The 130,917-nt window shown below is 44.6% G+C and overlaps 3 protein-coding genes across 5 annotated transcripts; 1 reads left to right on the top strand and 2 right to left on the bottom strand.

Annotated features, from left to right (window-relative positions):
• Positions 1–15,615: 15,615 nt before the first annotated feature.
• LOC118514333 (semaphorin-2A-like) lies at positions 15,616–103,778 on the top strand. 3 transcript variants are annotated; one of them, XM_036061141.1, is made up of 17 exons: positions 15,616–15,818; positions 16,014–17,341; positions 57,773–57,860; positions 67,534–67,585; positions 81,613–81,681; positions 94,083–94,190; positions 95,931–96,068; positions 96,242–96,374; positions 98,979–99,335; positions 99,406–99,634; positions 99,705–100,041; positions 101,258–101,574; positions 101,653–101,761; positions 101,851–101,923; positions 101,986–102,611; positions 102,681–102,753; positions 102,829–103,778. In XM_036061141.1, the coding sequence occupies exons 2-14, from the start codon at positions 17,077–17,079 to the stop codon at positions 101,914–101,916; spliced, it is 2,268 nt and encodes a 755-aa protein (XP_035917034.1). In that variant the 5' UTR covers positions 15,616–15,818; positions 16,014–17,076; the 3' UTR covers positions 101,917–101,923; positions 101,986–102,611; positions 102,681–102,753; positions 102,829–103,778. The 3 variants fall into 3 exon arrangements, with proteins under 3 accessions (XP_035917034.1, XP_035917035.1, XP_035917033.1); XM_036061142.1 differs by having other exon boundaries at positions 15,616–17,341; positions 101,986–102,252; positions 102,464–102,611; XM_036061140.1 differs by having other exon boundaries at positions 15,616–17,341.
• A 93-nt stretch (positions 103,779–103,871) lies between these two features.
• LOC118514334 (solute carrier organic anion transporter family member 74D-like) lies at positions 103,872–106,651 on the bottom strand. The gene is made up of 6 exons (XM_036061143.1): positions 105,749–106,651; positions 105,317–105,602; positions 105,051–105,248; positions 104,843–104,984; positions 104,584–104,777; positions 103,872–104,522 (listed from the first exon to the last, which is right to left on the bottom strand). Exons 1-6 carry the CDS (start codon positions 106,602–106,604, stop codon positions 104,141–104,143), a joined length of 2,058 nt encoding a protein of 685 aa, XP_035917036.1. The 5' UTR covers positions 106,605–106,651; the 3' UTR covers positions 103,872–104,140.
• Positions 106,652–111,372: 4,721 nt separating this feature from the next.
• LOC118514332 (solute carrier organic anion transporter family member 74D-like) lies at positions 111,373–114,487 on the bottom strand. The gene is made up of 7 exons (XM_036061139.1): positions 113,930–114,487; positions 113,454–113,854; positions 112,544–113,384; positions 112,325–112,466; positions 112,123–112,233; positions 111,724–112,043; positions 111,373–111,653 (listed from the first exon to the last, which is right to left on the bottom strand). The coding sequence occupies exons 1-7, from the start codon at positions 114,235–114,237 to the stop codon at positions 111,485–111,487; spliced, it is 2,292 nt and encodes a 763-aa protein (XP_035917032.1). The 5' UTR covers positions 114,238–114,487; the 3' UTR covers positions 111,373–111,484.
• Positions 114,488–130,917: the final 16,430 nt, after the last annotated feature.

Below are 130,917 nucleotides of genomic sequence, written 5' to 3'. Positions count from 1 at the left end.
GAAGTGTTATTCAACTCAGCTATACTAGTGCCATCAGCTAAGAGGCAACTTGTGATGTAGTTCATCGAAAACGTTACTTACCATAAGCTTTTTAGTTTTGCTCTGTTCTTTTTTTCCATTTCCAAAGCCACTTTCATTAATCCTGCCAAAGTGGCAAATGATTTGAAGCATCTTTTCCAATTGTCCAGCCCAGCGAATTCATATGGCTCCGTTTAGTCGAACGAAAGAAAAACTTCCCTTTTGTTTCTACTGAATGAAACGCTCAAGCCATGGGCGATGCTTCCGAAAGCATAACCTATCTTCACGAGGATAACGATCGGATAGGCAAGGGAAAACCCCGTTTTCCCTATTGGTGCCCTCCCTTCCTCCGTTTGGTGTCCTTTATCGATAATTGAAGAAGTAGCGAACGTCGAATTTAGTACCGGGGGCCTTCGCGCTTCGACACCCGTTGGAAGTGGCTAGTCACACACACACACAAAAGGTGTGAGAGAAAATGGAAGAAAAATGGTTTTGGGTGAGAAATTGCTTCGCGCCCGTTATGGCAACAACCGGCACTGTATTTTGCAGCGCCAGTTTTCCAATCGCACAACGGGTAATAAGTCAAACATACGCGTACGCCCGGTTATCCAATCCGGTGCGATACACCGCTCAGGGAAGCGACACGCGAAAAAAGGGTAGCGAGATGAAAATCAAATTGCGATATTGGCAATCGTGAATCATCGCAACATTTCATCCGACTTTGAGCCGACAAAAAAAAAAACGAGACGAATCGTGCAGAGGATACCACACATTGAGCCTTTTTTCGCTTCCGGCTGCACGTTCGCATCGGGGAAATAAAACGTTTCAATTTTTCTCAAGTGCTTCACGCGCATCCGGCAAGTGTGGCCAGAAATGATGCAGCGTAATGATAGCACGAAAACGGACGCGCCTGGTCGAACGAAAGCTTCCGCATGACGTATGGAACCACTTTAGATTGGTCCAGCACGGAGATCTGGGAGATCCGGGAGATGGATAGCCACGCAAACTGGGATGAGCTAAATGATTTATTAGAATCATCCTTTTCAATTGGCTTTTAACGAAATTTCACCACACCAAGTCAATTGCACATGTTTGAGGTGTCTTGTATGTATGGCTTACCTCGCCTGGGTTAGAGCTAGAGATGGAGAGAAGGAATCGTTTTGCTGCGTGAAAACCCTTGCTTTCATTCCACTGCTCTAATCGAGATCGTGATTGGGAACGTGAAGGTGTAATCAATCCCCGGAACAATATTTCTCCAAATCTCCATCTGCACATCCGGGGGGATAGTAATTTCCTTTCCCACCAGGAAAAGCATACATCTGATTGGGGAGCGATACTGCAGGGAATTGTTTTTCCTGTGGTTTTTTTTTTTGTTGCTCTGTTTCGCTCCCGGACATGTTCGATTAATTTCGCCCGTTCACCTGCTTCATTAACTAAGTCAATAAGTGTCTTAGAAAGTGGTACAGTTCTTTGCTTTGCTTCAAGAACTCGGCATATTTCAGACAACCAGACCGGGTAGAAATATTAGCTTCGTTCACTATGGCAACTATCGATTTGGCCCCCATCTCCAGTGCCAGCGGAGCCGTAATTAGAAGGCAAAGAAATCGAACGGCTAAGATAACGAATGCTACAGAACAAAACGGGACCGACCGAATGAAAGCGAATCGAGCAAGCAAAACTGACGCAGAAAGGAAACTCGTTAACCAAACTCAATCAATCACGAAATGAGCGTCGGCAGCAAAGTAAACTAAAGAAAGAAGGAAGCTTGCAAGAAAGAAAAAAAAACCTCACCACAACGCATAACGCTGCAGGGAATATGGCAATCACGCAATATTCGCCATTCCATGTTGCGAGCTTTGCGCGGTGCGAAAAGTCGTAACTCACACTTTTCCACCGCAGCTTCTTCAATGGAATTGGGTCAAGCTTTGATTAGATTAGTGCCATCGGAAACTGCCTTCGGAACTGATTCGGGAGTGTAGCCTGGCGGCTATTGGCACGACTTGATGTACTTGTTTCGAAATAATTATTACTAATGTTGGGTGGCTGCTTAGTTAATTAAACTGAACGCGTTTGCTTGGTCGGATAAAATAATTTCTGATTTACATGGGCAAAAATAGCATGAAAGCTATAAAGAGCACTAGTAACTTGTTTGCGCCTTATAGTTAGGCAATCCGCATGTGCCCTCATAATACGAACCTCATGGGCCCTCATTATTAGAAAAAAAATTATTGCTCAACAACCACTAAGTTTCATGTTTTTCATGCATTTTATTTTAATAGGTCAGTGAGAATTATTTTTTCGGATCAATTTTCTACAAATCCCTCTTTAAAAGAAACAAAAGCCAAAGAAAAAATATAAGTTTGCCTCCATGTCTATCACCCACATTCAATTACGGACAATCGCCAACCAAACAAAAAAAAATTCATCCAAAAACAATCATCCAAACCAAATGCAGCCGAAAAAATGTCTTCCCTCCCCAAAAGTGACACTTTTTTAGCACAAATTTCGATTGCATCTTTTAATAAAACTTCCCGTAATAGGAATGCAGACATCCGGGTAAAGTTTGTTAGCGACCGAGTCCCAGGCAAAGAACACGCTCACGCCCTGTACGGAAGCGCGACTCGATTGTGCGGAAAACGAGAGCTTTCGCTTGGTCATCCTCGGTGAAAAACAGTGGGCTGAAAAAAAAAAAAAACACTGAGCTTGCTTGCGAAGATTAAAAGCACACTTTTGCCGTAAGCCGCAAAGATCCGTGTCCATCACGGGATGGGGATGCCGGCAGTGTCCTCGCCTAGCCATCGAAGACAGCGACAAACAATATTCAGCAGCCCGTGGGCCAAGAGATAGAGAGTTTCAGTGGGTGGATTTCCCTCCTTTTTTTTTTGTTTTCGGCGGTTGATTTCAATTCCTGCCACACATTTTCACAAGCAGCAGCGGCAAGGTATAAGTAGGATTGGTCGAGTTAGGATGTTCTGTGTGGTTCGTGGGCAAAATCGCGCAAAGAATTGGGCCCCGTATTATTGAAGAAGACATAAATTTATATTAAAAAAGTTTGATCGTTGCGCTCGTTCGCGATTGTGCATAATTTTTGTGCGCACGGATTTCTTTTTGTTGTACTCGTTCGTGGTTTTATACTCATTGGGAAGAAAAAATCACACAAACCCGCACACACACATCGAAGTGCCTTGTTGCAGCTGGTGATGCAGTTTTGAGGGCTGAAGGTGAGAACGGAAACAGGAAGCGTTGAGGCTGGACGGTACTGCTGCTACTGTCACTGGTTAACGAGAACGACGGGGCTTTTTATCATTTTATTAAATCTCTCTTCACTTTCGGGACGGTACCGTGGCGTGGTGGGTTGGGTGGGTGGAAGTTGTGCAGCGATGCATGAGTGTCGATAAATTAAAATGTTTGATCCGCGCTGAACTGATGAGGCGGTTTTTTTGTTCTACTCGAATGCTGCTAAAAAACATTTTTTGTTTCTTTGTTTTTGCTAGTGTCACTCAGTGCCTTTGTACCGGGTCCACATGACAATGTTCAATTGTCCATTAGGGAATGCGATTAAAATCTGATTATGGGGAACCCGGTTCGGCGAAAGTTGGCGGGAAATTGCATGGAATCGAGCGATTTTGGAGTGCGCGTTTGATATTAAAGAGTGTTGGAATGAAATGGTATAATAGTTGGGTGTATAACTTGGTGAAAAAAATTTTAAAACTCATAAATTTTTATTAAACTTTTTTCCAATACCTCTGAAAAATTATGTATCTTGCTTTATAATAAAAATAAGACAATACAGTGTCACGCCATTATAGTTTAAATAATAAAATATTTTAAAAATTGTATCTATTTAATCGGCCTAAAAATAATGCTTACTGTAAGAAGTCACATACAGCTTATTGATGAATCATCGCTCGATAAATAATAAAGCTTATTCAAACTTTGTTTACAGAGCGTTGTATTTATTTTGAAAGAAATAATTAAACTGATTCCGAGTGCAAAAACAAACTGCCCAAACATACGAGACATATCCCGATTTGCTTCCAGCATGCTGTAAGCCTCCCTGGCTTTATGAAACATCCCAGCCGTGCCTGTTAATATGAACATGGAGATTAAAACCATTTTAATTGCCATCCCATCTGACTGTACCGTGCTGGGGCGACTGCGGACGGGGTACTGCTGTTGCATTTAATTTTCAACAGTAGTAAACTGCTATTCCATCTTCCAAGAGATACCATCTAGGAAGCATCACTATCCCACCAAACCTTCAGGTGCTCAAATCAACAACACACAACGAGGATTAGAAAGAACACACACACACACGGCACCGTACATAAATATGGGCCTGCGTGGCGTGTTTTGATGCCCGATTTCCATCATTAGAATGCAAGTCAGCCGTTGCCGACAGAAGGTTTTAAGAGTGAAGCAGCTGCGTGCGCGTGTGCGTGTAGGCGATCCATTTTTCCGGGGGAAATAAGTGGAAATTGTAATCCTTCACGGCAATCGACGAATGTAGAAAATGGAACGTTTTTAATATATCATGCTAATCACAAAATAATAAATAATGTTTATGCCTGTTCTTCTCTACCGTTCCTAGCCATTGCCAGACGCTTGACGTGCAGCAGACGCTTTGCTGACCATCGGTAGTTGGGATGGACATTGGCACTCGGGGTTTTTGGGTTGTCCCCCTTGCTCAGGTTTGGCTACAATCGGTTGCATTCCTGCTGGACGATGGAAATATTTAATTTACGGGCACGCTTCGTTTGAGTGTTCGTTGTTTGGCTCAACCCCTTTGCGTTTGGGGAACATTTTTAAGGGTCAGCGACTAAAACAACTGGACCACGTGCATGTGTCGTGCGTTTTGCGAACGTGAAGGTTTAGCAAATAGAAAGATTGTTATCGGTCAGTAAAGACTGCTGAAGGGTGTTGACCATTTGCTGACCATTACGGGAAAACAGGGGAACAGTTGACGAAACTTTTAAAGTATGTTTGAGCCAAGTACAGAAGAAAAATGCTAGCTCGTTATTTTTGAAAATATGAGATGAACATAGAGGGTGTAAAAATGATACTCGAGTTTGAGTTTAAGTTCTGTAGAAATTTAGAAGATTTTTGACTACGATTTTCAAGTTATTCAAGGCAACAACAAAGAAATTCTATTTATTTAGCTTTAGCATGATTTATGCTACCTTTTTTTCCTACAACTCCTTCCACAAATACATCAAATGCACGTTACAGATCTCGAACGACAAAACTGCTCCTCCCTACATTCAGTGCTTGATTTTTTAAACAAACATTAGCCCTCTTCAGAAAGCAAGCGGCCTCAGCCATCCCCCAGCGAACGTTCGTTTGCGAGAGATAAAATCTTTGGTTGCCGTCAGCCGAACCATACAACCAGCGTCGGTGAAACATTTTGCGCATTCCAGAATATCAATAATTTACGTCATCAAACCTATGGTAACGGTATACCGGCATACTAGCCACCCCATCAAACCATATCCACCACGAGCAGGGGCGACCGCCATTCACTCAATTACAATCCTATCATCATCCCCTTGCACCAGAAACGACACACGAAGAAGGCAACGGGTTGGAATCCATTTTTGGCCTCGCGTCGCAAACGTTACATCCGATAGCAAGAAAATAAGGGGATTTTTATTCATCGTTGCATTTTTAATTAAAAGTAAATATTATTTCAAAGACTAGACTCCCGTGAGCGGGCGGGCGTGCATGCCCTTCGCATGCCGGCAGCCCTCAAAGATTGTTCACGTTCTCGCGGTCACAATAATGATGGAGACGATGATGGGTCGGTTGAAGATGCTGCTGCAGGGCTGCAACCGGCTGGGCCGAGTACAACCGATCCATTCTTGGTCTGTTTGCGCAACAGATTTGCCGAACGATTTCGAAACCAAACGCGATTGGACTTCAATCCAACCCAGTGCGTTCGAGGTACTCCTGCTACCGGTCGGTCTAGGTAGCAACCCCAATCGTACTCGCCGAACACCGGAACGGAATGACTAATAATTCGTAGCCAATTTTTAATATTTAATCAACTCCCAGGGGAATTAAGCAACGCCACCGTCGTCGCTACCACCGATTGCTGCCACCACCACAGAGTGTGGCAAAGGCACGCGCGACAGTACGGAGCGTCGTACGGGTTTATTAATCACCTTCCATTTCTCCGCATTTAACGCAGCGCTGCTTCACTGTACAGTGTCCGGGATTGATTTTTCATCCGGAAACAATAATCCTCGCCGTAGAACACTGAACGGGGGGGGGGGGGGGGGGGAGGGAGGGGGGAACCAGTTTTGCACAAGGTACACCACGTCGCCACTGTTCTTGAGCAGAGCTGGCAAATCTTTGCACGCTGTGTGCCGATGGATGATGACTTGGAGATGTTTGGAGCTCATTTCGCAACGTGGTAAAACAGACATCAGACGTCAAGGAGTTGGTGTGTCTCTCGACTCACGGGCTGCCAGTTCGTAATGCGTCCCGTGGGGATCGTCGGAAAGACACCACAACCGGGGTTCGAGGTTTGTAAAATGGTAAAACCCCGGTAATGAAAATTGTCCTCTCCACCAGCTTCTGTCTTGCTCACCAAGAAACGGAGACGAAGTTCTGCTGCTGCTGCTCCTAAATGAAGATGAAAGAGCGCACGCGAGTGGGTTTATTAAAAGATCTCGACAGCCCCGACGACCACTCGAAAGCGATGACGAAAATCTTAAGAATTTATATGCGACCGGCGCTGGCGAAGAAGTTCGGGCAGCCACAAAGGCGGAAGCTAGCTCTTTGAAGATGATGGGTTCACTGTCTATCAGCAAATTACCTTGCAGTTTAATGGGGAGCGGGAAGCTGTAGATGGTGTCGGTCTGTGTCTTGAGAAGGATACAAAGTGCATGCGGTAAGTTGGCGACCAAAGCCAAAAATGAGTTCCCGCTGGTTGGTTATCTGCACCGGGGATGATGTAACATTAGGGAACTTATTTGAAAAGGGTTTTTTTTTCGCTGGATGGGTAAAGAAAATCGTTCTTGTGACCGGATGGTTTGAACGGGTATGGCTTTCTTTTTTTTCGCAAGGAGGCAGATCCTTCATAAGCCGATCTGTTTGAATCTTTAATTTAAGCCTTTTACTTAGCGAGTGGTATAACTTGATTAACAATTCCCCAAAGGAATTGAAAAGATTTCCAGGATGGATTCTTTAAATGGGCTTAACAATTATTATTTCAATCCAAAAAAAGTCTTTTGATTTTGACAATCCTTTAAGAAGATTTAGATAACTAAACATTAGAAAGGAGACATTTTTATAACTTTGCTCAGTTGATTTGTCGCAAGTCTTCAGAAACAAAACAAAAAATTGTCTAAAATTTGAATTTTTCCATTTATTTCCAGAGGAAAGCTGCTAAGTAAGAAGTGAATTGTTTTCGGAAAAAATCTTACTCTTCTCCTTCGTGGCTCAATCATGACCATGCTCAATCATCAATTTATGACCTCTTAGATCTTTATTATTACCTCTGGCCTATTAAATTGTCGTTCAAAATTCGAATGCTTTTTCACTTAGGAAACAATTCGTAAGAAAATCAATTTTGAAGAATATTTGTAAATTATGCTAAAACTTTTAATTAGCTGTTGTCTTTCTGGCATAATTTATGTAAGTACCCGAAAGGTAAGGCCATGTTATTAAGTAGTACAAGAAGATTGAGCTCTGCCTTCAATCATTTTTATCTGCTTGAATACTTGCAGCAACGTATCAGCTTAGCGAATATTTGAAAAATTGTTTCAGCCGAAGGAAAGCTAAGAAAAGAGTTTTTATTTTAAGTATGGCCTAGCGAGGAATCAAAACAAGATTATGTTAAGCTGATCTGGAAACGTTTCCGTAAGGGAAGCCAGATAAAATTCGACCCAAAACTGATTTTGAACATGCTATATTTAGTTGCTGAGGTTTGCGATTTTTTTAGAGGATTAAATTGTACTTTTCGATCGTTTAAGCTTAAGTAGAACCAATTCTACGCTCGAGACAAGTCTAGCTTAGGGTCCACCAAGTACCCGTAACCCCATCTTGGGAGTTCACCCACATCAGAAGGCGCGAGCGAGTGGCGAAAACGGATGATCTCTGTTGCATCCTTTTGAAAAGCGGGAATCGTAACAAATGGGAATCACAGAAAGCCTACCGATTTTCATCCCCAAAGTCCATCGGCCACGTTAAGCCTTTTCCGTACCAGATGAACCAGAAAATATAAAACGTTCTATAAAATCTGAAATAAAAAGCAAAAACGAAAACAAAAAACAACGGACCGAGCAAGCCAAAGTTCAAGCCTTTTGTTTACGGTCCATCACTTTTGCCTGTCCGAGATGCTTTTCGGTCCATTTGGTATGCTGTAGCGTGTTTGGAACTCGGTATTACTGAGAGCCACCCGGGAAGGAAAGGATTAGATGGTGGCTCCCTACACGTACGATGGCTTCCGCTGGCTCTCCCTCCTAAATCCGCCCCCCCCCCCCCTCTTCGGTGTACGGACAACATTAACGAAATGATGTTGTGGTCGTAACATAATACTTTATGCTTTTGGCTCGCTTTATTCTCTCCGTGTTCCTGTGCCTTTGCTGTTTTTTTTTGCTTTACCGAGTGTTTTAATTTTTTTTAAGTTTTTCGGTCACATCTTTTCGAGCATCGGCTGGCATCGGTGGTGTGGGCCTTGCTTTTTAAGTTCGCTCTGGTAACGTCTCATTACCACGACCCACGGTGACCTACGGTGACATATCCGACATATCGGCCTTTGTATGATGTTGACACTTTTCTCTGCTGTCCCCTGTGGTTTGGCTGTTGGTTTTGGGATGGCAAAGACGCTGCCACAGGGCTGGTGAAGTTAAGGGATGAAGACCTCTAGAGTGAGAGCGAGAGGTAGAAGCTTGGTGTGAAGCTATGGTTGGCCACTAACACATGTTCTGTCATGTGGCAGCGGGGATGGCTTACCGGAAGGCACACGATGGAAGGAAAACGGTCGTGGTTTGTGAAGTACTTCAAAGAGCAACAGCTTGCAGTGTTGGTTCTTTATAGCGGTGCTACTGAAGTTGCAAAGAGCCATAGTGATAGTAATATTGATATCGGCATTAGTAGAACCAGAGACCGAGAGGGAGAGTGAGAAGGCAGCATTGGCGAAAGCCTGAAAGCCTTTTGCCTTGTGTGAGGTTTATAGTTTACGAGCGTTTTGGGGATGGAATGAAGGCAACTTCACTGTAACCCAAAATAAAACAGTCCAAAACACTAATGATGCCTCACGAAACTAACAATCTCCGGAGTGATTTTTTTTTTTTTGTCTTCCTCTGCTCGGTCAGTGTATGGCCAGCAAACTCTATCGTAAAATATTCTGAAAGAGGTCAGCCTCGGCGGGATTTCTGCTGTGTTTTTACAATACCCATCAACTTGTTTTTCGTGTTTGACAAGTTCTGCTCCCTCCAACATTGCGAACATGCGAACGAGCTTGAGACGGGGGTTTCTGATTCCGGTTAAAATGGATTACGACCCCGATAAGTGAGGCGTTTTTGGCGAGAAAGATTAATCACACCTTTTAAACCTGACGCTCCTCTCCGACCACCGGCTAGCCTGCAGTGTGGTTTGTCCATACGGCTCCGTTGTTGGGCCTTTCCTTTGGTGGTTCTGTCTGTGTGTGTGTGTGTGTACTGCACGCCAGAAAGGGGACTGACGACACGGCAACAATCCGCTCGCATATATGGGCATGGGGTTTTTCGGACGAGTTCGAGTTACTCCCGCAGGTTACGGTGGCCATTCGGTTGGTTCAGCAGCAGCATTTTGTTCACACTTTGATGGCTTCATTCCCGAGAATCGTTCCGACTTTCGGTGAACCCCAAGGTGAAGGAGTTGGTTCAGGCTCGTACTCTCCCGTACCTCTTCGGTCCAATCCTCAATTTTCACAAGAGTTGAAAAAAAAAAAATAGTTGGTGCTCGGATTCCGTTCAAAGAAATGACACACAGACACACGGCCCTGGAACACAGACGCTCGCAGACGGGTGGTTGCAATCTCACCTTGTCCTTTTTGTTGTGCTGCGATCGGGAATGGCAAAAATAGGAGAAGGAAAGGTTCCCTATGGTTCCCGCGTATGGTAATGAGCGGCAGTGCCCCAATGCGAGAAACATGGGGCACACACACACACATTACTTTTGTGTGAAGTGGTTTGGGCAGCGTGTTTTTTTTGCGTGTGTGTTTCGTTCTCGCTTTAGATCCGGAAGGAGCTGCCATGTTTTGACAGGGCTGTCCGCTGGTGACAACGTGTTGTCACGTCATAATAGACGGGCTTCGACTGCCAACGATGCAGCGGTACGGAACCAGCGGACTGCAGTGCGTTTACAATGGCAGCAACACCGATTGAAGGGAGAAAGAGCAACACACACGCACAAAAAAAACCTCCAACGGTAAGCGGATAGGCTATTTGCTGTGTAATGGATAGCATCGCTAGAGTGTGGTGTTATAATAAATGTCAACAAGGATACGATGATCCGATGGGGGGGGGAGGAAGGGGAAAGGGGGGAGGTCTAGAGACCAGAGTCCGGAACGGGACCGGAGGTAGTTTTCATTAGAGTCTGTCTTCGGAGGTGTTTGAATGAAATCCGACTCTTGCCTTACGGTCGAATAATAGTTTTCGGCGATTGAAGTCCAACGCTTTTTTCCGAGAATCTCGGTGTACGGTTTTCGGGCAAGAATTTGCTCGTTTCCCATCTGCATGCTGCTGCTGACGGGATGCGATGATTCCGGGAAGTAAGACTGATATCCTTGTGGTTGCAAGCAGACTTCTGGTGAGTGAAACCGAACTTTGGCAAAACTATGCCCGAACAGCTATGTGTGAACAATGGTGGACAATATAACATATTGCGGTGGACGGTATTCACAATGAAGTCATTGCTTTGGGGTTTTTGCAGGGACTAGACTTCAAACAAGTTCGGTGTGCCAAAATTACCTCCTTTAAGTTATTTTTCTATCAAACCGGAGTTCATAATAATTCCTGCAGCAACAAAATTGGAGCACCCACCACCAGCCCTCAAGAGCGCCGTTTTAATTACACGAACTTTTGAACTAATGTTTGGTCTCTCCGTGGTGGAACTCTGGATGTAAAGAAACGGAGGAAGTAATTTTTAACACCTTCACTCCGGGAGTGTGCAGTACCACCACAACGGAAGGCAGATTTCAATTGCGACGCTTTGCAACGCTCGAATGCATCCTTTATCTCGATCATTCATTCATTTGTTGCCCCACGACATCATCGCACACTCACATCCTAGAAGTCCCAGCAAAGATCAGCCTCACACCTGCAGACGACGGTGCAGCCTCATTTTGGGTACCAATCGAGCTATCGCAAGCATTCAAGCCCCGGAAGGTTCACTGCGTCGGGGTAAGCGTTAGATGAGCTAAAAAACCTGCCGTACGCAGCAAGAAATGTGCGTTGTTTCGCTGTTTTCCGGCTCGTCATTTCAAGACCAGCCATGCATGGGATGTGTCGCGCGTACTCTGCGATGATGAAAATGTAGATTGGCAAATGAGCAAAATGCAACTCCGGAAGATTGCGAAAAACAAACGAACCGGTGCGCTGATGGTTATCAGTGGGTTTTGCAGCGTGCATTCGGAAGAGTGTATCGGTGGAGAGGGATATTAAAAGAGCTGGCTGGCGTAAAATTGTACATTAGGCCGCACGGTATTAGCCGTACGAAACGAGAGCTCTAATTTTTCTTTCGCAAATAAATGGAAGTGTTGGTGTAAAATCTAGCAAACAAATATCTGAAACGGTTTGATGCTCGACACTTTATGACGATGAAGCTGGAAAAACGGCATGGTTGGAGGGTTTCTTTTCCGACGGAATGGGATGATTAATCACTCTCCAGTAAACGATACAATCTTTAGTAGAATTTCAAAACACACAATGAGCCTCATCGAAAGTCATTAAGCCCCGACTGATTGATTTCGGCCGGTTCGTCATCGAGACGCCATTTGTACAAAGGGTTAAGGAATCACTTTGGCCTTCAAAATCCTTTCCCATAGCTGGAAAGGTCTGTAACGCTCCACAGAAAGGTCTTTTCATTCAACGAAGCTACAGCAAAATGTTTCGTTCTGCTCAATACCTCCGGGGAAATGGTATTGGACACAGTTTGGACATAACCAGTAAACTGCACCGAGATCGTTCTTTTCGATGTTTGACTATTCAATCAAAAATGCACCAACGGCTGTGGCTCTTGCTCTAGCCAGAAGCTAAAGACCTTAAGCCTTCACAGTACTTGAGACACCTTTTTTGTGGCAACAGACCGGAGAACTCTTCGGAGGCTGTCTGGGTGTCTGGGAATATTCTCCAAGAGTTGACTCGAACACCATTTTGCCTTCGAAGGCTTTTACGAATTTGGGGATGCTGTGATCGGTCGAGTCAAATAACCAGATGGGTATAATTACCGGTACCGAATGGGACCGAATGGTTGCGGGTTTTTGAATAGAGCCTTGATTGGAAATTTTGGTGAGCCTTTCGAGGCGTTCTTTTTACGCCATCGGTCCCGAGAATAGTGCGGTGTCTATTGAAAAGAATGGAATCGTTTACAAGGAAGCATACCAGTGTTTTCAGATCAGGAGCCAATTGTGTTAAGAGATACAGAAATAAGGATTACATTAAGCAACTTTGATAGTTAAATTTCTGCCTCAAAGAGCACTAATGCTTTCTTCCAATTATTTATTGATTAGAAAACTTTTTTTAATTTAAGTTGAAGAATTGAAGAAAGGTGTCAATAGTCTTCATTATCAATTACTTAAAATTATCATCCGAACTGTTGCTCGAAATAATTTCTCCTGCTTTTTTTCTTTACCAAAGCAGCATCCAGGGAAATGTGTCAACCGTTGTCTTCACGTCTCGCGGGTCATTAGCGATTGATGGAAAATTATTTTAACCACAACATACACCATGAGGCTGTACTATGCTGATGCCATCCCGTCCCACTATTCATCTCGTAACACATCAACACCAACAGCTTTAAGACTCATTTATCCACCGATCGATTAATCCCACTGCTGCCCATTTTCGGAACGATGGCTTAGGGAACGGCTTTTAGTGGTGATCTCACATATCGCCACCGTTTACAGTGGTGTCGTTGGGCAACCAAGCGCCGGACCGTGTGCTCCGATGCATGAATAACGGCTGGCCGAGATTAAGTGCGAACCAGTGCGGGCCTATAAACTCACTCTATTAACCCTCTTTTCTATTAGGATGAGGTCAACTACACGGTTGGCTCTATACAGAAAACGGTCTAAATAAGGGACGAGCTGATTTTATTTTCTTTTCTTCTTCCAGCGGCGTTCTAGCTGGAAGGGAAATCTTTTAGATGGAAGTAAAATAGGCTTCTTTTCTTCCATTTAAAAAACACAGGCGTTCCCTATGTCACTCTGAAATGTATTTTTGGGAGGTCATTTCAACTTCATAACCATAACAATAATCGTAAAAGTAAAAGGACACATAAAACGCGCCGTCTCGAACTATGCGGGGTTTTCTCACCTTCACAGCAAAGTGTGAATCTGTTTCGCCGGTGATGTCCGCTTTACCATCCGCGTCGGTTTGTAGCCGGCTTTTCACCTAGGCTTTAAGTTTGAAGGATTTTTCTGACCTGCCAGAATTTAGCTTTGACAGGTGATTTTTTGTTTGTTAGGAAGACTCAGCCGTTAAAGCTAGAATCTGACGTCCGGATGTCTTGTTAGGGCACGGTTAAGCTAAGAGAGTTATCGATCTAGCTAACGCTGGAATGGTAAGAAGAAAGTTTTTTTCTGGGGTTCTATTTTTGACTACCAGTCACAACGAGTTCCCTGCGTGCCACTGGCAGACGTGCATCCGTGCCAAAGCCAAAGAAAATCGTTGTTTATTCCAACATTCCAGCAAACGATAGAGGTTTCGCAGAACTCAAAAATACTACCAATAGCCAGCCTCACTAGCCGTTATGCGATGGCACCAGCAAGGCCAGTACCGGGAGAAGTCGGTTTCGGTCGTCCACCAGCAAGCTGGAAGGAATAAAATTCAATAAGTCCCAATCGTAATCGAATTAGCGTTCCAATTAGCCGCCAACCTGCGGGAAATATGCTAATGAAAGAACGGACCTCCGGCTAGGTGTTCATCCCAGGGGCGTGTGTGTGTGTAGGGATGTCCGTTATTCCACGTAAAGTGCTATCCGTATCGTCTAGCCGGACATTAGATCTCCCGGTGGGGTTAGCCATCGTTAGCCAAACATCCTGCAAAGTGGGAAGTAATTCGCAACTTGTGAAGAAACGGGATCCGGTTATGGTGGCGCTCACAATCTGCTCCCGATCTTTCGCAGAAAACCCAGACAGAGCCGGCGGACCATCGGACACACTGGTGACGTGACCAGCAATTGCAGCTGGCGGATAGACACAGCACACACACACACAGATAGGAGGGACATAGTCACAGCATAAAACGCACCCTCTCGCGCAAATGAACGCTGTTTCGCTGCCGGTGCGCCGTAAGCGGTAGCATAAATTTTTATTTACCACTTGTACGTGTCCTTCGAGGTTTCGAGGAGAGGCTTTGGTTCGATGCGATGGGCGGTTTGTGGTGTGTGATGTGGCGGGCTCTGTCCACCGGGCGAGAATGTCCACCGAATGTCCTGCAAAGTGTTATCGCCTTTACGAGCGCGATGAGTTGATGGGTGGCAAAGACGAGCCTGGGTTTGGTAGGAATTTTTATGATTTTTACAGATTGAAAATGGAAAGTCAACGATGAAAAAAGAGAAAAGAATTTGACAGATTTTATTACTCTTGGAAGGAGCTCAGAAATTCTGGGATATATTAGTAGTATTTGAAGATTATGGTGAATCAAAGATTATGAAGTTTGAGTTTCATTCATTATGTTTCGTAGTTCGAGGATGGTTTCTCAAATATTATAATTTCATCAAATATATCACTATATATTTTATATCATTGTTGTCAACATCTTGCTTGTCAAAAATATTCGTTGAATTATCGTTTAAAATTATGATTTTTTTAAGATGAAGATGATGTTAATCCACTCAATAACCATGTGATTTGTCAACATTTTTATCTATTCCTACAAGAAGCGTTACGAAGCGTTACACTGCCCGAATTTTGTACCACTCCTCGTAGCTATGCGCGCGCATCAGATTGGTTCATTTATCCTTCCTCATTTTATGGGAAAACCTTCCATAAGATTTTCCCCCTACATTCATTATACTGGCCCTGCTCAAAGTGTTCACCCCAGTACGTCGGAAAAATTTCCCACAACAAAGCGTCGGCACTCGAGTTAAAAGGCAGTGAGTGTGAGTAGTGAGATGCAATCTGTGCGAGCGTGAAAAGGGTGGATGAGTTTGTGAAGAAAATTTTCTCACCCATTTTCCACGCCATCTCACGTTCACTTGCCCGGTTTCCCGATCCGATCCGGGGGTAGCGTGTTGGGTGGTTCATCTTTTCTTTCCGAAGCGAAGGGACGATGTCAGCGCGTGTGCGTGTGTATGTGCGTGCGTATGGGCCATATTGCAGCGACTGGAAGCATCCCGCCGGTTCGAACGCCACGAAGCGGACGCAACCGTTCGCCGCACGGAGTCAGTCTGTTTGAAAACTCGGTCGGGATCGGACGTGTTTTGTGATCGGTGTTAGCGTATGCGAGGATAGCCCATCACCGTTGCTAAATCCGCTGCAGAACCAGCGGCAGCAAACGCATTTTCACCACCAATACCAATAACCCCCAGGAAAAGGGGGAAAAAAAACTCCCCAAAAGTTCGGTGTGCAAAATATCTTCGCGCTGCAGGTACGTAGCCCACTCGCATTTTCCGGCCACGAAGGGCCAGCTTTCTTGACGGCAAAAGCTGGCTACGTTCGTGCACGAGAGACGACCGATGTGAAGGGTGGCTGGCAGGAGATTGAACGGAGTGGGAGTTCGCGCAAAAGGGAATGACGGTGGTAACATTCCCTTAAACCGTACCTTATGTTTAATGTGTTTCAGCGTCGAAGGCATCGAAGTGAATTTCATTAGACAGGCCCGTTTTTCGACAGCCGTAATTTGAGTGAAGTGTTGGAGCGTGTGTGCGTGTGTGTGCGGGTTGAAGTCGATGGGTCGCGAGGGTGTGTTATGGCGTTCGGTGTTGTTGTGGTGCAAAGCAAAACGGTTTGATGCAGTGGGCATCAAGTCGAGCAACACGAGCCATTGAGAACAGAGCGTGCTGAATGAGAGGCGAATGTTAGTGAATGAATATTTCGCAGAAAGTTTAGCACTGCCTTCTGCAGAAGGAGCAAATGAAGGCTTGCGTACAGCAAGGCCTTGTTACGCGTCGTTCTTAGTACGGAGTCTATCAGATGTGAGATGTGCGTGAGTAGGATGCTTATACTGGTGAGGTTCAAAAATAGCTTCAGAGAATCTTGCTGAAATTTCAAGGACCTTGCCAGAGGAGACATCAGAACATATGGTAAACATAGTTTCGTAAACGGAGTCATTTTGGCAGCTGTCATTTTGAAGGATTAAAACCGTGTGTCCTCTCGCTCTCCCCCTCGTTCGCGATGATTAACTTTCTTCCGGGCTATTTCTAAACACAGCATTCAACGAGTATCGGTAAAGTTCCGGAAGAGAATCGGATCTCCTCCCAGCATAGTCCGCGGTGTTAGTTTGTAGCGTAACATTCACAATGACCTTACGCGACCGTACATCTGTGGCAGCGTGCATTTAGTTCGGTATTTAATTTTCCCCAAAAAGCCTTCGAAACCATATCGAATTGTGAGTATCGTGCACGCAGTGCTGAAGCGGCCAATCCGGGGCGTAAACGAGTGAGCATTTCCACTAAGTGTGCATGTGTGTGCGTGTGGATGTATGCAGTGTGTCGAGGTAGTAAAGAGTCGACATTTTAGAGGTCGACGTTAAGCCAAAAAAGAGCCGCGTTAGGGCCAAAAAAGTGAAAGAAGGAAGTAGCGGCTGAGTGTTTGTGCTGCTGAAGTGTGTGTGTGTGTGTGAGTGTGTGTGGTGGCCACCGTGGAGTGGCCGTGCACGGGTTGGAAATCCGAGAAACATTACCACAATGTTACCAACATCATCATACTCATCCTTGGCAGCAGCATCAGCGTCGGTGGTACCAGGCCGAGCGCCGAGCACGCTGGGTACACCGACTCACCGGCCGAGAATGCTGCTGGTCATGGTGCCGACCGTGGTGCTGCTGCTGCTCGGGCTACTGTTCCTTCCGGGCGTAGTGCAGGGAGATTATGAAAATACATGGAACTCGTACTACGAGCAACCGTGCTGCGGTGGCACCACCAACGGGCCCTTCCATCTGCGCCATCACGGAGGTAGGTGGTTTCAATTTGCTGATTTGCCACTCGGTCCGTCCGTCCACACGGGCCGACCGAGCCGTTGTGCACTGGGAATTCGGTGTGTGCTGTGCTGTTTTATAATAATTTATACCCTATGTGAAATGATGGGCTTCTTCTTTTTTCGGTTCCTACTCGAGGTTTCTTCTCCTAGATCCTTGCTTGTAACGTGTAGCGTCATTCTTTGTGTACGTGTGTGTGTGTGTATGGACACTTGTGAGGATAAAAATAGCGAACAAGTACACTATTAAAAGAAGGGATTTTAAGATAACAACAACGCAAAAAAAATGTTTAAAACAAAGGGGCAAAAATCTGAATACCATCCCCGTAAACGGGGTGTGGCTAAATATCCGTGGTGGGGAAAGATTTTTTTTTTTCGGACCATTTAGCATGGGCCCTATTTTGGGTGTTTGTTATTGTGCTAAACATCACCCACCCCATCGAAGGTCTCGTACGCTCCTCCTGATGCTGAACAGCGAGCAACTGCAACCGCTGCAGCAGGATGCAATTGAGCTTGGCCGGCGAAGCCATGCGACTGGCAATGCTCAGCGCCGGAAGGCAATGGCCGTCGAAGGACGTGTCGAACAAAATGGTTTCATTTCTATTTACAACGATAAAGGGAACAACGGCGTGTGTGTGTGCAAGAGGGCGCTTCTTTTTCCTCGCATGCAATTCCCCGAAGAAGCACGATTCAGTCGATTGCGATTGAAGACGGAGGGCGTTATAAAATCGTTTGACACTTGAGACCTTCCCGTTTTGAGTGGCGTAACCGCGCGCGCGTTCACCATGTGGAGGACGGGCGCGTTTTTCTCCGATAGCATGCGGGGATGGCATTGTTTTAAGCGAAGAATATCGGCACACACACGAAAAACGAACTCTTCTTGCACGCTGTCCGTCAATCAACGGAAGCGAGCACGTGCGTTCGGAAAGGGTTGTATGGGTTGTGTGGAGTATTCAGTTACCCGGAGGTCGTCTTCGTCTCTTGCTCTCGCACTGCGGGTGTGCTGTAAGGGTTGATTTTGGAGGGCTAAAGTAGATGTAAAAGGGAAAAAAACAAAACACACACACACACACTGGAGTGAATACCAGGCATGTGATGCAGCAATTGGTTGGATCGGTTTTTGCTTATCCTTTTGTTAGGGGTCCGCTCCTTGTAGCCGGCTTACGTTTTGTCAAATAGCGTGGAAGAATCTTCGCTTTGATAGAAAAGCCATTTTGAATCATAGCGTGTGTGTGAATGTGCGTGAGTGTATCGGAGTAGAAACAATGGCGTCCACTTGTTAGGGCCTCCTACTGTAATGCTTGTTGGAGGAAATCCCGAAAGAACTCCCTAAAATGGATGAATGATGTATTATGTATCGTGTAGGAAAAAAGTTTCTCTTATACAAAATGGTTTCTATCTTGATTTAAAATCAGTAAATTGCATTTAACTTCAATCTTGGATTTTTATTACCCATTTCTGGATTTTAGACTCGTTTTTAGACTCGTAGATTTTCGACCGTAGTCGAAGTCCTCGATTTAGCTCACAGTCCAGATAATTTCTCTGCCAATCTAAACACTCGGCCTTTTCAATGGAAGCATCAAAGCTACCGCTCTAGTTCGATTTTAGCCTTACTTGACTACTCTGTCCATTTAAATATCACAAAAAGACTTTATGGGCTTTCCGGGTCTTTGGGAGACATTATTAAGACACGATCAGCCAACGGATTCCATTAAGTCTGATTTACTGCACAAAGAAGATATCATTGAAACAGCAGGATGTAACTCCTCTTAATAGCTGGAAATTGTATGTCTCATTGTTCTTCCACAGATAAAGTTCTGAAACTTGTGCGTAGGATATTCCTTTCAGAAAAGGCTTTGAGGCCTTAATCTTCAATTTTTAATAGCGTTCATTATTCAGAGGCTCTACAAATATGTAGAATTCACGGGAAATAGCATTCAACTCCATCGGTCGTAGACCATAGTCTATCCGTAGTAAAGAATGGACTATAAAACGTTGTTCTCCAGTATTATCTAGCTTGTTATTTCTGTTTTCCAGAATGTACCTGATTCTCAATGATTCAGAATATTGAGTTAAACATTTACATTTTAATGCTTAGACGTGGACCATGTCAACTCTTCTTTACTTCATACGTTACATTTTTAATTCTATACAAAACTTCTACATTAGAGTTTAACAATTCCAATAATGTTAGCATTCCATGCCTCAAGAACGCACAGCAATGCAAATCATGTGATATGAAACATTCCTCACGCGGGATAAATTATTGCACACTCGCTTTCCTCGTTAAGAAAGTCGCCTTTTCCATTCCTCACACCATTCAACACGGTCCAAGAAAGTGGCATATCCTCGATGCTTCCCGGCTCGGGATAATTAATATAGGAATTTATGATACTGATGCTGGAAGCCGTGCTCGCAAGGATTAAATCAACCCCCTCTCATTCTAATCACCTTGATGGATGATTTTTAAGCAGCACTGCACATAACTGGCAGACCTTTCGTGTGAATGCGCCCGTACGGCGATCGGTGCTATTCATAATTGATTCCTAAAGGAATTTGAGCAGCTCAGGCATCTGACGAGCAGCATCGCACCGATCTGTCATGGTACTGGCGGTGAGAAATGCTCACCAGTGGCATTTTTCCTCGAACCGAACTGATCTTGATTCCTGTTTCCCGAACACTTTCCACCAGTGCATGCGACGGGGAAAATCATTACGCTACCGAAGCCGAATGCACTGTGAAACAAAAAAGCCATCTCACTGACCGAGGCCACTGTGTGTACGTTCCGTTCACGCTACTATTTACACAGAGTACTACTGTCGATCACCTGGCAAAATGCAATATCCGATTACCGGGCACCCGGCACACACTGTATCGGTGCTAAATGGTACGAATGGCCTCCCATTTGTTCGGAGCCTTTCCCATTTCTCCCTTTCTCCCTTTCTCACCTTTTCGCCCGCTTGCAACCTCGGCCGGTTTTGCAACTTGAGGCAGCTATAAAACTAATTGCACCAGCTACAATGTGCAAAACGTTTTATGCCTCCACCGTTCCACTTCCACTTTGAGCTGTCTGCCTGGTCGCCCTCCGCTTTACACCGGCAGTTGTGCATGTGAAGGTAGAAATGTCCAATAGCCTTTCCTCACTTGCTCGCCACTTGCTCGCCCATGCAAGGCTAAGCGTCTTTTCCCAGAATAATGGAAAAACGACCGTTTTTCTTCGATTCGGCCTTTCCCCTGCGTAACGTCCGCCTGCCGCCAAGCACCATCCCATTTGGGACGAAGATAAGTCACTTAAAAAGGATTACGTTGGACTGCAGTCAGTAACGTCGTCTACCGTAGTTTCTGCATTACAGAACGAAAAGGAAAAAAACAACAGAAAGCAACGAATCACCTGGCCCGACTTTTCCGGGTAAGTTACGGCAATAACGACACAAAATGGCGTAGTGGTGGGGTGGGGGCAGAGTGTGAAATTGGACATTGGACCTCGGGGAATGACAGGGGGAGCGGTGGTACAAGGTACATGCCGCATCAAGTGCAACGTGTGAAGTCCAGCTGTCCTCTGCCTGCATGTAAGCCGCAGTGTTACGACCTGAAACCTTGCCTAGGTCGACGGAGGCCCCGTTCGTCGACTTCGGGGCTTCGGCAAGGTTGTCTCAGGGCGACCCGAAACCTCCCCCATTTGCTAATGGTAGCCAATGAGGTCGGCTCGGCAAAAATACAGGTCATTTGAGCAACTCGGGAGCGTTGGTTTTGGAAAAAAACACACACGAGTGCTCGGTGAAACAGCTAGTGCTAGACGCAAAAGCGAACTGAGAAAGACGTGGCTGAGGTTTTTGCTCTGCACTGGAAGAAGACAAACGGGCAAAGTGAGAAATCAGTTTTGTAACGTTTAGCATTTTTCACGTAGTAAATCTAGCCAGGGAAAAGGGGCGGTTTTCTTGGTGCAGGCGGGTGGTGGTGCAGCTCATGTAAACGGGCTTTTATTTAAACGGATCACTAGGAAGTGTAGTAATATTTCTGCAGCCATTTTGCAGCACTCGGAACGCAAGAGCTTAACGGTATGTTTCGAATAAAATCTGACAACGAATCTGATTAGCTTCCGGGCTAGAGCTGTTAAACTGTGTTCTGGTGGATTTCGGGATTATGTGAGCCGGCGGAAGCCATATCAATAAGCGCAGCTAGAGTGGATCAATGTAAAACGTTTGATAATTTGTTCTTAACCTTTTTTTTATGTGTGGCGCATTATTGAGAGCTGGTAATTGTTTTAAATTCAATTTAAAACTTGTATCCTTTCGTTTAAGTAATGAAGAAAATCCAGCAGAAGGTTACAGCTAGATTTTTTTAAATCGAATTTCCGTTCGACACCATTTAATGCGACCATAATTAATACCGTTGATTGAGAAATGTATGTAAAAAAAGATTCTTTTATAAAATTATGGATAACCTGTTTTCTTTTCTGGAGGTAGTATTTAATCTGTCAGGACGTTAAGATACTTTTCCCTCTATCAATCATGCAATAGGCAAATCCACTCGATCAAATCCAGTGCACGGATCAATCCAAACTCGTACACAAACAAACAACCAGCCTTTGTGTGTATTTAGCATTCATAGCCAATCAGATCGCTCGGGTCTCCGCTTTCCCGGGCTTTCACACTGATCACTTCATGTCGGATTTCCGATTCTGGCTTTCTTTTGTTGTTGAGCGTTGTGCGTGTATCTTGCACCGGTCCGAAACCCCTCGCCAAAAATCATATTTTGAGCTTTCCCCTCAACGGAAGCTACGTGAAATTACTGAACTGAAAAGCAAACGTACGAACCGACCGTCACTCGGATCACTGTCGGCTCATAAACTCATAAATGATGAGAGTGCATTCGAGTGCAGCCCGAAGCGTAAAGCGCACTGCGATAATTCGCGGTTTGCGTTGCGAAATGCTTCACGTGGGTGATTTGATTTCGGGTGCATTCGATGGTTTCGACGCAGAGCAGAGCAATTGCTGCACGTGCATTGCTTCGGCCGGTGCTTACCGATGGAGCCGCCTGGTTGCCGGTGATGTACGTTGATGATCTGCTTGGCTATGAACGCTCAATCAATTAATCGGATCGACATACGGAAAGAAACAATGCGCTCGCGAGATTGATCCTGGGATAGGGGAAAAAGTCAGGATGAAAAGATTGCTCTGATGTGGATGAGTACTAGAAAGGATTGGAATGGAAAATAAAGGAAAGGAACAACGCCGGTAGCAAGCTGGCTAGAAACGTGACCGCAGCAGCAAAGCTAGATCGCTTGATGCTTTTGAGTAGCGAGACGAGTTTTCTTTGCGTATCGTGTGCTCGATAAAAGCGAAACAAATAAGCATCGGATCATTAATTGGACTCTCGTTTGAAGAATGCATCACAACCTTTAGCTGCTTTGCCGGACTGCTCGTTTGATGATGCCCCTTTTCATCAGCCGTATCAGCATGATGACCTCACGCGATTCATGCATCTGACATCAGTTTGATTAGCTGCAATTGGCCGGGAAAGTGGAATGTGTGATGTGATGCTTCGAATAGTTTCACGTTGCGGTTCCAGAAAGATTTCACCATTCAGCGCACTGTCATCGTACGTGCAACATTAAATTAAAATACTTCACATTCACCGACGGGATTCCCGGTCCGATGGCATTGCTTTAATTTCAGTCCGATCTGGTACAACTCTTTCCCCGCGTTGGGTGGGAAAAGCTGTAAAAATCCAATCCACACAGTTCCATCGCTGGCAGTGGAATGTCAGCTGGCAGCTTTTCTTTCCATCATGAAACATGGCTTTGTCTTCCTTTCGAGAGTTTCGTGCTCGGTTTTCGTACGGTGAGCTTTTTACCACAATCGTGAGCACAGATAAATGGGTTCATTCGATTGTGTGGCTATCAGCGGGTGAGCTTCGGATCCCGATCGCGGATCAGTCGGTTCCGTCGGTGACATTTGGAATGGATTTGGGGGTTTTGTGGGGCGAGATTGAATGAGGATATTTTTTTTTCGGTTTGTGCTTTAAACGGTCGGAGGTTGTGTTCGTTGCTGATTGAATGGTGTGTGAAAAGTGTGTGCTTCAGCATGTTTTAGTAGTGTTCGATGGCCGAACGCTGAGAGAGCGCTCGGAGTGATGATGATAATGGATGCTCTAGCGAAAGCATAAAAACACTTCAGAGCAAGCTTTCGATGGGTAGATGTGAGTAAAAACCGTTGCAGTAACGAGTCAAAGCTACTCAATCTTCTTCAGATTTTAGATTTAATTTAAAAGTCTTGTTTTGATTTCTTCGAAGATAATTAACCATTGATTGATGAAGATGTCTCTTGCTAAACGGTTGCTAAAGTTTTCGATTGCATGGAGGATAATTTGCACACCACAACATCAAAAGACAAGTCTGTTGGTATAGAGCAGTACATCATAAATGGAACCGATTTACTGTGAAAGCTTGTTATGAGTAAATTGAGAGTGGCTAATTAATTGAACTAGAAGCCTCTCGACTCATCATCGCTCGCTTCATCTGCTTCCCTCTAAACCACTAAACCAGCGTGATACTAATTAATTCTTGGTATCGGCACAGGAAGTGGTGGTGTTCGTACGTGTTTATGGTTTTGTTTAAGCCTTTAGCTTGAAACGCGAAAGCTCAATTTGATGTTCCTAGTTTGTCGCCGTATGTTATGCCGCCTATTACTAGGAATGGAAATATATTCCCCCGGAATATGGGGCAAATGTTAAGACGAGGAGATAACTTGGGATAGTATTTTACTAAAGCTTTTGGTGAGATAGATTTTTGTTGGAGTTTGAGGCATTAAAATGTCTTTAAGATTTTAAATAATCAGAAAGATTGTTTGCGCCTCATAGTTAGGCAATCCGCACACATCACCGAAGGTAAAGATCGGATGAATTCGCTTAAATGAATTCTTACGATTAAGGAATGGTTTAAGAATAGAAAAATTGCATAAAAGGACTCTCACAAATCAATGATTATCAAGTATCAAAACCAGCTTCACTCCAATAAAGGAATAAAAATCCATTGAAATTCCCAAGATTATTCTCTCAAACTCAAATCAAAAAGCTCCCTCACAAGTGCCGTTTAAATTGCAGACCCATACAGCTCGTACGTATAAAGTATTGCATTTAAAATTTACTTAATTTCCTTCGTAAATTTACACGTACATGCACTCGGTTTCTTATCAGCAAAATGCATCCTTGGAAAGCCCCCATAGTGTTATAGATTGCAGGCAATACTAGCAAGCCATCTGAGGACGAAAAACGGTCGAAAGGACTGAGCTGAGCGGTTGCTCGGTGGCTCGGAAGGTTCCCGCCGGTATTCAATTAAATTTTCAAAACTTTATTAAAGATGATCCCGTAACGACAAGATTCTCCGGTTGAGTGGAATAGTTTTGTCACCTCACCCATTAGACACCCCATCAAAGGGGCGGAAGGGTAGAGGAAGCGGCAGAAGTTAGTTCAGGGCCGGGTGAAACTCGTACCGACCTACCACGCCTAGTCACCGTACTTTATGTGCGTGTGTGTGTGTCTCTGGCTGTGTGGCGAGCTTTTCTCGTTAAAGATATGATGGTAGGTTTTAAGAGACGCACAGCCAAAGCATTTGAGAGCTTCCCGTCGGGGCCGGTTATGGTCGAAAGATTTGTTTAGATAGGGAGCGTAAAACTTTGTGCGACACTTTCTGGCTGTGCTGTGTGAGGTGTTAGGTTGGAATGGTTAAGTTTTTCGGTAGCGTTAAAGTGTTGCCCCTATTCTGTCCTCTCGAAAGCCCTCCGGGAAGTGACGGGTATAAGGATTCGTCCAAGGGTGAGGATCATCCGGTTAAGGCTTTATTTATGGTGGTGGGTGGAAAGCGAGAGAATGGGATGAGAGCGAGCTGGGAAATGGAGGGAGGCTCAAATGGATGTGTTCGTGTGGTGCTATTTGTATTTTCCCGCACCGAACACCCACTTAGGTGGATTGAAATAATTGCAAGCCGACGGTAGTTATTAATGAACAGGGATCGTACCATGAGGTTGAAGTTTACTTAAAGATCATCTTCAAAGCTATCTTTCGGTGGTGGGAATGCAAAAAAAAACTCTGCTATATGCATACGCCAGGCGAATACTTTGGGCAGAAAGCCACAACCTTTTCTAAGGCAAAAACAAACGAGCATGAATGCATGAATGTGTGTGTGTGTGCGTTTAATTAAATTTCACTCCATTTTGTGGGTTAGGCAGCAGTAGCACAAGTAAGCTCGTTTCTAGCAACAAATGCCCCGCAGAAGGGCTGTAAATTTGTGCGGCAAATGGCTCGGAAAATCTTCTCTCATTTGATCTTCTTTTAGCAGCGCGCCCGACCGGGCTGAAGGTGTACGAGATGACGAGCGAGAGCCGCACATATATTCCGTCTTGCTGGCGAAAATTTTCCCGTGCAGGTTTTCCATTGCACGCATGGCTGCAGAGCAAAGCAGTAATTAACTTCTGATATCTTCTCCATTTCCAGTCGAGTGGTTTTTGGTGGTGGTGGTGGCGGTGGGTGGGTTAGAAAATCCGAAGGAAGCTGTTACTGTTACTTTTACTTGCAGTATTTTTCTTCAAAAACGATATCAAACGAGATGTGTGTGTGTGTGTTTGGTTGCGAAGAGAAATCTGAAAAACATTCGCTTTGCATTTGCGTTCCCTCAGCGGTTTCCACACATTGCTACACGAACCTGTGCCCGGGGTGTGTCTAACGTGTCCTTGGGGAACGATGAACGTGAAGCTAGAAATTTCAGCAGCAAGTTAAAAGTGGACTTGCGGGACGATATGTTAAACATCTCGTGTACGATAATACACACTCTCTTTGCTGGCGTGTGCAAATAAATGGATCCCAGGCTGACGATCGGGTACGTACGCTTCACGGAGCACGGTCGATGATTGAACACTATGTTTTCAATTTGAAGCTACAGCACTTCTAAGGGTCTGGTGCAAAAGCGAAGAGGGTTTTTCTTTTCGCTGGGAAAGCTTTCTCGAACGTGTCGGGAAAAGGAAACAGAGGGCAATTTATGTGAGTAGGTAGAAGGATCATGCAATTCTAGCTGCTCATTAAACTGATGATAAAGTGTATTAGTCTGAAATATAATCGTGGTTCGTTCGTTATGCTTTTAGGGAATCACGCTCTGATTTATTTTTTGAATAGTTTTTAAATGTCTGTTTAATTTTGATGATGTTCAAGAATAAGTGCAGCAACATTTGAAACTTTCAAATATAATTGTTGCTGATAATAAATTCGAGCAGTTGCTTGCTTCCTTACTGTTTTGGGCTGCTTGTCTTCACTTATCAAACGATCAAAAATGTGATAATCAAGTAGAAATAATAAAAAATGAAAGTGAAGTGAAGAGATTAGCTTTAAACTTCACAATTAATAAAGAGAAAATGCTTGAATCCTACAATGTAAGCAACCGTCGGTACTATTTACAAACGCGACTCAGTCCACTAAGCCTAACCTACACTCCGATGCGGATTATCATCTTACAAAAGCTTCTGTTTGGACTCAGGACTCTTCATAACAAAGCCATCGCCAGTCTCGATTCGCACAAACAACGAAACCCACCTTTAAAAAGATCATCGCAGCCGGGATAATTAACAAGGACCACCCCGGAAGTGACACCATCTTGTACCAGTGCTTCTTAAGCAAAACAACTGTGTTTTTCACTTGAAACCAGTCAGCTTCCGGGTCAGCAACCACCAACGCTCGCTGCCTGTCTGTTGTGGTGAGGCAGTAAAGATTAAATTAATTAGAATAATTTTCATACTCATTGTGTGCGTTTGTCCACCACCGTCTTGGTGGAGTGGCCCAGCAGAGCTTTCAGCCGCTTAAGCGACACAGGTTTCGCGCATATGTTTCCCAGTTGTAGCTGTAAACAAGTTACAACCAGTTTTTAGTGCACCATTTGCTGCGGAAGCTTTACGGCGGCTAGTTGGATTACAGGAAAATGGATGCGGTTTTTGGTTTCCACTCGGAAATGGACGCATCCACTTCGGCTACTGCTGTCATCTTGCCGACACGCGGACGTTGTTTTAGATAATTGCAAGCAAGTGACAACGTCCCTGAAGCGCTTTGTAGTCAACACCTCTCGTACGCTTATCCGTTTAAAGCTCGTATGTGTGTGTGTGTTTCTTTTTTCTCCTTCAATGTCACCCAACAGCGATGGAGACGCATGGTGCTTTGTAGAAATTCGCGCAACCGTGTTTGCTTGGGACACACGCACCGACAAGAAACCACAACATGACAATGTCGTCGTGTCTAACGTCTCTCTCGCTTGGTGGTGCACTGCCACTGTTTCCGTTCCCTTCTGCTTCCCATCAGGAACAACCAATAGAGCAAAGCGCAGCATAGTGTGAGCATAAATCCTCTTCTGAAACAATAAATATTCATGCCGGTTTAGCATCTAATTCAATTTCGGGTTACGTGGTATTCAGCGCTGAGGCAAGTAAGGTTTGCCAGCATGAAGCAAAACTCTTGACACCCATGTGCATGTAACAGAAGGTTTGACGGCATTCGCCCCATAGCGTCGTGTTGGAGTCTGGCGAATAAAGGGAACGCACAACATTACACCATTAGGTGAGTGTATATTGAGTGTAAATGATTCTGAAAGGGGTTGTAATTTAACGAAAGAAAGTACTTAATAAGCTTTTATTTGCGATTAAGGTTTGATTTAAAATTTTAAATTTAGTTTCTCACAGACTAAATGGAAATTGTCTTCTCTTATTATCTCAATAAAACCCTTTTCCAGATGCTGAAAACTCGATTACCGAGTTCCTCAAGCATATGTCTATCAATCTGTCCTTTCACACGGAACATGCTTCTATTTACCACTACTTATCATAAGTAGAATAGGTTCGCAACGTTTAGCATCACAAACACGAACGATTTTAAGCGTAAGATGAACACTTGGCCAAAACTTTCCCCTGTTTGGAGCACGGACCGCCCTCAACCGTGCGCAAAACACCGCTCAAAAGATCAACCAAGTGAAAACCACGATTTCACGCAAATGTTATGAACTATGAACACGACCATTCCGCTGATTGTTCCGGTCTATTCCGGCCTAGGGTACGCGAGTGGTTATAGAACGCCCGTCGGCTGCCTGTTGTTGTTGGTAGCCTACCCTTTTTCGGATGTAAATCATGCCCATCCAGTCCGTGAACCTACGGAGCTAGCACCGTTTTAGTTTTGGACGTACGTCAAGTTTATAGTTTCGGGGCGAAACCATCCTTCCCTCCCCCCGTGGCCAAACCTTGTCCCGGATAGCAGCGAATGAAATTAAACAAATCGTCTACTCCAAACCCGGTTTACCGTACGCAGGCAGCTACTCTTCCAGAACCGAGCACAAACCACGGCCAAAATCAATGACAATGACAGTAAGGACACTTTTGGTGACTGTCCACGGTTTGCCACTTACATGGTGCGATTGGAAAACGGGCAGCATTTGGTGTCCACACACACTGAGGGAAATTGGGCACACGGTAGAAGTGTGAGGGAAAATCTGTCACCAGCAGCAGTTATTTCCTAGCTCTGGTACCGGGCAATGGATGGGTGGGAAAAATCGGCCAACCACTCACTGCACTCATTTCTCATTACAACCGGCATGACAATCGAAAATTTCAGATTGGTTGCGTCCCCGGAGTTCACGGTACGATTATCCGGTTCCGGGCTCCGTCGCTTTTTCCATTTGTCACGACGTACGACTTTAAATGACTGGAAAGTTGGAAAACAACTAATCAAAATTCAAGTGCTATGGCTCTGGCGATGGTCGGAATTTGATAAACAAGCAAGCGAAACGCTCTCAAAAGGTTCCTTTTTGTTGTTGCCGGTTGCTCGGTTGTGGAAAATCACGCCCTGCAGGAAAATGTGTTTAGCATCGACAATTGAAAGCAAGAAGAATGGGTGTGGAAAAGCTCGGGACACCCACGCCCATCCGCAAACCGTCTTCTTGGACAACAAAATCCCGCTAGAAAATCAAAACCAAACGAACCGAACCGAACGGAACAGCGTGAACAAATTCACGGTTGCTGCATCTGGTGACGTGACCAGGAATAACGTACTAGACCGACCGACTGGCGTGAGAGAGAAAGAGAGAGAGAGAGAGAGAGAGTGAAAAGGGAGCGATAAAATTAAACCAACACTGATCGATATTTTGCCACCTCCTTCAGCCCACCCCACCTCACCGATGGTTGGTAAAAAAAACCCGGAGCGCTGAAGCGTAAAACGCGAAGTCCATCAAGTGTGGTTGACAAAGCGTAGATGTAAAAGGCGGGCGGAGTTGAGTTGAGTGAGTGGTTGTCCCAACAGCAGCAGCAGCAGCAGCAGATGATAGCCGAGAGACCGAAGAGCCGAAAGGGCGAAACTTTACGCTAGACTCGCCTGCTTAGGACAGTCGGTCGGCACCTCGCGTTCAGCTGTCTTGGGGCATCGTTTCGCGCCTTCAGCTGTCACTAATTCACTTTGACTCTCGCTTGGTTTTTCCCTCACAGCGGACACTTAATTGTACGACCCCAACTACCGGTTCCGTGCCGGTTATTGCTGTGACCTTCTGCGAAAATTATGGTCCACGCGCTCGGAACAGAACCGAAAAGGGAGCGTGACAATGAGCCGAGACAACAGTGCAAGGATCCGGCTTTCGGAAAGGATTTTCTTCGTCATTTTCCCTCTTCTCCTTTACGTTAGCTAACTTTCCGGTCGTCGGTCGTAAAGCTGGACAAATGTGCGAAACCCTTCGGATACTTTATCCGGCGTGGAACGGTGGCCAAATGGTGTCCGTCCGCTGGTCCGAGATGCTAATGATGTTACGTGATTTACGCTGAAAGCGAACGAGTTGAGCTGATTGAGTCGGGCAGCACATCAATCCCGAAGTGTCGTCCGGGAAGTCTGGGCCCTCGCGACATCTGAGCCATTTTGCCGAGGCTCCAGGACACACTCATACCCAGGGAACACACATTTCCACAAACGAATCTACTTTAAGGACGCAAGAAAAGAAGTGAGTGGAAAACGAGCAAATTCAAAATCCCAGCAGCGGAAGAAAAAACTTTCTTCATTTTCTGCTTCATTGACGGGACGCTATCGCTTTTGTGGAAAAGTGTGGTGCGCTGCCTTAAGGAAAGTGTGTGTCGTGTAAGGAAAGTGAGTGAAGGAGCATGCGAGAGAGAGAGAGAGAGAGAGAGATGGTGCGAAGAAAATCGATGGTAAAAAAGAAAACCCATCACAAAATCTGTTTTCCTTCACATTTTCCCACACACAAGCGTGGGAAAGAAATCGAGTTAAAATATAGAGAGAAAGAGAGAGTGAGAGAGAGAGAAACAGAGGGATAAACTTTGAGCGATGAAACTTTTCAAGCGACATCATGCGTCCAGGATTTCCCAGAAATGGACGACCCTTGTTGTACAGGGGAACAAAAAACCCCTGACGCAAGACGAAAGCGTCGTGACAAGAATGCTAAAACAAAATCGAACGGAAAACAAAATCAAAATAAATAACTGTCGTCAAAAATAAAACAGGGGAGCCAGAGAGGCGCAGGTGTGTAAGCAATTTTTCCCACCTTTTGGGGAGCGTTTTTTTTGTCTGACACACTCCACTAGCGCGATGAAGGATGCCCTTGTGAACCGGTCAAAGAAGGGGGCCACATTAAACCATGCTGATGGACTCGATCGACCCTCCAGGAGTCCGGATAGTTCGAAGTGTTGAAGACAAAACAAAAATCACACACAAACACACACACGCGTCCTCAAACGATGGAAAAAGTTTTGATCTGTCAATTTCTAACAATTTCCGGCACAGACACACGGACACACGAAAAAACCCCGCCCGAACGACGACAAATGATCTCCAATCGACGGTGGAGACCGGTCTGTCCCGAGCTCCAGTAGATGATTGGCTTGAAATTGGTCCGAACATCATTTTCCCGGCGGAGGGAACGAAAACAGCAGGATGAGTTGGGCTGGAGCGTTTTGACATATTGATACCACCGGAAAAAAACCCCAAACGAAAGTGTGTGTGTGTGTGTGTGTGTGTGCCAAAAATCGGTGCCGGGCCAGAAACTCCGGACGATCCCAGGGACTGAAATGATTGGTTATTTATGCAAGGTGTTGACACTGGGAACATCGATCCCGGGGCCAACGATTGTTTATGGAAAAAGTCCACCAATTGGACATGTATTATAACAAATGATTTGAGAACGGGTGATTCCGGGGGGCTGTTTGAAAGGTTATGGAAGGTACGGGTATGATTTTGTGTTGAGCTCGTTAGACACTTGAAGAAATTTATCATCTCACCAGCAGTGGCAGTTCGGCCGCTCGGGAAGTTGTCGGGTCGTTCGGTGTTTTTATTTGTGGTAGAATGTAAGTCTGCAGTTGTCAGATTTGTGGATTTGTCGATGGAAAAAGATGCGGATGTTTTCCCTAATGTGGATACATTTTTTGTTTGTAGGGGGTTTGTGGTTGACCCTTCGGGCGTAAGTTTTTGTGTGGTGAAAGTTTCGATGTAAGAATTCAATAATGGCTTGTAAGCATTTGAGAACCTCCTGCGCGATGGTCATTTTGACATCATTTGATGATCACTTTCACACAGTGTTTTGACGGACATAATGGAGTTAAAAAATTTGTGAATCGTTAATTTAAGAAGCATATGCAAAAGAGCAAACATTTTCAGAAAAGTTCCTTATAACATCAGCAAAGTCTAAAGAGTGCTATGTTAAAAACAATCTCCATCGCATTGAATTCATCTTTTTTTGGCATTAATGGTTATTCTAAAAATTAGTAGAATTGAAGAATTGGAATTGCATACCTTTCGGCGATTGAATACAATAATTTTTGTTAAGGGCAACAATTTGATCAGTCTGCTCACATGATGCATAATGGTGTTAGAATTGCCTTGATGGTGTAAACGTAATTTTGCGATGTTTGTAATCAATTGCCTGAGGTATAATGCTGCTCCTTAAACTGTGATGGCCATTTAACTATGGTTATTAAGTCCATATATTTATGCATGTTAATCTTCAACTTAACAAAACTTAAAGACGTCTTAATGTCTATCAGAACCATTTATTCGGAACGTCAATTGAATTCATAGTGGCTACAATCAATTGAATCGTGCTCAGCATGATCCTAAAGATGATTTTGATCTTTTTCTATCCTTAAAAAATTAATAAATTTTCAAATGACTGTGAAAATGTTGTTTATATTAAGAGAGCTATTTAACCTCGCTAAAATGAATACTTACTCTTTCTCGAACCCTTTTCACTCTCACTTGAAACAACCACATTTCGGTGGTTTTGAGGTTCGGTGCAACAAACTTATGCATAATGTCATTGCCATGCACATACATACTCGTCCTCCTTACTTCATCACCGATCCCTTCCCCTCCCCGGCTACTGTCGTTGCCAGCCGTATATGTCTCGTACAGGCACCAAACTATTCGCTGCAAACTAACAGTGGCGAACACAAAAAAAAACCCCTAGCCAAAGCATCCTGTTTTGACAACTCGGCGAGCACTTTGGTCGAAAAACTTTCCACCCCGAATTCAGGCCCGGGGCTGAGGAGCTGTGGGCCTGGTTGAGCTTTCCTTTTCGCTCTGTTTGGTAGGACTACTTCCGGCAGTGCTTCTCTCCTTTACATTCATCAATCGCACTGGGCTGGTACAAACCGGGCGACTCACGTTATTGTGGCCGGTTTTACGCGTCTGTTTGCTGGCCCGTTACTGCACCAAGGCTCACCTCGGCTCACCAAGAAGCTACAGACCGAAACCTTGCCAACCTTCTGGCCAATCTGGAATGAATGGTATACTTCCTGCGTCTCGCTGCAAGCTGCACACATGCATAGGGATGGAACTAGAAAGAGAGAGAGAGAAAGAGAGAGAGAGAGAGATACAGAGAGCGAGAGCATTACTGCTGCAAATGCCACCGCCAGGAATGACATTTCTTTCCTACTGTCCTGTCCTTACTTGAGTGGAGAATGTTTATCCTTCCGTCGGATGTTGTTGTCGTGTCTTTTCCCCCCCTTTTTCTGTTACATCTTCCCCAACGTTCCACTCTCCATCATGTTCGCCTTTCGGGGAGTGTGTTGTGTGCTCGAGGGCCTTCTCCTGCTGACCACGTTCCACCACACGTGCTCCACACTCCACGTGCTCTCCCTCGGTCTTGATATACTCCACGATGGACACACTGTCGTACGATTACAGTAAGTAAACAGAGCAAAACACTTGAAAAACAATTACACCCTCCAGTCCAGCGCACAGTCTCTAGCGCTATGTCCACTATGAAACTGGAATGGTGCGGAGGTTGAGTACGGTTCCCTTTTCGGGCGGAACAGGACCAGACCATTTGAATACTTCGGAAAACACTTGCCAACGCAAACTGGAAGCATAACGGTTTGAAGGATAAATTGGCTGTCAGCTGTCAATGGGTGGTCAGTGTCAGACAGTGTGGAATGAAGCATTCCGGTACAATGTGTACGGCGGAAAAAATCACCCTACACCGACTGACCACACTTATGGGCCCTTTCCTTTAACCTTTTTTTCATTGTCTGACAGGAGCTCACCCGTCTACGTTAAACAAGCAAGCACACAAACACACGGGAACCCAAATGGGCATAGAGTAAGGAATTCTGTTGCATTCTCGTTGGCCACTTTCCATTTCCCTTTTTTTCTCTATGGGCACTGTGCCCTTTCGGGTAAACATTCGGGCAGCCTGTAATCGGCGACATCAAGAATGTGACAGGCAGAATGTGTGGACCGGGGTTCTTGGAAACCTTCTCGGTCGTCGGTCGAAGCGCAAGGAAATGATTCAAAAGTCCCGGTACGGCGATCGGATACCAGGGGGTGTAGGTTTTGCAGGTGATTTTCCTTGATGTCCAGACCATTAAACAGTGACCGGCGGTGCGGTGAAGTTACGGTGAGGTTACGACAAAGCTTTGAACCTTCGTATGAAAGTTCTTCCAGCGAAGTTCTTCATGCATCCGTAATCGAATGCAAATAAATCCATTTATTACCCTCCCGGTGGTGGTCGTTATTATTTATGGAAGATTATGTCAAGTGAATTTATACGTTCACTTGGCATCGTGTAGGCAGTTGAGGAGCCTGGGTATCCTTCGAGACGGTGGTTCGTTTAATGGGGCGATATTTGAGCGGTCGTGTGTGTCTATGTTTTTATTAACTAGCAGGCTGATGGAAAGGAAGTAAAAAATAGCCTTCCAGCTGGTTGGACGCAGTAATGGTCGGGATGGAGGCGAAGGCAAATAAAAACAAAGCACACCCATAAATGGATGACTGCCGCAGATCGTGTGCTGAAACAACGCAATACGGACTGGACGTTACCGAGAGCGTCGGAATGGGAAAATGCACATCGCAGTCGCATCGTTTGGCTCACCGAAACCCGGCAGCGCTCTGGCGAAACTGGCGATTGACCACGACCGTTGAAGTAATTCCCGTGCTGGAATGCATTTTTGCTGTCCGTAAATAACTTCCGGTAAAGTGGAAAGCGCTTCCGTACGGCACATGTACGCAACGATGGGCAAGTGGGATCAGCGGACAAGTGTTTTCCGAAGCGATGCCCAGGATTGTTTGAGCCCTGGTCCTGGTCCTCATCCTGATCGGCTTTAACACTCAACGAGTCCCTTTATCGTTGAAGCGAAAGATTGACGATGTGTGTGAGTAGGAATTGAGCATGGCTTTCGGGAAAAGGGAGTGTCTTTGTGAGCGAACGTTTAGAGAGTAACGATTTAGCAAAATGTATCGAGAGAATGGTGGGGAGAGTCTGTTGAGAATTTATTCTGTATTTAATAAAAGATACACAAAATAACGAGCTCGTTCTCATTACAATCAATTTAGTTTTTCCTAGCAAAACAATTGAACTCCACAAATTTATCTGAGAATTCTGTTGGGGTGCAATCCTCAACCAAAGACGAATAAAACGCTTTGGAATTTAAATGAAGGTAACTTTTTGACAGCATGCCACTCACACCTTCACTTCACGCTGCATGCCGTTCGTGTGAACTAACCATCCTTAGGCCGTGGAGCCCTAACCCGACCAATCTCGGTATGCGGTGAGCATATTACTTACGTACGTAGTGTTTTGTGTAACTTTTGCCGGACAAAGTTGCTGGTGCAATTGCATCGCACCCCGATAGGGGGTACCGTAGTTTTGGTAGGTGGAATTCTTCTTCAACCACCGTTCATCGTGTGACATATCAATTATGGGGGAAGGGTCGAAAAAGCATCATAAAGCATGGACACCTGCTGGTTGTGTGAAGGTTCAGCTTGAGAAGCAATTTGGCTGCAGTTTGACGGTGAAAGCTTAGGAAGGAATAGTTGCGTGAGCTTATTGTTCAATGTGGCATTAAAAAGGTTGCTGGAAACTGTTGAACTTTGAGATTATTAAAGTGTGGTTGGACTTGAAGGTCACTGGAAGAGGGTTGGAAGAACTTGGATTTAGGATTTGATGTCGGAGAGCGATCAAAGCTCTCTATTGTTGACCTAGTTTTTATATGGCTATTACTAACCCATCTTGGAACAGAAATGAAGTTGAATCAAACTTATATACCGAGAATCACATGAATAGAACGTATCAATATGAACGGCGCCTATCAAATGTAGGATATCTTTTCTTTAGTTTTATCCCACTTCTTCTTTGCCCTGATATATTCGAGAGGTCTTAGCTTCTAAATTGAATCATATTTGTCATGATTTAAGACAAAGCTGGATAGTACAAACTACATGCCAGGAGAAAGTCCAGACGGGACTCGATACTAGGAGTACAAGGACTGCTCCTGTATGAAAACTAGCCACTGAAGTATCGGCCACCAAGCAACCCCAATTTTATCCAGTATTCTCCTATTTTCTTCAGTTCAATCAATTCATTGTTCACTATAACTACATCCAGAAGACTTCAACTCCAGTCTCTTGGCAGGCGGTTTCTGACTAGTTGGAAAACTAAACCTTATGCCCCTTACGCTCGTCGTAATTTGATTACGCGATAGCCACAATCTTTCCCACCCACCGGTCACTTTCAGCCCGTCATGAAAACCCGACACCCCGCAAAAGAAAAGCACCTTCTGTGGAAAATTATTGCAGGTAGCGCTGGCACTATTCCCTGGTTTGTATCCTCCTAAAATAGGTTCCGCCCGGCAAATGGCCTACCGTGCTGGGTATTTTCAGTTGTTTGGGTTGATCGTCCTTCGTCCCTGTATTATGAACCCCGGGAACACTGAAACTGCAATATACGCTTGTTTGTGTGTATGTGTATATGCCCCAGTGCGTCTGTCGGGCAGGTCAGTAGGAGTGTGCGAGAATGAAACGAATCGATTTAATTTCCATAAATTGAAGTTGGCCTACCACAACTGGCTTTCGTATGGAGGATTTTCGGGTCAGTCAGCTACCACCATCTGCATAACCGGGGTTCGGTTTTTTGGGGATGAGATGAGAAAGCTGGCCGGGTTATAAATTTCTCACCACTAAGCCTCTAGCTTTACACTCCGCTCTTGATGGGTGTGTGTGTGTGTGTGTTTGTGTGACGTTGGGTTATTCTACCAAGTGGAGAAGGTGGTCCGAAGAAGGTCAGTGTGGCGCAATTCACCGACTCACGTTTACGTTTGTGAGAGCAGCCTTAAAGTGTGTGGAAAAACAATTTCAACCAACGTTCTGGTTTTCTGCAGTAAAAGCGTTATAAATAACGCAAACAAGCGTTAAGACACGTTGCAAAGCATTAGATGATGGTTCAACTCGGTTTTATTTAGCGGACACGGGTAGTTGGATTTGATGTGTTACAAATCTTCAATTTTGTAAACCTCACCTATGCTGGTGTGGCCCGACTCGTGGATGGTTATGGTACTCGATTTGCGTTTGATTATTTGCGTGTTCTCTTCTTTGTCCTCAAACCAAACCGATCGTCGTCGTCCTTTCGGCTTGCAAAGTGCTTCTCAGGGGGTTGTTCGTTCACCGGTGTACGGACGATTCAATTTTCATTGAATGAGAAATTGATGTAAACACCTGATATTCCTATTTCGAGCCCATGTTCCTGACACCCAGGGCAAACTTACGGACGGACAACAGTTACGTTTGCCAAAAAGAACCCCGTTTCGCACGTGCTGCAAACCGTGTGCCCAGCTGACTCAATTTCATCGTTCCACGGCACAGCTTTATCCATGGCACGTGTGTGTGTGTTGGTGTGGTTTGTGTCGTTCGCTACCAGGCAGAGGTAGAAACCGATCCGGACGTGTTTGCTCACAGCTACATTTTTCCCGTCACAAAACCGAACCGGAAACACTAGCGCACGCCGACGGGACGAACCTGGGAGGTCTCTGGGCCTTGTTTGTGGCCTCGTTCTGCAAGTGAGCTTTCCTTACACATCATTACGCCTGCAACTGTAATGGCATGTTGGCCATCCTGAGGTGTAACGATTCTGGGTTGCAGGGGCATGAGCATGGAATAAAAAAACAGGGTGGATATCATTTGCGAAGAGTCAGGTGGTTGCTTTGCTTCTTTCCCGTCGATAGAGGTGTACGCGCATGGAAATCGATTGTTGTGAGTACTTGCTTAAGTGTGTGAGGATGTACAAACTGAGTTGGTTGGTAATGTGGCACGTAGAAAGGGGAACAAATCTATGTAAAATGGGTTACACTATTGAATATCGCAGGAAAATTCATTTCTTTAAACTTGGGTTAACAACAAGAATCGCAGAGTACTGTATGCCAATGACATGAAATTGCTCCTTCCGAATTCCGATCTCGGCGATTGGTTGTCTCTTCAATCCTTATATTCTTCTTATATTCTTTAACTTTCTCCTCAACTCTACCTCGTCTTGCTCCTCCTCCTTACAAGCCATCCAACTTCCTTCCCTAAATCATTTGCTATCTTGAGACCCAAGGATGCCTTTTTATTCCTAATTTTTCTTTAAGGTTTTTTTGTTCAACCTTTAAGGTGGACCTTATGATGTTTAATAAGATAATGAGTCATTTAAAAAAACTAAGCATCAACTTGTAATTGGTAATAAAACCAGATTTCTCATCCTTTTTCTCGAACATCACTAATATTTATTCGTGAACTTCCAGTGAATTGTCTCTTTTCTCTCGCTGGTACGAGTAAACCTTTTAGTGAAAACATTTCCTTTTAGTGGTTTACAATTTCTGTTTTTCCCTTGTTTCATTTACCTTGTTTCCGAAGAAATAGACCCCCTATTTATCTACAACTGACGCACCTAACCAAATATTTCACTCGTACCCGTGTACGGTGGCGTGGCTGTTTTCGTCCTTCCGAGAGGCGCCTATCTAAAACGGGACCCATTCACAAAAGATTCAAATGTGACAAGAAAATCTATCAAAATCAAATCGAACCATCCCTCCTGGTTTGGAACCTTTTTTTGTTGTTCCCTCCGAAAGCACAATTTCGATTGTTTGCCAAAAAGAAACGGTACGACGCTTCGAGCTTTCTTTCTGTCAGTGTTTTTTATTTCTCTCTGTCGACCGGTGTCTTCCGGTAGTTTCTGAAAATAGAACCCTGCGCCCGGGAGAACAGTGCACGGGACCTGCTTTACCAAATCAGTTGGAAGGCAAACAGAATCGGTAAAAGAAAAATAGGAAAACACACACCAACGCCTCCGATCGGATCTGCATACAAGCTGGAAGTGGGAGACCAAAAAAAAAGGTGCAAGTGTGGCTTGGAAAATGGCAAGGAAAGCAGCAACAAAAAAAAAAGAAAAACATCGAAGCACGAATCGCACTTTGTAAATGTTTATGTACACACATGTTTTCCACCGTCGGTGTACCTTGCTCGGGATCCGATCGACGTTCGATGTTTGGCAGGATTTTCCTTTCTCCGGTCCGTTACTGTTGCTGCTTACATCACACGCTCTCGTTTCGATCGTGCCTCAAGATGTGTTTCGGATGTTTTTCTTTCCATTTTATTGTGTTGACGGTTTTACTTGCTTGCCGGCTCTTCCCCATGCGCGCAGCTGTGTTTTCCCTGGGCAACCGGCAATTGCTTGTTCTCCGGGGCTTGGTCGTGATTTTCACCGTGTTTTCTCTGCGAATGGGAGCAACGAAAAAAAAAAAACGAAAGAAATCTCACTTCGATATGAAGCATTTCTCTCCATTTCGTTTCGATCGCTCTTGAACTGTTCGCCGCCGCCGTCATCACCACAACCACCAGGCGCCTCCATTTCCGCAAAACGGGCTAAACGGGCGAGAAAAGTGCTTCGATTTCGATGAGATTTTCCACTCGAGCGCCTAGAAAAACTGGGGAGGATTTACAAATTGATTCGAGATTCCGGAAAAACGCTGGCGCTGGCGACGAGTGTGTGATGTTTTGATAAGGACTTGAGTGAACTGCCACAACTGTGGCACGGGTGCTTCTGCTGATGCTGCTCCTGGCTGTCCTTGGTGATTGAGCGCTCAGTAGCGGGGTAAGCGTCAACGCCGCGGCTAAAAGACGAAGGATGACGTACCGATGAAAACGATACTGCATTATACATTTGTTTTGCAACCGATTCGAACTGTGCAAGGGTGGATGGCGGTCCTGGGGAGGGTGCGCGAGATACGAAAAGGGGTTCGCTTAATGGAAAAATCATCGATTTGAAGGAGATGAATTATGCAAATGAAAAACTGTTTGCACTTCCGAGTGGTTTAGTGATTAAGTTTCACATGGTGTGGGATGGGTTTTCCTCGCTTCTTATTTTTTTGCACAGCTCGCGAAAAATGCTCAGGATTTATATTTCATTCGTCGAGAGTTTGATTGCGATTGTGACAGGGGTTTTAAATTTCATGGGATTGGCAGCATCGTGCGTCGTTTTGTTTGCAGATGTGGCACAATTATCGTTAATACAATAAAAGGTGTGATAAAATTGAAGTTGTTTTATAGCACATTATGCTGGAGAAAATTATGAGAGGCTTTCCAATCACTTATCCTTACAACCATTCAGTTATCCTGTACTCCCAAACTTACACATTAAATAAGGACGATGTATTCATCTTGGGGTCGGTTAACAGATTTAAAAAGAGCACGTAAACAAACAAGCCTAATTCTTAATCCTTCTCTGAACAAAAAATGTTAGCTACTTATATACTGTCTTATTCATTTGATGAATTTTTGGACTAGTATAATTTCAACTTCAAACTGGAGAGTTTTTAAAAATACTAGAAGAAGATTTTTTTACAATTTAAGTTGTTGAAGGTAAAGCCAAAAAAACTAGATCACTTGATCACTAGATGGGTTGGTTCGTGGAACGCCTTTCCAGTCGCTCTCTAAATCACCAACGAAAATTCCATTTCTAGCATAAAACAATCCTTCTCGCCCGGATAATCTAGCGCGTATTTCATCTCCAATTTTATGCAGCCATTTAACGAAAACCAAGCCACTTTAAAATAATCGCCGTTTTTGTCCCCGTTTCGGGCACAATCACAAATTTCCGAACTCGAAAATATGCACTTGAACAAATGCCGAAGCTGTTTGCCAAACAATTGAATGCAGCGAGAAACTCCCAGCACACACGAACGCCATTCAAAGTTCCATCCGAAGGGGTTAGTCGAGCGTGGCACGGGTAGCGACCCTTGCGAAAAGCGGCAAACCTTTCGAACTTGGCCACGGCCTCCCTTCTCACCCCTTAGGACAGACCGGAAGTTAGCCCATAATGTGTCTATGCATGTGCCATCCGTCCGTCCACTGTCACACGTCCCGTCCGATAGCAGGTGATGGTGTACGGGCACTGTGCCAAATCGAAAAACCATTCAGATACCCTCGGCTGTATGCTTCAATGTGGCAAGGCAATGGGGAAACAAATAATGCTCTCTGCACGGGAAAAATGGCCTCTGAAAGAAGTTCTCCTTCCGGTTCCGGCTGCGAGAAGGGGACGGCACAAATCGATGGCAGAAATATTGGAAAGTACTTCAACGTTACGGTTTCTTGCTTACGCCAAGCTTAGGGGCTAGAAGCTAGATTTGGTTGAAGGATTCAGAGTCTTGGGAGGGGACTCTTTTTTTGTTGGTGCTGCGGAGATAGATCGTTCGCTTGTCTTCGAAGAAAATGCATCGCTGTCTCGGGCCTGCCCCATGGAACGCAATATGATGGCAGTCCAAGTGCGTTTCTTTTGCCGAGTTTCGAGTGTGCCTCCGTTTCGCTTCGGTTGAATGAAAATCGCTTTCAGTTTCTTCCACCGAATCTAATCCCTTATGGATAGCGGAAGAAAAAAAGGAAGTTCCTTCTTGCCTCTTTTTTATTGAAGCCACAGAACAGACTAGTCTTGGGGAGTAGTTTTTGTCGATGCTAAAGGCGCTGGCAGATCTGCTGATGGCATGGCGCTGAGCATTAAAGCGAAACCGACCGAACAATTCTACCAGCGACATCCGTTTTAAGGACGGAACATGACGACTGTTTGGGTGTATCATTGATCATACTGGCGATGGTGATGGTGTGTTTTTGCTCTTTTCCTCTTTGATACGTTCTTTCTTGCTGGAAAATATGAAGAAGTACCCGAAAGGATGAATAGTTTTTCTTCGGAGGTCGCTTTAAGCATCGTTTTTTGCCCGTTCGTTTGACTTTTTGCTCGTTTGATGTGCAAGCCGTAGCCCGATTTCCTGCCCATTGATGAGCTTGTAGCCTCTGGGAAACTTCTCTTCCGAACAGCTTCCTCGTGGGAGAGCAAAAAAAGGGATCCAGCTCGACGTAAGGCGTAAGAAATTATAACTCCCATTATGCTGCCTAGACCGCCTCATCATCCAACTCCCTAAGTGAGGCTGGGCCCGTGCTGGGAATTGGTGTCCCGGGTATCGGTCAAACTACTTTTCTCCATTATCTAATTAAGCCGGATTTTATTGGATTAGGAATATATCCTCCTGCACCTTCGTCCGTTTTTTTTTTCTCCTGTGTATGCGTGCGATGATGTGTCCTTGTTGGGAGGGCAGCGAGCCTCAGAAGCTCTTCACTTCGGAGACTCAGCTGACGCTCTTGACCCATTGGAGGCTTTCGGTTCGGTCATTGAGCAGAAGAATTGCGCACACAGACAAAACAGAGAGAAAGCAACCACAACAGCAGAGGCGGAAAACTTTCATTCTCAAGCCGCAGCAAACTGGTGTCCGGATCGGTTAGTTAAGTACTTTTTCTTCCGTTTATTTCACTGCTGACTCAGCAGCGGCACGGAACTTTTGCGCAAGATGATAAAGTTTCACTGCTGTTGCGTTTCGAGATAACCGAAACCAACCTCGTGGCCGGTGCGTTATTGAGCGAATCGTTGAAGCACAGTGGCGAACGATACGTCTTACAGTGGTATTGGTTAATGAGTGGGAAAACTGTTTCGGAATTATCAAACGGCCAAGATCAGCTGACGACTGGTGAAGCGTCCGTTGGGCAATGATAATGTTCTGGGTTGTATTGGGAAAATTGTTGAAGGAATCGTAAGCTATATTTAACGTTGAGCTCATTATTTATTTCATTGTCAATTTTCGCTCATGCATTGAACAATTCGTTCCTGGAGGTGTCGTTGTTGCTATTATTTACGCTTCAAGGATTGTTGAGAATTTTTGCAACGTAGCGGACTAACTCATTCTTTAAAATTCATGTTCTCTATTGAGTTTACATAGTGAAGACGTTGAAATAATTTATGCAGTTTCGCTATCATCTCTACAAAATGAAACTAAGCTTCTAACTAAGATCAGATTGTTCTCTTATTTCCCATAATGATGTCTTCCATGGTACGAAGGCGTTGCCATCGTCAGTCTTCACAACCAAAGGCTTACCACTAATATGGTGTTGCCATCGGTTGTCATTCTGACACGAACGTCAACAACGCCACTACGACGACCTTGGCAGCTGTAAAACAAATCCGCCCCATCGTATTGCAGAATCCTTCCGTACCGTCTCAAACAATGAGGCAATTTATTGAAATGATTTCCCGGCCGCTTGCTTTCGTCACATTCCTGCCTTGTCCTGCTTGCGATGTACTGTACGCAATACCCTCAGCAATAGTTACGCTACGAAAGCAAATGGTGTTTAAATCTCAACATGATCTCCAAAAACGAGCACTAACCGTTGAATAAAAATCCAATCAACCTATTCCGGCACTTTTTTTTTACCAAAGCGCGCTGTGTCATACTTTCCAGCTTTTGATTGAATTTACTGTCAAGGCTGCCGGGCCTACACGGGCGAGCAGAGTAATCTCGCCCGCTTTCCGGATCGAATTTTGCAGTTTCGTCGAAAGAAAGGCCAGCAGCAGCAGCTCTTTACAAAATGTGGTCCTCTGCCAGCACCACGCCAGGCACCACGAACTTTCCGAACTTTACGTACGACACCAAAGCACCCAAATGGACAACAATACAACAAAAATCATAATAAAATTAGGCGAAATTGGATTTCAAGGGTCATTTTCGGAGGGCTTTCTCATCCACGTTCGTTCGTCTCGTTGCTCGCGAACAGGGCCACCGTGTGAGTGCTCATGTGAGTCGGCTTTCCGGTTCGCCTTTGCCTGTCCTGCCATTTGTATTGGCTTTGTATTTCGGCTAGCTTTTCTTTGCCCTCCGTTCCCGGTCCGGCAGCCGGCCGGAAGTTGTCCACTTTCTTTCCCGGAGGCCAACTCGTTTTCGAACTCGTTTGCAGTATTATGACATTTTTCTCACTCGCTTCGCTTTTCCGGCAGCCTTGCGGGGGGAAAAAAAAGGTACCGGCGAGGGCCGGTGTTAGCAACAATCGAAGAAAAAGTACCTCGAAATCTCGTTCGTTCCTACCGAAACACGGGGCACCGGGAGACGAGAGAGTGAGGCTGAAATAAAATAAATAGAATGGCACCGGAAACAGAATCAACCGCGCTTGGACACTACCCCAACAACGGGCCGGCCTGGCGGATGTTTTTCGCGAGGTGGAGTCCAGCAGTCGAGAAAGGGGACAGAACCGAGGCTTTCCTAGTGTGTTTTCTTCTCCGGACTAGAATCCTTTTCCAAATTTTATTGGACAAGCCTTCTGCAGCCGGGTTGGTAACTGTCCAAGGATGTGACTGTGCGGCGTTTCTTTCCTCGGTCGAACAGCGGGTACAGGCTGCTCGTCGAGAGTTTGAAATTGAATAAACAAAACAAAGCGAAATCTATATTGATTCCCTTCGCTCACTCACCATTCCTTTCCCATCGAACGGATCGGCCACTTTCCAGTTCAGAATGTATCGTTTTTCCTCATTTATTGGAAACGAGACAAAATTGGGCAAGGAAAAGCTTTTTGCATGCATGACGGGTGGAAGCGAGAGCAAGCTTATGTGCCCTACCGGTTGCTGAGGGTTGAAGCTGTTGGCCGTTTTCTTTCACAGAAAAAGGTCACTTCTTTTCATGCTAATGAAGCTGATAGAAGAAGATTCTGCTCCACTGTTGATATGTGTGGCTCAATTACACACAAAACGAGAAGAAAGGAAACCACTTTATCGCTCCCCTTTTTTGCTGTTGTGTACGTAAAGAATCCTTTTTCTTTTCGGTCGCCGCTCGGATGCTTTCTTTGAAAATGCGAAAATGAACAGAAAAACACCATTGGAAACAGATCGTGCCGTGAAAAAAAAACACGAAAGCATCTTGGCCACGCTTTCATCGTCTTAAATTTCACCTCATTTACTAATAATTGCTTGCCCGTTCCGCCAATTGGAGGACGAGTTTGACGAGCCAGACGGGCTGTCCGGGCACCGGGAAAATTGTGCCAGCTCATTACCCACTCGCCAGTTTGTGTTTAGCGAGAAAATGAATCATTACGAGACGGACGGTGGGACGGTGAAGGCTTCGTTTGAAGACGTTTGAAGGCTCGCCTCGGTCGGTCGATCAATAATCATGCTTTTCTTTTCACTGGCTGCCTGGGATGATGATGAACCGGGTCCCGAACGGTGGTTATCGTCACGTTCTCAGCCAGACTTACACCACAGACAATGGTTGCGGCTCGGCCAAGTTTTACGATAAACGCTTGCAGATTAATGAAATTAGCTTTAGCGAGCTAACCAGTGTATGAGCTTTTCTTGAGTTCGTTTGCCTGTCAGCATGTTTTTTTTCTACGCTCTCATGGTACTTCCAACCTCACCCGTAGCAAAACCGTAGAAGCATCTCTCTTAAGCGTGGTGTAGTACAGAACCTTCTACATCCAGCGCAAAAAGAGTAAATATTTTTTTTTACTTTGCTTTTTGTTGTTTTTCGCGTGAGGCCACGAAATGCTCACGAAAAGTTTCACGCAAAACGAACAGATCGATCGACGGTGAACGCAACTCCCAACGTCCGCCACGTCTTATTCACGCAATGATTGGAAGCTAATTTGAAAAGTTTAGTCTTTCGTTTGGGCCCATCGGTTCGGAACCGTTTCTTACCTTACAATGTTCTCCTGTTTTTTTTTCTCTTCATTTCTTCCGTTGTTGCTTTCCTTTCCACCGATGTAACGAGCGCTAGTGTACATTTGGTATTTGGGGAGGGAGCGTTGGTTACGGAATGGGTGGATGCGTTCATTTGGAAAGTTAAGGTTAATTACTGGGCCCCCGCCCGCGTTGGGCCAGACTTTTAGCGTGGTTTGGCCCCTATTGCATAGAAGGAGTTTCTTTATTTCATGATGTTTCTTTTCGCTTCTAATCAATCATCAACCAAACCAGGATGCCATGCAGTTTGCTCTGCACAGGTAGCGAAAGTTTCGTGGCCCTGAGTTGATCAGCCGATGAGCTAAGGGGATGAGTTAATAATTTAGATATCTAGAGACGTATTTGAGGGAGCTAACTTTAACAAGTGAGTTCTTTAGCCAATAAGAGAGCTTTTGTGATTAGATAGCTTATTGGAATACAAGGAATGTCAAGGGATTGCAGTTGTACCTAAAGAAAGAAAAGCTTTAGAGAAACACGATTAAGATTATATTTCGCAGAATCAATTCCTGGAAGATTGGGGTCCAATGGCAAAACTATTAGGGCACCAATCTTCTCACAGTCCGACAAGGTGTCGAATCGCGCTTCTATAATGTCTCCCCGTACGCTGAACTGTCTATGTAGCTTCGGGGGAATAACAAGTATAGAAAGCCAGTAATGGCAGACCAAGTCCGCTCAAGGTTGTGAAATCGAAGAAGAGCTCCGTCCAGAGAGTTTATTCAAGGCCATAATAGACAGTCAGGTCCAGTATTCTTCAATTAAATTATAGCTCTGTAGATGGGAAATTTAAATGACGAATATTTGTTAAATTAACTAAAAACCCTTTCGGAAGTGTCCTAAAAATATTGTTTTTTGAGCGATAAAACATCTACGAACGGTTCTAATCAAAACCATAAGCTCGCTTTAAACACCACTCCTCCCAACTACTTCCACAAAACCCGACCAAACCTACCGGTTCAAATTAATAAGTCACTCGATAAGCGGTGGTTGCGGTCGTCTAATGCTGCAACGAGCAACCCTTTGCTTTTATCTCAACTACTTCGCTGCACGAAAATCGCACGCTGCTGTAATTTACGACAATACGAGTCCTCCCGAAAACTCTCTGCTCGCTTAATCCTACCCACCCAGTTCGTGTGATGCACCCATTTTAGCATCTCATTAAGCACCCGTACTCCGGGTTTTCCTTCGGCAGCTATTTTTTTCGTGTGGGTGTGTGTGTGCTTTTCTCCACTGCACATGCACCAGTCGGCGTGGGTGCGTTTAGTCGAGATGTCGAATGCAATTAGTAGATAAGTTTCGAAACCGATCCACCGATCTGGTACCTGGTGGTAGCGCTACTGCATACTGCCATAAACTTACAATTTGCACCAACTAACGGCAGCGGGTACGCTCGTCGCTCCTTGCGCCATTGTTTCCCCGTAAGCCCGAAGCACTAAAAGTCATCCAATAAAAGCGAAATCTAAAGCCTTCAAGATACCGTTGATTAATCCTGCCAGCTTACGTGCCAGCTAGCTTAACCTTCCCCTTTTTTCCCTGCTGCACAACCGACCGACGGTGCAATTCCTAATGCCATCCTACGGAAGTAGCAGCGTAGGTAAGCGTAATACAACGCAGCAATTAGTTGCAATAAAAACACGACCGAACGAGGAATGCAAAAGCTTTCCAACCGTCTGTTCTGCTCCGTCTTTTTAAGTGTCGGGCGTAAAGCTTGGGTGCAGTGCGAGGGTTTGTGTGTGTGAGGGTGCGTTTCCGTAACACTCTTCAATTGCATGCCAGTGTAACAATTGTATACTAGCGAGCATTGTTTGTGGATGGATAAGGAGCGACTGAGCTTCAAAACGGGGAGCAAAATGGCAAGCTGAACAGACTTCTATCGTCCAATCGTCATCGTAAACGGATGGCTCGTAAAATGGATGGTCACAAATTCTCGAATCGCTGCGAAAGGGGTATTTAGCGTGACATTTACAGCAATTGAAAATGCATTTCTGTAGATGGTGTGAAATTGTGATGCGATGGTTTGGGGAACTGGGGACGGTTGAGTTGGGGCTTGTCGGGAAAGGATACAGATTAGGTCAAGTACTTCCGAGCGGTGTATCATAGCCCTGAGTGTGTTGTTAACAAAACGAGAAGACATGATCAAAGCTCAGATGTCAGCAAATCAAATCTGTTGAGTTTTCAAGTTAAAGTTCCCAAAATTTCATTGCTTTTTTGAGGATATAACAACTATTGCTCCTCACTATAAAACTTCCTGTTTAGTTTAAAGCAAAATGAATCAAATCATTCTCGAATTTTAAACGAACAGCGTCACTTGAAGCTTCAAATGATACAACACACAACAGCACCAAACACTATTACAACCGACGAAGACGATAGTTATCCAATGATTGCAGGGTCTGTAATTTTCACCCACTTCGCTCTCCATGCGGCTGCATTCGAAAGCACAGCTGGACAGCGAAATTGCCAACCAGGCCTCACTGTGCAGCAAATTATACACTCAAAGCTCCGACACAAACACTGAGGCCGGACACAAAAGAAAAGCAAAAAAAAGCACACGAACAAAACTCGTTCAAAAATGCATAGTCCATCATTTGGAGTCTCACTTTTCCCGAGTCATTCGGTCGCAATTCCCCGTACGAATGAGGACTCCAGTTACAAAGTGACAGCTCAACTAATCCAACCACCGGGCGCTTATTTGGATGCAGGTGAGTGAATATTGCCGGTGATTGCTATTCATCCGACCGAATGCGGTGGTGTCCTTTGGCTGGGGTGAAATTGCTGGACGAAAGAGGGTTGAATTATTAAAGCAACTACTAAATAGTCTAGGCGCGCGACATCGCGTGGAACGAGCGTGTAGCGTATCATTTCTTGTAAATGTCACCCAAGCAGGAAGACACTGGCGCTGGGTTGTTCATTTGAATTTGCGTCCCCGTCTTCGACTAGTCCGCGTGCTGTTGGTGTTTTCTGCCGTTTTGGAGCGATTATTTATTCAGCAGACAATTAACGGACAGGAACGATCAACAATTTAATTAACGGGTTGCTGTCACCTTTCCGTGTTCCCACCAGAAATGGGGAGGAAGGCCAAAACCGGGACTGGGCTGCTGGGCCGGAGGACTCGCAAGCAACTTGTTCTTCTTGAGGTATCTTTCTGAGGTTTCACACTGCTTACAGCTGGTATGGAACGCATTTTAATTTTCCTAATGACGCAGTGACCCGCACCACTAGCAGTAAGTGTGGTGTGGATGTAAAACTTCGTCCCAGGGTTTGCTGTGGTCAGCAACGCACCAATACCTTCCCCTGCCGAACGCTCGAGAAAGCGAAGGAAAATGGGTCTTATCTACAAGTGGTGTTGTTGAACAGGATAACGGGTGGCAGCGACCAGCAGAAGCTTTTTGGCCAGCAGAAGTTTGCGTGTCAGGCACTCATTCTTTTGAGTCGGTTGCACCGTACGCTACTTTCCTACCAGCGCTGCTATAAAGTAGAGTAGCGCTACGGTTATTTTTCCTACGGGATGTGTGCGAGCACAAGCTTTTCCTTCTACGTTTCTAATGTTTCCTGTGCTTCTGCCGCTTGTTTTTGTTTTGCTGCTTTGTTTTCTCTCACCCGCTCTCTCTCTCTTCTCCGCCATGGTAAGCCAGCGTGACAGTTGGCGGTTGGAAGTCGGAACCGTTGTCAGAACATATCCTGAACAGCTTGCCACTTTTTCCGCGTTTTCCTCCGGGTTGAAACTCCCAATAATTCTCTTCTCACCGCTGCAGCTGCATTTCCCGAACCGAAAGCGAAGCCTTTATCCATGGTGAAGGCTGCTAGTTTGTTGCACGAAACCGGCGGTCCTCTGCTAGCGTGCTGGCATGCTGTGTGCCTGTGTGGATCTGAATTGGGTACCATTACGTCGTGCTCTGGACCGTTTGGTAAACAGGAACGTTCTAGTTAAAAAAGGCACGTTAAAAAGAGGAACGATCATTGTACGATCGTTTTAGGATATACATTACAATCACTTGCCATGAGGGAGAGCGACATCATCCCCCGGGAGGGACCGATAGCCGGGAGCAGCCAAACTGTTTTGTTTCGTTGCTGCATCGCCAACGGTGAGTCGCAGCATTTGCTGGCATTATTTTATTTATTTTTTTCCTCCCGTTGAGGCTTGCCCTTCTTTTCGGTCTGCCGTTTTGGTTTTTAATTTTCCCGAATGTGCACTTCCCGTGAGAAGCACAAATAAAGTTGAAGTGAAAATGGGTTTTAGCAGAGAACGGAAAAAATGGTTAAATGACAGGTTACGATCGCTGTAACTGTAACGGGAAGGTACTTGGTTGGCAGCCCAACCGTCTTCCGGTGCAATTTATTTTATGGAAGGCATTTTTGGATTGCATTTAATCGGTGACAGATGAAATGGAGCCGGCTGGTAAAACAGTTGCACCTGCACAACTGTGCGGTGTTTCGGGACAATGAGATAGCGCAAGGGTTAATATCCATCGGACATGGGAAAATTATCTATGAGAGTAAGATGAATTGTATGAGGAACAAGGTTTAGGTTAAGAGAAATGATCATATTTTAGTAACTTAGCCTAATTTTTAAAAGAAAAATAATTTGCATTTGAGTATATGCAACGAGCAATTTGAATGCTCATTGATTGCATACCTTCAGGCGCTTTATGACGGTAGGAAACAATTCGGTTGTTAAGGCTCTTTGAATTGTTTTAATATTTATTTTCATTTTATAACTACACAATTTTGTTATGAAAAGCATTTATTTTTCTTCAATCATCATTTTTATAATCTAAAAATACCTTTGAAAACCGCTAGCTGTTGCTGACTGCTATGATATTTCTCATCCAAAAATAAACACCAAAAACGGTCTTCCTCCACAGCTCAAAAAACCTGGTCAAAGCCCTTCCTTCCCTCCCCCTACCGTGCACCCTTCCGCATATTCTATGATTTACGACCAACGCACCGTACAAGTGCTTTCATCTCCGGACCGCGGAAAAATGGTTAAACAATTTTCCCGAAAGTCCAAGGCCAAGCACCACCCGCTGCGTTCGTTATTTCATGCAGCTTTCCGGAACAGCACATAAAGAACAGTTGCCGTTTTCTATGCTTCCATCGCGTCCAATCCCATCGCCAGCTTCAGCACACGCGGTGAAAGCTCACTGGCCACAACTTGGGTGGAAACGAAAAAAAAACCCCCCGGTGAAGAAAAGCAGCCCTCAACAACAAAAACATCAGCAACAACCTCAACGAATGTACTCTTGTGCAATAATAATGCCCCTCGCCGGAGGGGCCAAACACGGACGGTGGTCCGGTGTGGGAAAGGCCAGTTAATAGAGTTATTGCATCGGAAGGTGATTTATGCGTTTACGCTGCGTTGCCCGTCGAAGATGACCGTAATGGAGTCGCGTGATTTCCACAGCACGAGAGGGAATGCCTGGCGGGCGGCAAACAATCAGGAAGAAAGTAGCATAGCCATGTTTTTCCTTTCCGCTGGGCGATCTAGAATATCACAAGGTCTTAATCACACGTGCTCTGACCCGACAGGGGTGTGCTTTTCGTTACGGGGGCTAGTTTTTCTCTAGCTTCGAGATGAACACATCGAAATGGTTCAATTCGATACGTTCAGCAAGGTGATAGATAAACCGCTGGAAGAACTAATTTCGTATGATTAGCATCGTCGATCACAAATCTCTTCGGTGGTAGCGGACCAGGTGACGTTTTAATGGTTCGTGGCCACCGAAACTTTCTCGGTGTAATAAAGGTGAGTAATGGATATTGGTTTTCGTGCACCAGCATCGGTATTGCACCCGAGGACCCAACTGTGAGTATGTGAGTGAAGATTTATCACATCACAAACGGTGGGGCTTCGAGCTTGCCGGGCCATTCCCGATAACGAACCAGTGATGGCTTATTCATTACACAACGCTGGTGAAATGGGTACACATTGATAGTTGGGGTGGAAATTATGTAACGAAACAAACCCGAAGAGCGAATGATAAGATACGCATCTCCACAAAAATATACATGCAGGAGAAAGAACTCAGGAAGGAAAGGAATCTTGCATAAGTCATTCCGCCAGCTATATAGGGAACACGTTTCGCATCATTTCAGCTAGTGTTTTATGTGCAGCAACTTTTTTATCCTCACTAGTAATGTGCTCTGTTTTACATGTCCCTACCGTCGAGATGAGGGAAAAAGACTAGCTTTATTGCTGATACCCATTTGCGAATGAGTTCGTACAGTTCTGCCGAAGGTTAAGAGGGGGCAATCAACCTGTTAAGGAACGGTTCCTGTTTACCATCCTTTCGTTCGCTCGTTCTCTCTTTAAAAAGAAGTTCGAATGTTTGGTTTTGTTTTTATCGCCAGAGTTCAAAGTGCGTTGCAGACGACACGAAATGGTCTTCGAAACTTGCAAAAATATCTCTAACCAGCCACCGGAACGATGCGGTAGATGAGAAGGATGAGCAAAGCAGACATCAACAGCGAGACACCGCTTTCCGAGCCAGTGTGCAGTCAACCGACTCGACCGAAATTTATTGAAATAGTTTTCCTCTTTACGGATCTGTGAAGTAAAGAAAAACGGGATCCTTAGGGAGATTTGATATGCTTCGCTCTTATTGCGTTGAATGTTAACATGCTGTGTATTTGCTTATTGGCTTTATTTTTAAGTGGATAGAATATTATCGAATGTAAAAGTTAAAATAAGTTTAGCTCATGAAATATTGAATTCAAAATAATCTTTTGAAATATGTTAGCAAGAAAGTAAATCTTTCTTTTTCTTTTGTTTCAACGGCCCTGCTTATCTCATATATAAACCAAATGCTGCCTTAAAACAGCTTCCCATAAAATCTATTCCAACAGTGAAGCAATACGTCCCATTCCTTAGGCTTCCCTGCTCAGTTGGAAGACATTTCGCTGCCTTTCAATTTTACCCCTTCACACACACAAAACCCACACCGGAAAGTGGAAACATCTCTTCCGGATAAGCCTTCTCAATATTTTGCTTGCCACCTTCCAGAAACGACTCCTCGTTTTTTTGTGTGTCCTCTAGAAGCAAAACGACGCCGAACGACGAGATCCTTATGGTACATGTGTAACCTAATGTTAAACTAAATCGTACAGGGAAACGGGGCACAGTGGGAGCAGCATCCTTACCGGGTGCGTTGGTTTTCCCTTTGCCTTATGGAAAAGAAGAAGCGCCGACACGCTCCATGGCCGGGACCATTTGTGAACTGCCAATAAGATTTATGCGTCTTGGTTTTGCGCTCCCATTCCAGTGGGCCTGTGTGGGCCGCGGCAAAAGAATTGTGTCGGGTGCGATCCTTTGATGAAAAAAGCGTTTCTCTTTTATTCTTTCTCTGTGCCACTCTCCTGTTTTTCCTCCTACTGCACTCTTCCCACCCATTGCAGCAATAAAAAGAGAATTGGTAGGGAAAAAATGTAGGTGTTCGGCACCAGCAACCAGGCGCCTCCATTTAGTGGCTGTTCCTGATGGAATTCGCTGGTCTCGCTTCCCGTGGCATTGATTGCTGGCAAGTGTGTGACTGTGCCATAGGCCAGAACGTAGCAAAAGGGGTATTGAAACATTCTTTTTTTTTCATTTTGGTTCTTCGTTCTATCACTCCGACTTCGCCCGATTGCTATCATTCGACGCGCCATTCCCGGGGAAACATGTACCGATGTCATAATGGCGCGAGACAGAACAATACACAAAAAGGGACATCCGGGTGCTATCTGCCACCGTTGCTGCTACTGCTGCTGCCTATAATTAGACGCCGGATGCGTGATTTATTCAGCACCATTTATTTTATCTTCATCAAGCATAAAAATGTGACACGGAATCGATTCGCACATTCGGTTCGGCTGCCGCATACGCCTCGCATGTCGATGATGTGTTGTGGGGCAACACTTCCCACGTGGTTTTGTTAACAGATTTCAGTCACGATCCGTGCAGACGGTGGCGTACCTTCACATCACTCCATTACGCGCGATACACTCGAACAAAAGCCATACAACGGGGCTAAACGTGCGATGCGCACCGTACCGCGGTACCCTCCCGAAAAACCGCAATTGGAAAATGATTAATGGGGAATCTATTGAAATGGAGTTGATTTATGCGCCGGGCCTCGATGGTGCCCGTGGTGTACTGCTCGGGAAATAGCGATAGACAAGAAAGAGAACAGTCGGAGCGAATGAGAGAGCGCGCGTTGAATGAATGGCAGACAGAACTCCTTCTGTGCGATGATCAATTGGCTGGAAAAGGAAACAGTTTCCTAGCGCACGATGTTGGATGTTCAGTCTTCAGGAAACGAGGTCAAGCTCGGCAAGCTCGCAGTCTATATCGGGTGCTCAGGTGTGACAGGTCCCAGTCAAAATGATCCATCCGCTTCGATGTGTCTTGCGAGCGGCCGCTGGCAAACGAGGCAGAGAAAGAGCTGCATGTTGAACATCGATAAACATCATCTTCATCGTCGGCGAAACAACGGGCGAGGTTTACCTACCTTTAGCTTGTCGTTTAGTTTTTTCTTTCCCCAACCCGGTTCAAAGTGTGGCCCGACGTCAACTGAATTGAGACAAATGATCATGAACTTTTGCACCGTGCACGTGGACGACACTTGACATTCACGATCGATTCGGTTGATGATGGATTTTTAACGGCAAGAGCGCAAGATTCTTGGCACGGGGAATGCTTTGGAAGTTGTCGTCTGTAAACTTGAAGTTCAATAAGGCGCATTTATGATTGAGCTTTGCAGTAGCGCAACAATTTCTATGAATTATATTTAATTACTCAAGACTTTCGAAGCGGCTTGATTACTGTTTGTGGGAGATCTGAGCTGAAATGTTAGCCACCAAACACACTTCTAGCGAATCTCAATCTATAGATTGATTAGTGGAAAATAGACGGGAGTGAAGCAATAGCTGGACAACTTCATCGAACCAATCCCAATGACTGACCTTTCATCTTGGACAAGCGGTTTGACAGCGGTTGGGCATCGGAAAACAGCTATCTAAAGTTAACATCTCTTTCGATGCTTCGATCTGGAAAATCATTTTTCCTTAGCAAAAATCCACGGCTTCCTGGGAAAAAAGCTCTTTTCGTGTGAGCAACATCAGATTTAGACTTCATTCAGAAATTTTTCACAAATATCTTCACCAAACGAACAACATACGTGTCTTCAAAACGTGAACGTTTCATTTTCACCGCGAATAAAAGGTTTCGACTGTCAGCGCTGTATCCTATTGGGATTTGACGTTTAAAATCGTTTTAGAGCGCAGAAAACAGCAACCTTCACCAACCGTGACCCAATGGTAGCTGCCAACTGTACAGCTTGTTGGCGCAATAAATTGTTGACGAGATGATCCCGCATTGCGTGCCGAAATTCACCGGTCTCGACTCTCGGCGGGTTTTCACTTGCTTTTTCTTCATCTCTCCTAGCTTCATACGAACGCAGTCTATCAGGTTGCTAAAAAGCCCGATGAAGTTGATGAAGTTCGGTTCGCTATGATGTTTTACGTTTAAATAATTTATTTCTCCCTCTTCGGTGCACCCTATCACCTGTATCGATCACCGTCCTGTTGCTTATCGTGCCAGTTGGGGTTTGCAGGCGTGCAATAGTCGAACCTTCCGAAGCGTTTTTGGCTGTTGGCAGTAAATTATAAAAATATGAAAATCGAACCAAACGAAAAATTGCCAAATAAAAGGCCCTGCTGTGGTTCGTGATCGCACCGTGCCCGTAAAATCGAGTTGCTGAAAGTTGCTGAAAGTTTTACGCACCCGAGATTGGGAAGATTGCGAACGGTTCGATGCGGGTGAAACGATTGAAATAAAGCATTTTCATCACCTGCCGGAACGGGAAAAAACCCCCTTTTGACAGTTGGTTTTGCTGTTAAAAGCATTTTTATTGCACCGGAGATGGTAATTTGGCTGTGTTTTTGAAGAACGTTAAGTAGTGATTAAAATAAAATTTAATGCAGTGACTGTGGGCATAATAAATTCATAAGGCTTAAAAGCCATGATCAATAAAATTTGAATATTTTCAAGCAATTCAAGACATAAAATAGGGAGAGCTTTAGTCGACAAGAATAAGGATCACTAATCACCTTTTATGCAAATTCATCTCAAAAACGTATTGAACACAAATCACATGAATAAAATTCCAAGCGCACGTCCCTGTATCACATCAACGCTGATCGGTTACGGTCGATCGTGATGGCTTCAATCATCTTTACCTAATTTTGTTCACCCCTCAAACTACCCTGCCAGAACAAAAGAAAAATAAAAGGCAAATGAAAATCATCCGTCAACGAAGCGCAAAATTCCAACTGTATTCAATTGAGCTCGTCATTTGAGGAAGAGGCAAAAAAAGGCAAAAGACTCACCCCCCCAAAAAAGGTGTATGACCAAAAATTTGATCTAAAGCAGAAAAAAGTCGCCCAAAAAGGAAGGCAAAAGGACACGTTCAAGCATTAAATAAACGCTCTCAAACATTCATCCATCAGCGTTTCGCAGCATTTATGGTACGCAGTTTTGCATATATTCGCTGCTCTTCCATGCTTGGATCCATCGATTGGAATTCGGTGCCCGGTCTGCTTTTTTTCTCTCTCTCTTTTGACCCCCAGCTTTTCCATCCTTGCGTTTACTTTCATTCGAGGGCAATGCTTAGTACGATACACAGTACAAACGCAATGCACGGCGCATATCGATCATTTAGATAAACCCAATATATTCATTGGGTCACAAGGGTACCCTGCGCCCGCAACCGAAGTGCAGGCGGCCAAAAACGTGCCTTTCCAGTACAAGCAAAGCAAAAACGAAAAAAAAAGTTCAAAACGCTCCGACCAGCCGGACCGAGAACCGACCGAGCATAAAAATGCGTTCAAGCAATCGAATCAAAAATAGGTTCACTTTCGCTCACGTTCACTTTGGTTTGCTTGAGTATACTTCTTGTTTTTTTTTACATTCCATTTTACCCGCATTTCCCATTTTGGTAAGGGAAAAAGAGGCGAGCCTTTTTCCAGGGTGGCTGTTCCGATGCAGTCTCGGAATGCTGCCTCACAAAACGCATGGCCCTGTGCAGACAGAATGTAAACACTCAAACCATTACGATTACGGTGGCACGAAAGAGAGAGAGAGAGAAGGGCAATGGTCAAGGCATGAAGGGCGAGGCATAAGCCCCACACACTTCCCCGGGTGCTTCTTTTCCGCTCAACTCATCGCTTAAACGACAGGAGAAAACGGCTGCATAAAACGTTGGCAGAATGAATACATTTGCATGGAAAATCAAATATTTCTTCACTTTTCTGTCATTCGGTGGTGCCGGGCCTTTTCCTCGTTTTTTTTTTGTCTGCCTATGTGTGTGTGTGTTTTTGTTTCGCCTTAAGTTGCTGGGGTGTTTTTGGATCAGATTTGGGTGCTCCACTGGCAAAGATTTGCTTTCCGTTACACACACACGCGCCCTTTTTTGGTTTTGGTTGGTTGGTTGGGCAAATGATGATGGAGGCTGTAGCAAAACAGTAGCTTATGCACACGTACAATACAGGCTACAGGCAAACAAACACACCCATATCCACTCCGTAACCGTATGCTGGACGGATGCAAATGGATTTAACAAACAAACACGGTCCCACACACACAAGGAAAGGAAAAGCTTAAGGAAAAAAAACGGGAGATCGACGAAAAACGGAAAAGAAAGTCGTTGCGCCCAGCCTGTAAATCCTAACCCAGAACAAAGCAGCGCCAAATCCCAAAACAAAGCCAGTCGCCGTCGTATTTTCTCTGCTGGCACGAAAAGATGCCCTTGTCTCAACACTGCGTTCGTGCTTTATTTTACCATTCCCGATTGTGCTCCTTTCCACCGCTCTATTCACGATAATTTTCCAGTCCGGACAATTCCTAACCGGAGAAGAAGAAGAAGAAAAAAAGGAACCAGCAATCCAAATCCATTCTTGTACATCGCCAGGAGTGCTTTGTCTCAAAACTGTGTATATGTAAGGTTTTTTTTTCGCTCTGTGTGTGTGTGTGTTTTTTTTTTTTGCTCACTCTATTCTTCTCTCCTGCTTGCAGATCACGTACGGGAGTTCCAGTGCGGCAAATTCTACTACCGAACGTTCTACATGGACGAGGACCGGGACACGCTGTACGTCGGTGCCATGTAAGTACGACCGTGTGCAACAGTTGAAGAAGCATGCCGGGCGGGATCTTCGGGTGGGATGGGATGATTATTGTTTGATTTTTATCGCAGGATTAGCTGGGAATAAATCGAATCCCGGGCAATCAGAACGACGGAATCCCGTTGGCTGGATCGACGGAATGGAAGGGCAAGAAGGATGTCGACGTGATCTGTGATAAATGGTTTCGGTTGTTAATTTGTTGCAAATGACTTACGATGACATGGATGTTTGGCATGTATGTGTTTGTGGTTGGAATTTGAAATTCCAATCCACCACCATTGTCTTTAACACGTCTGAAGCGATGGCAAGTGAATGAGTAAAGTGGGTCATGGGTAGCTCAGGGGTTTCGTTTTATTTGGAGCGATTTTCATCTGATCGACTGATTTGAAGAAAGGCAAGGTTTTTATTGAAGATTGCCAAGATTTCAAATCTAGACGTTGAGTTGGTGAAATTGTAGTTTTACCATTTGATTTTTTTATTTGGTGCTGCAAATGTCCTTTCAAATTTGACTTCTTCGGAAGTCCTTAACATCTTGAAGCTCTCAGTGAAGATAGGTGACTCACATAATGAACTAACAACCATGGTTCTCTTGACAGGGCTTCTATACAGTTGAAATTATCGTCTACTTTCCCTCTTACCAGATCAAATGATACCATCTGCTCTTGGGATTTAAATTACTCTAAGAACCTGATATTGGATATGAGGAGGTTCAAGTTCTCGTTCTGCAAAAGGAAGAGCAACTCTGAAAAATAAGATTTTCCTGACAGATTTTGTTTGATTTTCTTCGAATGTATTGTCATACAGATTTTACTGAAGTAATAACTTGAAAATGCAACTCCACAACGTCTGGACATCTATCCTCGTAAGGAAACAGCTAAATTTGGGGGGAACGGAGGGCAAAGCAACAGGACCGAGGTTCAAATGCAGGATGGACTATCCAGCTACATCTAAAATAAACACAGAAAGACAGAAAAGGCAGGCCGAGACCTTTCAAGATTATAGTCCCATGAAAGAAAAAGAGATTCCATTTTTCTCTGTGGTGATCAGATAGATTTTCTAGCTTATACTACCGTCTAAATGATCATTTGTTATCGTTCAGGAGATTATTGTTTAAAGTCTTCATCACTATATTAATAGCAATGTTAAGGCGCAATGCACAATATGGAATCTTGAGCGCTCAGTACTTGCTTGGTACGTGAGAAGTTGTGGATGTCTTGAGCCCCACAGTCCTAACGAGTTTGTTGCTTTAATTTATACTTACAATAGCTACACATTTGCTTTGTCCGATGATTATCGATACCTACTTATTTCACTAATTACATAACAACCATCTTAGAATCAGCTTACAGCACGCCTATCAGCCAAACATGTAAATCTGCCCATCTTTCCATTACCTCCGATCCACCAATCCATCCCAGGGCCCTTAATTATCGACATTGAAACTTGATTAACATGAAACAAATCAGCACATTATCTCATCGCCTTGACATAATTTTCAAAACCCCCAGCGGCATCTCGTGCTTGATAACACAGCCCGCCCAAAGCTCAGCTACAGCAGGCAGCGAAAATGGGAGGCTTCGCTGTATCTCGGTACACACGCCCGGTACACCAAATTTATCCATCAAAATTAACCCATTTTATGCACTGTCCTCCCCCGGCTCTTTGTCTTGCACACAGCGCTCGTTCGGCTACATACAGCTGGCAGGCCTTAAATGACAAAAGCAAGCGATTATGCGATAATCCGATAATAATTTTCTCCATCAGAGCCATCCGCTCAGCCTATCGCTCTTTGGGCCGCATTATATCTTCCCATCGGCATCATTGTTTTACCATGCTTTGACGTTGATGTCGTGTCGACGGTGATGTGTGTGTGTGTGCGCGGGTAAAGGCCTCGGCACTTAAACATAATAATTCCCCAAACTCTCTCTCTCTATCTCCCTGCATTCTGCGCGATAGGCCGACTTCATTGAAACAATGAAGCAACCGGCGAGAGCAAACCGCTTTATGCTGCAAGGTTTTTGGTGGTACGCGCGAAACGCTGCAGCCAAAGCGCTGATGATGGTGATGTGATGTCTCCCTGTCTGCATTCCTGGTCCTAGATAGTGTGAGAGGGTACGGGACCTATTTTTGGAAGCACCTTCTAATTCGATTGTCCTCCAGGGAGAATAATGCTCGGGCCGAAAAGCGCAACTTTCGACCTTTCTAAACAACGCACACACAGCGCGCTTGATTCATAATAAATCAGCATCAAAGCACTTCTGCGTGTGGACATGCGTCAGGTGTACTGCGCTTTTCTGTTGTATATGGAAGCAGAGAATAAAAAAAAACCTCAAATCCCAGTACATCTTGCACAGGTTAAAAGCAAACTCCGTCGCTGCAAGCAAATTGAAAGTGAAAGACAACTCATTTCCTATTAAGTTGTTTCCCTGATCTGCAGTTAGAAAGCATCTCCAGCAACTCCGCCCAAGAGTGCGCCACGGGTAAAAGCTGTTCCATTTTGCGCTGGCAGTACAGCACCACCCGTTTTAGGCGATGCGATAACGATGTAAACCGAATCCATCCCATTTGCCTTCCCTTTGGTCGGGAAATGGTTTGCAAAAAGAGCTCACCTTCGAGGTGAAGCCTCCGTGAGCCTTTGGAGTTGAGACGAGGACCGTGCAGCGAAACAGAGGGTAGCACTCCCGGCCGTCCGCCCGGCATAAAACAAACAGTGATGAAGATTTAATGGGATGCGTCACGTGCAGAGCACGTGTGAAGACAAACTCCCGGCCAATCACGGCTCGGCTCGACGAAGGTGCCAGCAGCATCGAGATTAGACGCGGGCCAAAGGCTTAAGCAGGTATTGCTTTCCCGGGGTAGGTTCCCGACTCGCCAACTACCCGCCTCCCGGGTCCCGCTTCACCGACCAAGAACACACAGGAAGTGCTCGGATTGATGAGGATAAGAATGATGTTGCCGACGGGCCGAGGACGAACCCGATGATGAGCACGATCAGGTCTGGTAGGTCTGGTAGGGTTTCGGGTTTTCGGGATTTCGGTAAATATTTTACCACCTGAAACTTGGCACCCACCTCATTCCATCTCATCACCACACACCCACCTCAGGTCATGATGCCGGGTTGGGGCAAAAGCAAAGTTTGTTCGAAAATAATCATCACATCGTACTTATTACGGTGAGTTGATACTGCGGTAACACTTATGAGCTGCGGGTAACGATGGTGACGATACCAACCTCCCTTGCTTGGTGTCCTTTTCCAACCCCCCTCCAACAGCGAGATGTGTTACGTGCGAGGGTTTCTCCCGAAAATCCTTCCCGCATTCCATTCGACAGGCGCCACCACCGAAAAACCCCGAGCTGAGGTTTCACACTAACGAAGCCAATTTTAATTACTTGTACCCGACGATCCAGTCCAGTTTGCCCGGAGACTTTCTTCAAGGGCCTGCCGGTGAATAATGAGAACCTGGTGTCACATTGCCATATTATCAGTTACCTGGAAGCGCTTGCTGTAAGTGGAGTCCACAGGGTTGTGTATGTGTGTTTGCCCACGTACACCACGCTACGAAGGGTGATGATGTTTTAACACGGCGCAATGGCATTTCAGTGAAGCTCTCTCTCTCTTTCTCGCTCTACTCTTTGCCGAAAATTTACACCATTCGCTGGGTCGAACCCATCACGAACCGTCATCATCATCCATCAATACGGGATTATTTCCCAACCGATGCTGTGGGAACCGGCTAACAAATACCCCGTGTCCCGGTGTGTGTGTGTGTGTGTGTGTGTGTGTGTGTGTGTGGTTTGTTTCGCACTCTCAATCCAATCCGGAGGCACGGCCAAATCGTTCGCAGCTCGGCAAGCGTCTAAGCTGTTCCGCTGTGCGTGGTTTATTTAATTGATACTAAAATTGCTTCCTAATGAGTGGTGTTTGGATTAATGAGAAATCGGTAGATTATTTTCTAGTCGGATGGGAGGTTTTTCCACGGGGCTTAACGGGAAGGTTGGCTGTAATTTATTTGCTACTGGAAATGTTAAATAGGATTATTATTGGATGTACAGATGAACATCTCTTCGAGTTGTAAAATTTGATGCTATGGTTCCACTTGTTAAACGAATATTTCCTGACTTTTCCAAAATAATAGTAGGAATGTTCTGCAATTACCAATTCTATCTCATGAGAGAATTTTTTTGGAAAACTGTTAGTCACTGTTAGATGGTATATGGAGTATTTCAATGAGAAGAAAATCCCAATCGATTCATCCTAATTTCTTGAAAGTCTGCCTTCAAATTAACTCTCAGGATTTTAAAACCCATTTTTTTATATCAAGCAGGACTAACTTCATGTTAAATCACTTGTGGAGCGCGACCAACATCATTACAACAGCATTTAGAAGCAACTATTTGCGGCACCGTCTCGTTTGTTTAATCCTCAGCAAAAACGCAACACACCGCAAGACACCACAAACCCCACACATAATACGCTAATTTGTCTTTGCCTCACAACGCCCACCGCTGCTCCGAAGCTGTTCGCGAGGGTGGCCAGAAAATCTGTGGGCTAATTTGTCAAAAAACTGACAGACCGTGTTTGTGTGTCCCATAGCTCAATTAGAGCATCTTTCGTGTGTCCGTCAGAGATACAGCCACACAAAATCTTCCAGTGGCGTGTGGGCTGGCCGCACAATCAACAGTTAGGTCCTGCTGGGCGCGTTTATCCCGGTACGATTATCGACAACAGGAGTACGGGAGTGAGTTATCGAGATATCCGGCAGTCAGCAGATTAATCAGTAAACCTTGCAGGGGGGTTTGGTCGCGATAGAAGCTAAAATATGTTAATGTCACTTCCTAATGAATTGAGTATTTTTCTTAATTTTTTCGCCACTCTTCCATCGGCCATCGTGTCTTATCGTGTTGACTATTGGGGGAAGTGTATCCGGATTTGGATTCAATGTTCTTCAGCCGATTGGACACTATGATGAGCACAAGCAGAAATTCACACAATCAAACTCGTCTTTGGTGGGGGAAAAAAACTCCCCGTCTGAGAAAGAAAAATGAACACGCGACGAGCAAAAACAAAGAGAAAGCTGGAAGAACAAAGTTTGAAGCATCTGAGAGTGATAAGATAAGAGAGTGAAAGAAGCTGTGCGTTTCGGAAGCAAATTGAAATAAATTTTTCAACCCAACTCCACCACTACTCTCTCCGTTTACCGTCCAGTTTTACCTTCAATCCACCGACTAGTGACAGAGACTTTGGCGATCTTTCGTTTTTGCGCGCTTTATTTTAGCACAATGCGGTAGGCTTCTCGGGCACATTCTATTCCAGCTGCTCATCGCTTCTGTCAGCGCGGAGTGCGAAAGAGCACCGATAATCCAGATGGGAAAATGGAACCGGCAGAAGGTAGAGAAAGTTTCCTTCGCCAGCATTCCTGCTTTACTGGTGCTGTTCGTTGTAGAGAGAAAAAAATGGCGCTCAAGAAAAGATGAGACTTTGAGATGGGAGAAAACCAAAGAAAGAAGCGAATCAAAAGTTCATCCGTTGAATGGAATCATTTTGTTTTTTGCTGCCCGGTAGCTCACCTTCACAGTCAGAAGAACAACCAGCATCAAACGTCTTAACGCTGACGCTATCTACGGGAAGATGATGACGGTGGACCGGTTCAGATCCCCCCTTTTCCCAGCCGGCAATCCTTTCCAGCCTTTCATGTGTTTCCTGACACTGGCACAGTTTCTGTTGTTGATGGCCTAGTTTTTACTGGCTCATGCTTCTTTCAAAATACAGCTGACGTTTGCAGCACATTCTTCGTGGAAAAGTGCAATTCGGTGGAGAACGAAATAAGGAAGAAAAAGCACGCAAAAGCCCGGCTTTTTTTTGGTCGTTGTTTAGCAGTTGAAAAATTTGTCATAAATTCCAATTAGTGTTTCGTTGTGGGATCTATTTTCTCGGAACAGATAAACTGTTCCGAAAGTATCACTTTCGAATCCAATTTCTTACGGAAAAGTCCTTGAACTGATTATCTGTCCCATCATTTATGTTCCGTTTCTTGAAGTTTCATATTGTCTTAAAGCGCTGCTCTGCTTGGGATATACATTGACATGTTTGAAGTGACCTTTCAAACGCCGTTACTGTGGCTCAAGAGGATTGCAGACTTTCAAATACATTTTCATATCAACGTCCGTTAAAAACCTCATTAATAATCACAGTCACGTAGATATCAGCAGGGATTGTTGGCTGGACTGTTTGATGAAATTGAAAAGAAAGGTTCCTAGAAACTGAAAGACTCTTCGAAAACGGCAGGCATCAAAATTCATCAAAATAAAATATAAAAATAGAACATGGATATCACTATTAAACATAACAAATAATCCCAACTGCTACAATACTACCACAAAATACAGCCAAATAACTGAAAACATAACCCAGCAACATAAAGAAAAACCTCATCTCTGCAGTGATAAAGCTCCAAATGAAATAAATCAACCAACCAACGAGACAAAAACCCAACCAACGTTGGAAATATGAAAACAGGAGATAAATGGCAAAAACCGACGAACAATACACAAAGCGGAACGATTTCGTACGTCCCTGTTGGAGGCTCCAACTCCAACCGGCTAACCAGCATCAAACTCCGACCGTGGGACACTCGCTGCGCCACTCGGTAAACGCCTTTCGCAGGGCACCAAATTAAATTATCCCGTCGGTTTTGCAGCGAGTGGCGAAGAAAGTTTCCAATTTTTTTTGTTCGCCCGTTCGCCTCGTCGCTTCACTCAAGTGCTTCTCTCAGGGTTTGAAGCGCATAGCGGTACATCGTCCTTTGGTTGGTCCTGTTTGGTGTTGGGGAAGTCGCAATGTAATTTATTTTGCTGAGCTCCAAACACACGCACACACCTTCCAAAGATGGTCGTTTCCGCCCAGGGTAACGGTGGCTTATTTACCTGCTCCAGTTTCCGGATGCCCACTCCGGTACGCACGAAGACACGCACAATGTTGAAGAGCGAAATTTGATCCGAAAACAGTGGATAAGGCCGCGGCTCTGTTGCGATGCTTTTGAGCCTCGGTTTTCACAAGATTGGGTACTTTTGCGATCGAACGGGGAAGATTCGCGAAGCGCGCTAATTTCCCTTAAGAGTTTGAAGTCAACGGGGCTCAGCCAAAGGCAAGCGTTCGACGAAGGTCACAGCGAGAAACAGTGACGAGATGAAACTCCCCACCCAAAAACGAGTTGCCTACCAAGGTGGAGAAGCGTCAAAAAGCTCCATTAATGAAAAGATAGCTTCAAGTAGGCTTTACACCGCTCCGTATCCGGAAGCTTCAGACGAATTTCTCCAAGGAGATAGCAAACAGTCACACGTCATTTGGTTGCCTGTTAAACTGTCCTGGCAACGGACTATTTTTATGTTATCCTTTTTGGGCTAAGAATGTGGGAGGGATAGATGGACCACCCTAATTGCCGACCGTGTTGTGTTTTATGCTGACAGTAGCACAATTTAATTGCAGCACATTAGGACACCCACTTTGGGAGTCCATCCTCGCAAAGGTATCCATTACAGTGGGCTATCCCATTCCCAAGCAAGCTCCACCCCAATAAAACACCCAACCGATTTCGATTTCCGAAGCTCCGAACCGCCGGCAGGGTCCTCCGGAATAGGGAAGAAATAAAGATTGACTCAGACTTTGGGGGCTGTCGGTAAAATCGGGAAACAACTGACTCAACACAAATAACTCCTTCCGTTTGCGGTGCCGTTACCTTGTGCCAGGGATGCGTCCCTGAACCCTGAGAGGACGGCCGGACACACGCACCGTAACAGCTGTCAGATTTTATCAAACCGGAAAACGGATGCAAGATATAGGCTGCCAGTAGCTTTTCGTACCTTTTCCGGCCTTCTTTTGCGTGCGCTGGGCTTCGCCCGTTTGGGCCACCTCCCTTTTTCGCCTCGAGGAATCCTCGCTAGATGGCGCTGTTTTTCGACTTTCTCGCTGTTGTTGACCGTGGAGCGGTACGGTAAACCAGGATCCGGGGATGGTGGGTAGTCTATTACGCTGGATAAATATTTAATATGTTTCCGACCGAAAGGTGTTTTATTTCGGAATCTCAATTGATGGATCGACACAGCGGTGGTGTTGTGTCGTCGGTTTTTTGGAGTTCGGTGTGGTGAAGTTCGGTACAGAAATTGCTAATGAAGTACGACCCGGACTCTTCGCCTGTGCTGCCCGAAAAACCGCGGAAACTGTGGCAGCTACTGAACTGTGAGACAAGAGAACGAGTGAGCGATCGAGCGAGAGAGAGAGAGAGAGAGAGAGAGAGAGATAAATAATTCATAAAGTGTGCGAATCGGTCTCTAACGGTGCGGTTTTTGTGCCGGCCTGACTTTCCGGTGGACGCTTCCAAGTCTTCTTACCGCCCGATCCGATCCGTTTCGCTCCTGATTGCCCGGTATTGCCCGTCTCTTCAACATCAACTTCAAGTGTATTCTTACGCACTTGTGCGAGGCCTGGGAAAATTGCCTCCGGTAATAGGCGATGGAGGTGATGGAGAATGGTGTGTTGGCGTACTGGGATGGACATGGGGTACTGGGATGGACATGGGCAAGACCGGAAAGGCCACTCCGGTGAACCTGATGCCCGCAGGTTTCATGAGGCGGAAAATAATTTACGTGCAAGCTAAACTTCGCTTGATGAAGGCAACGGCCAAAGAGAGAGAGAGAGAGAGCAAGCAAAAAAAACACCAACGAAGGACTGTACTAAGTGCGTCACGAGTGGATCGATTCATGGAAATTGTTGCCTGAGAAGTGCTGAGAAGGTGGTCCGGAATGTTGATGAAGCTGCTTAGTAACGGTTGGAGTGGGGTCGAAGCGGTCGGAAGCGACGTGAGGAGTTTTAATCTCACGCTGGTGTCTATTTCGGCTGTTTATGCTAACACCATGAACTTGAGGTGCTTTTTATCGACACCAAAACGTTTTTACGATGATTTGGCGATATTTTGGTCGGTGTGGCTGTGTGGCGTTGCTTCACGGTAATTCCTGGTTGGATATTTATAGGTTTAATTTGTTTTACTACATTATTAAAGTTAGAATACGATTGGGTGCGATTGAAATTTGTGTAATCGGCCTAGTTTGAGCCGTTAATGTACTGAGCGATATTCAATGAATAATTTGAAATAATATTCTATCTGTTCTTAACAGCTTCATAAGCAAATTAAAAAGGGAATAGATGGGCATACTATAAAACTCTACTTTATTCAATACACGAGCCGGTCAGTTTGCTGAAGCGATAGCGATGCCGAACTTCACACGCCGGGCTCGGGGATCAAATCTCGTCCAGACCGTTTCACCTTGCGTAGGGCAGACTATCAAGCTATTGATAATTTTTGTATGTTATTACATTATAAATTCTGTTACATAAAATAAACCTAAGGAATTGCTGCGATGCCTATTATGCTCTTTGAAATGCATAACCGTTAGACTCTTGTTAGCGCTATTAAACACGGAAGAATGTCCTATTCAACAACAAGCCATCATGAGGGTCTTAGTGCCTAAACAGATCACTTGACATAACCTTTAACGTACCTTTTATGTAAAATTCGGGTTTTCTTCTGTAATTCCTTATTATATTATTTTTCTTTAAAAATTTTCTCTAATAAAATGTTTTCTTTAAACCCTTTTCAGGAACCGGGTGTACAAGCTTAACTTAAAAAACATCAGCATGACATCGTGTGAGGTAAGTGCTTCAAATCGAACAAGCAGCTCCTTTCTACGTGCTTTCAATAATTAATTTATTATCAATAGCAACATAAACACCGGGTGTTCCACCATCCACATTATCAATCGACTTTGAAGTACTGTTTTCGATTAATAGTTTCCCTCCGACCAAGCACGAACCCGCCTCTCTAGGCACGGCAAGCAATTCACCAAATGTTTTTCTCTGCATTTTCGTCTCCCCGTGCCGGGCACGCCACCACCACCACCACCCAAAACCATGCTCGATAAGCTAAACTGGCAACACCGGGCGCAGTCTAGCGCAGTTTGGGTGAAGTTTTCCATCTGCAAACCACATCAAACAGAATAGTTTTGCCCTGTACGCTCTCTTCCCCTCGGTTGATGTACGGGTATGTAGGGTTCGGGCTTTTGCCAAAACCAGCGGGAAAGCTATTTCTGCGGTCATTTTGGGTGTTTGTTTGTTTGTGTTAGTGTGTGTGTGTCTGTCTGCTTTGAAATGAAACAAAAACAAACTCCACCCCTTCCCGAGATAAAAAAAACCCGCCCGGTGGAAAATACACACACACACACAAGTGGCCAATACAGTGGCCCCGAAGGTAATGTCAGGTGAGCTGTGCTGGCTCCCTTACGGTGATGAAACTAACGTACGAATTCAAATCAATTGATCTTTCCTTTTACCCCTTGGTGCAACCGTGCTCGGGGTCGAAAAAAGCGCACCCTGAATGCACATCGACAAATCGGCTGGCAGTGAACGAAATAAAAAAAGCCAACACTAAAGCAACCCGTTTAGATGGAGTCATTTCCGATGGAGCACTTTTTGGAGCACGAGGGAAATTGTTTTGACCCCACCAGTATTCACAAACGCTCTCAAAGCACCCTCGCCGGGGGTTTTCCCGTGCTTCTGTTTCGTGGTGGATGCTTTCGATTATCGCTTGATCTGAAAGATGCACCACGCTTGCCGTGCAGTGCAGTTTGGGAAGCTAGAATGACGGCGAAAAGCAACACACAGAAGAAGAAAAAAACACACACACATCAACCTGTGGTATCACCACCAGTTCCTCCCAAAAGACAGGACGTCCGGTATCCGGATGCGGAATTGATGTGTTTTTCCTTCTCTGTCCTTCTCTTTTTTCCTGTTGGCTTTTTTTTTGTCGTCCCATACCCGTCTGCACATTGTTTGCTGGAACCGGCAGCGGTATTGGCCACACGTCGTCGGGTATCTTGTGAACCGGGCATGTTTATTTCCCACCGTACGAAACACAGGCACACACACACACAAGGGGGTGCTCATACACAAAAGTGGAGCTATTTGACGATAAAATATATTGTTTCTCGATCAAAGCGATTCCGCGCTCTTGGTTGGAACCGTGGCTTATACGCTTTGGGAAAACCGGATGTGTTCTCCTTGGGGTGGCTTTTCTTTCCCTGCTTAAGTTAATGGTTTGGTTATGGTTTTTCTATTTCCTAGGGAAAGTCAAACCCATGCTAAATGACATTGAATGGTGCTTTTAAGTGGCTGGGTTTGGTTTTTTGTTCGCCTTGTCGCAAGTCAAATGACAGTTGTAATAAAAAAATCTATTGTTTGAATATTGGAAGAGACATTAAAAAGCGGCTACATTTGTCGGAGTTGTTTTTTGCTTGATATTTGCTGCTCTATAAATAATCATAGCAATTGAATTTCTGATGGGTGGATGAAGTGATTGAAATTCTATTAATGGTACACAATCGAAGGAATTTCCCTATGTTTGTTCTTTCATTAAACAATGATCGAATAAAATGATTTTCTATTAAGGTTATCATAAAAACTCATGAAAACATTAAAAAGCAATTTTATTCTTAGCAAAAAAACACCAACAAAAAATCACGTCTGTTTCATCAGTAAAATTACAATCTCAACTTCAAGTCGACTGGCCGTTACTATCACGCTCACAAGGTGTTAGTTGGTACTGTGTGCTACAGCAAGTCGTTACCCAAGCCGGACAACCTTTAAGGGAAGATTCAATGGACGATATGTATTAAAAAAAAAGTAAACCGGAAGCCACCAAAGCAACACAACATGGAAACGCTCCAATTCCTTCCTACAACCGGCGGGAGCTGGCGAAAAAAAGCGACGTAAGCCGCTCGTTTCGTCAACCGCAGCGCTTTTATTTTGTGTGTCTGCTTTTTTTCCCCCCACTTTTTCCAGAAGTTGCATATCCCTTGTGGAAAATTCACGGATTTGCACCGTTCTCACATGTGGTTTTCGGAGGACCACACACACACACACACCCTTGTAACTCCTCTCCAGCAAACTAAATTAATTACTACCGGAGTTAAAATGCAGCTGATGTCGTTTTTTCTATTCGCTCGCTCTTTCTTTCCTGGGCTGTATCCCCTATCCGCACGGGTTGCTTTCTTTTCCCGCTTTCCGCGTACCGTACACTCTTCTTGTAAAGCTTTCGCGATGGCAGCACTGTATCGGGTTTTTCATAGCCATGGAGATTTTCGTCGAGGTTGCAGTTTTACAGCTGCACTATTAAGGACATGCAGTAGCGGCATAAAAAAGAGTTAGCTCGCTCCATGACTTGGTAAATAGGGTTTCCATGAGAGTTTTTTTTTTTTTTTTGTATGTTTCCCTTTTCCTCTGGTGGTCCTTCCAGATTTGCGAGAGTGTTAGGGAAATCTATCGCCCGTTGGTGGAAGGTTGCGAATAGGTACAAGTTTCGTTTATTATTTTTGTTCCATCCATTAAAACTGTGCACCAACCAAACAAAAGGTGAGCTCACTTGTAAGCGTAGAAGCAACACTAACGATGCGTTTTCTGAAGGGACAGGTAACAGCAAAATGGGTTTGACTTTAAGGATTTGTTTCTGTACAATGCCTAGGATGCTCTGATTGTTCTAGGTAAAGGATTTTGTTTTATTGTTGCTTAATAGATAAAAGTACGAGAGAATGAAAAATTCCTTTAAAAAGCGAAGACAATTCTACTTAATTCATTGCTTCAACTTCAAGTGAACGTAGAATAGGAGAATCCCCCGCTTGTCAATCTTCTGTCTCCGATCAACAATCCCATCATCATCATCACTCGACTCCTGCAATCAAGCAACGACAGTGACCTTTCTTATTAAATTACGCCAGTTTCTCTCGTTCTCGTGAAAGCCAGTCTGGACCACTGGACCAATCTCAATCCTGGCCGGCCCGAATGTCCAAACAAATGTCACGCTGGGACGTATTTGTCTCCGGAGGGCGTTTTTTCCCCCCCAGCAGAACCACGGTCGGAAACGAAATGCCGAAAAACCTCGCAAGGTATGACCAAAGTGAGTGGGCCACCAAAAGCACGCCATCATTGAAATATTCGTGCGCCACCTGAGGCAGTTTGGTGGTGTGTGGTCGGCAGGCCTCGGCCAGGAAAAAAAGAGAGACAGAAATAAAAACAAAAATTCGGATGAAAAAAGACGATGTAATGAAGAAGTGAACGAGCAGAATAGAAACCAAACGTACACACCGAGAGAGAACGAGCAAAGTCACAAAACCAACCTCAAGTGGATATGTCTCCAGGATATTCGGAACATTTTAAGAATGCCGCTCACAAATTCCACCTCCCGTTTCTTTTTCCGGATGGCTCGTATGGATGCAGAACGTGGACACGTTACCGTAATGGTTTCGGGGATCGTATCGTCTTGACGAGTGTACCTTGGCTGTATCGTGTACTCGGGGCCAGGATAATGGTACGGATAAACGCCGTACCGTAAGGGATCATCCTGTCACCTTTTGACGTTTCATTTCTCTCTCTCTCTCTCTCTCTCTCTCTCTCTCAATGTGTTCGGTTATTCATGGTCTGTATGTTCTACTTCCTTTTTTTCCCCCCACCCGAAGTGCGGAAGTATCACAAGCCATTAGAAGCAACCATCAAATGTGGCTAGTCCAAGGATAAGAGATCATCTGTTGGAATCGTTATCGATAGCTTCGATAGCTTAAAAGGAATGACTTTTTCGTGGGTGTGTGAGTTTTCGTTCGACCAAAAGCGTCATTTGATAGGGAATTTAATTTTACTGCTAATCGATCTATCTCCCTACAGCAGCCAACCGATTTTGATCCTATCCCGGATGGCTTTGGATGTGCATTCGCTGAAACGATTTTCACGGCGAGCTTCAGCCGTGTGCTTAGATGTGGGTCAGATTGGATTGGATTTTGGAGCACAAAATTGTCGTTGCTAGGGTGAGATTAAATACTGCTGACTTGCATTTAAATGATTCGTGTATTTACTCCAAGCGGTATGCAGAGTGATACGGACGGTTAGACGAAATGCTGAAGAAGCTGAGTTTTTTTTATATATTTGAAGATTCTAAGGGGATCTCCAACTTTGGGTAGATAGGTTGCAATCCATGGCAGAATCTTTGGAAGATTCTTATAAATTCTTGAACTTACAATCTTGAAACACATCGTCTTGTATATTCGTCAATTTATAGTAGGCAATGTTTGATCCAACAGCTTAATGACAAGTCTCGCCACAACGGGATCCAGATTATGAGATCCTACCTTTGATGCTCATACTCTTCATACAATTGGTTTTACTCTCATACGGCCTGTTGGAGATAAGTCGTAGAATATTTCCAAAAGAATTTACAACTATTCGCTTAATTTTAATCCTATGTATGCTGTTAATATGCAAAACCTAATGAAAGTAAAGTATTTTATAGCGTTGATGTTTACCTTCAATTCTTCCTGCAGCATGCTTCTAATTACGATCACTGTGATAGCAACCTATTAAATGTGCTTGCGTGATCCTGTTGACCATAAAAGTGTGCATCAATTTTCATGGTCCCATGCAGGAAAGGAAATGAAATGTGTACTGATAAAAAGAGCACAGCAAACACAACACCTACACTGACCGGAAATCGAACTGTCACCGATGGTTGCGAACGTCTGATAAAAAAACAGCTCCCCAGCGAAACATTGGTGATTCTTGGAAGAGATTTTGCTCACGACATGCCGAACACGGAGGTCAAAGCGGGCAGTGGCCATTTAGTGTCACCCGGCCCAGTTGCCTTCATCCGGAAAGCACAGCCACGAGTTCCCGGCGAGAAGACGATGATGACTCGGCACGAACACTGCGTTGGCGTTGGCGTTTTGGCATTGGCTAGCCTTTTTAACGCAGCCAAATCAGCCATTTGGCTGCGGGGGAAGAGAGAGAGAGAGAAGCAAAACAAAACCTCTGCTAAGCCCGCCCTAGGCGTCAGCATCCCATAAACATTGGCTAGGGTTTTCGTTGGGGGTTGGATTAGTTAAACGAGGGAACTACGAGGACGACGACGACAGTAGATAAGCCATAAATGATATGTGAACGATTAACATTTATGAGCTCCGAAGCTGCACTGATATCCTTCGCTCGAGGGACATACGGCCCTTCTTTTCTCCCCAACAGGCGGATTGACCCCCCCCAGGAGAAAGGTCCGGCCCGTTTTTGGGTAAACAAACTGTCATCCTCCCGTCGGTTTTCTGATCATTCAGATCAGGATATGGACGGCGTGACACTAGGGCTGACATTCGATTTCCGGTCAAATGATTTGTAGCTGTAGCGTTATATACTCCCCATCGTAGAGAAAATGTAGAAAAAAAAGGAACAGCCCAACCCACCCCATATGATGATATTAAATGCCAGCAAGCCTTTTCTTTTATCCTGGATCAAAAAGGATAAATGTGACTTTTTTTCACACTCACTTTGCACTACCGATAGCGTTGCGTTCTTTGGTGCGTTTTATGCCTTTTTCGTGACGGATTTGTCACGCTTAATGGGTTGGTGTGAGCCATTCCGAAAAGACAAAAAAAAATTGATCAACCCGCAAAAAAAATTGAATGGCCGCTTACGGTGTGTGTGCGTGCTCCCACCGAGCAAATGATGGATTATCGGTGACCATTTGCCGGGTCAGTGATCATCGCCACTATCACTGCAGCAGGTGATTAGTGTGATATTTATTGCACCGAAGTCTCATTTTTCATCATTTAACCGGTGAGCTTTTTTAAGGAAAATGTACCCATTGCGACCGTACAACCAATGAAATGTTCACTCTTGTTAAAAATAGTATGAAATTATTAAAACTCTCACTTTACTAGACCAGCACAAACGGGTACCCAGTTGACTGTATATTTTTTACTCTCTCTCTCTTTCAGAACATACTTTGTAAAAAGGGTTGTTTTTTTTATTTTTTAATTCGCACTAATGCAATTGAATACAGCGAACCATCGCCACCGAAGTGGTAAACCGATCGAACCGGACGGGAACTTTCCGCTTCAATGACCACGCACGCACACAATCACACCCACCGGAACATGAATACATTTATTCATTCAACCGCAAAGCACCGCTCTGATTAGAATCAAATGAGATCCACCAGACTCCGCTCCGCGTCCGTCCCGTGGTTGGCTGGTGGTGGATGAAAAGCGCTGGTGATGAAGGCGTGCGAAAGAAAAATTCTAATCAAAGCTCCCCGTGCGGCGTGCGTTTTTTTCCCCCCACCAGCCCAACCGTTTCCCAATATCAATTAAAAACTGACCAATTTACAAAATGCACTGTTTCCGGTTTTCTGCCCCAAACCGTGCTTCTCGCTACCCACCGCTAGGTGACGCCACACAACCGTTTACCGGCACGTCATAAATAACGAAAGTAATGAAATAAAATTTTATGAAAATATAAATTGCCCCCTCCCACCAGCGCTGATTAAGCATGGGTGATGTGCAGGGTGAAGGAGTTGGAAAAGAAGCCACATACACACACACACACACTGACTCACTCAACAGAAGAGAGCGAAAAAAAAAACGGGGCGGGCGACAAACGGTGCTACGTCGATGGGTGTTGCTGTCGCGGGGAGAGGGATTTAATTTAATTTTGAGAAATTAAATATTTTCCCCATTTTCCGGTTCGCTGGTGGAAACTATTTCTATGCGAGTGCTATTTTGCAACGCTGCCATACCATTGCCTCCGATGCGTCCGATCGAACTGCACCACCGACACGCGTTGAAGCCATAGCATAAACATTTGCATCCCTTCCAACCCCACACACACACACACACACACACGCTGCTCCCCCCGGAGCCCCCCACCCCCTCTCGTTTTCCGCATTATCACCGACGGTCGGTTCTTTTATGTCCATACGCACATTCACATGTGTACGCGCGTTTGCGTGATAATTTTCACGCGGTAAAATGCCTCCTCATGGTACACCCATCCACCCACCCGTTTATCGTCCCATAAAAGGTGGAGCGATGCGATTGGAATCCATTGCGACAAGCAGCCACTAATCCCACCTTCACACGGCTTTCCACGCTGCATTTATCACCCTGCCGGACGGGTGTCGGATGCGTGGTTGTCCGCGAAGCCACATTTTTACACATCCTAACTGGTTAACCGTGGAGATCCGGTTAATGTGCGTAGACACAGGGTGGGTTGCGATTTTTCCACTGGGTGAAGGTGGTGGAGGACACAATAGAGAATCCAAAGGAGGAGAAGGAGAAAAAAAAAGGAAAAACGGCACATTATGTCGATGAAATAAATTAAATTTATTTCGCGAATGCCAGCTCGTAAATGAAATATATCGCTCGATTAGAACAATTGCATCGAAATATTTCATTTCCGCGTTGCGTGATGTTTGCGAGTGGTGTGTGCGCTCGGGAAATGGGTCTGAGCTCTTTTATGGTTTAAATCGTTTCATCCGTTAGAATGTTTTTAATTTCATTTCGATAAACTGATTCACTGGGAAAGCGAGATAAGAGCGAGATTTCGATGCAACGGTTTATCTGTAAAATTAATTGTAGCAAATGTTTTTGTTTGTGTAAATTATATTTTTAGGATGATTTTTGAGCCTCAAGTAAGCTGCAATTTAATTTTTTTTAAAGATAATTGCTCTCAGTCCCGTCCTCATTAATTTCGCATCTTCAATTTTCATACCCAAACAAGCATCCTCATTCTGTCAAACACCAAATAGCAAACAGTATGCTCACAATGCAATAATGCTATTCTAATCATCTTTCCATAGTATTGTCTCGCCAAATAATAGCAATAATTGCTGTTCGAATGCTGAATGCGTACACCAATACACCGATCATACTCGTGCACCGAAGCACTCGCGTAACAATTGACAAACCACCGAACTGACAATCACTGACACTCCACCATTCCCATCAGCAGCAGCAGCAGCAGCAGCGAAAACCCCGAACAATGGACCGAAAATTGCTTGCCCGATGATCAAATTTTGTGGTTTCGCGTGTTTTGAAAACGCAACGACAAGCCTTACCATTGTGGGTGTGTATGCCCGTGTCCGAATTGATGATTTGCCCGGGCAAATGATTGACGGTTGGACTAATAGAAATCGGCGGTTTTGTGGCGGGGGTGGCGATGTTTTTATCTGCCCGAACCAGAGTTCCCTTGGTGGTTATTTGGTCCGAGAACTGTGAGGTAACTTCAAATTTCCCTAAACGTCCAGGGTGCATCGCCAGATTCCTCCAAAGAAAACCACCAGCTCTACTTACGACTGGTTCACCACTCAGACACGCTGATAGGTTCCCGGCAGGTTACCAAGGCAATAGACGGCCAGATTTTACCGCCAAGTGAGCTGGGTGGTGAGGGTTTTGTTGATTGTTCAACCGCTCCGACTCTGTTGCAAGGGTCGTAAGACTTGTAAATTGGCATTTTACAAACAGCATCATCATCATCATTGAAGACGGCAGTAGCAGTTTGAGGGATTTCTGTTGTGTTGTGGTTTTGTTGGTGAAAATTTTTACCTTTGTCTGGACACGCGGGAAGAAAATGTTCACGCTGGGCAAGTAATGCTACGAAATGAAAAATACAAACAGCTAAGCAAAAGATGGAGCTCATTTGGCGGGGTAACGAATTGGCTTTGGCAGAAATCGGGAACGGGATACGAAAGGAATTAAAATTCCGCTAGCGAAACTTCTTATTTACACGATTACATGTGCGCTAGTGATGTGCAAAATGAGTCAGAAAGAGTGGACGAGTTAAATCTTAGCAATGAATTAGCTGATTAAAATCATCGCCAAGAGTTATTTCTACTTAACTTATGATTTTAATCACCTTGCCGACCGCTCTCTCACTAAGATTCAACTCACTCATTAGGTTTTAACTCACTCACTACGTTTTACTCACTCGTGGGCTAAATATCGCTTTGATAAATTAAAGCACAAGGAGAAAATGTTTTCACCATGAACAATTTGCGTTTGCGATAGAAATAATTGTATACGATATTAAACTCACGAGTGGGATAAAACGTACTAAGTGAGCTAAAATGAAGTGAGTGAGCAAAAGGAAGTTAGTCGGCCAGGAGAGACAAGACTCTTAAAGAGAGGGTAAAAGCTTCAACTCATTATTATAACTTATTCTCTGTGATTTCCCATCACTATTCTACACACAGCAAATGGGTTGTGCTGGAATCGAATTGCAGTACCATGTACCGGAATAATCCGACCCCGAGTCCTTGGCTTTGGTAGTAAAATTTTGAAAAAAGGGGAAATTAAATAAACCACCTTAGAGGAATAACTTTCATATTCATTGCGAATCTCTGCTTTTTCGGGAAGGAGCGCTCGTTGGCACACACACACACTTTCAGACAGACAAAATAGTGAGCAATGCAATTAAAGGCGAAATTGGATTAATATCCTTTCGTTCCGAATCCCGTATCTGAAGGTAGTGAGCTCGAGTGTGCCAGTTTACCCATAAAACCTGGCTGTGGAAGAAAGGGTTTGCTCTCTTTCAGGAGCGCTACTTTGTGGGGTTTATTTTATTGTTATCGAAGCTGCCTTAAGTGCCGTGAAATCGGAACCAGGACGTGTAGCAGCTTCTTTGATACTACCAGCTGTGTTTCCGCATTGAACCAACATTCCATCTCAAGAAAACATATCAATACGTATGGCAAGCATTGACACCCCATTTTGCACTCCACACGGCGGGCTTTTCCTAATAATCATAACGATGGCAAGCCCAGCCAATCGTTCGCTTGCTCAATAATTCGAAATAAAGTTCTTCTCGGTCGTAAGTGGCACTAATTAAATCAAATTAAATAAAGCCAACTTGAGCCAACGCGTTGCCACTGGGGACCGGAAAACGACAGTAAGCGAAAGGCTTACCACCCGTGCAGGGCAAACAACACTTGAGTTGATGAAATTCGTGTGCTTTTGGTAATGGGGGTGTTACCTTGGACACGGGTGCGATATGTGTTCGGGAGCTGGAGAAACAACCAAAATAATCTAATAATGGCTTTTGAAGCACGGGTGTAGTTGTGAAGAAGCCTATGCGCTATTAAATTTAATCTTACCCGTTGACTGGTTTTCTCATTTCCCGGGAGTAAAAGCGAGAGAAAAAGTGTGTGTATTTATTGCGTTGTTGTATTTAATTTTGAAATTCGCTTAGCCAATGGCGTCATTGTAATATTTCTAGACTTGAATACATTTAGCACTAAAGTAAAAAACAAATGCTGTCCGGGAGTTTCTGTCACTTTAAAACATTCCCAAGTCTAGCAGTTTCCTTTCCTTCTATTTCATTTCAATCAGTACCCAATTTCATTATCAGCAAATTAACCTCCCCCTTTTTGTTTCATTATCCCTTCCATTTTGGGGAATCGTTTGGAATATCTTTCGATTCGAAAACCAAAAAAAAAACTGCTCCAAAATTGTCTCACCAACCGTGATGGAAAGTACAAAAATGTGTAATGAAATTAAATCTAGCTCCTAACCGTTTTCGAGTGAAAATCATTAATCACTTATCCAATAAATCCCCAAACCAACCGGCACGCCACTCCATCACTGCTCGAGCAGGTTGCTCGATCGGGCGTAAAAAAATGTCTCCAATAAAGCCTCTTACGCACTGGCGGAAAGCAAGCCGAAGACGACAGAAAAGACAAAACAGAACGGAGAACGATTTTCCTCCGAAATCAACTCACCGGGTTCACCGGGTTTGTGGCACATTTTCTAGTAATTTAATCTTTGACGATCCGTAGCGTGTACAAGGGGGGAAGGTGGGAGGGCTGGAGGTTGAAAGGGCAAGGAACGGGAAGCAATGAGGAATGACATCCATTTGCCATCGTTTTGCACTTTCGAATCAACCCCGGATGACTTTTTTCCACCGGGGGCAGCAAGAGCACAGTACACGATAGGAAGAAGAAGTAGAAATAGGTTTCATTAGTTATATAATCCATCGGAGTTGTTGGACAAAATGGGAGGTTTTTTTTCTCCCCCCGTTCGTTCCAGACCGCCATTGCCTCTCCGCTTCATACCAAATGTTACCGCGTTTGCTGTTTTTTTGTGCAGTTTTCATATAAAAAAATATCGACAAAAACGATCAATTTTTAATTCCTTTCGCTCGATGCCACCCGATGCGGCCCGGGTTTGCGTCTTGGTCCGGTCAGCTGACCTGGCGGACTGGCTGGCGACTGAAGCGAATGTTCCGGCTTTACGATTTTCCCACTAGGCTAACGGGCGCGACGGGTTCCCTTCTCGGCGCTGGAACTATAATTCTCTATAATCCAATAAAATCGTTATGAAATCTTATCAACTTTTCCATCGGAGGCTGGACACCGGTGAGCGCTGTCTCGTTCGGTGGTGGCTGCTTCGAATGAATTGCTTTTCTTCGCTTTATACTCTCTGCTTCATTCTTTTATTTTCGCTTAAAAGCATTACGGTTTCTTGGTGTCCTGTGAAAATCTTGCAAAAGTGCAGGTGATGGTGACGATGGCCATCGGGTGGGTCCTGGTGGCTTGAACAGCTTGTGTTTGCCATGGTGCTTGATGGCTTTTTGAACGGGATTTTCATCAATGTTTCGATCGAATGCTCTCAACGAGCTAACTGTTTTGGAAAGAAAAACTTTAATCATTTTCAAGAGGTCATTTTACCCTAGGAAATTATTAACAAAAACATAACTCAATTGACTAGATCAACACTCGATACTTTTCCTGAGCAAATATTAAACTTTAAATAAATGTTCCCTCAGACATTGAACCTTGATCGAACTGATGACCTTAAAAGAAGAAACAAATGTTCGTTCATTGCAAACATCGTTATCCAATTGAATCTGTCTTGCTTAATGGAAAATCAATCAACATGCTTTTCACCCTACGAGCACCTGGGCTAGCAAAAGAAAACAATTCATTTTTCTGAGCTAAACTTCAAAGTACAACTTGTAGATAAAACTTTCAAAACACAAACACTCATGTAATTTCTATCAGCCTGAAGGCTTTTTCGTAAAAAAGACACCTGCGTAATGAAGGAAAAACTTTCCATCAAACTTATCAAACATGAACGACACTTCTGATGGAAAAAACAGACATGTTAAACATTTTCCTGAACTTTACATCGTCCGATAACGATTTGGAGTGCTAAATAAACAAACTATAAAGCAAGTTCTCCTAAATGTGTTCGTCTGCGCTTTTCTGTTTACCGATTTGAACATCTTTAAAAGCACAACAGCAACCTCCATGGCTGGCTAGCTTATTTGGCACAGTCTCCACTACGATGCAATAGAGATCTCAATTTAATTATTTCAATTTCCCAACAATAAGCCCCGGCTACAATAATGCTAGCTCGAGTTTGGTTTGGTGCGTCACCTTCAAGCAACAATGTAACAGTGCCGGGACTGCGATGAGTTTTGGGCAACACCACTCCACTAAGCTGCAGCACCAGACACACTGCAAACAGTGTGCGCCCCGTGTCGTACCGGGTGCCGCTGCTCGTTAAAACAAAGACTTAATTTTCCATTTTGCTCACCGATGATCCTTTTCCTTTTGCTCGGTCTTTGTTTTTGCACCACCAAGAGGTTGAAAGAGAGTGCGAGAAAGAAGGGAAAAATGTTCTGGTGTTGCAGAAAAACATTCCAGTAAGAGTAGGTTTTTGGGCTACATAGCCCGCTTCCCGGGTCTGAGCAACAATTTCCGTTTTTGTGTGCCATTTTGGTGAAGGTCAAGCATTGTCATGGCACAACGGCAGCTAATTGTGCGATTAAAAAATCAAAGTATTGCATCTTGAACTTCCTTATTATAATAACTGTATTTTTTCCCTCTCCCCTTTTCAAGCGGATATCCGGAAGCCCTAACTAGCTTGCTAAGCCTTCGTTTTTTGTTTTTCCTCTTCTTTCTTGAAATTGGTTTACGAAATTAGTTGCAAAATATTGGACCACCGTACCCGGTTTTTACGCCGAAACCGAGGATCTAATGAAGCTTATAAACTCAAGCTTATGAACTGGAGTGTTAGGAAAGTCCTCCCTTTTTTGCGGATGGGGCTGGACAGACAAACCCTTCCACCGAACCAAACACAACCCATTACCACAATGCGATTTTAGCACTGTTTAGCGGGACTAGTGGGATGCTGCTACTTGTTCTGCTTCCTTTCGCCGAGGTTCGAAATCAGATTTTGTGGCGCTTTTGTGTGTTGGAATTCATAATCGGATTTGTGTGCCCTTTTTTTCGGCTGCCTAGCTTTGGACACACTCCGAGGTGCACGAAATTAGCTTTGTTGGCTAATGAAAATTTGAGTTGACTATGTTTCAATGAGCCGGATATAGCTTTAGTAGCAATATTTGGAAACCGGTTTATAAATTTGTGTGTGTGTGCGTGTGGTTGGAATTCTAATTAATTTCATTATTAACTCATCTACTTATGAGGCTTTTAGGAGGCTTTTTCTTGCCCAGAAATGTATCTGCTTTTGGGAATTGAACAATCGAACATCAAATCTCTTTAAATAATGAAAGCCCTATCGAGGGGCGATATTGACATTTTCATGTCAATAGACTGCAAAATATAAGCGTGAGGTGCTGTTAGGATTAATGTCTGACGTTTAACCTTTGTCGCTTAATTATACTCTAAATAGTTTTGATGAGGTAAAAATGTATAAACAATGTAAGATGGTTAAGCGTGTTAAACCAGCTAAAACTATCAGCAGAATGGGATCTGTCTCAATTAACTCTATACAGAAAACTTTTCCAAACAGCTCCTTCAAAGTTAATACACCAAGCTAGTTTCAATAAAATTGTGTATCTATTTTTATTTGCAGAAAGACTCCATGCTGCTTGATCCCACCGGTGCTGACATCCGGAACTGCGTGTCTCGTGGCAAAAGCGAAGTAAGTATTTAACCGAATTTTCAAACTTTTTCCATTCTTCCTCACAGAACTATTCTTCATCTTATCGGTCTTCTAAAATGCATTCTTTTTCACCATACCTTCATACATCCAACATTGATATTCAGGATACCAACGGTGTGAAAAATGCATCCTTCTCCCTACCAAATCTCTAATTGCATCACGTTTTGTGCGCCCATGCTCATTTCCTAACCATTCATGCATGGCGCCCAAAAAAAGCGGGGGTTTCTTCCCATCCGGATCGAAGCGTGGCACGCATCACACCCAGCAACCAGTTTGTCAGTTGTGCCAACGATCATTGCAGCAACGTTCACAACACTCAATGTACCTTGATCGCATTTCAGATGCAAATGCAGATGCGATGACACACTGTGCGCGTGTGTGTGTGAGGGGTACGGTTCATTGGACTCCACACGGTACGCAGATGGAGGCGCCCAGTAGCCCGTAGAACCGGGTAGCCCGAAAAACGATCCCAAATGCCCTGTCTGATTTTGAGGCTTCTGTTTATGACAATATAAGGTAGCGCTGTTGGCACTGTGGTACCACCGAACCACGTTGTCGGTAATGGCTGTCGATGATGTATAGCAGCCGGGAAAAGTCTCGATTGACGTCGATGACGATGAGGGCGCTAACCAAGGCCCGTGTATCAACCGGACCTGTGTGGGGGAGAAGGTTTAATGTGTTTTGCATTTTGTATCGGCATCAAAACCGCTGCCTGGAACAACCTGGACACCTGGGGGTTGGGAGTTGAAGTTCTTTCGGGCTCCCGAACCGCACAAATGGGAGTGAGTGGAACGTTTTGTGCCGAATGGGGCTAGCAGCAGCTACACCTCTTTTTCACGGGCAAAATGTACCGCTTGATGAAATTTTCCTCCTCACGTAAAGTTTTATGGCTTGTAACGGAATGTGCGGTATTCAAATGGACACAATGGGGAAATTATAATTTTCCACGTGCATATTCGATCACAGAGCTGGACTAGAAATTAGTAAAATTCAACAAAAAATTGTGTAGTAGTAATATTGCCCTCGTGCATTTTATCTCCAAGAAGTAACACACTTTGACACCTTTTTGTTAAATTTTGGACCTCTTGGTACCACCGGTAACAGCATCTTCAGCAGGACCATTGTGCGCACGATTGCTCACTATACGACACACCATCTACCTTCCTTAGTCCTACCCGTAACGTGGTGCATTAAAGGTATGTCTCCACCCAAATACCAAAGAATAATGTTTAATACCATCTGCGTGTGCACACGTGCGCAAGTAGGACCACTTTGGTTTTCCCGGCTCACACCAAGGCGCTTCACTCGACGCGTGCTAGTGCAGCAGATGTCCGGTCGACATGCTTAAAACCCGATTGCTCCTAGAACAACCGCTCACCGCTCGCATAGGTTTCGCTTCCCGACGACGTATGCAGATCGTTACATCGTGTCCCTTTTTTTGCTACAAACATTTCCCCCAGGCGAAATGGTCGTCAACCGGATGAACGATTGTGAGGACGATTCCGATTGGTTGTGGAGAAATTTGCACCATTTTGCAACCCCGTATCCGAATGCTCCAGGGAACTGCCCATGAGTACGGCGTTGGCAGTGGGCCATCGTGCTACACCTTGCGCCTCCCGATGCCTCCCGATTTTCCCACTCCCAGTGCCCAGCATGACCAGGAGCGTCGAAATTATTCACGTTTTATTTTAAATGCATCACGTACAATGTTGCAACTGTTTCATGCTTGATAGCTTTCTCTCTGCTGCCCAGCGCCGGTGTGCTGGAATGGGTCTTAAGGTTCGGTTCGATTAGAGCATCAGTGCGAGTTCAGTTCAGAGCAGTGGCCTGGCCTGGCAGCACGAAATTCCCATACGCACACCGAGCCTAACAACGGATAGCTTTCAACGGCTGTGCAGCCCTGGTGGCCATTTCTGTCTCACTGTGTACTTTTGGTTGCTTTTTTCCCACCGGGACACGGCTCGTTCGTCGTGGTGCTTACGTGAGAGCACACAGCACAACCCACCTACAGCCTCACTTAACGATGTGTTCCGAACCGTTCAAGACTCCATCCAAACGCGGTGACGTGTTCGACAGCTTATGGTCTGCGCTTTATGAGGCCTTTTTCGGTGCGGGGTCTGGGTCGCTTGCGAAGCTGGCATGATTGATATGCGTGTTTCCGTTTGGCCAATGGTTCATTACGCTGCTGGTCGTAAGATCGTATTGTGGTACAACATTTTGTACCATTTTAAATGGGGGGAGTTTTATGGGATGCGCGACTGAATGCATCGGTGGTGGATTTAGGATCAATTTGTTTCTCGTATGATTGTAGGGAGATAAATCAAAAAGGCATGTGGCCCTTGGTGATGAAAATAACATAAAGAAAGAGATAAAGTTTTCCATTATTTCCTAATAAAAAAGGTATGCTATTTGAAACTGAGAGGCAGATTTATTGGAAAAAATATTAAATGTGTAGTATTTTTTATATTTCGTAGCCTTTTGTGCCTGCACTGAACAATAATTTTGCACGCTGATATCGCACGATTACCAAAAGGGATAACAAAACGTATGTTAAAAATAGAGCACGTGTAAGCCTACCTTCAGGCGTGTATCATCGGGCAAAGCAAGCTTCTGTTATCTTAAATTTACCAAAGCATCGATACAATCAAAAAATTTCCAAATATTCTTGCTCAAATCGCTCCGCACCGTAATCGGTTCATTTTATTGAACGCTATCATCTTGTATCACTCTCCGAACGGGCCCCTTTGTTTTTATTTTTCAATCGCTTTAACATTCAACACTCGCCTACCCTTACGCTCACAAATCTACGATGTTATTACATTTCCTTGGAAATAATCCATTACCCCAAACACCGTTTGAATTTCGTGTCCACCGAATTCCGTCGAAAACCGGGCACTTGAAACACGTTTCATAATTCATCGTGCACCGAGCGCACCGAGCATACACCAACCAATGGAACGATCGTAAAAATTTATGATTGGCCGAAATAAAACGTAGAAAAACAAAACCAACACATTCATGTCCATCCGCAGCAGAATAGAATCATGGTGGTGAATAAATATGCCAGAGGCCTCGCAGCCCCCTAGGAGCTACATATCGATTGCAGAGGCGCGAAGACGACGAACGTCTTTCAAAATTGCCCTCGATCGAATAATGTTTAAAGTGGAGATGAAAATCAATTTTTTTTTTTTTATATTTTCGGTGCCCTGTCGCAAATGCAATAAATCTGTTTTATTGTTCACTCCATTCACGATTAGGTTTTGCTTTGCGATTTTATTTCGCTGTGCGGGATGGGTTTGGCCCCCAATCGGTGACCAATAAATCAGCAATAATTGAAACAAAACCATCACTTCAAACGTTCTACTGCTAGAACAGATCAACGTGGAAAACGATACACACCTACAACAAAACCAAACTGAAAACAATCACTCGGGAGCAAAACTTCAAGTGAGCTTTTCATTATTATTTAAGCCACTTAAAAACCACAATCGGACGGTTTGTGGCGGTGATCGTGATTACAAAACGTTTTACAACTTTAATTAAAGCAAAACCCGCATCAGCAGCTTCTGCTGTAATGCTTAATCTGCTGCCCAAGATCAGCGGAGGAACGAGCTGGGCGAACATTTCATCAAAGAAGGTTAATGTTTTTTCGTTGTTCGTTCGTATTCGGTGGGTTTTTTTTACATTTTCTTCTCCAAAACTTGCTTTTTGACTGTGAAGACCTGTTTGTAAATGTGTGAATGTGTGTGCTACCTTTCTTTTAAACAATTTTTCCTCAACGGTATCAAAACAGACAGGTCAGGTTATGCCGTGTTTCAGTGATCCTTTTTTTTGCTCTTCACCGAAATCCTTCAATTATCGCAAACCCAGAACGAAACGAAGCGAACGCAACGATAGGAACGGACACGGGGGAAGGGTTTGAGGTGGAACACGAAGAACGCAATCGGTTACTTTATGCCGCGAAAAAGAATTTCCCAAATGCTGAGCGCAAAGATGCTGTTGATGGCTTTTCATGTTGGTTGGGTGGGGTTCAGTTGCCAGCATGATGCACCCAGCGACGTGCATAAAACGACGACATGCCATCTTGATTTTTGTGACTCTCGCTCACTGACTTCTTTCATTCTCCTTCATTATGTGTGTGTGTGTGTGGTTGTGTGGTGCACAAAGGTGGGAAGTCCCTTGAACTTGGCGGCAGCCTTACACGGTAAGCAGCCAACCCGTGTACTTTGTGATTCATCTTCTGGATGATGTTTTGTGAAGCGTTTTTCCATAGCATCGCTTACTCAATCCTTCCTACCATCATAATCGGAGAGTTTTTTTTCTCTCTTGTGTTTAGGGTCATGCTTCATGCAAGCTCCCAGTGGATCCGTTTGTTGCTGTAATTATATTAAAATTAAATTACATGGAAATTAAACCGAAGCACAACGGTAAGCGTCACACGAACGACGCCTGGCAGGCCACGCGTCACTCTAAGATGGCGCGGCTCACCTTCGAGTGGCGTGGATAAGACGTCTCGCAAGCATAAAAAGGAACCAACAGAAGGAAAGTATGGCCCTTCTGACGTTACGTCGACGCATAATCTTTCTTGGCCACCATTGGGTTAGCCACGGGCAGCATCATACGTTCACCTTTCGGGGTTTTGAAGATCCGGTCCGGTACAGTTCCTTTCAAGACCGGAGATTGCTAAAGCTCGCTTTGTCTCGCTTCGTTATCCCTCGCAGATCAACTGGGTAAACCGTTCCCATACAGGCCAGAAGGTTAACAAAAACGCGCTCCGTTAACCATTGGAAGCTCACCGAAAACCGGTGGGCTACGCCATATCCCACAGCGCCAGACTAGTTGAGGGAACGCCAGGGACTCGTTGAGGGAGGGGGTGGGGTGGTAAAAGAAGAAGCCAAGCAAGCAAGTAAAAAAAAGGGTTCGCTGCCAAGTGGCATACATTCAGTGGCCTCTTCTGGAGTGTTGGTTCACGGCGCCTTTAAGTGGGCTCGCAGCCGGCGCCAGAAGAGTGCATGCAATTGCACCGCCACGTTGCATCGCCCACTGCCGTCGAGGGTTAGCGTAGGATAGCGGACGATGGTACTGGAGAGTTTAATTGCGATACAAATTCGTTAGGCAGCGCTAAATGGTTTTGAGCAGACCTTGCGACAGTGTGCCCAGCCCAGTTTGGAAGGAAGGAAACGGGATGTGCCTACCTGTGCAGCTAGGCAATCCCAAAGCTGTCTGCATGCTGCACACATCTTGCGCTTATAAATGGGTGTAATAATAAGAAATGGCGGGATTGTTTCAGTAAAAGCTTCTTCGGGTACGATTGTTATATGCAGAGTAGAGGCAAATCTGATCAAGATGGAAAAGGAATTTTGTTCTGATAAAGTAGTATCTTCAAGGGTTTAAGGTTGGCCATATTTGGTAGGTTATAGAACCATGTGAAGGATTATTAGACTAAGCAATAGCTGTTAGCTTAAAAATTGTCCTTTTTACAGAATGAGAATCGGATGGGATTCAAGTAATTTATATATTGTTTCTTTGTAAGATTTGAAATTGATTCCTCAGAAAGTCTCTCTGCTCGATAGTTTAAGCTAATTTACATTGATAGAAAACATATTGAACTATATTTATTAAAAAAATCTATTAAATGTTTAAAAATAGCTAGCTTGTAAAAAACTAACTAAAGAGAGCAAAAAACAATTGCCCCTATTAGTCAGAAATTTATTTTATTTATTTATTTATTTATAATTCCAGTATTACGGCATGACGCCGTATTGTCAACACCGCATGTGTTGACGATTACAAATTCACAAATATTAACAAGGCATTTCCTCCCTGTTATTCTGCCTTATCCCGGGCATGCTCGGTTGTCGGTGTGTGGAGATTGCAGTGTGGTTGTTCATGTCTATTGTGGAGGTTGTATTGATGATTTGGTCCGGGTCTATTGCTTTCTGTTGCTGTGTTGGTGGTAGTGTGGTGTGTGGAACGGAACATCCTTCCGTGTAGCGGATCTAGACTGTTACAAAACAAAAAGAAAACAGTAAACAGTAATCGGGACATTACAAACATTTGCCTGCGTACAGTGTTCCTCAAACTGCCCAGCAGTGATAGCCCAAGCTCGATCAAGCCAGCACCGAACTCAGAAGCTATCGGCGAGTTCCATCCCGTAACAGCAGGGTCTCTGCTAATTACGGGGTTGAACCCGCCGACCACCTCCGAACCCAACGCCAGCCACGCCGGGCTCGCCCCATCAAGGCTAGACAGAGATGAAGAACACTGTTCCAGAAAATTCTGCCTCCCTTCTTACGACAGTGCCGACTTTGACCCCGGATGCTGTTGCTTTGTCAACGGATCACCCGTGGCACTACAAAAAAACACTTAACACTTAAGACAAAGACAACACAACGAATAACAAAAAAGGAATGGCGGATATGGTTTGGTAGGATAATGGGGATGTGGAATCAAAGGATAAGACCGTTGTCTCTGGCGAATCGAAAGATTAGCCTCATGTATGCGAGGTCTCTGGTCGCCAACACTTCTCTAATTTCTGTGCCCGGTCGTCTGCCGATGCCCTCGACTGCGCCCAACAAGGAGGGTCTTGCGGTTGCAAACTCCACGCAGGACCACAGAAGGTGATCCACATCGTGAAATCCGTCACCGCAGCCACACACCTTCGTCTGAGCCAGAGTTATACGCTGCAGATGAGCGTTCAACGCGAAATGATTCGACATAAGTCGAGACATCATGCGTATGAACGCCCGGTCTACAGAGAGCCCACCGAACCAAGGCCGCAGGGACACTTGCGGAGAGATCGAGAAAAGGAATCGCCCGAGATCATCCGCCTCCCACATGCTCTGCCAGCGAGACAGGAAAAGCTGCTGTGGTAGACGAAGAAACTCTCGGGCCGAGATCGGACGGTCGTAAAATGCGCCTTGTTGGACGCCTGTTTTGGCCAGTGAGTCTGCCTTCTCGTTGCCGGGAATTCCACAATGAGCAGGTACCCAAATTAGCGAAATCCTGAACGCCTTGTCGAACATGGAGCCAAGCAATTCTATGATTTTAATGACAAGGAAATCCTGGCTCTTAACAGCCTTCGGGGATCTTAGTGCTTCAATAGCGCTAAGGCTATCTGTAAAGATGAAGTACTGATCCGAAGGTCTCGCTGCTATAATCAATAGTGCGTACAAGATTGCGGCTAGTTCTGCGGTGTAGACACTACACGGCTCCCGCAATTTGAAAAATGCTTCGGCGGACTCACTAAAAACGCCGAAGCCGGTGCCCTCCTTAGAGGATGATCCATCAGTATAATACTGGCTACTTTGGTCTAAATGGCCATACTTATCCCTGAAAATGCCCGGAACTACCATCGGGCGAAGATCATTCGGTATGGTCTTAATTTCCTCGTGCAACGAGGAATCTGTTGTTAAAAGGGAACTGTAGGTCTCAGGAAGGGCAGCACGGTTTAATGCCTGTGGAGCGCTAGGATGCACTTGTAGGGCAGCAAAATCTTCATAGATCTTCAAGATTTTGCTCTTAGAACCTGTCTCTAGAAGTGCTTTAAAATTTTCTTCGATCAAGGGATTTGATACTGAAGAACGGACTAGAAGGCGAAGCGACAGCATTTCAAAACGAAGTTTTAGCGGCATCACTCCGGTCATCACTTCTAGGGACATGTTATGTGTGGATTTCATGCTCCCTAGTGCGAGTCTAAGACAACGATACTGTAGCCTCTCTAGTTTGAGGATATGCGTGTTGGATGCCCAATGGAAGCATATGCTTCCATATTCCAACACGGATAGTACCGTTGTCTTATACAGTCGCAGGACGTCTGATGGATGTGCGCCCCACCAGAATCCTGTGACTGTCCTTAGAAAGTTGATTCTTTTACTGCATTTTTGCACCAGATGGGTGATGTGTGTACTCCAGTTTAACCTTGAATTGAACCAAACACCAAGGTATCGAAAATTGTCGGTAGTTGATATCTTTTCACCGTACAAAAAGACATCAATTTTCGGGTCAAATAGTCTTTTCTCCCTGTTTTTTGTCGTGTCGCTAAAAGGAGAAAAGACTACCATCTCAGTTTTCGTTGCAGAGAACTTGATACCAAGGTTTTCAGACCACTCGGAAAGGTTATCCAAAGTGGTTTGTAAAGCCAGTTGTATTTCGGCGGCGTCCCTGCTTGCAAAAGATATGACGCCGTCGTCAGCCAATTGTCTAATGCTGCAGTTTGGTGCTAGACAAGAATCTATTTCGCTAACATAAAAGTTGTATAACAGGGGGCTCAAGCAGGACCCTTGTGCTAGTCCATGGAAACTGGTCCGCTTTAGTTGCACATGACCATTGTTGAAATTCATAGCTTTCTCCGACAAAAGGTTGAATAAAAAGTTATTCAACTTTGGACCCAGCCCCACATTTTCTAGTTTTTGACTCAGCTTGTATGGTGATACTGAGTCAAAAGCCCCCTGTATATCCAGGAAAATAGATCCCATGTTCTGCTTGCGTGCACGAGCAAGCTCTATTTCTGTTACCAGAAGGGCTAAGCAGTCATTAGTACCCCTGGCTTTACGAAAACCAAACTGGGTATTCGAGAGAAGGTTGTTTGATTCCAACCATTCTTCTAACCGAAAAAGAATCATTCTTTCAAGGAGTTTCCTCAGACACGACAGTAACGATATTGGCCGATACGAATCGTGTCTTGATGGCGGTTTGCCAGGCTTCAAGATAGTGACAACTTTCACTTCTCTCCACTCTTGCGGGACGCTGTTGACCTCCAACATATTGTTGAAAATACTTAACAGACGCTTCCTCCCTATGTCGGGCAGATTTTGAAGCAATTTGCTACTAATCTGATCCAGACCCGGGGAGGAATTTTTGCTTGATAGGAGAGCAAGTGATAGCTCTACCATTGTGAACGGTGAATCCATCCTAGGGTCACTACCAGGCGCATGTTGTGTAAAGCTTTGCGCAGGAACGAAATCGGGGCAAAGCTTGTGGGCAAATTCATACAGCCACTCGCCAGAAAAGCTTTCGCTCTCATTGATGTTGTTGCTGTTTCGCATCCTTCTAGCCATTCTCCAAAGCGAATTAAGTGAAGTGGCAGGGTCTAGATTATTGACGTATCTACGCCAATAACCCTTTTTCTTCGCCTTCAACAGGTTTTTGCAAGTTCTCTCCAGTCCTTTATATTTTTCATATAAGGACCTCGAGCCCGTGTCCCGGAAGGCTTTAAATGCCTCACGCTTCTTGGTGAAAGCCGCTTGGCAATCCTTGTCCCACCAAGGAGTGGGAGGTTTTTTAAATGTCCTTGCTTGGTGGGAACGCCTTGTTTGGGCCTCAAGGGCGCACTTGTTTATCAGTGAAACAAGTTTTTCGTACTCCTTGACAGGAGACAAATCTTCCAAGTCAAGTGAAAGCGCAGCGGCTATTAATTCGCCGTATCTCGTCCAGTCGATGTTCCTCGTTAAGTCACATTTAACGGGGATTCCTTCTACTGGACATCCTCCCTTGATGTAGGAAATTTCTATCGGCAAGTGGTCACTGCCGATAGGGTCCTGGATTACCTTCCAACTAAAATCCAGGGCCATTGCTGATGGACATAGAGACAGGTCCAGTGCACTCGCCCTACTTTGAGGTGTCTGCATCCTAGTTGCCTCTCCTGAGTTGAGAATCGAAAACCCAAATCTGTCGCAGAAATCTCGGATGATAGGAGTGCGAATGTCATCCTTATCGCACCCCCAGTCGATTCCATGAGAGTTAAAGTCTCCCAGGATCAAAAGCGGTCCAGGCAAGACCGCTGCTAAATTTCCAAGATCCTCTTTGAACTTTTCAATTTTTTCCTTTTCATTATTGGCTATCGGGGGGATATAGATAGATGCAATTGTCACGTGAAGAACGCCCAGTTTTGCCTGAACTGCGACAGTTTCTATTATTTCTTGTCTAGGGGTGGGTATTCTGGTGAAAGTGTGACTCTTTCGAACACCAATCAGTACCCCCCCACCCCTAGTAACGCGATCTTCACGGATTATGTTATATCCCGGGAAGGTTAATTTAATTTCATCCGATAGCCAAGTTTCACAGAGGGCAAACACATCGCAGTTGTGTTCGCCCACTAACGCTTTAAAGGAGTTTAGCTTGCCAAGTAAACTCCTACAGTTCCACTGTATGATAGTAGCCGTAGGAGCCATTAATCATCCAAACGGACCATCATACTTAAGCATGGCCATTGAGCCAGCCACTGTTTGATCATCCCCTTCAGGAAAGGAAGGGCCCAAGTTGCGATCATATGCAGATGCTGCGGGAGGTTAAGGGTCAAGAGGAGGGATTCTAGGATCTCGGAAAGGGACGATGTAGGGATCCTCGGGAAGCCCTTGGGCTCAGTTGGAAAAGCTAGGTTTTCCAAAGGAACTTCGGCCCGAGGTGATCGCTTCTTCTTGGGCTGCTTCCTGGCAATTTGGGGGGCGGGAGTTTTGGGATCAGCGTCACGTTTTGGGACGGGAGGAGAAACTTTAGCGAGGCGCTGTGGTGCCAATGGTTTATTTTTCGTCTTTAAGACCTTCCGTTGTACCTTTTTGTAAGGTACTCTCAGTGCTTTTACCGATCTCGGTGGCACCTGTTCCAGTGCAGTCGGATTGGTCTCGCCATTTGCAGCCGTGTTATCCAGCACTGCAAAGGGGTTCGATGCGTTTGCTCCCTTTAGAGCATCGCTGTATGAGCCGCGTGCCCGCTCGGCTACCGTTTTGGTCTGCTCCCTTTGCAGTTTCCGGTACACTGGGCACAATGCAACCTCATGCCACTCCTCCCGACAATGCGAACATTTTTGGGATGGGGCTTTGCACTCCTCGGTAGCGTGAGCCCCTCTGCATTTTCCGCAGCAAATCTTGCGAGTGCAGAACGGATCGGCATGTCCAATCCGGCTGCACTTCGAACAGGTGGCCACCCTTGGCACGTATGGCCGGTTGATGGGTATCCGGAGGCCTTCTAGGATGAGGGCCTGCGGAAGTACCGTTCCCTCAAACGTGATCCGGAGAGAGGAGGTCGGAATATATTTTTTTTCGTCCTTTGTTGATGGGTCTAGCTTAAAAAGCTTTTTCACCTCAAGAACTTTTACCTTTGGGGTATCTGGTGCGAGAAAAGCTCCCACCCCAAAGTTCAAAATTTCCTCCTCCGGGTAATCAAAATCCTCAATCACGCCGGTCACTTCAACCAGACTACCAGGGATGTAAACCCGGTAGTGCTCCGTATAATCTGGATCAGCCGCAATTACATTGGCTTGAGCCCGGTCCTTTGCGGTGACCCTGATCTTATTAGGGCGCATCCGAAACACATCGGCAACGCCCGGGTACTTTTTAAATAACGATGCCGCGATCGTCCTCACGTCGAGCTGTTTAGTGCGTGGCATAAAATACACTAGCGGCTTACCCTCCCACGACACCGGGTAAGCACGCGCTCGATGCTCAGATGGCTGATCATCATTTTTCGCCAGCGGGGTACAAAAACTATTTGCCAGCGGGGCACTACACAATGCCTTCGAGGTAGAAGGTCTCTCTTCTAGTGCCACTTTTTTATTGGCAGGAGCGGCCTTAGGGCGACCAGGCTTACGCTTCACATTAGTCAGAAATGTTGTTACAATTTTCACAACCTTTGGATTTAACAATGGCAAACATCTTCCACCGCGTGCGTGTTGCAATTTGAACGCAAATTGTACAATTATATGACACAACCGAACACAAGCATTTGCATCTTTACACTACCAACCAGAGCCAACAAAAAAACGACTCGAGAGCAATAAAGGCTTATTTGTAAAGAGCTACCACCACCCATACACTCTTATCACTGCGGTGTAATTTAGTGAACCACAGCCCTTGCCTGCTTCGGAAAAGCATAATAAACGCAAACGAACGAACACACACTTTTTAAGCTTTCGTGTGTGTGTGTGCGCTAATTCTATACCAATCCACCTCCTCGAGAGTTCGAGTATAATTGATTTGACATTCAGACAAAATGGCGGCAACTTTTTCCGGTTCCCATTTCGTGCAGCACCAACTGCAGCAGTTGGATGTCGTTTTTTCCACTCTCTCTCTCGCTCTCTCTTTCTTAGGAAGCTCGACTTCACACTAAATTATATGGTATGATTTGAAGGAAAAGAAAACCCAAATGCCCTCCAAGGATAACGAAAATTATTATTGACGGGTGTCGGGTTTTTTTGCTGTTTTCGTTGCCGTTGCAATTTCGTAATAATTATCGATGGCGGGTATAATTGTGCAGTAGCGATGGTAGAAACGCGATTGCTTTACACAATTGTGGGGTAGATGTGTTCTGAGGTACATGCAATTTATCCCAGTGCAAACGGTCTTAGCTTGACGATAGCCTTATTTGGTTCCTTTCCGTTGCAGATGTTTGACTGTAAAAATCACATCCGAGTGATTCAACCTATGGACAATGGGACGAGACTCTACATCTGCGGCACGAACGCGCACAGCCCGAAGGATGTCGTAATATTCGTAAGTAGCAATCACAAACTTTTTTACTAAAATTTATACTCTTGTTACTCTTGTTAAACTCTTTTCAAAGCTGTATTCCTCAAAGTTTATCGCATTAAGTTAAGAGCGATTATTCATTCGCTTAATGTGTTCTAAATTCACGGAAGAGAATTTCCCTACCACGAAGGATACAGGCAGCATACTTAAGCAGTTTTGCTATCCGCGAACTATCTATCCACAACGCGAAAAAGTAGTTCCTGTCAGGTATTCCGCGAAGCGTAAGATTTACCCAAAAGCACTACAGAAGTTGTGTTTGACGCGAGGCAATAAATATTTAAATTTCCCTCGAAAAACCCGAACCCTGTCGCTTGCAGCTTCCGCGGGTAAGCGCACTACCCCCCAATGTGCTCCACAAAACCGCGAACAATTTTTCGAAACGAACTTTTCCACATGATTTGATCGCGCATCTTATTTCGCGACCGGAACCACCAGTATACACGTTCCGGCAAGCTTCATCCAGCGAAATGGTTCCCACGCTCGCGCTGCATGAAGCGACTTGCGGCTTGGGTGCTGGTTTTTTTCCACTTGCATTGCTTTCCTTTCCCGAAACATTTTCGACCGATCGAAGCGTTCGAAACTATTTGGTGAGAGTGAAATCCTCCCACCGTGGGAAAACTGTTTTAGGTTGATGGTGTAAAATAGCAGTACATAGTTTTCCGTTCGGTTGTGCTCAAAAATCAATTACGTGATAATTCAAGCCGAAAGCGAAAGATAAGAGACCCGGCTGGCTGGGCTGCATGCCCATGGCAAGCGAGAACACTTGACGAAGGGACATTTACTTCCTTCCATCAGCGTTCAGGTTGGGGGTTTTTGGATTTTTTTTTTCTTTCGGGGGGTTTATTTTTATGTTTTGTAACATTACACCGGCCAATGATTGCACACTGTGACAAGAATCGGAAATGGCTGTGTGAGGAGAATTTCCCACCGTAAAATGAAAACAAAAGATGGCCTTTTCACCGGGCTCTTATCGAGAATGTTGTGTATTTTTGGCTGTCACCGACATTTTTTTTTTATCAGAACAATTTAATTTTTTTATTTTTGGAAACTGTTAGGTATTGGAAAAATGGTGCTATAAATTGAAGTTAAATATATTTTGATACAAGCTTTTTCATTCATCAACGAACAAACGAATTTACAATTCACGTTGATTTTGAAGACATTTCCTTCGCCAAATCTTGAAAGGGTACCTTATACCGGATCTGTATCTTGTATCAGTGTCTGTATCAGTGCACAAAATATTCCGTCTGTTCGTGGAGCTTGTTCCACTTGTATTTCCCAATGGGAAGTAAAGCCTGAGCTGCTCCAGCGCTCAACTTTGTCTGTTCTCTGCTTTATCTTTGCTCTAGGACATGTTGCTTATGCCATACCAAGTCCAGAAAATATTTTGGTATAAAATATAATTAAAAGAAAGTATGTTAAATTTAATTTGAAAATGGAAGCTCACATAACCGCGGCGACGTGTGCCTAATGACAAATAAATAATATTTCTATTTATCTCCTAGAAATATGCCGTATATAAATTAAAAACAAATTTAAAAATATTAAAATTTTCATTTAATTTGCCTTAAACATACTACAAAAGACAAAAAATTCCTTTTAACTCCCTGTGGCTTCTTTCTAAACACATAATAAAATGAATAGCTTCAATCTGTATACACTCACACACAATTAATAAACGGCCTTTCATCTATTCATCCCCAGCGTAACTTAACCCACTTACCACGGTCCGAGTATGTGCCGGGAGTCGGGCTCGGCGTGGCCAAGTGTCCCTACGATCCCATCGATAACTCGACCGCCATCTACGTGCACGACGGCAATCCCGGAGGCCTACCGGCGCTGGTAAGTGCTAATCATTTGAAATGCTGCAACCACCGCTAGGGCCAAACAGTGCACAGAGCAACATCGACAAGGAAAAAAGCTCTGCTGCAAGGGAACAAAACCCAAGGATTTCATTTGTTAATTTTTCCATGTTTCTTCTTCATCCGCCTGCACACACGCACGCACCCACACAGTACTCCGGCACGAATGCCGAGTTCACCAAGGCGGATACGGTCATATTCCGGGCGGATCTGTACGAGATGTCCACCGGGAAGAAGATGTACAACTTCAAGCGTACGCTCAAGTACGACTCCAAGTGGCTGGATAGTGAGTATAATTTATTATGCTTAATTTTCTTCCCTTCTCCCGGGAGGCCCGCCCACCCCCCGCGTCACGTCCTCTCCCCGCCGCCTGATAATCATCATTCTTTTCCAATGTAATGGAATGTTTTAGGAGAAGAGCTCACAGCCACCACTTGCCCGCCTATCTTACTGGCTGCAGTTGGCCAGTTGACCGCTGGCCATTTATCAATTTGCACACTGGATTGTGACAGCGCTGCTTATTTGCTGCACACCACCTTGCCTTACATGGGCAAGAACGCACCAGCTCCGTTCTACCCGATCGCTACAAACTAGCCCGTTTTTCATGGCTGCGCACCCTTCTCGAGTGATGCAAATATGCTGTTACTGCTGGTTGTTGCTGTTGTTGCGCTCGGTTTTGCGGCAGTCAGAAAACCGCAAAGCACATAACATTTCAGCTAAACTTGCAACCACAAATCCCGTTGCAGCCCCGGTTGCGTACCATTTGCTGCGCGTTCTGTCCCGGAATCCCGCTTGTTTCCGTGCTGGAAGCAAGTGTTTATCTCATTGAAGGTAATTAACTGCGAGATGAGTGGAGCGCGCTTGCCTAAGTTTCGCTGAAGATCCTCTTGAACACTCCGACTCCCTCCCCCCCCTGGTTTAGCCGCGTGTCAGGATGCGCTCTTAAGATTACACCCAATTTCTATTTACCAGCGATGGGCATTTTGGGCCACCGTGCGTCCTGGTGAAATATTGCTCTCGAAATCATGATCCGGCCCAAAACAATCGAAAAACCGCAGCCAATCGCGTACGCTAATACAAACATAGTGCATCGTGTGCGGCAGTGAGCAAACAGACAAACAATCTCCTAATTGGCCCACAATCCTTACAACCCCGTAACCCGGCTTACAGCCTTATTGTTTTCGGACCGATGATCTTAATCCTTCCCCGTTGGCCCCCCCTTTTGGGGATTGGGAGGTTTACGGATTTATGGTAACGCTTGACCAAACAATCTTCGAACCCGGTCCGTTATGGTTCGGACCGATCCTGGACGATGACTTATGGGAGTTTGCGTCCCATTTTGGGGTTTTGCTAAATTACCTTGGTCGATCCGGCTAGGCGTACTATGTTGGAAGCTTATGATTAGCGATTTATGGCTGACGGTCGGCGATGTCTGACTTGTCAGTGATGTTGGACTTGCAATGTCTGTGAGCCTCTTAGGATTAGAGCGTTGTGGAAGCTCCAAGGAGAGTTGTGTAATATTATAAAAATAGTTTGGAAGTTAAGGGTTCTATAAGCTGTGATCAATCGGAAGTCAACGATGTCCTTAAATTATCATTACGTCTATCGATTGACTTATTGTTCCGAACGAATGATTGTCCTTGACCCTCCTGTATAATATTGGAATCTTGCGGACTCTATCTTATAAAAAATATATGATTTTTATAATATGTTTTTATGCAATGTTTGACCTATTCTACTGACCTCCATGTTTTAAGATATTAATAACCACCAGAGCAACATATTGGGCGAATATTTAGTCAGGTCTATGTTTAACGTTGGGTTTGGTTAATCTATGTGGATGGGCCTCGGTGGCCGAGCGATAACGACGCCGGTCTTCACACGGCAGGACTGGGGTTTCACATCTCATCCAAAACACCTCCCCCGTACGAAGGGCTCACTGCTTTGCTACGGGTACAATCAAGTCACAGAAAGCCAGAAATGGTAGGCCAAGACCTCTCGAGGTTGTAGTGCCAGGGAAGAAGAAGATGTTTAACCTTCCAGTGTTTAAATTTGTAGCAACAGGAATCTTGAATCAGTTTTTGCTCAAAAAAAAATTCAAATAAAGTTTGAAGTCTGTTTGATTTGATCTTCATTCTCTACTTAATACTCATAGAGCCGCCTAGGTTTGTAAACCGACTGTAACTAATTAGTATTATCAACAGTTTCTGTCTAACTATTTAATTTTATTATCCATTAAGGATGAAATTAACGTTCTTCAACTATAAAATGCCTCCTATCAATATTTTGTTTTCCTCACTGTTTGCTACTGCATTTCCTCTGTTTATCATCTGCTTTGTGCTTGCAACGTTCACAGTTCGAAATATTCCTACCACCATGATTGCGTTAACCAAGAGAAAAACCTCCATTCTCTTTTAACCTTTCCAACTGGCAAGCTGGAGCACAAAAAACAAACACACGATACCTCGACCCGACCGAACGACGGAACGACTTCATTATAAATCCTTCGTAGCTTCGAAGATTAAGTGCAATAAGAACCGTTGCGAAATGGAAATGAACCCGAAGCGCACCACTCGATCCGGATGCACTTTGCTCTCCGGAGAAATTAAGCTTATTTGCTTGCCAGTTGGATAAGAAACAAACGGCGAGGCAAAGCAAGGGAAAAAAGCGACTCCAAACAAATAATATGCTGAAGAGGCTCTCTATCAGTGCTCTGGTTTCCCCGCAGTACAATGCTTAGTACAGTATCAGATGAATTTATTTATAATACACAGTTGCTTCTCCATCTCTCTCTCTCTCTTTCGGCGGCTCTTCCACCATGCAACATTGCACCTGTTAATGATAATTTTCTTTGTGCGTCCTTGCCCGGTACGCTTCTCCTTTTCTCCAGAGCCCAACTTTGTCGGTTCGTTCGATATCGGTGAGTACGTGTACTTCTTTTTCCGCGAAATAGCGGTCGAGTACATCAACTGCGGGAAGGCGGTATATTCGCGGGTGGCACGCGTCTGCAAGAAGGACACCGGCGGCAAGAACATCCTCAACCAGAACTGGGCTACCTATTTAAAGGCGCGCCTCAACTGCAGCATCTCGGGCGAGTTCCCGTTCTACTTTAACGAGATCCAGGACGTGTACCAGATGCCGACGGATAAGACCCGGTTCTATGCGACGTTCACGACCAGCACGAACGGGCTGGTTGGGTCGGCTGTGTGTAGTTTCAGCCTCGGAGAGATCCATTCCTCGTTCGCCGGTAAGTTGTGCCCCGGGGGTTTTAAAGGAATGATTGTGCTTATTGGTTGTGACCGATTTATTTTTGGTAGGTAAATTCAAAGAGCAAGCGACGTCCAACTCTGCCTGGCTGCCTGTGATGAGTTCCAAGATTCCGGAACCTCGACCTGGAACGTGCGTTGAGGATACGACTACTCTGCCGGACGCTGTGCTTAACTTCATCCGATCACACCCGCTGATGGACCGGGCCGTCATGCATGACTATGGAAATCCTGTCTTCTACAAGCGTGACTTGATCCTCACGAAGCTGGTCGTTGACAAGTAAGTATCGACTCTGTAACACTCCACCAAAGTTTTATGCCCAAATCAACACTTCTAACCCCATCAATAGGATCAGCATTGACATCTTGAACCAAGAGTATCTGGTGTACTACCTAGCGACGAACGAGGGTCGCATCTACAAGGTGGTCCAGTACTTCCACGATGGTCAATCACGGGCAAAGCTGCTGGACATCTTCGATGTGGCCCTGAACGAACCGATTCAGGTGATGCGGCTTAGCCAGCGGTACAAGTCGCTGTACATCGGGACCGATTCGCGCATCAAACAGATCGATCTGGCGATGTGTAATCGTCGGTACGATAGCTGCTACCGATGTGTACAGGATCCGTACTGTGGATGGGATCGTGACAGTGGCAGCTGTAGGCCGTATCAGCTTGGATTCCTTCAGGTATGTTACACTGTTCAGGTGACAAGCACTGTTAGGGGTAAAAGGACTGAAAAAGAGTAGCTAGGAGGTTGGCGTGTAATTCAAATTGCATACTTTTAGGGGCTTTTTTCGACAAATTGTTTTTAGAGCCAAAATTATGATTCTCTTAAAAATAAGTAACTGCTATAACCCAACAATCCTTATTTTGGATAATGTTAACAATTTTGCTTTATTTTTTTTAATTTAATTTCGTTTAAAATGCTTGGGAAGCTTGGTAAAAACCATCAACAAATAAATAATTAGTCACCACACGTACCAGGCTTCGAAATCGATCGAAATTATCCCAACACAAACCCGTTTTGCTTCAAACACGTGGCCGGCCCCCTCCACGTTGGCCATTTCCGTTCGATTCCATTAGTGAGAGCGTATCGGTACAAAAAAAGCACCTCACGATTGCCCTACTGTCGGCACCTAAAACTCATCGCGCTCGCACGTATTTATTAGTATCGATTTCAATTTTATTGCGCGCTTAGGGACCAACGTAACCGAGAGGCAAAAAATAAACCATCCCAGGCTACGTGTTTTCCCAAGCGGTCCCATACCCGAGAAGCCCCAGGGGCGGATGGGTGGCCCGGTGGGGAGTGTTGGTGTAATGATTAGAATAATTACTCCCTCTCGGGTTCTCGATACATTAGCTCGAATCGAAATCCCTTTTGGTATGCTCAGCAACTCCCCAACCCCGGAGGAGGGTGAGCCTGGCCGTTGTGTGTGTGGAGAAGCAAATCCGGTGCAAACGTGTGCACAATCACTCTGTATAACGATGAAATTGATTTTTAGAATTGGGCCATAACGAGTGATCGTCACCACGAGACCGCTGGAGAGCGTCCCTCGAACGAACAATAAAAAAAAAACTCCTACGCACACACACACACACATTCAGTTAGATGGCCGTCCTCGTGGCGCCATCATCATAATGTATCGTTAATAGAAAACCTCGAGCCAAAATGGAGTTTTAACCCTCTGAACCGTCCCGATGATAGACCAATCCCGAGAACGAAGTGACGGGTGATGATTATCGAACAATTTTAATCGCATTAAAAGCCAGCACCCAATGCCGAATTTAATCACGATTATTGGAAAATTTGACGATTGGACGAAAATTGAACCGGGCAGACAGCAAGCCTTTAACACCTCCGGGTTTTTTTCTCGGGCTTTTTTTCCCCTCCATTTTCCACAGGATGTTGGCAACCGGACGTCCGACATTTGTGACACGAACGTGATGCGGAAGAAAATTATCGTCACCTTCGGCCAGAGCGTCCATCTCGGGTGCTTTGCCCGGGTGCCGGAAATACTCAAATACCAACCGGTCACCTGGTACCACCATTCGAAGGAACGTGGCCGGTACGAGGTACGGTACAGCGTGACGAAACACATCGAAACGTCCGAGGGTGGGCTGGTGGTGATTGCGATTAACGAAGCGGACAGTGGCCGGTACGATTGCTACCTTGGCGGGTCGCTACTGTGCAGCTTCAGCCTGGTTGTGGATGCTCATCGGTAAGCGGGCGAAGGCGGTTATGTCGCCGATAGATAGCTAGAACAATATCTCTAACCCGATTGAATCTCTTTCTGCAGGTGTACGGCGCCGAGCAAGGGTAACGACTATCAAAAAATCTACTCCGACTGGTGCCACGAGTTCGAACGGTACAAATCCGCCTTGAAGCGGTGGGAAGCGAAACAATCGGTAGGTTGGAAAAGCGTTATGGCCTTTCTGGTGTACATTTTATTTAATCTTTCACACTTCGTTTTACTGCTCCTTTGTATCGTGAAAAGCAATGCTCAACAAACCCGAAGGACAATGAGCTGGACCTCTACCAAGGTGGAAATGGAAACGTTTGATGATAAGGTGCTTAACAGTAGATTTTAATTTGACCCACCCATATACTAATATCTTTTACACTTGTTTAGGTCCCCAACACACCCTCATCGAAGTGAAGTCGTTACATTTTAACAAGCAAAAGCAACAACAACAACAACAACAATGTCTGTGATAAGCGAAGGAAATCCTATGACAATGCACAAACAAAGTAAAATATTGAAGCAAAAGAGAAGAACGCAGCAGCAGAAGAAGAAGCGGCCCTCGGGCGAGCAACAAATAGAGCAAGAAAACAGAACTACACAAGCAGCATAGCAGCATATAGCACGATCAAACCACACGTTTCCCGTCATCCTGTTGTGAGTAGCAATTTTTGGTCGTTAGTTACGAACTTTTCGTGAGAGGTCGGCTAGATGGAGAAAGAAACCGGCAACCAACGCTCATGGTTCACATCGTAGTGGAGAAGTAAAATAGAAGACATAGAAAGAGAACTTAACAAGTAGAGATGTATGCAAACCTGCAGAAGCTTAACATAGTAACGGATGTCGATTGGGCCTCCGCCGATTCCAGGTTGGTGCTCTAAATGCTGCCGGCCCATTGCTGCTTTAGCGTACATCGAATCCCGACAACCTGAGGCGTTTTGATGTAAAAAAGGAAGAAAAACTTGGGGAAAAACTCCCCGGGTTCTCTAAAGGAATTGCGATCGCAATCCAACAAGGTAAGAACGGACAGTTGCGATCAGGATTTTCTCAAGTTTGTGCTAAATTTCTGAAACTTTTATTAACAGATTAGGTGAAAGTCTTTGCAGGCAGCTGTGTACCGAGCATGAGCGAAACGGATTTTCACACTCATTTTAAATCGTAAGTATAATCTTACTCGCAATCACTCATATGAGGTGCTGAGCTAATAAGAGTCTTCCCTATTTTTCGCCACAGATTTGTACAGTAAACCCAGCAATGGCTTCATTCAACGCAGCATTGCACATCGCCTCTTACTCTCATGCTCGGCTTTCGCAGACACCGCCACTGAGGCCCCCAATGGAAAGCTCCTCTAAGAGTATGTGCGTGCGTGTGTGCCCTCGTACCAACCACAACTAAAGCAATCATCATCCTTAAACAAACACACACACACACATACACCCCCAGCCGGATGTAGAGACTGACGACCGGTCGGTCAGTATTTTTAAAACCGAACAAAAACTTCACTGTAGCATACTAAACTCTTCACTGGGAAACACACAGAAGCAAACTCTCTCTCGCTCTGACTCTCACACATACACATACATTAGAACACGAAAAATAAAAAAATAAAGCAAATAACAAGAAAAACACATAACGAAACACGAACGACGATCGATCGAAACAAAAAATTTCGCAAAATCTGTGATAACTTTAGCGTTTAAGTGGCTCAAATGGAATAGATTTCGGTTTTTTGAAGGCTGGATGGAACGGGTGGAGAACAAAACAAACGAAGTAGAAACAGAAAAGGCAGATAAATAGAAACAAACAAAGCATAATAAATAGCAGAAACAAACAACACAGAACGAATATGATGTAGTCGTTAGAAAGGAAATGGCGAATAAAGAAGAATTGAGCAATGGAAGCTGGAAAAAGTAGAAGTTGGTAGAAGGTGGTCAACTAATAGATTGGACGGATTAGACCTGTCTCGTGAAAGTGTGTTTTTTGTTTGCTTTTCGGTTTGGAAAACCTCTCTTTTTGTTTATTCTTTTACAACCTAAGTGAGGAATGAATTTTTAGACAAAACAAAACACAAAATGGAAAAGCTAAACCAACCGCCATAACAAGCAAACCAACTCGTGTGTAACTAATGTAATTATTAATGAAAAATAAAAATGATAGACACTGATCGACAACTCGAGTACCGAGATGTGCCGTGTGTGTGTGTTTTTTTTCGGTTTCAAGTTGGGGATCTAATCGTGCTGTGATATTATCTCAAGGTCATGAACAACATCTTAACCGCCGCTTATCTTTACGCTTTCGCCTCCACGCCATACATATATTGCGAGCTCCGCTTCAACAAGCGAGCTGGTGTAGACCCAAACGGAGAGTCATGGGTCAGGTTATCATGCACACACAGGGCGCTTGTTTGCATGGAGGATAAACAGCAGTTGTGCTCCACCGGCAGAAGAGATAACAGACAACAGGTACAGATGATGCTGACAGGCGGCACACGACACGCCGACTCCGACAGAACTCCAGCTTCCAGACAAGGTTAACCCCCCTGCAGCTAGTTAACGCGCGTACCCTGAGCTGAATCTTCCCTCTCTTTGCTAACGAGCGTAACAAGTTCCTTCTCTACCTGACCCTTACCGTCCTCTTCCCCCGGAGCGTCGTCAAATATCTTAAAGTTCTTAGAATAGTACCACGTGCCCATGTCGAAGCACGTCCCAATGATGACAAACACGGCCGCCGTATAGTTCATCGAAACGCGTAAAGCTTCCCCATCGTATAGCCAACAGTTGCCCTTCTTGGCGCAGGTCCTGCCCCACAGCACACAGGTACGATCGATGATCGCCCCGAACACGATCGGTGCCGGCAGGAACGAGAACAGTGTGTTGATTGCCATCGAGAATCCCATGGAAATTGCTTTATCGCGTGGTTCGACACACCTGCGGGAATTGTTCAAGATTTTATACAGAAGCAGCTCATCGGGGAAAAAAAGAGTCTCACCTTAGTCCGATAAGGAAGTTGGCCGCCGATTCTGTTCCACCGATGAACTTGTTCAGACACATCACGATGAGGAAGAAGTAGAACGGAGTCCAGCAATCAACGGGACAGCTACCGGACACGGCAGAACCGAAGCTCGTCGTCATGTTGTCACCGTTGCTTAGAAGGTTCGGGATACAGGAACAGTTTGAGTACAGCTGTGTCAAGAGTCAAAAGAGAATCAGGTGGAGTCGCTTGGCTGGTCACAGTCTCCCATACGCACCGTCATTCCACCAGGCTCCTTAAACATGTCTCTACAGCCGGCGTGACACGGTGAGAGATAGGTTTGTCCATCGCTTCCACAAATCGGAGCATACTTGACGAAGTCGCAGTTACAGCCCAAACTGCACGACGAGTCCTGGGAACTGAGGAGGGTCAAGGTAGCGTTATCCTCTGCTCTTAACATCAATCATGTCACTCGAGTCACTTACTTGGCTACAATATCGGCATTATTGAGCGCGGAACACCCAAACCAAGCGTACCCACAGATGCCTATCGCCGATAGAATGCTGGTGATAACATTCCAACCAGCCAACTGTCTTGAGGTGACCCTCAGTTTCTGAATCACCGCACCAGCGATCAGTATCCCGAGAGCTGAAAACACTAGCGACACTGATCCTGTCACCATGCTGAAACAGATCAATGAAAGAAATATAATAAAGAGGTGTAATTGTCCTACATCTATACAGATACTCACTTTGCCTGGGACGGCGTTAGACGGTACTGAATCTCGATGTACTTCGCCTGAAACAGGAAGAACGGCATGTACCCGAAGAAGTAGAAGATGCTCGCCGCATTGTTAAACACGTACGCCTTGTTGGTGACGAGCCGTCGTACCGTCACCAACATGTCACTGAACGACACCTTCCTATCCCCGTCGACATCTTCCTCGGCGGCGGTTGAATTCGTACCACTCGTCCGGCTTGCCTGCCGTGAAAGCGAGATCCGTTCCGCCGTTCTTGGTAGAACCTTGGGGAAGCTAGCTGCAAATGACAGTTGGACAGATCACTTTAGACAGCCATTCAACAGCTTGGCAGTGAAGCAGCTTTCTCGCTATCTTGTGCGTATTTGCAAACAAAAACACATCCACCCATACCCCGCCATATTGCGAAATCGTGCCCCAACTTACCGAAGAACGGTGCAATGAAGATAAGCGTTGAGCCGAGTACTAACCATCCCATCCACCAGACACCGATCCACCGCGGATCGCTTTGATTGTAGCCCGGATCGACACCCACGTGCACGAAGTACTTCAGACAGAGGGAAGCGAGCGAGAACCCAACCAGCGGTCCCATGCGTCGTCCAAACGCGGCCAAGCTCGACAGGAACGGTACCTTCTCCTTGCGCACATTATCATCGAGATAGGTAAGGCCGAGCGTGAAGTACAGCGATGTCCCAATGCCGGACAGGAAGCTTCCGAAGAAAAGCACCATCTGAGGTCTTATGTCTCCCACGTCCAGCGAGCAGTCGGGCGCTAGCCGATCCTCCCGACACAAGTTATCCGCACCTTTCGTCCAATTGCCGACGTTCTGCTCCAGTTCCGAGTGGGCCTTGGAGAACAGAAAATGGGGCAGTGCGTTCACGAAGCAGGACAGTGCCATGCTGACGATCCCCATCGCAATCCAGAGCGGCTTCCGGCGGTTCGATGCATAGTACGACAGGAAGAGCGAGGCCAGCACGAACGAAAGATCCGAACCGGCCGTTATGATGCCAACCGTGCGGGACGATATCTGGATGCTTTTCTCCACCGTCGTCAGTGTGCCGTAGAAGTACGAGGTGGTGGAGTTCAGGATGCAGCCAATCAACCCGAACAGCAGCACGTACAGCTTCTTGCTGGCCAGCCGCTGCCAGACCGGGCCTCGGCAAACCCAAAACCCGCACTGCACATCACGCTCACTGTACGCGGAAATGCTCCGATCGAAGGCGATCTTCGGTGGCGGAGCGTTGAGGCCTTCGTTCAATCCGTTCGCCAAGCTCCCGTTCATGATGCACGCGACGCTGTCCGTCAACTGACGATGGCTGCCGGTGGTGATCGTGTGACATGATGATGAGATGCACAAAACAGGCTGTCGGTGGCTTATCAGCGAGCTTAAGCACCTTTTATTGGCGTAGATAGGCGTCGCCAAGATAGCTGCGCTTGCTGCTGCACGATTTCGGCCACTCGCCTAGGACGCGGAAAGTTGGGATACTTTTATTTTTGAAAAACAAATTTCACATGTTGCTAAATTCGTTGACCTGCTACCGTTCGGAAGGACACTGATCTCTGCCCACCTCCGACGGGTTTCGTTGGACAAATACGGTCCACCAGATATCAGGTGACAGGTTACTGATACGACCACCGAATGACACTGTTTGCGGTTGAGATTTTGGGATAAAATAGCAGCATTGGATTGAAAATTGGTTGAAATGATGCCGGGAGCTCATTAGTCACGATTTTGGATTAGTTGTGGGGGGATGCGCAATTATTGCCAGTATCCATTAACCGGCGTGCTAATTGTTTCGGAGCGGAATCATAATTTTCGGTTCAATTGCAATCATTAAAGGTCAATCATATTTCTGCACCGTTGTCGTTTTTTTTAGCGATGAACTGAACTGACGATAGGTTAGGAAAAGCGGGAAAGTGTGCGATTGCATTACCGGTGCTAATTGAGGTTTGAAATTAGTGCCAATAATTGGAACTTGCTCTTTCGATAGCAATGCTGGAATATAAAGCTAGTTCTTGTTTGCGTCGTATCATGGTGATTTGAATTTTGTTTGTTTGTGAGTCACTGATGCTGTCTAGGGCTATAAGAACATTTGCTATACTTTTTATTTAATGGTCATAAGTTTAATTAGCTTTTTAATTCAATCTTCAGAGGCTGGAACAGTTATCACAACTGCTTCTGCTTATTACGGTGAAATCCAGGAAAGTCCATGTTTTTATAAGGTTGAAGCATAAAAAAGATGAAATAAAAGCTCCTGAACAGAACTTGAAGAATTCTAAAGCTATATTAGAGAAGTGTTTGAATAGCAAACCTTTCACTTATATTTTTAAATAATTTTTAAATAGCACTCAATTTAGCAATCTTAGCAGATATACGGATCACAGTGGATCATTAATCATAAAGAATGTTCTGAGCCTTTTTTTAAATGAAAAGAAGTAATTCTCTTATTCTTGTTCTTATTTTCTTCTACTTCTTATTATGTGACACTTCAACCTCGAGAAGTCTTGGCCTGCCATTACTTCAGGCTCTCTCTGACTTGCTTTTACCCGTAGCTGGATAGTCTCTCCTGCATATTGGGAGGTCCTGATGGGAATTGTCTCTTGGCCTATCGCCGGGACTATCACCTCGGCCATCAGACCGCCCCATAATCGTCGTCTACAGAATTGCTATTGAAATCTTCCGGAAGAAAGTAGATTATATAGTCATTTAGGCTTTCGTATGAAAACCGACATAGGAATCCGATAGATTCGATGATATAAAAAACGTTTTAGATATTTTTTATACAGTATAGTTTGTGTACAATGCACTTGTTTTCAACTGTCCTAATGGAAAACATGTAAAATTTTAAATTACAATACAACTGCAATAATGAAACTTTCCGTGGCAGTAGTTCTCTAACAGCTCGACAGAGTGCGCTCTTGTCTCTTGAGTGGTGCTTGTATTGGCTAACATAGTTCATTAAACTGAGTTAGGTGGCGCTAGTATCGTACAAGAGATAAAGCGTTTTAATAATCGAATAATGACCGTTTCTGAATATATTTTACGATAGAAATTTATTTTTAAATTTTATTTCTTTTGCTTTTTCTATTCTCTTTTTTTTTGAAGCACTGGATTAGACAGCTCATTTCTTCTTGTCTCTTACAGTGGGGGCATTTTAAAAAATCTCCTATTTTTTGCAGCGTAAATAATCTAAATGACTAGAAACTCGATTTTCTTCCTTCTTTTCTTTCATTTTTCTCGCATCAAAAAGTAAACATTTACACCTCTAAATATTTTCGCTGATTTCTTAACAAATTACAGTTAAGACATCGTAGCCGAGTTAAGCTGATCTCGCATCGAAGACGACATCGCAGCATGGGCTAAAAGACGACAACGCAGAACGGCATCGAGCATCGAGAATCTGCAACGCAGCAGAATGCACCGAGCAAAGCGATGACGACGAAGACGCCGAGCAACGCGACACTGGCCACGCGCAGACAGCTCCAGAAAAGGACACCGCTGCACGTGGAGAGCCAACGTGGCCAAACCGTGGGAACCATCGTGGGTTCCCGACAGTAGGGCACAAGCTGGGCGATGATAAATCAGTTGTAATTAGGAGTTCGAAACGATAAGTCGAGTTGTAAAATTATCTCTAGGTTTAATAAAATTTTTTTTTATGACCAAACGGTTATAAGAAAGTTTAACTGGCGCCCGAATAGGGACCTTTGGTGAGGAAAACCCAAGTGTTGTGAAGTGCAGTAACCGCGTTAGTGCTTGAGTTACGCCGACATAGACATTCGGAAGTCTATCCCGATCGCCTGTGAAAAGTGAAAACAAACTGATGTGCAGTGAACTTTAGTGACTGCGTTAGTGCTAGTGTCACAAGTGCATAGTGCAGAAGTTATCGAACACTTTAGGCAGCCGTGCGAGTTGGTACCAGAGTAGCCGATAGTTGCCAGCAACAGTCTATCGGAGGAAAAGGATTCTGCCGCCGCACCGAGAAGGAAGACATCACCAAAGGATTCCAAAACCAGCCCCGTCAGAGGAGGTGAAGAAAATCAGCCCCGTCAGAGGAGGTGAAGAAAGCCAGCCCCGTCAGAGGAGGTGAAGAAAACCAGCCCCGTCAGAGGAGGTGAAGGAAACAGCCCCGTAAGTGGAGGTGAACAATGCAACTGTTAATGTAAGTAATAATATTAAACATATTCACATCCGATAAAAGTGAGTGACAAAATCCGTGAAAATCGTGTGTCGGTATACGTGTCGATTAGTGTAATTCGAAATTTTGAAGTGAAATTCGTGAAAAAGTTAGGAGATTAGTCAAACTGGAGGAATTAGTCCAATCACTACGACAATTCTCAGTTTCAATAAAAGAGAAAGATAACGAAGGAAAAGAGAGTAATTACGAAATGGAGGCATTGATCAACAGAATCGCAGCCCTAGAGGCACGATTAGAAGAGAACAATATAACGGACGATTATAGAGATCCTCCACTATTTTTCGTAAAAAAGGACGGCAGCGCCATTAACCCGGAGACTTTCGAGAAGATCCCAGGTTTGGTGAAAGACCTTCCCGTTTTTTGTGGAGATCCAAGCGAACTCAACAGCTGGATCAGCGACGTTGATGGATTGATCAGGTTATACGAAACTACTCCTGGTCATACAGAAGAACAGCAAAATAAATACCATATGGTATGCAAGTTTGTTCGACGAAAGATTAGAGGAGAAGCTAACGATGCGTTAGTCGCATCGAACGTAGGGATCAACTGGAATAACATAAGGAGAACGCTTATCACATACTATGGAGAGAAACGCGACTTGGAGACGCTCGATTTCCAACTAATGAGCGCACACCAAAAGAGTCGATCTTTAGAGACGTACTACGATGAAATAAATAGACTGCTTTCGCTAATTGCGAATCAGATAAAAACGGATAGCAGATTTGCCCACCCAGAAGCCTCAAAAGCAATGATAGAGACGTACAATAAAAAGGCAATAGATGCGTTTATCAGAGGTCTAGATGGAGACGTATACAAATTCATAAGAAACTACGAACCGACTTCTCTAGCAGCAGCATACAGCTACTGCATAACATTCCAGAATTTGGAATGTAGAAAATTACTAACAAGACCAAGACAGGTAAACACACCCCCATCAGCACCAAGGAACCTAATACCACTCCCAACTCCCCATCCACCACCACGAGTATTTCAAAACCACCAAAGACCATTTATGACAAACAACACAAGACCACATTTTGGAATCAACCAGCCATTCCAGAATCATGCAAGAAATTTCCAGCGTCCAGCTTTTTATCAACCAAATCAGACACGACCAATATTTCAACGATCAAATTTTAACCGACCCAATTTCATGCAACATACGAACCAATTCCGCGGACCAGAACCGATGGAAGTTGACCATTCAATTAGGTCACAACAAATTAATTACGCGAATAGGCCCAATTCATCCAATGTAAGGCCTATGAAAAGACAACGAGCTTTCAACATAGAAACATTTCCGCAAGAAGGAAATCCATATGAAGACGAAACTGAAAGTCAGGCGTCATATGAACGATACATGAGAAATGTAGAGAAACAGGAGAAAACAAACAACACTTCATGTACAGCAGAACTAAATTTTTTAGAATGAAGTCTGCTTTGCCCTATTTTATATATCATGGTAAAGCAGGACAACAGATAAAAATTTTAATTGACACAGGATCCAATAAGAATTTCATAAACCCAAAACATGCGAAAATCTCACATGACGTAACGAAACCCTTTATCGTATCATCAGTAGGAGGAGACTTGCTTGTCACGAAATATTCACAAGCTAAAATATTTGCCCCTTATTCCGATGTAAATGTAAAATTTTATCATCTACAAGGACTGAAAACTTTCGATGCCATTATTGGTTACGATACCATCAAAGAAATGGGAGCATTCATAGATGCCAAAAGAGATTACTTTATTATAAAAGATAAAATAATACCTCTCTTACTATACCCGTTACAGAAAATTATCTCTAGGTTTAATAAAATTTTTTTTATGACCAAACGGTTATAAGAAAGTTTAACTTTACTTTAATTATTTAAATAATCGTCATAGTTTCACTATACAACAAACCACCTCTCTTTCTAACATACATAACAAGCATTGAGAACCAACCCGAACCGCTGCAAACCTACGTTGGCCGATCCGTGATGGCTTCCTCCTCCTTGTCCGCTAGCGCAATCTCCTTGTCTTTCACCTCGTCGTCAAAGATTTTCAGATCCTTCACATAATACCACACGCCACAATCGAACAGTGTGCCCACCAGCACGAAGGCGGCCGCTATGAAGTTCAGCAAATACCTACGAACGCGACAGAAAGTAATCTTTTTGTGAAGGAAACTTTCATAACAACATGAAATGTCTCTCTTACCTCAACGTTTCACCATCGTACAGCCAACAGTTACCCTTGCCAGTGCACGTCTTGCCCCACACGAGACACGTCTTGTCCAGCACCAGCCCGAAGAAGATCGGGCTCGGTATGAAGGACATCAGGCTCAGCACCATCATGCCGAAGCCCATCGACACGGCCTTATCCTTCTCGTCCACACAGCGCACCGACACGAGGAAGTTGCTCGCCCGACCGGTAGCGCCCGAAAACTTCAGGAAGCACATCACCACCAGGAACGTGATAAACTCCTTACGACAGTCCAACGGACACGGTCCAGCGATGGCTGATCCACCGAGAGTGAACTGAAGCAAAGACAGACATTGTAACATTGCGATTATTACAAAGCAAGCCGCGCGATATGGTAGTAATGGTGAAACTAACTGCATTCTCGTCACGCGTGCCACTGGTCCGATTGCCATCCGTAAGCAGCTGGTTGTAGAGCGGGCTGGTATAATTGGCCACCGACGTTATGCACGAACACTCGCCATAGATCTGTGGGAAGAAGCGAACCGCACGATAAGATAAGGGTGATGAACCGAACCAGCGATGATCGGTCCGTTCGCAAGAGTCAATGTCAGCTCACTTTAAGATCACCGTACTGGTTCTGCCGCTTGCAGCCGGCGTGACAGGCGGAGATGTAGGTGTTGCCATCCTCGCCACAGATCGGCGAATACTTGACGTAATCACACTGGCAGGCCGAGTTGCACGTTGGCGTGAGGTCCGTTCTGGAAAGGAAAACCGATTTTCCGCATGATGAGAGGCATGGAATGGAGGTCTTGGTGAGGATCAGTGCTCTACATACTGTGAAGGAATGTTCACGATGACCGAGTTCTCGCTGGCCGTACATCCGAGGAACGCGTACGCAATCATCCCCATCACGGACAGTATCCCGACGATCACGTTCCACGCAGCCATATACCGTGCCCTTGGCTTAAACTTCGAGATCACCAACCCGGACAGCAGGACGCCGATCGCCGAGAAGCACAGCGCCACCGTCCCCGTCACCAGACTCGACGTGGAAGCGGACTGTTTGTACTGCGTTTCGATGTACTTCGGGGTGAAGATCCAGTACGGCATGTAGCCGAAGAAGTAAAACACCGACGCAATGTTGTTCAGCATCAGGATTTTGTTGCGAAGCAACCGTTTGAACGTTTTCAGCATATCCTTAAACGAGGCCGGTAGTTCGTCTTCGCGCCGTGAGGCGTCGCTGAGCTGCATGCCAAGTTTGCGCTTTTCCTGAGCAATTCGCTTCCGTACGGCAGCTCGCGGAAGTTGCTTCGGGAACATTGCCATAAAGATGGCGAAGAACGCTAGGACGGCACCAAGAATAAGCCACCCCATCCACCACGCTCCTAACCAGCGTGGATCCGTATTGCTGATGGTCGGTGTCATCGAGGGTGAGATGTAGAGCTTCAGGAAGTAGGACGCAAGTGCGTAACCGATGGCCGGCCCCAACATACGCAGGAAGTAGGACACACTGACCAGGGCAGGTGTTTTCGATTTCTTGATGTTATCGTCCATGTAGGAGACACCGAGCGTGTAGTACAGCGAGCTACCAATGCCGGAGATGAATTGCGCCACAAACAGTACGATCTGCGGTGCCAGAGTGCCCTCCTCACGTTCACACTCAGCTCCACGAGTCGCTGTAATAGAAAAGTCACAACTTAAGTCTCCAAGAATTCGATTCGGCTGTAACAACGCGCGCCTCTCACCATTATTTCTGCACAGTGTTTTCGCCTTCTGCGCTTCCATGACCTCGAACGTTTGGTTCGCATCGTACGTGGCACCGTACTCGGTGGTAAGAGACAGTGCAGCCTCACCCGGCCCGTACAGCAGATGTGGCAGAGCCGTCATCCAGCAGAACACCGTTATCATCAGCAACCCGAACGCGATCCAACGTGGCCGGTGGCCCTTGCCGGCATAGTAGCTTAAGATGGCGGACAGCAGCAGCGCACTGATATCGTTCCCGACCGAGATGATTCCGGTGTTTTTGCTCGGGATTTTGTAGCGCTTTTCCAGCGTTGTGATCGTACCGTTGAAGTAGGCATAGGTGGCGGAGAAGATGCATCCGACCACACCGTACATAAACACGTACACCTTCTTGTTGGCGAATCTGTGTCCCGTGAGTACCCCAGTGAAAATGTTACCATTAGTTTCCTTTCTGAGGCACTTTTCCCAACACAATTACCTCTGTAGCATAGGACCCTGGAACATCCACAGCCCGCAGGTCGTGTCCTTGGTGAGCGGCATATCCCGATACATGTCCTCCACCTCTTCGGGCAACATTTTCTCCATCTCTGCTAACTTTTCCGCCTTTTTTCCATTGTTGTACACGGCGTAGCTTTCCTTGCGCTCACCCGGCATCACCACCACTTGCTGGGGAGTCACATGATCACGGTCGGTAGTATCGTTTTCACGATCACTCACATCACGATGCCCATGTTCCGTCGACTCACCATCACACGCATCCACATCTTTTCCGGCAGTCATTTTCATACGCCCAATCAACACTTCAACTTTGATTCAGAATTATCACTCCAGACAACTTCCACCAAATCACATCACAATCACAGGCTTTCTCGCTTCGTTCTAGTTTGGGGGATCGAATCGCGCACTAAAGAGGGGAAAAACTGATCACATTAAACGACTGAGCTTGACTCCTCGCGCAAATACAGTACGGGAAGCTGCGTCAGGTTACGGTTCTAGCAGACTTCTGGCCGTTGGTGATGCTCCGGCAAACGGTTTTGTCCAATCCGATGCGATTGCTTTCGTTTGCTTCCTGGTAAGAATGGGAAAAAAGACAACCGCGCACACACACACACACACACACACACCCGACGATGTCCGACCGTCCACCCAGACGCGGTCGCTTGCTGACGGCTCAAGGCATTAGGCGATCACCGCAGACACGCGGGATCTTCAGCTTCCAGAAGCAAACACTGGAGCTTGATATATGGATGATAAGGAGACCGATGTCCGAATGCAGTCCCGTGAAGGCGCTGATAAGGTTCGGGGTGCAAGCGGGCTGGTAGTAGGACCGGTAGTGGACGGTTTGAACAGAGATTAACCCCTACGGTAGGGCTGCAAAAGGCCCTACCATTCCAGCGCACGTACGAAGGCGGCTACCGAGCGTGATGGATTAATGATGATATATGCTTGCATCAGAGCTCTGGGGCACAACACGCGATAAGAAGCCACCGGCGATGGCGGCCGAAAGAGCAACGGCGGCTGAAACCTGAGCTAGACTTTGGTGATCACAGCCAAGATGATTGTGTGTTTTTCATCAAGGAATTTTCACCAAAAGCAAGGAACAACTCCATTGTGCTTTTAAATAGAACCTCATCCAGAATCGAGAGAGAGAGAGACGTCATACGAACGCAGCATCCAAAATTGGCATACAGTACGTACCACCCTTTCTAGAACTTGCCTGTACGATCGAGTTAATCTCGCGCGTTCCCAATCACGGGAGACATCTTTGTGACGTCTTCTTATCGGACTGTGTGTGTTGTGTTCAGCGAGGATGATCTGATAAACTGAAGAGTTCGTTATCGTTCCTTCGGTGTGACTCTAATGTGTGATGCTGGAACCACACTCTCGTACCACACCTTGCACACAAACACGCTGTAAATCATGATCCCCAAATCTCTTGTACACTGTGGATGGTTCGCATTTTTGCGGCTGATTCAGATTTCTGTCTGAGGAAAGGAAGCTTTTAGGAACCTCATCCGACGCCCAACAAGGGCAACGATCTTTAAAGCAAAAGATTTTGCCTTATCACTCGAGAAACACTGGAGGAACACTGAGTACTAGTTAACATGAAACAGAAGTTTTCTGCACACTCACGGTGTTCAAGAGAATCGGCTCGTACTTCCTGAACAGCCAAAACAGATAACTCTCGTAGAGATAGAAAGAACTAGCGCTTTAGCCTTCACCTTCAACTTCCCACTGGTTTGCAAGGTGTATCCGTCACACCAGCACGCAAGGATTCAACCGCACACACCTTTCGTTGCACCTTTGGCACCGGTCAGCCATCGGTCGCGAATGGCACCGAAGACTGATCTACGTCTAGCTTGTCGTGATCGCAAAGATCATCCGGCATTTCGGTGGGGGAAGATTCAGAGATACCCTAATTCAATCAAAATCAATTTAAGCCGGTGCCGGTCCAAGTAGTGTGGCCATCACTACTTGCTCTCTCTCGCTCCCTCTTTCGGTTTCTGTTAAGCCGCTGCTTATCGTACGCGCGATTTTGCGCGTGCGTCGAAAGGTATGCGGCCAGGGTAAGGGACAATCGGACGTAGCAAGGGATGCGTTGCGGATTAAGGGTTGTGAAGTTTGTCGTTAACGTTTGATGCTGCTAGACGCTAGACGGAACAAGCATCTTCGCACAGTGGCCTGGTTAAGCGTTAAGCGTTCCAGTAATTGCAGAGATAATTTATGCAACGCAGCTGCTTATCATTAGGCCCGTTCTTAGTGGGTACGTGAACTAGGTTCTTTGAGGTAGGGCAATGAAGATACCGATCGTTGTTTTTCACGACACGAGCTAATTATATACTTTTGTGCTATATTTGGAAGTTTTATAATATTGTGCAATAGAGCGACGAATTGAATCGAAATGAATGTTAGATAATGGCAGTCTATTTATTTAGTGATATTAAATTGGGACTGACAGTAGCGACGCCAACCGTCACTCAGCAGGGTCGGGTATCGAATCTCATCCAGTTTCTTCCTCCCGTTCTAAGGACTAACCATCTAGCTTTGAGTACAATCAAATCATCCCGAACCACTAATCCGACAAAGTCCTCTAGGTGTTGTAGAGTTAAGGAAAAAGAAGGGAAACAATACGCCAAGGCCGTCCTTTATGAACAAAAAAAAAGGAAGAAGAAGGGTCTAGTTTAATACGATCGTAGATTCAAACAAAAAACCAACTCAAATAAAGGCGCTCTATAAAATATCTTCACAGCCATTAGCGCCGGAAGTTATGCAATCCACTAAACTAGTTCGATTGGTTGTATTTTTATTCAATTTCAGGCGCTTTTTGGCGTTACTAAATTGATTTATTAATTACTTTCAACAAAATCTTTATCTCACTTGAAGTTCAGTAATTTCTTCGACACTATTCCTGATTTGCTGGATATATTTTTGAAAGCATTTTCAGACAGCAGTTTGAATAAGTATTTTAAAAATCCGTTACACTAAATTTATTACCGATCTACGAATATCATATCCACCAAAAGGTTTTAAGATCCAAATAAAAAACCCCTTACATAAATTCTACTAATCCACCAATCAATTTCACATGCTGCAACGCTCAGTTACTACAGGAACTAATCTTCTTTCTATGAGAGAGATCATTAAATTGTGAGCCCTTTTAAATGCTACACATATACGCAATAAAAATAAAGAGGAAAAAACAGAGAATACGAAAACTCCCTCCGTAAATCCCACAATAGCATACACCTCAAATCACTTCCTACGCAACAAAGTCACCCTTCCGAAGGCATCAATACCAATCGATTAGCATAAGGGACCTAGGACTGCATGCAATCGATACACCCAACAACGGCATCACCGCTAGCAAGCGGCAGCTCAGCGCTATTATCACCACGGGACCCGTTTCTTTTCTTACCCCGGGATAAAAACATCATTAGCCTTATGGCCTCTAATTGGAATCAATAAAATATTGAACACTGGTTTAGACGCTGCGCTGGTTTTTTGGACGATTTTTCCCGTACTTTTTTATACTCGCTTTCACCCTGATGAAATGGCAACTTTGGCATGAAGAAGGTTGCTTCCTACTGAGTTTCGGTGGGAATCAATACAAACACACACCACTCCACATGTTAAAGGATCAAGCGAATGTCATCTCATCCCTTCTGGAACTGGATTCAGTGGAGTAGCACCCTCGGTTTAAGGACTATTTTAGGATGAATGTGTGTAAATCGGAGGGCGAAAAAAAAACTTCACGAACAAAACGCGTCAAACCACTTGTTGTGGGAAAAAGTCGTGTGTTACCCTCTTGTTGCGTTTGGTTCAATTACCGTGTATGGTGTGGTGTATGGTGCCTACCAGAGCTAGAGCCAAAAACTGGACTGGGGGAATTTTAGAATGTTTTAACACCCAAAAGGAAGAAAACAGAAAACCCCATTCAGGATGAACCAGGCAGGTACAAAGGATAGCAACAGTGGGTAGGTTCACACGAGAAGATGGTAGATTTTCTAAACTAATTAATAAGGATAAATGGATTTTCCATGTGACCACCCGAATGGATACTCACACACAGGAAGTACCTTTTTTTGCACACTTGGACAACATGCATTTTGGTGGCGGATGTTGCTGGCAGATGACACACAAACCAGCAACAAATTTAAAAGGATCGCACCATAGTGCTCCCAAAAAAAAGGGCAGCAAAATATTAACGCACTGTGGGTTTTAGGTTTGTTTGGAGTTTGTTAATTGTTTGCTTAGTAAATTGAGTTTTTCGCCGGCATGGCAGAGAGTCAATACGGGCAGTGGTCGGCAAACTGTTTTGCTCGTTCAAATAAGCGCCTAAAATGTGATGTATGAACCCAATTAAATTACTTAACAGAAATGTGGAGAAAAATATTTTCTTCTATATTCTTGTCAATCTAGTGGATTTATAATAACAATTCAGTGGTGCTTATGCTTTAACAAGTACAATTGTGGACTTCAAAATCGTTAATCGGCATGTCTTTGGAATATTTTTTTATTATTTATCGCTTTGATTCTAATCTCGTCGGTGGGCCAATTGTTAAGTTAATACCAGATTTTTAATTTATTTTTACAGTTTCACCATATGATTAAATATTTTTTTATATTTTCCCATATATTTTCTCATTGGTGATATCCACCTGCCAGGAAGATTTTTTATACTTATATTTACACTTTTTTAACTTACACTTATTTATACTAATTTGTTAAGTATAATAACTTTTATCTAATCTCTATCATTATTGCTCTCGTTATTTTTAAACGTGCAATAAGATATTTCTTCTAGCTTCCTTGGAGAGATTTTAGTTTTATAAAGTTTTTCCGATGTCTTTTTCTTCTTTCTTGACCTAACAACCTCTTAGGTTATGCCCGCCATTTCTGGCTTACTAGACTTGTTGATACCGCTCTTATTGATGATTGGTTATTGATATTGATATCGTGACTCCTTACTTTACAAGAACTATGGAAGCAGAGATGGGATTTGAACGATCCTGCCGTATTTAGACTGGCGTCATTGTAGCCATACATTACACCTTCCTTTTTCTAATTTAGCCGATATATTTTGGTCAATTAAAAAAATGAGTACTAGCTTATTAACTTTAAAATTGTAAATAATTGTTGGTACTAAACTTAACTAACTCGTATTTTAGACCATGGATTATTCACCTTCAATCTTTGCTTTAGCTCCACCCGCTTGCCAACCACTGTCACTACACTTCTGAATGACATCCCAAAGGCTTTGAGCGATGCAAGCTGAAGTCAAATTTTTTTCCTTTTTTGTTAACTCACTTTGCTCACTCGCACCGGACCGCAATCTAACTAGGTTTATTTTTGCGGATTTTTTCACATCACGCGAGCGCCATAACCGAAAACAACAGCCGCATCCTGTCAAATTTTGCGTAGAAACCGTTCATACATACCACGAAGGCCTGAAAACTCAATGAAATGGCAAGCCGTTTGATTTTGGCTGGCTGGGCATCTCACTCAAAAAAGGATTTTCCGAACCGAAACTCGTTCGATCGCTCGCTCTGAACATGTCAACTGCGAAAAATTCACCCAACAGGAAATGGGAAAAGTGGATGGGTGGGTTGTGTGTTTTTTCCTTCCTTTTTTTCTACTTCTGGTTAATCATCCTTCACGATCGTGGGGATGCTTTATGTCATGTTGATGGTTTTGGTTCCATTTTTTTCCTTCTTCTAAATGTACCTTCAAAGCATCTTCACCCAGCTTAGAAGGCCCTTTCTTCTCGCTGGTGCGTTTTTTTTCCTCATTCGAAATCACTCGCGAACGTCGCTTCACTGCACACGCGAAACGCGCAAATATTGAATTAAAGAAAACCGATCGAGCGTAAAGAAATAATTCCTGTTTTTCTTTTTATGTTTTAATGCTTGTCTCCCCGCCCTACGCCCCTCCCCGTTCCCAACCATTTTAATACACGGCCAAAGATAAGTACGATTTTTTGCCTTTTGTGATAAAGGAAATATCTTCACCGTTTTCTACCACCATTCAGTTCATTTACCTAGCACAAGCCAATGCACGATTTTATCGTGAACTAACTTTCTCTTTCTGTCGCACTTTCTTGGTCGGAATTTTTTTTCCTCCGACCGATTGAGAAAAGGTTTTTCCGACTACCAGCACGCCACTGCTGACTGACAACCCGGTGAGATAATTGGAAGATTTTCCGATGTCGCCGGTGTGCTTATATTTCTTTCGTTACGGTTTCCTATCGGTTGGCGATTCCGTTTTTTTTTTTTTCTTCCTTGCTCCCTGTTTGCTTTACTTAGCCACAGATTCGCCATTGAAATCTGGTTGGCATCGCATCGGGCTACTGAAGGGCGTGGGTAAACGGGGAAGGACACTCGTCGATGATTTTCCAAAGAAACTGGAAAAAAGAAAAAAAGCGAATGAATAGAAAAGCATAGCTTAAGCGAAATCATTTCGGTGCGATAAGAAACGCGTAAACAAAACGACACAAGTCACGCGTTCTGTGACATTCATCGTTTCCGGTATGACGGATGTGGTTTCGGTTTCATTTGGTGCGTTTGTTCTGCTGCCACCTACCACTCGGCTAGTTAAGCAGAATGATTTAATTTAGATGGCTTTGTACAAGGATGTATAGAGGTTCCACAACGAAGAGTCTGTCATTGAAGAAATGGCTTGGAATTTATATATTATTTTTTATTGTTTTATTTTATTGCATTGTATTTTTTTATCCAAAAACTATACGAACGAAAAGAATTGGCAGTGTTTCCAATAATTTCTGTTTTATTTCTGCTGCAATTGCATACTTTCAGGCTGTTTATTGTACAACTAAATTGATCTTCAGCAGCAAACGGAAAGAAATTGCATACTTTTAGGCTGATGTGATTCAAATATTCTGATGCAGTGTTTTAGCTCGCTTTATTATTAAAATTTTGAAACATTTTTAAAGCTTTGTGGTTGGTTTTTTAATGTTTTGTAATGTAAAAAATAACCCTTGAGGTAAAAATCATGATCTCAACATAAAAGTGTGTTAAAAACAGTATAAATTCGGTATTATTGTCTTGTTCCGACAACATCTCATACGTGATCACCGACTATTCATACTTACTACTTACTTAGCAAATACTTAGAGACATTCTTTCATCACACCACACCGTACTACTCCGTTACATACTCCAACACCTCTCTTACAGCATTATTTGCCAGCGCTGTAGAAACCAGTAACCGAGTTTTCCTTTTCCAAACATTACATTCCGAGTAAAATCTTCACCCACGGTGGGAAGAATGTGCCCATCACGGCAAGTCGCTTAAAATCGACATTGTTGTTTTTCCCTCAGCTCTTCTTCTTCTTTTATTCACTCCGTTCACACGACCTGACGCTCATCAAACCGCAATCAAATCACATTCGACATCAACGCATATGACAACGAACCGTAACGGAAGAATTGCGTGCTGCACACGGAGCTTACCGGGCAAACGAGATGAAGGCGGGTGAAACATACCCCGGGGGAGTGTTAGAAATCCTTTCTAGTTCCCTTCCTCCACCCTACGAAACGAAAACCACCCCCTTTCCCCACCAGTGAATGGTGAATAAATTGTAAACATATCGTCCAAATTTGTAGTGCCCTTCGTCGCCGTCGTCGTCGCCCTCGGTTTTGAGCTTCTTAGGCAAACCGCACCCGAGCTCGAGTCTCCGCTGACTGGCGCCTGAGATTCGACTTCCGGCCGGGTTTTCCTGCTAGGGATTGCCGGTAGCAGCAGCAGCAGCGCACCACGCCGGTGAAACAGGGCACAGGGCTTTTATACGCTTTTCCACACCTACGATCCGATTTTCCCCCGATGTGCGAGCAAGCGAAAGGGCGAGAAACCAGCACGAGGCTGTTGATTTGAAGTGCTCCCATGTGTTTGTTTGCGGTTAATGGGGGAAAATCATGTCCCACTTTCCGCACGTTCCTTCTTCCACCACTGAGGCATTCCGCAAGGACAATTTTCTATTTTATGGGTTCCGTTACAAGCGAGCTGTTACCGAGTGTTACGGTTCCATTTTTCCACCGGCACAACACGCTACTCGTTATCAATTGAGATGGCAAAATCGAGGCAAAAACATGCCTGTCGTGTGTTTTTTCGGGTGTGGCTATGTTTATGTCTATTATTAGCATATTTATGCTGGATCCGGGGTGCCTTGGTTTAACTGGTGGAAAGCATTCCTTCGATCGACATCTTCACAACCAGCTACAGCGACAGCTTATTTTCCCATTCCCTCCCAGCACAGATGCTTCTGGTGTGCTAAATGTGAGCTGGCGCTCGCTTCAGCCCGCTGCTTTCCACTCGAGTCCACGCGAGGCTGGCGAAAAATCGTTTTCGATTCGTTCGAATCGGTTCGATGGGTACGCCATCAAGCCGGTGTCATAAATAACCGCACTAATGCGTTCCGAGCGATCCTTCCCAGCGACCGCGGTACGAGATGATGCTCGGATGCTCGGATGGAGAGAAGCTCTGGTTCTATCGGGGCTGGCATTGATGATTGACAACATAACGACTGAGGGCTGCTGGCTGCCAAATTCGGCGAGTAAATGGTGCAAACGAAGCATGGATCGTATCGGGCATTGAGTTAACCATCGAAGCAAACAAACCGAAATCGTTTCTACGCGATTCGAACAGAAATTTACTCATTTTCGATTCGGTTAGCATAAGACCGATGGAATGCGTTTTTAAGCGAAATTTAATTGAACGGAAAGCAGAACCAGCTCTCTTGGTGAAGGAGTCGTAGCACCACTGTAGCGATGAATCGGGCCTTTCTTCAGGAGCTTTCGTTGTGAGGTGTGTATTTGAGTTTGTGAGTTGAGTTTAGAAGACATTTATAGGAGTTTTTTGAACTTTTTTTATCAATGTATCAAACTTAGTAAACAAATAATGCGCTAAAAATGTTGATTGGATGAAGCTTAGCTATCTAACAAGTTGTACAGCTCACAATACCATACATTTTGATGGTCCCACCAATTGAATTTTTTTCACAAATTTACTCCTAAAGTAGTTTCAGCTATTGTGATCTCATTTTCTTACACGATCAATGCGACCCGAGACTCTAAATTAAACTGTAACATTGGAAACAATTATTTTAAATATTAAATAATGATAAAAGACTGATCCTTTTGTTTTGAAATGCAAACCAAAAACTTTCTTACAAACCTAACATTTACCTTGATTGTGGGTTCTCTAGAGAAAAGAAGGAATTTCTTGTTATTTTTCCTTTTTCACGAAAGATACGATACGACCAAGGAGTGAGCGTTGGTAGAAGCGTATCGGCATTCAGTTAGAAATTGAAATTCCACTACCAAATTCCACGACCCCGACGTTTATGAGGAATACAACGGATGGTTATCAAAATCGTTGTCATATTCCAACGAGGAGCGCTGGTATACTCACTTACCTGTAGAGACCTAAGTGCTCTCAACTGCAAACTATTTAGTATGTAGAAAGTTTGGCAGGATCGCTTGATCGTGTGCATATGATTTCCCAAAACCCAACCGAAATGTTCCACAAAGTCGGCTAAAACTAGTTTAAGAAAACTTTCCCCGTATCCTTTTGCACTGCGTTGAACAACAAATCCTTGCCCCCGGTGTCGTTTCGAGACAGTCGGTTGGTTGTCGGTAAGTTGAAACGCGTAAAACCAACGTCTTACGTCTTAATAACCGCCCTAAGCTTGCCATGGGAAGTGCCGCTGTCGAAATCATCTGCGTTACTAATACAAAAGGCGTTCATTTCCATCCGTCTCCAGGCCGTTCCGACCGTCGTCCACTAAAACGTCGTTCCAATTGCTACTTGGTTACTGGTTGCTGGTTGAGTGGGATTTCGGTAAAACCCCGTTTTTCGGTGACGGACCTCGTACCATCGACCGTCACCCTTTTTATGTTGCGCCGGAAGACTAAAGTACTCCTTCGGTCTTTCCCCACGCAGATACCACGGAACCAGAAATCCCGTGCCCGACCGGCACGCGGAAATTATCATCATTTAATTATAAATTAATCCCATTTTATTTATCTCCTTCATTCATCGAACGTCCTGCATTACTCCGAAGCCATCCGAGCTGGTACGGTACAGGACGTTCCATTCCGAAGACGACACACAGCCACAGGACTGGAGTCAATTTATGGACATCTTCCCACCGTGGGTTGAAAAGAAACTCGGTTCCGTGACTTACACGCCTTTTGCGATTGTAATTGAGCGCGAAAGGATATTATTACTTCCCTCACCTCGTCATGGCACGGTGCCAGCGACATTGTCTTACGGTTTGCGTGGTTTGCGGGTAAGCTACGGCTAAAGGACCACTGCTGGACGATTGGGCACGAGTTGTTAAGCGTGAGCCAATGAAAAAACACCAGCGAAAGAAAAACAATCCAACTCCTTCTCGATTCACTGTTCTTGGGGTGGTAGATAATTAAGCAAATGGAGTCATCCTTAAGCGAACCATAATCGGATGGGAAGTGATCCGGAAAAATGCCTCCTGCAGAATGCGGTCGCCAAGCGGTGGTCATTCGGGCTAGCATGGATTTCAATTTACTGATCTGTATTTTTGTAAGCAAATGGTTTATAAAAACACGCTTCCAACCCTTTATTGGTAGGTCGCCCCCTTAAGACGTACAAGTATCGAGAAATTTAATTCACTTAAGCCACAAGATTCTCAAGACGAGGCGAGCCTTTCGAATCGGAAACTGTTAGACGATTTTTAAAGTGTTATGGAGCTTTGTTTTAGCACACATTTCTATAGGTATATTAACAAATATTTATTTAATACAATAGCATGCTATATGCTCAAAATTATAATATTGCTGAACAAAATGATGAAAATTTTTAATTTTTAAACATATTCCTTGCGCCTGTTGTTATGCAATTTGCAAGACACCTGGTTCAGGACTTCATCGATCATTCAGGGTATGCTTTTTTTCAGCATTGCTTGCAACAAAGATGCACTTTGATTCCTTTTCCGTGACGATAAATGGAAGAATTAAATTTAATTTCCACGAAAAAAAACCACAAACTTATATCACAGAGAAAAAAGATTGTACTCATTAGAACAATGTTCATAAATCAACCAGGAAGTTCAACCGAGGAGTAAGTTGACCTAAAAACCAAGCCATACGAAAGATACATTCAGCAATGGCAAAAGTGCATCCGCACTAATGACGCAAAGGAAAAAAAGTCAGCAGCCCCAGCGGCACAATGTTTGCGCATGCAGTTAAGAGAAGAGATTTTTCATTCCCTTATGTCTGGCCCTCTTGCCACTTCTCCTGCTGGTGGTTTCATTTTAATGACGCTAAGATGCTTTCAAGATGCTTCCTTTGAAGGATAGACAATACAGGAGAAAGAAAAAAAACAGGCATCCTTCTCCATTGTTTTATCTAGCGCAAAGTTGCAATAAGTACACCCACTGTACACAGGAAAAACGGTTCTAGGGTTTTGTTAGCGCTCGAACACGATTAAGAAGCATCAGCAGATGCGTCTTATCAGAATGGCAGCGTGACGAACTTCTACTTACTGACAAACGGGGTGAAATGGCACATCTTCGCGGGATTTCCCTTTTTTCCAACGAGGTGGCATTGTCAGCACGCTGCTCGCGTATTGATCTTCACTGATCGAATTACCAGGCCACACCGAAAAACTGAACGAACGAAGGAAGCGACTTCACATGGGTTGGGAGCCGCATTAGCTGCCGTTTTAAATTGAGTTAACCCCTTTTTTCGACCATATCTGACGCTGGTTCCTTTGAAGTGAGCTCGCTTGCCGTGGAGTGGAAATTTGATTGAAACGCATAATTAAGTTTTCATGCTGGTGGGAGCAAAATAGCGTGTTGAGGGAGGTGTGTTCGTTCAAGTCTATGCAGGGCCCGGAAAAGAACCCGGAAGAAGAAAGGAGAGCGATTATTCTTAAGAAAATGACATTCATCATACAGCAAGTTTTGTTCGCTAAAGTAAAGCTTCAAAATTGCAACAAGATTTAGATAAATTACCATTTCTTTCATATCTCTCTTCCCTCTAATCTAGCAGCTAAGGAACAAGCCAGAGCACGGTTCTGTTGACATGCCTTTTAATCCTGTCAAACAACTGTCAGTCCGGTTCCTTATGCTTTGATTGGTCTGATATAGCGACGATTATTAATGGACTCTAAAGTCTCCTGTGTCACCAGGACGTCGCTTACCGGTTTTCTGCTCCCTCCCTCTTTCCAATTTTCTTTCCTCCGTGCTTGCTGTGCTCATCTCGCGGCTCCTTCACGACGCTGATCCTGCCAGGTCGCTTTGTTCTGCATTCACGAGCTCCCCTAGCGCGGGCCGATCCACCAGTAGCGTAGGATTAAAATTGTTTACATAATTTTAACAACCATTAAACCGACCACCAAGCATCATCGTCCTTCACAATTCATCATCGTCCAGTTGCCGAGAGCCTCGAAGTAGCATCTTAGGCGAAATCGTTTCTTTGTGCGTCCATTTTTCCACAGCTCACGTCTCAATGCACCACCCGGATAGGGTGGGACGAATGTTCCTGCAACCTCATTACCATGTTGATCCTTGGACCCGTCCTTACGCTTTGCTTGGCAATTGTTCCGACTCGCCTCGCAATCGTCTTCTGCACGATGATACTCGGCTTTATGAATTGTATGAATCAATAATTCAAATGATTTTATGCTGCTCAACGATCCACGGCGAACCGAGAGGCGAAAAGAAAGTCCCCCTAGTCCGGCTCAGGAATCATCGGGGAAGGAAGTGAACTGAAACCGTTTCACACAATAAGCTACTTTGCGAAATGGGTGACAAACTCGCGCTCGCAAAACAGCAACAGGAGGAAAATGAGACGTTCTGCTTCATTCGACAGTGATAAGATGAGGATAATAAGGCTGGTGATGGGAATATCATCGTCTAGAGGGAAAAATAATTATTGGTGATCAGTTTTAGGTGATGTTTGATATGAAAATGTGAAATAATACGTAATAAAAAAAAAAAATATTTAGAGTACAAAAACATGAAATTGAAGCTGAAGCATTATACCATAAAAATAGAAAGCAAGTAAATCTCTCTTGTAGAAATTTAATTAAGGTTGTTAAAAGAGAGGCTCTATCATCTATAAATAAATTAAACTATTTTAAATTACACATTTAAAGAAGATCGGATTTTTCTTCTTCCCCCAACTATAGATGACTTATTCCTATAACTCCCTCAATTGTTTTGAGCCTGAGCTTCAACGAGCGTAGCCAACGCCGTAGTAAACATATCGCTGATAAAGCCACACCGAACATAGCACCTCGATTGATCGACAAACAGATCGGATCAAGTGTGTTGTTTTAATAAATCAAAGAAAATCGTGAGCGTGTGATTGATTCTTCCACCGTGCCGCAGTTGATGTCCCTATTCACCAACCGTACGGCGCATTGGTGACGGTGTACTTGAACCTGTCGGTCTCCACCACCAGACCAACCGCAACTCCATCAAAGGGGGCAATTTTCAAGTCCCATGAGCGCCGCTAGAAGCATACACGCCTGTATTCAAGTGGACAAGCGCGTGTCCGGCCCCAGAGCAAGCAACGCCCCGAGTGCCCCGAGTGTCTTGAACCACTGACCAAGATGTCGATGCCGTCGCTTATCGCCCCGGGCTGATGTGCCGCCATTTTAGGACAGCCCGTTGTACCATCGCTGGAATGAGACTAAGGCTGTGTAGATAAAACGGTTATCGCCTTGCTACGGGTAGATTACAATTATTCTGCGAATTGCGATTTCGGACGAGTAGTTGTACGAGTAGTCCCGGAGCCGAATTAAAGGTCGTATGGATCGCTGACCACCGCTGACCAATCAATCAGTGACAGTTTCAGCTAATCCAACGTCAAACATTCAATGCACTGGTGTGTGATTCGTGGAATGACACATGATAGCATTGAGCGTTGATTTAATTCGCTTTGATATCGGACTTAAAATGGCCAAGGAACAGACACAGAATGTGAGCATCTGTTCTTTTCCTCATTGACGACTAATCCCTACCGAGCGAAGCCCGATTAATGTTTTTCTCATATTTTTTAATTGAGAACGTGACCAAAAATCACCACAAGCACTGTCTTCCTCAAAGCCTCAAAATCTCATCCTTAAAATTGGCTACGGTTGGTTTAATCGAAAGAAGAAAAAAAACAAACGAATTCAAAAATTTTCCGAAACAACATAAGCTTTCCCAATCGTTAAACCATCCTCACACCACAGACCACCGCAACCGAAACAGATTAATCCTAGCTTAAGTGAGCATGAAAGGAAAAATTAAACCTCAACTTGCTTGGCCGTCCCCACTAGGCAAACGAACCGCGTAAAGCGACGCGTGTCTTCTAGCGTAATTTCACTTGCCACAAGAAAAAAAACCACGGAAAAAATGGTACAATCATGGGAGTTCAATTAAAAATTTCTGATCTCATTCATTAAAAAATATCCCTTTTTCCTCCGTTTTGTCCGACGCTCTCTTATCGGTCGTGCGTGTCAACGTAGCGTGTATTTACTAAAAAAAGAGAAGGAAAAAACAGGAACAAGGATAATGTTATTTTTGCCCATTTCCACCAAACCCTCGGTTGAGGTTTTTCGATACGGGAAAGATGTACTTTCCGTCCGAAGAAAAAGTCCATCTCAAAGCAGAAAACAAACCGCTCGTTCGTTCGTTCGATAACGTTCGGTTTTTGGGCATCTAGTTTGAACGGTTTTAAGAAGACATTAATTTTTCCTCCCTGTGTTTTTCCCCCCCTTGAGTTGGTAGGATAGCGGGCATCTTCATCATTTCGAGGACAACCAGATGGACCGGAATTAACGCGTTATGACAGGAGGGATGTGGAACGGTGGTGTTTTTTTTTTTTTGTTGCTTGTGAAGAAAAACAAAAAAAGGATCATCAGGTGGAACAGCAGGAAAAAACATCCAAAACCCTTACTGGAAACCCTTGAAAAGGGGAAGGTTTTTAGCGGAAACCTCACCGGTGACACCCATCGGACGTGGGAAGTTGATGAATAAATATCACATTTTCTTAATTTTTATCGCGTACCATATCAAGGTTTGTTAGCAAGGCCCCTTTCCTTCTTATGACTATTTGAGTTGAAAAGTGGAAAACTTTCTTGAATGATTCATTTTGTGCTTATAAGTTTAAACATAAAATAAAACAAGTTGCTCTTCCATGTTTATTCGAGCTATAAGCTCCATCGATCAATAGCATGGAATTGTTAAATCGATTTGACTGTTGTTTCAAATGGATCGTAAAATTTGTAAGTACGTTGTGGAACTTTGCAATCATATAATGGAGTTTTTCATACAGTAAGGAGAGATCTGAACCGTGACTTTATGTGTTTGCAAGTGAGTATGCATGAGAAGATTCAGGAATCGCAAGATTCGAAGATCCAAACACTAGCAAGATTCGATTCGGATTGGATCCTAAACGATGGATCCGGTATCCGACTCCGACGCTAATCCGATCCGAGGTCCAATCCGCACCCGATGCGAGTCCAATTGCGATCTTAGTGGAAATCGATTGGGATTCGTTTGAGGTTCCATTGAGATTCGATTATGATTCGATTGAAATTCGATTGGGATTCGATTGGGATCAAATTGGGGAAGAGGATTCGACTAGGATTCGATTGGACTCGCTTTGGGTACGATTAGGATTCGTTTAGAATTCAATTGGGTCAGCATCGGGATTCAAGAATTCATTATATGACTGTAAAGCTCCACTGGAAAGAATTCCCTCAGTGATTCAACAAATTCCATTACGTGGATCAAATCCCTGTTTCTCCAGAGTAAACAAACAGCATAAAGCAAACAATATACCCTTTTTTCAGCAGCTCATTATTCATCCCTTTACAACTCCACTTACACTTCTATGCACACATTTCCTAGCTCCAAAACAAAGCAGCAAAAACCACAAAGAAGCAGAACAAAAATCTTAAAATTAATGCTAAACCCATTTAAATAAATATGGGTTTCTAATCCATCCATTCAACAGCACGCGAAATAAGCGAGCTGCCGTAATGCCCTGTCTTTCTTTTTGTTTTCCCCAGCGTACCGAGGTCATTCGTAAAGCACGACCTCGACATGGATGAGTTTTGCATTGAAGCAAATTAAAAGTATGACCCGTTTTATTCCCTCTTCAAACCGCTTCTAGCAACAAGAACACACTTAAAAAAAAACACCCACCTTCTCCAACTAGAGGGGAAAATCCCTGAAGTGTGGTGCTGGCTGAGTTTTGCCGCTGCAATAAAGTGCGAACCCTTTTGCGCTGGGAAGGAGGTTTTTCTTCTTTATTATATTTTAACTCCCGCTATCCTGGCTTGACCCCAGCAGCAGCAGCAGCTTGCTAGTTGAGTGATGGACGAGCTCGTTGTGATGCGGTTTTAAGGAAACAATTTATTTCTACGCCACTTTTGCCCCGAACGAACACTTTTCATCGCCTGGAGTACCAATGGCCAAGCCGCAATGGCATCCGAAAGACAACGAAACTGCACGAGTGCGGTGATGCATTGTTAAATTTAAAAAAAAATGAACCCAAGCTGCCAACTTTATCCCATCGTCTCGACCTATGTTTCGCTGTAAGCTTTCTTATGCGCCGTGATTTTTCCACCGTCGAGTGAGGGCTTTTTTTTTTGGTCCGGTTCGGTTCCCGGTTTCGGGGTCGACCGGTTGGAATTTACTTTTAATGCTCCTTAAATTAGCTTTTGTTGTGCGCAATATCCGTACATGAAGTACGCGCGCTATAATGTTGGTGTTTTGGTGTTTGTATTTTTGTTTTTGTTCTTCCCGGTTTAAAACCGTTATTGCTATTATTTTGGTCTAGCTCACACGTTGCCCAACGAGCTGCAAATAGATAAAAATAGATTTTTACATAATTTAGGTGTGTTATATGATATCAAATACAAATGAATCATTTTATTTGCTCTAATTTGCTGCACGATAGTGAGATCAATTTT

Source organism: Anopheles stephensi, chromosome 3 (assembly GCF_013141755.1).
Source record: "Anopheles stephensi strain Indian chromosome 3, UCI_ANSTEP_V1.0, whole genome shotgun sequence".
In the NCBI taxonomy this organism is placed as follows: Eukaryota; Metazoa; Arthropoda; class Insecta; order Diptera; family Culicidae; genus Anopheles; species Anopheles stephensi.
Note: the sequence above shows the minus strand (reverse complement) of the source record. Positions and strands in the feature narration are given on the sequence as shown.

What these genes read in the sequence shown, in the direction of transcription:
- LOC118514333 (XM_036061141.1), top strand. Translation starts at nt 17,077, where the DNA reads ATGTTACCAACATCATCATACTCATCCTTGGCAGCAGCATCAGCGTCG. An exon ending in CGAAGGATGTCGTAATATTC is followed by an intron (nt 94,191 to 95,930) that starts GTAAGTAGCAAT and finishes ATTCATCCCCAG; the next exon opens with CGTAACTTAACCCACTTACC. An exon ending in ATCAGCTTGGATTCCTTCAG is followed by an intron (nt 100,042 to 101,257) that starts GTATGTTACACT and finishes CATTTTCCACAG; the next exon opens with GATGTTGGCAACCGGACGTC.
- LOC118514334 (XM_036061143.1), bottom strand. Translation starts at nt 106,604, where the DNA reads ATGAACGGGAGCTTGGCGAACGGATTGAACGAAGGCCTCAACGCTCCG. An exon ending in CTTCATTGCACCGTTCTTCG is followed by an intron (nt 105,603 to 105,748) that starts GTAAGTTGGGGC and finishes TGTCATTTGCAG; the next exon opens with CTAGCTTCCCCAAGGTTCTA. An exon ending in AGGAGCCTGGTGGAATGACG is followed by an intron (nt 104,778 to 104,842) that starts GTGCGTATGGGA and finishes CTCTTGACACAG; the next exon opens with CTGTACTCAAACTGTTCCTG.
- LOC118514332 (XM_036061139.1), bottom strand. Translation starts at nt 114,237, where the DNA reads ATGAAAATGACTGCCGGAAAAGATGTGGATGCGTGTGATGGTGAGTCG. An exon ending in AACACTGTGCAGAAATAATG is followed by an intron (nt 113,385 to 113,453) that starts GTGAGAGGCGCG and finishes TTTCTATTACAG; the next exon opens with CGACTCGTGGAGCTGAGTGT. An exon ending in GCACGCGTGACGAGAATGCA is followed by an intron (nt 112,044 to 112,122) that starts GTTAGTTTCACC and finishes TCTTTGCTTCAG; the next exon opens with TTCACTCTCGGTGGATCAGC.